The sequence below is a fragment of the Tinamus guttatus genome, unplaced genomic scaffold, assembly GCF_059628265.1.
Source record: "Tinamus guttatus ecotype Peru unplaced genomic scaffold, ASM5962826v1 Tinamus_guttatus_pri_ptg000470l, whole genome shotgun sequence".
Classification (NCBI taxonomy): Eukaryota; Metazoa; Chordata; class Aves; order Tinamiformes; family Tinamidae; genus Tinamus; species Tinamus guttatus.
In genome coordinates, this window is record NW_028289004.1 from 3,250,449 (window position 1) to 3,393,670 (window position 143,222).

Consider the following 143,222-nt stretch of genomic DNA (forward strand, 5'->3'; position numbering starts at 1 on the left):
GACTGTACACAGCAAGTTTCAGTATGTTTATAAAGGAACAAGAAAATGTCACAACTGCCTTTAAAAGGAGAAGGAGGAAGCACATCCTGGTGCAGTCTGATGGTCAAAATACCGAAGAATCACCAAGTAATTACGTTCTTAGATGCCAGTGTGGCATATGTCAAATAATACCGAACTGAACGCAGCTATTGAAATCTGTATTCCCAACTCAGGGGTAATCATTTTCCTTGAGATATGAATATGTGTAAGTGCAGGCCTGCTCTGAACCAGAGACAGCAATCTGTGCTTGTATTGAAAGTGCTGTGCCATATAGCAGTTGGAACACGTTCCCTTCCCCAGGTTTCTTTTCCACTATTGACATAAACTCTACTTTGGTCCTCTCAAAGATGTTTGGACTATGTTGAAAAATTTCAAGTGAAAAAAAATAATATTGGGTAAGATTTTTTCTTCCCTTGCTAAACCAGCACAAAACATTCATAAAAACATCCATGGAGCATGTTGTGAGATACTGTTTTCCTGCCTGAGGCAACCACTTGCCTGTATTTAAGAGCTGACCTATTTACAATGCCCACACAGACTGATATTTGCATTGCCAAGGTCTGTTCGTATTTCTCTAAATATTTGTGGGATATGCCCAGTTGGATTACCTACTAAGAAATAGCAATGATTTAAATAAATAAATAAATCAATTTTACCGGATATTTCCTGCCTAATCTTTTTAGAAAGTTAGTACCTCACAAGCACATACTTCACTCTGTCGTTCCCCCTTTCCCCTCACAGGCACTGATGGTTGATTTACAAACATTACAGAGTTACCACAGTTTTAAACGCTGTGGAGCTACTTGAATCACAGCAACTTGCAAAACACCCTCCCCCCAAAAGAGAGCTTCATGTAAATAGCCACAAATGATGAAAGGGTTTTATTGTGCAAAGATTTCAAAATGTTGGAAATCCTTTTGTATTTCCCTTCTGCTCCACTCTTTCCCCTCCCTTGGCTGGGAATAAGGAGACAGCCGAGTCTTTCTGCAGCCCGTTCCCACCAGCACAACGTGCTCATTCTCACCGCGCATTTTGCGCATTCGAGCAAAAACAAGAGCAAACACGAACAGCTCCATTCCCATCCGTCTGCTAGAGGGGAACTCACAGATGCTTCATTATATACCTCCCACCGGCACTGGCGAGGCAGAAGATTTGTATAAAAAGAGGGGGAGACTCGGACAAAACACAAGGTTCATTGTAACTGTTTGCGTTTGTAATTCTATTAGCTGACGCTAACCAAAGCATGAGGCTGCTTTACGCTTTTCCTCACTTTTCAGGACAGACATTGTAAACAGCAGCTCAAGGACCAGAGCCTGCTATGTTTCATAAACTATGCGGATGTCATATTTTAGTTAAAGAATAGAGGAGGAGGAGACAATCAGAATTGTTCTGTGCAACTGGAATTTTATTATATATATAAATAACAACGAGAGACTGAGGAATTTTGAGACTTCCTACTTGCTGACCTTGCCGTAGGACCCACTGAGTCCCACAGCAGATTAAGGATGAGGTCTCACGTTGACACAAAATGCACAGGGTCCTTTCAGAGATTGCCCACCAGCAGCAGATACAGGCTCAGTCATCCTGAGGCAGAAGGCAGATTAGTCACATTCAGAGTCAAAGTGGGTTCTGACGTTTTCCTCTTTTTCTTGTGAAACTGTTGCTCTTATCTAAACGTTATAGACATCTATACCTAAAGAAAGTGGACAGAGGATAAAGCGGAGAGGAAGGGTGGGAGAGAGAAAAAAAGAATTAAAATATGACAGACATTTTGCAAGCACTGTCAGAGGGCAATTTACTTTTTTCCTACGGTTGGCAAGTTGATCAGAATCTGTATGATACGCATTTTCAAAGCCAAGTGATTCACAGTATAGAGATTTCATGCTTCGTATCAGAGATTGCAGCCACAGTAATAGCGCAATGGCCATCTTGTTTGCTCTGGAGATCTTCATGCCTGAAGTTGAGCTGTACGCAAACATGAAAAGAAAGAACTCTTCCCAGCAACAAAATACCAATGACAGTTGTGTGTAATAAATTAACTTTCGTAAACAGAATTCTTTCTATTCCTGTTAACTGTATTTTCTTCCTGATCTTGCTTACTCTACAGTGAAGCTAGGGCAATAGGACTTAAACAAGCAGAAATAGTAAAATAGAGAACCTGGACAGAATGAAAATGAGATATGCAGCCTTCATGGAAAAATAGACTCACGCAGCTCCCACGCAATTCATGAGCACAACAGCTGGATAAAATTAAAACTTAGTTCTTCCACATTGGAATGTGATTTGAGCTGTAGTTTGCATATAACCATTGACAACAAAATGCAATAATGTAGGTGCAATGCTGCTGTTTCTTTTTTTTCCTCTTAAAAAAACAAACACAAATATATTGCTGCCTGTCTCCATCCCAAGGCGATTTTTTTGAGGGCTGACTATTTAACCACTTAATTCAAAGATCCATTTCCTGTAGCAAATCTTTATGAGGAAAATATCACTGTATTTCTTTTAGCCAGATTCAGCTAGGAGCATTGCCAACATATTAAATACAGTGTGACTCGTGGGACTGATCTCATATGGTGTAAACAAACACATCTTTTCAAAGACCACAGCAGTGCTCTCCAACCTTTGGGATCATTGAAATCCAACAAAACATCTGGACTTAAGCATGGGGTTGAATAACTAGCTTTGAATGCAAGCAGAAGCAACAAACTGCCACCCCCACAGACCAGCTGAAAACTGATACTGAATTGAACTTTTCACCACCCGGCTCCTCCAGGTCAAAAGCTTAGTGGTTTCACTTATGTAGCTCCTCTAGAAAGAGCATGAGGCAAAGCAAGCAAATTTCAAAAGCACTTGGGTTCACAACCAGGTTAACTCTTTTAAAAGACAGCCAGTAAAACGGCACCCGAGGCAGCAGCTGTTAAAGGGATGTTCCTCAGAACTTGCTGTTCACGTGACCGACGCTCTGAGGTTTTGGACAACTTTAGTATAAACCTTCCTGACGAGCTTTTCTTCCTCTTCATTAAGAGGAAACCTGCTTTAAAGCGGGTGCTGAAGTCTCAAAGAATGAATAAAGGGCTGACAAAAGTTATACCCACTGAGTAAAATATGTTGAAAGAAAAAAGAAGGGGGAGAGTGATTTAGAGATGGCTGTTTCTGATGAACCTTGACACTTTGTACAGTGTCCCACAAATAAACAAGAGATCAATATTTACTTACTGGCTCCATCTTAATTTACCACAAGCACAATATTTTAGTGACCTACCGTATCTTTACTCTGAGCAAGACTACTCTTCCCTTCTTTGTGCGTGTGGGGGTGTGTGTTTTTGCATTATGAGGTTGTTTTAAAAAATATTAAGAGATCACTCTCATACTTAAAACCTTTTTATTTATACATCTGAAGGACAACAAATGTCCTCAGTAAGTCAGCCACCTTTGCCCTTGTGAGAACTAACTAGGGAGATTAAAAATACATTAACAGAAACACAACACTAGAGTGTAGTTCCGCTTCTGAAGTTGACCGTGTAAGAGTGAAATGCTTACTCAACAGTTATGTGCATTGCATCATATCTGCATAATATCTGTTCCTGCTGATGATGCATGGAGGGGGGAAAAAAAAACAAAACACTCGTGCAGTTTTCTAAATTCGGGCTGTATTTAAATAGCTGGTAGTTGGGACTGGGGAAGTAAACTGAACACTGCACACAAAAGTAGTGAGGAGTTCCTACAAAAGTAGGTCTTCTGAGAGAAAGAAATTCTTCATCATAATGCAAAAATGATGTAAAGAGGAGCAAGCAGGAAAAAAAAAGTTCAGAAAAAGATATCCCATATCAACAGATGACAGAGCACACATCACTGGATGTTTTACTAAACTATGTCCAGTTACAATAGTGAGCACTCATATGCCTCAAATACATAGCAAGCTTTGTCCCATTATCTTGAACTCCCTTTAAAAAGTTGGGAGAGCTTTCTGCTTTTCTAGAAACTGCAGCTGTCAGGGGCCTTCTCAGTGGCCGAGTCAGGAGCACAAGGGGAGCCTCAGCTCTGTTCAGCGCTGCGTCCGGCTCCTCCGGCTCCGCTTCCCGCTCATGGGCCGTGCTGCTCGTGAGAGGGGAGCACAGGCTGCACCGGCGCAGGCTTTAGGATGAGGCTGCACCTGGTGCCACCAAAGCCTGAGAGGAACAAGACCGCAGCAGCACAAAGAGGTTCCTCTCCCCTCCTCTCACCTGTCCAGGTGCGAGAGGTGACAAGGGACAAAGAGCTCTTTGGGGAAAGAGGCAGCAGTGGCAAGCTGAGAAAAGCAACCCTTTAACCAGGTGTGGCTAAAAAGGAGTTGGGAACCACTGCAGGAGACCTGGATACTTACCGGTAATCTAAAGATGAAGAACTTAGATTAGCAGTGTTTAGGAGAAAGCATTTTCTTGGCAAGTACTAAACAGAATAAAATTATCACCCCTCTTCCCCAATAAGTCATAAATCCAAGGAAGATATCTGCAAGTTTAACTTGCAAATATCCAGTTTTTCCAGGCTATTTTGATGCTGTAGCCACATATCACTATCAGTACTCTTTATCTTTTACCTGCTTGATGGAAAGTGATTTGGTGTTCTACTTCTGAGCTCACTCCTTATTTGAAACCGTGGGGACTTCTACAGGCTTGTCACCATCTGCATCACCCTGGAGGAGGAAAAAAATAGACACAAAACCTCAAATGAGGCAATCCATCATTAATGTTTTTGCTAGAACAGAAACGCTCTTGAAAAGGGAAAACAAAGTTCCTGCGAAACCAAATGCTTGATGAGACTAATTCAGTAAGATACACTTGAATATGATCATTTCCCGAAGTGTTTCTAAATTTCAGACTTCCTGCAGTTAGCTCCAAAATTAAAGAATTTAAAAGAACAAGTAGTTCAACAGAAATGCTTTAATTGACTCATTTTTGCCTGCACTAATGGCAGAAGATGAATTCCCACAGATTAGTTGCCATTTTGCATTCTTTGAATTCTGTGTTGATGTATACAATGGCCCTCTTTTACCACATACCCTTTGAAAGCGTGTTCTCACACTTCCTCTGAAATAAATGATAGAAATCAAAGAATGAAGAAAGGCTTGTTAGAGCATCTGGTCCATTTATTTGCCAAGGATACGACAACAAACAGTCATTTGATTACAGTCTTAAATAGATATCAATACAAAAAAAAAAAAAAAAAAGCAAACTTAGATGGGCACATACATGGTGAGGGGACTGCAACACAAGACATACAAAGACAGGTTGGCAGATCCCGATCTGTTCAGCCTGGAGAGGACAGGACAAAGGGGACATGCAGGTGCTCTATACAGCTATTTAATGAGTTTTTATGTCTTTGACAGCGCCAGGCTCCTCTCAGAGGAACAGCACAGCAAAAGGACATGAGGCAGAGAACACTACTGCAGCACAAGAAATTTGTTATAAACAAGATAAAAAAAAAAAAAAAAAACATATGCTCAAACCCTGAAATCATCCTCAGCCAAGATCCAGGGAGGCATTCATCAAAGAACACTTTACTTAAAGACTTTCTCACAAGGTTTAACATCCTGCAACTACATTACAAAACTTAAATGTACTTAAGGTGCAAACATCTCAACTATTTATTCATATTCCAAATATGTGTAGCAAGAGCTTTAAAAAGTAACTCTTTCCTCAAGGTAAAGCCATTCTGTTTTCCTCACAATTCCAGACAGTGAACCCTTAAGTGACATCATATCTACAAAGTATACTCATTTCAAAGTAACAATCTACTCTCCAGCACAGGAACTTGTAACTTATGACATTTTACAACTTGACTCATAAAGGCTGATCTCAGGGGTTACAGAGTTCTGAACAGCCGAACTAAAAATGAATTGTTCATAAAAGTTCTATGTTTTTCCACTTGTCTGCTTTTGTTGAAAAAAATGAATTACTAGAGCCTTTTTTTTTTTTGATCCTGAGAGAAAAGAAAACAAAAAACTATTAAAACATATGGGAAAATGGAGGTCTTGCTCTGTTTCTTTGTTTTTGTGAGAATAGGAGGTCTCACAGAGCTTATCTTCACTAATGGGCTGAATTCAAGTCTTTCCACTTCCTGGCTCACCACAACCACTTCCTAATATAAGCAATGGCCAGAAGAGTTTATGCGCCAAGCACTAACCCAGGAGAAGCAGCAGCATTTTGCATTCTTCCATATCTGACAGCTTCAATGGAAAAGATAAGAAACCTCCATAAGCACACTCCATAAGTCACTTGTAAAGTATTGAATAAACTGGTATTGGGATAAAAAAAAATCCCAATTACCAATAAATTGGTAATGGAATTAAAAAAAATCATTTTTTGAAATTAAAAAGAATATTGGAATCAATAGGACTGTAAACAATGGATTCTGTAAGTCTTTTGTAATGATTGCTGTGAAAGTACTCCTTTCATCCAGAAGGAAATCCCCATAAACAACCTGGCCTTATGTTAAAAAAAGAGTTGTTTTTTTCCCTCACATCGCAGCATTAGAGTCCAGTCTGAGGTCAAAGTCAATTTCAGTTTCGACTGTCACCTCTGAAAATGTCGTGCAGATGTCCAGGCCATTTTATACCTGCTCCGAACCTTAGAAATCCTTCCTTACTTAATCGTTACTTATCTAATCTTGAGGATTAGATGCATATCTTTTATGGTTATGGAAAATTCCTAAAAAGTAGAGTCTGGCCATTAGCGAGGAAAAAAAAAAATCATCTGCAGAAGGAAAACAAAGCATTTAGGCTCCCAGATTAATATTTTACTCTTCTCTTGGGTCTCTTCTATTTGCAACATATTGCTTAGAATAATGATAATATCACTGCTTTATCTTATTTGCTCTTTCCCAGATAATCAACAACAGTTACTCTTCATCTTCTTAGTTGGGCTTGTACTCGAAGCAGTTTTAAAATGTTAACTCAGTGTGTTTTAGACTGTACTAAAGAAAAACAGAAACTTTTCTTTCATAAAATGGTAGATTATTTCTTTTCCAACTTTATGACATATATATATTCACCATAGCTCAAACTGTGGATCCAATCCAAAAATGTTCATTTTTTTTTTTTACACAAGTTTCACTCTTTGTTGATCTTACTGCCAAGCAGCAACAGGAAAGGGCACGACAGTAAGCAGTATTTTCTGTCAGCAGTGGATATTTATCATTTAGTAATGGAGTCAGATGACCAACTTCTGCCTGTCCGTTGAGCAGCTACTGAAGACAAGTCTAACTGCACTTACAGCAAACAGAATCACCCTCGGCTGCGTATGCTCTGTTTTAAGAGATACTCAAAACTCCAGGGACTTGCAGCTGTCCTCCCAAAGCACAGTTCAGGCTCCCTGTGGTGACAAGCTGTGACGCTCCCTGTGAAGCTGAGCAGTCCAGACGCTGCAGTTTCCACCTTGGGGAAGCCGCCTTCGGACAGGCAAACTCCAGCCGCGCAGTTTCCTGCGCGGGAAACGAGCGCCAAAGCGACGCGGTCTTTGCACTTGGAGCAGCCTGGCACTGGCCCACGCTTCATGAACTGTCCCCAGCTTCGGTCGGCTAAAAACATCCTCATCCAGCATTCGTACATCACACACAGTTTCTATCAGCAGACCAGGCTGGGATGAAAAATAAGCAGCAAGGTGCAACAGCTTCCCTCGTACCTCTCAAGCCGTCTAAGCAGCTTGAGGAGATCGGGCAACAGGCAACGAGGAAATCAGCTCTAAAATCCTGCTGCAGACTGGAGCAAAAGGAGACAGAGCACTAACAGGAAGAAAGGCACCAGAGCTGAAGAGAAGGGTTCTCAAAGCTCCAGTGCTGCACACTGTAGGGGGTGCTGGGTGCAGAAAGCTCCGGCTTTTTACATGTTGGCCCCTTCACTAAAAACCATGAGGACCAATTCAGTATCAGCTGCTAAAGAGAAGATGGAGAAAAGAGCACAAGAGGGAAAGAGTATCTAAAATAGATGAAAATATAACAAACTCGGAGCGGCAGAAAGGCAGAACAAGGAGAAGAGGAGTGCAGAAAATTGCTTTTGTGGGTTTTCTGTACCTTTTAGCTGACTGGCTGACCTGGCCTTAGGCTACTTGGCGTCATAACACAGGCTCTTGTCACTTGAAGATGAAGCCACCATAGTGCTGGAGCCAAGTCTCGCGTCAACTCAGGGCGGTGGGACAACCCGACGGCCCAATGCAGCAGTACAAACGACCAAAGGATCTCAACAAGCAGCAGAAAGGGAAGGGCAAAAAGCTGCCCTCCATGAAAATAAACATCTGACAAGCAGGAACTCACGCTGAAAAACAGGGCCTGCTCTTTACAAAACTTGCAGATGGCCTGTATTAAATTGTTGCTCTGAAACACTGATTTTTAAGCAGTCTTCCATAAAGAAACTATAATCCTTTGAGGGGAGGAAAAAAAAAAGTCTACAGTCCTTGAAGTTATGGTAGTGCACAAAAATCCTCTGGCAACTTTGCTTAGTCCAGCCCTTTGTCCCAAGAGCAGATACTAAAGCTGACAAATGGCCAGTATTAAGCAGAGACCATCTGAAAAAAAAGATGCAATTCACCAGCTGGGATCCTCAACTAGTAACAAGTTTTTATAGGCAATGGAAGGCCAAGCTACAAGAAGGGAAAAAAAATATTGAGAAAGGAAGTATTATACAGAACCACAGAATGGTTGAGGCTGGAAGGGACCTCTACAGATCATCCAGTCTAACCCCCCTGCTCCAGCAGGGACACCTAGAGCATGTGGCACAGGGTGGCATCCAGGCGGTTTTGGAAGATCTCCAGAGAAGGAGACCCCAAAGCCTCTCTGGGCAGCCTGTTCCAGGGCTCTGTCACCCTCACAGGAAAGAAGTCCTTACTCATAAGGAGGTGGAACTTACTGTGTTTCAGCTTGTACCCGTTACCCCTTGACCTGTTGTTGGCCACCACGGAGAAGAACCTGGCCCCATCCTCCCTACATTCACCCCTCAGGTACTTGGAACATGTTAATCATATCTCCTCTCAGTCTTCTCCAAACTAAACAGGCCCAGCTCGCTTAGTCTTTCCTCATACAATAGATGCTCCAGTCCCTTAATCATCTTTGTGGCTCTACGCTGGACCCTCTCTAGAAGCTCAATGCCCCTCTTGTATTGGGGAACCAGAACTGCACCCAATACTCCAAGGGCGGCCTCACCAGAGCTGAGCAGAAGGCGAGGATCACCTCCCACAGCCTGCTGGCAACGCTCCTCCTCATGCAGGCCAGGATCCCATTGGCCTTCTTGCCCCCAATGGCACATTGCTGCCTCATGGTTAACCTGTTGTCAACCAGGACTACCAGATGCCTCTCTGCGGAGCTGCTTTCCAGCAGGTCAACCCCTAATCTGTAGTGGTACCTGGGGTTATTCCTGCCCAGGTGTAGGACCCTGCACTTGTCCTGGTTGAACCTCATGAGGTTCCTCTCTGCGCAACTCTCCATCCTGTCCAGGTCTCTCTGAAGCCCTCGGCCCCCGGGAAGCCCACAGCCCTTGGGAGTGTTGGCCACTCTTCCCAGTTAGGTGTCATCCCCAAACTTGCGGAGGTTGCACTCTCTCTTCTTCCAAGTCACTGATGAACAAGCCAAAGAGCACCGGGCCCAGTACTGACCCTTGTGGGACACCACTGGCCACAGGCCTCCAACAAGACTCGGCCCCATTTATCACCACCCTCTGGGCTCTGCCACCCAGCCAGTCCTCAATCCACTTCACTGTGCACTCGTCCAGTCCACACTGCTGGAGCTACAGGAACATACATGAAATAGGTATAAGGGGGCACTGCAGACGGACGACAAAGACTAGTTGAAGCCAATGCAGGGTGATAACCTTCAGAATTGGAAAACTCAGTAACAAAAGCTTGATGCCACCTAAGGCTACTCAAAAGGATTTCAAACTACATATTCTAAAAGCTGTCTGAAAACAGAAGATGATATGAGTCTCTGCAAATTTTGCAACTGAAATTAAGATAAACGAGGTTTGCTGGACACATTTTTCACTTCATTTCTAATGTCACTTCCCTGTCCTTTACCCCCAAGATTTACAACTTGATAATATAAATATCAACAGCAATACTGCTGAGTTTTGTGGAAATAATCCTGGGGAGCAAAGATCATTTGAACGCTCATTTTCTCTTAGGATTCTCATGTAGCTTTACTGGACAGGCAACTTTCATGTTGACAAGCAGCCCCTTCAGCAAACTAGCTTCAGGGTACCAAACACCATACTGTAAACAGTGTACTCAAACCTGCCAGCCTGGCTTTCTCCAGAGAGAGCCTCCGGCGTGTCAGCTGCTACAGCTGCTTATGGCAGAAAGTCCTGGAATTCACCTCTTTTGGCAAACTTTGATTTCAGCTGATATGACCTCAATTTGGCACAGCTTTTTGCTTCATAAAATCTTTGAAAACTAACGTAATATGTCTATTTAAGTGATATATTCCTGCACAAACATCACATTAAGCACAGCTGTGATACCTATGACTATCAAACACATTACAAGCAGTAAAACAAACTAATACAAGCCAAGAAGAGCCACCCATATAATGTTTGGATCTTTGCATGACTTCTTTGTGTAGCAACATAAGAATGCTAGAGTGAACGTCATGAAAACAAAAACACACAGTAACATTTTTTGCTTTGGTATAGCTTCTTGAAATGGGTTACATGTGCTAAAACTCCAGAATAATATATATATCTTCTTTCACCAGTTTTGGAATCTATCTGTATGTAGTAAGGCATGACAGTAAGGAATGAATATAGAGGAGAGAGAAAAAAAAAGAGAGATTCTTTCACTGGGTTGTCAAATTAAGGCAGAAATCCCAGATCTATCCTAGAAAAACTCTGCCAGTTTTGGTACATTATAGTTAGGAGTATTTTCTTTTCTTTGACATTTCTGTATCAGTAAAAGTTCTATTTTTATGCAGCTTACATTACTGCCAACATGTTTTGTTTCGTTGGCCTAGATTCATGAAACCAGGCTAAGCCAATCAGTAGTATGAACAGAAAACACTTTTTTATTTCCTAGTTATACACACTGAAAGTGTTTTGGGGCTTTTTTCTTTAGGGTAGACTTGACCCGTCATCTCAAGTTTAAGTTGCATCTGTGCTTTTAGGTATTCAAAAATGCAGAGGTCCTCATTATCAAGTGTGTTTGACCACATCCTGCTAGCACATCACTACACCATCTTTAAAAACCAAACTTTTCACCTCTATGCTTAATATAGTTCACCAAAGGTGGACAATAAGAAATTTGAGAGCAGACTCTTTTGTCCTTAGAAATACTTCTCAGACCACATTCTAGTGACTTTGAAAACACGTGACTTTTTTACTGCTGACCTGCCATTCAGCTTCTCTAAGAGTCATAGAGACAACAACCTCTCCAACAAAAAAAAAGCAATGAGGCTGCACCCTCAACTGCTTAGAGACCTTTGAGCACCTGAAAGAGAGGCGATTTCGTCTGAGGTGTGTCACACTTCAGGTATGGGGTTTCTGCATCTTGTCAAGAAGATCTTGTCATTCATCAAGTTAACTAGCAACAGTGACCACTACGAATACATGATCAATTAGCTAGATTTTAGGAGAACACTATTCAAGGATGCTTCACACTCCTATGCAACTAACATTTTCCTTTTGGCACCTAAGGGGTGTAATTTAAAGATTCTGCAAGGAGGAAGAGGAAGAAGTGTGTTTACATAGCAGGCTCTGCAATTTTTTTGTGTGGTCTGTTTTTTTGCTGAGGTAGCAAGTGCTTGAATAAACCTTACTAAGAGATGAAAGCTTCAAAGTTTTTTGCTTCCAATAACAACTGTGTGTTTCCTTTCAAAAGGCTAGAACACATAATAAAATAAAAAGCTCAGCTAGTTTTTATCGATATCGTCGGTCTGTATTTCTGAAATCTTTTAACGCTGCCTACTTTTTTGTGGTATTTTTGACAGTTTAGGTTTTAGAAAATGTACGATTACCTGCCTAAACTTTGTTTATCCAAAGTGTTACACATGTTTGTTTTACCGAAGCATCCCAGGCCCAACACCGAGCGAGGAGCCCCCGACGAGTCTCCAGCAACGTCCAACCGCCGCCCGCTCCCGTCAGACTTGGCAAGCGACGGGATGAGCGCGCCCTGCTCCGACACAGGAGCACCCAGACCTACCTATGGAACAAGATCCCACACCTGCGGTCTGTCCAGATGAAACTGCCTCTCTAAAACACATCCTTTCTCACTGGCCATATCCCTTATTTCTTCAGCCTCCATGCAGCAGGCACCTTTTTTCCAGTCAGACAGGGCTCCCGGTTCCCAACGATCCAGAGCAGCACTGCTAAAGCTGGACCATGCTGCCAGGTTGGCAGGAGTTGTTACAAGTTCTTAGCTTAGGTCGACCACGAGATCCACAGGGAATATTAAAAGGTCCTCCTGGGATCAAATTTATTTTCAAATCACCTGTTAGTTTTGACATGCTATTTTAAAGAACTAATCTGTAAAATAAGAGAAAGGCAGTAGCCTTCTGTTAAGGCAACAGAAGACACTTGTTTTAATCATCAAAACAAGCACAACTGCTTAGAAATCTGGAATGAAAGATGCAGTGAGTCTAGAAATAAACTTGAAACAGCAGAAGCTTTAAAGTTACACACCTGAACTTTTGTCTCTTTACATAACTGTTAAAAAATTTCCTAACAATGGTTCAACCCTACAGGCTCTCCCTCCCATGCATGCTGAATCAGTCGCAGGTTTCCTAGCTCTACCTAATTCTTTGGTCTCTCACACTCTGCTTTTCTGAGCCATCAACACGTCTTTCGCCACAGTCAAGCTGCTCATCTGCAGCTACAGGGAGAGCCTAATTCTGTGGAATAATGAAAGAATCTAGCTGATAAACAAAATACCATTAAGAGAAGTAACTCGAGCAGTTTGAAGCATGTTATGAATTACGGTCAAAATATTTTATAATGTAATTATTCATTAAAACAGTTACCATTTCTTCAAAAGCCAATGCTAATCTCCAACTAATATCATTAATGAGTGATATTGCACTAATTCTGAAACTGGTAGCATTTTAAAGAAGGCAAAAATGCATCTGGAGCAGCAAATAGGAGTCTCCTTTCCATTTTTTTTTTCTTCTAGGAAGTGAATATTTATAAGTATTTGCTTTAGTATAATGGTGTCACTATGAACACTAGCGGTGTCACTAATTGGACACTACTATTCAGTCTTAACACCTAGTATTTTAGTATTTTAGAGAAATAAAGAATCCTAGCTATACACAACTGAAGTCGTAGAACTCACTACTGTTATTTATTATACTCGATCAACTCAAACTAAAAGGCAAAGTCTCAATTTAGTGCAAAACAGTAACAGAGTCGTTTTTCTCCCCATTCCCCTCCCTCCCTTCTTTTTTCCCTTGTGGAGCGATACCACATCGGTCTTTGGCTTCCTGTGCATTTCTGTTATTCTTTGAGCTGTTGGTTTCACTCTTGCTTTAAGCCCTGAAGCCCTTCACTTCAAGTCCTCCTCAAGACAGGACTTTGTGGTATGGTCAAATCTCTCGCAAAGATGGAGGGCACTTTGTTGTTGTTGCTGAGTATTCTTTAACCTCCACACGTTTAATTTGTTTTCAGATGAAAAAATCTCAAGTATATTAATCCGTATATAAAATACTTGTCTTTATACTGCTTCAGCACAGAGAAATAAATAAATGAATATGCTTAGATACTACTACAAAAGCTACCTCAAAACCAAGGATAAACTTATTCACGTACACTGAATAACAAGACTTGCATAGAGTGCAACTACTACTCTCAACTATAAATCAGCTATAAATCAGCTCATTTGTCACTAGAGATATTGAGATTTAGATTAACTAAAGGCACATGTGCCCTCAAACGTAAGTATTATATAAAAGTGGGCACTAGGAGAGCTAGAGAAAATGCTTCAGTTCTCTGAAGATGAAACTGTACCCTCCAAAATGATCTGATGCTCTGTAGGGGGAGCAGGGAAAGAAAACTATTCTGTTCTGAAACTAAAAATAAGCATGCAGACATTTACTTAGTTGTATTAGCAACATTAATTCAGAGCCCCAGCCCTTGCCAAACTCTCTAATACAAAACCACCGGGTTAGCACCTTGCTCTATTATCAAATGAAGTCATCTCTAAAGCAAAAAAAACAAGGTGCTTGCGTAGCACAAAATGGTAATGCCAGGCAAAAATAGTGACTTGTAGAATGAAAATAAAAATGAGTGTTATTTGAACTAAGAAAGTGTCTATCTGAACACTCCTTTAGCCTCTCCTGCAACAGTCAAGCTCTTGAGAGAAATGCTGAACAAGTGGAAATGAAAAATCAGCAATTTCTGACTGTCTTCAGTAGTTCTTCACCAGGACACAGGTTCAAAGATGACTCAAACCATTTTTTTTCTTTTAATTGGTACGTTGCTAGATGAGAATGGATTAGATATATATATTTTTAATTGGGTTGTAAATATGAAGCCATACAGCTTGTCATCCATGACTAAATTCCTAAGAGCTGTATATTCCTATAAAGTGCTAATTCTTACGATTGGATAGTAATGTTTACATAATTACATCATCACTCTACAGCAAATGTTCCTGAACACTCACCCACCAAAAAAGAAAAAAAAAAGAAAGAAACAAAAGAAAAGAAAGGAAAAGAAAAAAGTAAGCAGAAGGTGAACAAATGAGAAACGAGATTTTTTTTTTACCATATTCAAAGATGAGATACATAGAATGAAAAATTGCCACCATTTTGGACTTTTAAGATGGAATCTATCAAATTTAATAAGTATTTTTTTAAATGTAGGGTTCACAGGGGGAAAAAAAAGCTTTTACCAGAGTAAAAAATTATTACTTAATATAGATATGCCTCACCTGCACATGTCATGGGTGCCGACACATTTTCTTGTGATTCAGAAATCAAGCCCCCCATACTTCTTACCTTATCACTTTTTTTCACAGATTTCTTCTTTTTAGGATTATCCTTCCAGAGAGATTCTACAGCAATATATCCCTGTAGACTCCAGTCATACAGATGCATACCAGCAACCTTAGAAACAAAAGGTATTAAAAGACATGAATTTAATAAGCATCTGAGAAAGATTGTCTTGCTCATTGTTCAAGTGGAAGAGATTTCCAGAGCTCAGATCTTTAGCAGGGATGTTTTAGGGAGACACACATGCTGTTCAAGCTCAGGGTGTACAGCATTAGTAAGCATCTGGAAAGAAACAAAAATGTCACACAGAGAAGTAGAAAAGTTACCTGCTTTAGCAACCTGCTAAAATATGCTCAAATAACACATTAAAGTATATTTGTATAAAAACGGGTGGATAGAGGATGCTGCATGAAAAGAATTCTGTATTTCATAATATTCATTCTGCAGATTTAACATATTTACCTTTTTTTTTTTTTCTTAATTTGACCTTACTGCCATTATAGAAATTTTATTTTGTTACTACTTTGCAATTTTACATTTTCAGCACTTGGACAAAACAGTGAGGGTACTTCTTGGCTTGTTTGCTGCTCAGAAGCGAGACCCAATCTGGGCAAGCACACGTGACACTCCCTCCTAAGTTCCTCCCATCTCCAACACCTTGCTGCTCAGAGATTCCCTGAGCCACAGGAGGTTTCTGCGCAATAACTCCCAATGTGCTTCTCTCATATGGAGCTGAGCCTCCCCATGAGCCCCTGTATTCCTTAGCATCCACAACATCCTGTGTCAAGGAGTTGCACAGCTGGGCATATATCCTGGGATGAGTGGGCACGTATCCTGGGATGAGTCACTTGCCTCGGTTGGCCAGAACACACGGGCCTTGGCTTGTTGTGTAGAGCTGCAATGGATGTGTTTGCAGGCAGAGAGCGGGTGACACCTTTGCACAAGGCAAGCAGACAGACCCCCAGCCTTGCACTGTTCCTTTAGTGCTGCATCACATGTTAGGAAGAGTGCAAATACAAAACCGGCTGTTCAGAGACCGCAGCAGGGACAGCTCTGCCACTGGGGACTCACGATCAAAGAGGTGGTTTGCCCCACACAGGTGGCAATTCCTGTGCGATGAGAAAGCCCGTGCTAGGCAAGCTGCATGTTTCAGAGTCAAGAGAAACATTCGCAAGAAATTTTGATAACTATCCAGTGGTTACATATCCCCTAGCGAGCACAACAGTGCAGCCACGTGTTAGAAACAGTCAGGCAGTCAGGTATTTTCTAGCTCTTTTCTTCTTTTTTTTTTTTCTGCATAGACTGGAGAAGTTTAAGACTATTGATGTATGGGCCCAATTGGCAGCAGTACCAGTTTCAGCCAGGCAAAGTGACAGGAAGGATAATAGATAGAAACAGTTCATTCAAATTGTTCAAAGTACTCATTTGAACAGTCATACAAAGACTTTGTTTGAAAAGTGGCAAGTTTTTCCATGCTGCCGTCCAGAATTCCTAAATCTGGGGACAGCTTTGGGCTATAGCACTTTCCAGTTTGTCTGCGTTACATGATCTAAACGACGCCCTGTGCCCGGCGCAGCACTGCGAGGTAGTTTGAATGCTAACATTTGACCAAACAAGTTCAAAAGTCACACGGACCAGCTGTCAACAGGCATCCTGGAGGAGCTGCGGGTGACCCCAGCCACAGAGCCCACCGAGCCCAGCAGGCAGCACCAACCACTCACGGCACCGGGCCGGCCGCCGTGCGACCTGCAGGCTGAGGCTGCCAGGAGCCACTTCCCCGTGCGCCAGCCGGGAGGACCCCGGAGCAGAGCCCCAGCCGGCACGTCCTCATCAATGCTGTGTGCTGAGAAGCCAAACTGAGGCTCCGCCGGCTTTTCTGCCTCCGCATGGGCATCCCTAGCAAAGCAGAGCACAATTTCACAAGCGCTTCATTCTGTGGCAGAGGGGGCCGCACAACCCCAGCTCCCTCTCCACATCTCCTGGCTCTCCGTTGCACTAGAGCAGCTGTGAGTGCACCGCGTGCGACGCTCAACTAGGCAAGGAAAGATGCAGAGGTCAAAAATGACCACATAATTTAGTTTGCTGGAATAAAGGAATATTTGCTGGAATAAGGAGATACACTTATGCAGTAGGATGTTTTTTTCCTCTTTCCAAGAAGCAAGTAGGGATAAAAGACATGATGTTTGAGGAAATTTGAGAAGTAAAAATAAAAATATGACTCACAAGTCTTCTAAAGAGATCATTTTAACTAACGTAAAAATGGAAAGTTTGTCCAGACATGAGAAGCCGCGGTTAATGTAAAACCTTTTCACATACATCATGGTTAAGTGGAAAGCAATACAGTTTCAAAACACTAGTTAAAGTTCCACTAAAACAAAATAAACAACATTTTATCAAATCAAGTTCCCTTAGACATATATGGCCTGATCATTTGCTAAAGTTTATACAAATGAAATTGATAGCAGCAGTGCAGCAGTAAATTCCTTACAAATTTGTGCTCTATCAGAATGACTATGGGAAGGGGTGCCCCACACACTTCTTTGTTCTCCAGTTAGAGAATCAGTTTCTGAAAACTACATATGAGCTACAGTGAGCTGTGCTACTGTAAGTGTAGTTAGCAAACCATGCATTTTAGTTAAAGGAAAAAAGGTCTCCTCCCAGGTAGATGCATTCTGTATTGTATCTCAGCTGCAAATACATTTTGCTGGGTTAAATTCCAAACTCTGCAATGTAAAGTCATTAATAAGGGTACTACGGAGAAGATACCTTAAAGGAATATAAAGCATGGCCGAATTCAAACTTTGCCAGCTGAGGGGAACTATACGATGGCAAAAGGAAAGATAGTGATGAAATGCTCAAATGTGGAAGAAAAACAATGAGAGCAAAACATAAGGAAAAACTTACGTCCCAAAATCTGTTCTATCAACATGGCTTGTAAGCTTCAAACTCCATTTCTTTTTAGGCTTACAGAAACTTTTTGAATTGCCTATGAAACATTTCAAAATAATAACTGGAGAAGAAAATGCTTCTAAATACAGATTAAAAACAGAAAAAAAGTAATCTCCCTATGCTTATTTTTTTTCCTTTTTAAGGGAAAAAAGGGGGCAACAGAGAGAACAGGGGAATCAATAACAAAAAAAAACACTGAGTACATCACTCTCCATAGAGGCTTTCCAACTCTTAGATCTAGCATCCTGACCAAGTCAACAGAACTAAACCTACCCCAATCAAGTTTCAGGCTCCGTGTTTCGCACCAAATCTTTTGTTATAGTCAGACTAAGAACTGTGAATTGATCAAAGTGAAAGCATGCACTTCAAAGTCCTGGTAAAACAAACGAGGTATTGTGAAGCTATTAGTACAAAATCCGTAGTTAATGCTGAACTGAGTTTCTTTTAAAAATGTATAATCAGTTTGAACACTATTCAATCACTTCCTCCTTCCTCTGTTCAGAAGATAATAAGAATTTCAATACAGAGAATACAGAAAAGTCTAAGCTCTTAAACACTGATGCTTTTTCCTGCCACTTGCAAAATTTTCACTCACTGAAGACAGTCAACATAATTATTTGTATTTAGAGTATCTAAATCTTGGAATCATTGAAAAGATCCCAGGCAAGTTCAAGGTATCACCTTACAGAGTATCTCTGATATACTGAAATATGTACGCTGTGGGTGGTCAAAGTGCTGGATTTGAAGAAGAATTTGGTGGACATCAGAGAATGTGGCAGCAAGGCTGAGTACACAGAGGGTATATGAGCTGAGATCCGTACGGCACTTGCCTGGTCTTGTAGTTCCTTCTTTCACAGGAATTTCACCTAAGCAACTCTAAGTTTCTATGTTCCTTATATATCTCTGAAACACAAATGCATGAATAGGAAAGGTGTCCAATGAGCGGCTGAACTCTAAGCTCAGAATGGGCTAAATCCAGAATGTATGTACTACTTTTTTAAAAAATTGTATCCAACAAAAGGCATAAAACTTCATTCAGAATATTTATCTCAAAATGGAGTTTCTATGATTTCTCCATAGAATCTTTTTCTCTCTCTTTTCTTTTAAAACCCTCCCCAACCTCGTTTTCATACACTCTCAAGATATTTCAAGCATCTTTAACATTGTAACTTACCACGTAAACTGTACTTGCTAATCATGTTTATGTTAATTTACAATTATTGGAGTTTAAAGACTAAGAAAGGAATTCATATTCCTCAAAATGAAGACTCTCCTATGGGTGTCAAAAGCAAAATGAAGTCACTGAAAGAAATGGAGCATCTGGCCAGCATTGTTTAGACTGCATGTCCTTTGATAAAATAATCAACAATTTTACTTTGTTAAGTTCCAGTCACGCAGACAAGACTTTTATAAAAATGGATTATCTATTAATTTCAAGGTATGAAAAGATAATTTATGAAGTAAAAAGCACTTATCCAAAGAAGAAACATCATCACTGACCTTTGCAATAGCAACAGCTTGCTGTGGATAATACAGGGAGGCACCAATCCCCATGAAACCTGCAGGATACACCACCTTCTTTATTTTTGAACCTGTTTCACAAGAGAAAATACATAGTTGGAATATACATTAGTTGAGACAACTGAATAGCCCTACCCAACTTTTATTTATAATATTTTATTTATCAACACTATTTTACTAAATTTAGTTCAGCATATTTTCTGTTTAGGCCTCCTCATTTCTTAAGAAACATGATAAACTGAGCAATGTTTTTTTTTTTTCCTTGGGAAAATATTTATATTAGCACCTTTCCATACTGAAAATTACCTTACAACTATTTTTGCTGTGGCAGCACACAAGTAAATTCAGCACTGAATAATGAAGTCACAGTTAAGAAATACTGAATGAAACTCTATCAACTGATGCTTTTTTTCTAAACTGAAAGGCCAAGCTCAGGCAAGAAGGGTTAGGTTAACCTTCTTTTGAGAAATCAAGCAGAAGCAAGAGAAGTTTCACACCAAGGAGAACACTTTATAAGTTATGACTCACAAATACTGATTCTTCCACAGCTGCTCTTATGAAGAAGTTTTTGTGAGTCAATGTAACAATTTGCAAAGAATTTTTAAGTACTTTTCAACTAGGATACTTACAATCATGCTGAGTGCCTATTGCTTAATCGCCAAACGAGTTTTGAATTCGTTAATCTATTTCAATCAAATCTCTATTCAATAATAGAAGTTAAAAAAATTAAAAGCCTTAAGGAAAAAAAATCAAGGGGGAAAAAAAAAGCAAACTCATCATAGCTGGTCACAGATATGTATGTATGCTGTCTGCCAGTGAGAACTTGCAGTACTAATTCAGTTATAGGGTATGTTTCAATTTATCCCATCGGAAAAGGAATGGAGAAGGAAGCAGGCACAGCAAAAAAAGCAAGCAGTAACAGAATAAAAGGGAAATAGGTCGTAAGACATGGAAGAGATATGCAGGTGGCAGGATTTAGTGGTTCCGCTGGAACTTGGAGCACGGTTTGTTCTATATGCAAAGATATATTTACTTCCAATACAGAGATTCTTAATTCTGAAGAGGAAAAGCACATTAGAAGTATGTAGCATTTCCCCAAATATATTCCCATGATGAGATGAGAAACTGCTAATGGTAAACTGGAGCGACTTTCATAAAGCGATGTTGCCAATCTCATGAAGAGTATACCAATTCCAGCCAGCTCTAAGGAAGCTCCGGAAAGGGGAGTTTCACTGCATCTTTACAGACACATAAATGACCTTTTTGTTTGTTTAATTTCTAGAAATGGAAGAATTCTCCTTAGTGATGGTTTATCAGAGCATAACTACAGTATCACTTTAGGAATTATTTTAAAAGATGAATGGAGTATTGCCTTCCAGGAGCCTGTTACCTGCTGGAGATATACATCTGACAGGAGGTTAGGAATATCCCCCAATCCATTCCAGTGCAAGGCAACCAGGTTAAAATAAATTACTTTCAACAGTATTTTAAAATCAACGTTCATGGCTTGAGTCTGAATACAATACTTCCTACGTAGTGAGCAGTAATATCTTCAAATGCTACAGTTAAACCTGGAAGAAATTATTTATCTGTGCTTTCCAGGAGGGCATTTCAGATTTCCTGTTTGCTCAACATATCTGGAGTCCAGTAAGGTACGTTTTTACCCAAAGCGAGTTTTCGTTAGTATTTAAATTCTACATTTTTTTTCTTGTGTTACTGTATTAAGAATGTCTCACTATAAACACAAAGTATATTTCTATAACTTATCATTCTTTAAAACACACATTTCTGTCAAAGCATCACAAAATACATCTGTATTTATACAGTATCCAAAGTTCCCAAGTCAAGTATTTTGGCTGGAGATTACATGTGCAGCAGGTCTGCACCTGGACACATAATACTTTCAAGTACCTTGTATACACAACAAATCGTACATGTATCATAGTTTAAGAATCTCTCTAACCATAATTTCTTTCTCCCATTATCAGCAGTGACATATGTGATCGAGAACTTCAGCAACTATAAAGATTTTTAGTCTAAAAAAGTCATTTCCTACTTTTGTTACAACTGAAAAAGATCCAAGATTAGATTCTAGTCACAAATACAGGTTCATAATCAATAGTGAATGGATATTATGCATATATGGATATTAGGTGGAGTTCCTTTATAATGGGATGAGCACTACAGAAACACACTTGGAACAGTTAAGTCAGATCTCATGTCTCTCAGTTAAAAATAGGATCCCCTCCAAAGAAGAAAAAAATCCCACAGAGAAGTGATTTACCCCAAATCATGACACAACCAGTTCAATGGCTTCCCACTTACCTCTAGCAAGAAACAATCCAACAATTCCAGCAAAACCAACCACACCAAGCCTTGGATAAAATCCAGGAGGGGGATTTTGGAGAAATTCACAGCTCTCTGAAAAGAAGTCAGAACACAGTGCATTAATGTAATGTGAAAGTGTTTTTGTGATAAGGAGCCATCAATACATGCTGGCAATTATTACAAGACACAAAGAGTTATCAAAACACATTTAACTATCATGCACATCTTAGAACTGCTGGCATAAAATTCAAAGCCTTTGAGATCTTCTCTAGTGACACATGAATGAAACTGAACATCGTATTGTATTTACCAATTTTCATAGAAGATTTGTCTTCACTTCTGTTTTGTTTTGCTCTTTTGCATCTCTCTCATATCTTTTTCAAGTTGGGGATAAAAGCCTTTACAAAATGGATTATTATGCTTATATGTTAAGAAGAATTAGTTTTGATGCAACCTTACAAAGAAATGACAGAACAAAACAAAGACACAGCAGAAAACAAAGATGCCCTCAGACGGAGGCTGATGGGGGAATAACCTTCCATAAACAGCAGGTCAAAAGACTGTTAAACTGAGGGAAAATATAATTAAAGCTCAGGATCTGAAATGAGTTCCAAAGAGGTAGCTGTTAGCATCCATACTCAGTCTTGAGGAGCTAAAATATGAAAGGATGCTTTCAGAACAAAAATAGGCAAAATTATTTTGAATAAACTCAAAATATTTAGGAGATCCAAGGAGGTAAACCAAAACAATAAAGTTAAACTTAGCAAAAATAAGACCCAACTCTATAAACAGAAAACAAACATTGCAGGAAGGTTCAGTTACAGGTCTGGGTCAAGCAAATACTATTGCATTATGTTTCTTCTTGGCTGGGAATAAATGGTGAGACTTCTTCACATCTGTCATTCTTAATGGCACTGGATGCATAGAGCTGCACCCATAGACTCAGGGCTAAGATCTGAATTATGTGTCATAGTGGTCCACAAAGGAGCTGTGCACAGAATATCAGCCTTACATGCATGAAATACGAAATGTGGAATGATGCTTAATGGGATTCCTTTTAACATAAGCGAATATGCCTTTTAGTTGCTTGTAAAGAAAACTGAAAAACTGATTTACCTTTACCACGCTCAACAGCTTTTTCTAACTTTGGCATAGCTTTAGCATAAAGATCCTAAAGAAAAAACAAAAAAAGAAACAGTAAATAGATATCAACTAAGGAAAAATACTAGCTACCAAACTGTCACTGAACAAATGAAGAGAAATATTTTTAGCTTCCTAGAAAAAAAAAAAGGTTAATTTGCCTATAATGCATTTTTGTTTGTGTCTGTTAAAAAAAAATATTTTTCTTTTCAAACTAGGAAATAAATCTGGGCATTGTTTTATTCTAATACACAAAACCAACAAAGAAACTAAGGAAAACAGAACCATTTTGCAGTTCCACTCAGCATACCAAGATTATTTCCCTTTATTTCCGCCTCCTCCCTTCACTTGCAGGTTTAGGCCCACTCAACACTATATTCTGCATAACATACAGCATTTTCTCAAGGTAGTCTTTGAACAGAGACCAAATCTAGTCTCCCCAAATTATTATCTCAGATTTCTCTGTATATGTACATACTGCAAAAAATCTTGAGTTAAGGTGGCAAAGGAAGAAAATACAGAACTAATAAACTCATTTCTAGCACTTCAGAGGGACATGACTCACTTCAAAAACTGATAAATCTCCCTTCCAAGAGACAGTATCTCACGCCACCCCAATGGCATTTTTGAGATGATTTAGGAAAAAAAAAAAGCGCATACAGTGTCCAAAACAATTAATCAAAGAGGCACTACAGCAACTCCAGGAGTTATCTTTAAGTTTTTGGACTGACAGTAAGTAGGGAATATAAGGAAGTGGTTGGGGGCAGAAAAATCACACTGCCTTTTATCAAAGTTGAAATAAATCTCAATAGGAGCAACAGTTCTAGTTATGCAAAGACAGTTTATTCTTTGGGCAGACTGCACAAAACTATCCATCAATTAGAAAACAAATTCCTAAACATATATGTCCTGATGTTAAAGAACAGAATCTTGATATCACTTGAGCTACATCTACGGGGAATTAAAAGCATTTTTTAGGCTACTATGCAGAGATAGGATCTTTAGAAGAACTTTCATTTCCTTATTAGCAGTAGGGACTTGCAAAAGTTTGTCACATACACAAAAAAAAGTTATCATGTGACAAAAAAAACGTAACACTAAATGAGTGACCATATTAAAAGCCAGTGCAAAGAGGAACACACTCTAAATATCCAGACACACTCTAAAAATCCAGAGACTAAGTCTGACATTCTGAACTGACACAAAACACTCATATCTACTTCTCTGTTTTGAATTTGCTTTCTATTAGAATTAAGCAATTAATTTTGAAAAAGAAGGTATATACATGTAGCCAATTCTAATTTCAATATCCTGTGTTATGGCTTTTAATTTGAAAGACAACGGAGACAGACACCTAAAATGTTATCTTAAAATTAGCCAGGGGAAAGAAAAAAAAACACATAGTCTCTGACTACAGTTAAACAAGCAAGATGACCCAAACCATGAAGTTTACATGCCCATGTCACAAAATGAGTCAGAGAATCACTGCAATGAAATGATCTGTTGTCTGACTAGAAGAGCTCATCTTACACAAATCACTACCATGTCGATAAGAATAAGGCAAATAAAGTAACAAGCCCAACAGGTAACTGGTGTCTTCTCAAATTTCACTCCCAATCACAGTGACAGTTACGAGAGGTAACCAACAGCACATCAGCATCTGAAGAGTTCGGACCACTAGTGATAGTGCAGAACAAACTCTTCCCATGCAAACCTCTTCCCTTCTGAGGAGCCCCTTAGAAACACGTAACCAGACTGCAAGCGGCCCTGGAAACTGCTTCAGGGAGACGCAGGTGCTATTAACAGTTACCACCACAATGCAGAATGAAAGGCAGGAAGCACAGCCCTGAGCACAACATCTTCACATTAGGAAGAGCAGTCTGCAGGCCAAAAACAAGATTCACAGCAGCCAGATGATGGGGTGGAGAATGACACAAAGGTGCCAAGAACAGACCAGAGGAAAGAAGCCATCCACCCTTCTGCTCTTTCAGGCCTAGGAATCTACACAGGAATTACAGAGAACATGTATTTCTGATTCACATTTAAGACTATGTCCACAACATTCCTTTAAAAAAAAAATACATACCAATCCATGTTCCTTTCAGAAAACAGGAGTAAGCACATTTTTAAAAGCTAAGACTACCTGATCAGGTATTTCATGTGATATTCTCCCCAGTACAGCAGAGTTAAAAGCCTCAAGAGTCACTGGGTCAGAGGAGAGCAACGGCACAGCTCTGTGACCTGGTAACAAGAGTTTCAACCTAGATCACAAAGACCTTGCCTTTCCTCTATGCTCCAGAGACTATTTCTGTATTTAATGACTGGTTACACTACTATAAATATGCTACCTAATAAAATACAATAAAGACTTCAGGGATGAGGCCTCTGCACAGTGATGCTCTCTCTGAAGATCAGAGAATCATGTTCCTTCCCTGAACCTTCTGGTTCAGCAAATACCAGTTTATTTTCTACACAGTTGTGCCCCATCACAGCTGCAGTGAGGACCACTGATTCTTGCTGCCTCAAAATACACCACTCTTATTTTATGGCAATCCCTTTGAATGTGCAAAATGCAAAAATACTTTGCTGCTACCTAAACATCCTTATAAATCTGAATCCTTTCAAGTAATTCAAGTAAAGTAATTCTTTCTTTTCAATTCAGGAATGTTTTAATTCTCTATCTAGAAACAAAATCCTGGCTCAACCCATATCACCAAATGACCACCACATTTAACACAAAACTATTGTACCTGACACCAGGCTGTGTATGGCTCCATAAGATGCCGCAAATGTGAAACCCCTTCTTCCAGTTGGGTTTGTGGCTGTTCCACATATTTAGTCTCACGAGCTGGAGAGGAGTAGAGTGACAGCTGTGAATATTAGCAAACAAGAGGTTAAAAACAAGTATGTAATGATGCATATAGGTCTTCAGGGCAATAGGTCTCTAAACAGAGAACACGACGCTTACTACCTAAATAAAGCATAATAAAAATACAAGTACAGCTGTGAGACAACTATCAAGAGCAAAGTTTAATTACACATTATGATCAAGATGACTTCTAATTGCTAAGCAATTCATCCAAAGTAGCTGCTATATGTTCTAAATCACGGGTTATAAATTAATGTTAAACTAGTTTCATAAGAACTCAAGACATAATTGCAAGAAATGTTTTTAGTCTTAATCAGCACTTCTGGTTCCCACCTAACACATTAAATGTACTAGAACTTTGAAATCACAATCAATTGTTTCTTATACTTGCACAAGCCATTATCAGAGAGTCTTAGTAGTTACCTAACCAAGGTAACATCCAGTACAAATGTGGCCATTTTTTACTGAACTACATCCCAGCCCTTTTGCTTGTTTAATTGTACTGCCTCCCAGGGCTGCAGTCATTAACCAACTGTCACGAAGCAACTGAGAGCATTAACAACCCCAAAAGGATGATATCAGCAAACAGGAACTGTAACAGCCACCTAAGAAACAATGGACATCTTCACACAATAAATACTAAAACATCTTATTTGGGGCATGACACACAATGTATTTATTGCAATTACCTGAGCACATTTAAGATTGTAGTACTCCATTAATTAAAATAACAATAATAATAATAAGTACGTATTATTGAAGTGGAATAGAAAAAAATAGATAAACAAAGACCATTGATTAAAATTGATTTTATCCTAAACTAGTGTTCAGTATAAATTTTATACTGTATTTTGCAGTATAGTGTAAACTAATGTTGATACTGAGGCAACATATTGTTATTTCAAAGTGCACTCTTTTCAAGGTAAACTGGTAACAATTATCTATGATAGTAAAAAAAGTTGTTAATCTTAATCAAAGATACACTGATGTGAACATAAAAATAATTTGACAACTTCCACAGTTGGATTCCCACAATATTTTATAAAAAAACAATTTTAAGTCTAATTTCTCTAGGAAATCTGGCTACCTTTGGCACTCATAATCACAACCAGTTGCCCTCTTAAGAACTTTTTATCTTGTTAGACAAGCTCCCAGTCAAGTCCGACACCTGGCGAGAAGCCTCAGAGAGAATCCAACTTCCCTGCGCGGGATGAGGCTGTAGAGCCGCCCTGGGCACGCGAGGGGAGGTGGCCGGCGCTCCGCGGCTGCACGCGGCGCTGCGCAAGCTGCCCGCAAGCCCATCTCTCACCACGGGTGCAAGCCAGGCTGCTGCCTCACCACCGACTCACGCGGGGCACGCAAAGACCCAAGCTAAACTTCCTCCTCCGGGGTGCAGCTAGTACTGTTCCTACACTACGCAAGTGAGTTGCTCATGCAGGTATATCTGAAAGACTTAAGTCTGCAGAAAAATACGCTTTATATTTGCATGAAAGAATGGGTTAAAAATCAGGGTTAAAATTGGGCTAAAATAATTTTAAAATAGTCATGAATTCCCACAGCTATAGGGCTGTATTTAGTTACGAACTACAAAATACGTCTCTCTGATGTTTGCATCTGTTAAAAGTCTGCGCAACAATACTAGTAAGGAATTACAGTGAAGTTTGAGAGGGGACAGGGTATTTTAGAGTTGCAGTAGCAAGATAGCCAAGATAGCTGAAATATCTTAATGAAAGAGTGACAGGTTTAAAATATCATTACTTTTCATACATGTTGCTACTTGGGTCCTAATGCTGCAGAACAAGGAAAATTGACGTAATTCTGTGTGGAGGCAATGTAGCCTGTAGGTTATAATAGTTTAAGTCTTACCAGCCAAGGAATTTTAGTTTTGAACCACAGAATAAATTACTGCACTTTTAATGCACTTAAAAATGCACTTTTAGAAATAGCCTCTGCTTTTGCTGTTTCACTTGAGACCAAAAATGAAATTTTAACAGAACTAGACAACAGTATTTGTCATAAAAACACACGACATTATCTGCATAAGAAGCAAAGAAGATATTTCTGTGGATCTGAAACATGATTTCAAGCAAACCTATGAAGGTGAAAAGAATTTCTGAAAGAACAGAAAGCTTTAATGTATGAAAAAGATGTTGCATGTGAGCAGGCCTAACACTGTCAAGCAGAGGTCATCAAATGCAATTACCACATTGATTTTTCTGTTATTGTAAATACAGAACCCAGTTTAAACACAAGTATACAAAGGTAAGATGTACCCAAACACATTTGCTCTTCAAAATATATTTGGTCTTTCAGAACTCTGCAAATATTTCTTCATTGGAAGAACAACACTGGGCTCTAACCATACTTACATCATCAATTTTCAGCAACTCCTTTTTGGAAGTTTCATTCTCTGAAGAGGAAGCATAAACCTGGAGGGAGAGCAAGCCCAGGCTGACAGGGGTGGCCCCCAGCCGGATTACCTAGAAACATGATGAGAGGACAAGTAAGTTACAAGTCCAAACAAGAGAGAACCATGTTTCAATACATCCCAGACAGACAATATTTATGCTCCAGTAGTAGGTGATAAAATAAGCTGATTTGAAGCCTGGAGAAAAGAAAGACAGCAGCACTCAACCTAACAATCTTGAGTGCTCAAATGATAGCACACATTTTTTTTTCAGAAGAAAACAAACCAGAAAGCTCAAGACTTTCGTAAAAGTCCGCAATGTATTTATTTTATGCAGCTAATAAAAAAAAAAACAGCATCTTATTTCTAGTTGTTGTCTATTCGAGACATAGAGGAGGGAAAAAAAAAGACCTACAGTTGAAAGTATCAGCACATAATCAGTGGTTTCTAAAACTTTTAGGACTGACTCCTACTTTCATGCAAGCCATGAATTATAGCACTGCTTGCACCATGATAGACACTTGAAAGCCTCTGTTTTTGAACACTCTTTTTGAATGCCTCAGATTCAATCACACAACACAATCACTATACAGAAAGTGAATATATTTTTCCCATATTCAAAATCCGTTTAAAAAAAAAGAAATGTAAAAGAATGCTTTAATGCTCCCCACTAAAAAAAAATTAAATGCATGACTAATCAAGAACACACAAAAAGATTTCCAACAAATACTTATCCTTATTAACAGCAAACGCTTAATACAAGAAGTCAGTTTAAACAAAAGACCTTTCAATATTTCATCTTCACGTTACTAAACTGACAACCATATCTTGGTTGTGCAGAGCTTCTACAGCCTTTTTTTTTTTTTTTTCCACCAGTTACATCATGAGGAAATTTAATGGCTTGCAGCTGCCAAGCTGGAGGTGTCCGTGGATCCATCCCACGGAGGAAGTCCTGCTGCTCCCCTTGCCATACCTTGGTGGACGGAGGGTTTCACTGCGAGGCACCTCACCTCGCTAATCTGGCAAAGATTAATCCTGCAGAAGAAGTGGAGAGCTTTTTGTGCCATTGGCAAATGGAACCTATTCACGAAACAGTCTGACGAGCACCAGAGGAATGTGCTGTGGTCAGGGAAGAGGGGACGAAGAAGAAGCCACTAAGACCTCTTCCTTTCCAAGGATAAGAACAGAGGATACTAAGGAGAGTAGAATGACCTAACACCTTACAAAACGGGTTAAATCAATGCATCTTTCATTCTGTTGTAACAACCACTGACCTGGCAACAAGATTAGTCTGAAAGTTTATCTCTGCCCATTGCAGAACTACATATCTGTATTTGCAACTCAAATTTCATCCACTTCTTTGCAGACTGAATATTAAACAACAAATGAAGCCAAGAGATTTTTCAAACTCAAAACAAGAATATATAGTTATCAGACTTCTTGATGTGCAAGGAAATAGCACATAAGATCTAGGCCAACACAGATTTTTTCAGAAAGATGCAAGGGATCTGATGGACCAAAACAGATGGAAAAACTTGCTTAAGAAGGAAGTTTTTCCTTACTTGTATTTATGGAGTCATTATTACAGCAATATAACGAAAACACCACAACGTTTCACAAAGACATGAACAATCTTTAATAATGTTGGTTAAACAAAGATTTTTCACACACTTTCATTAGCCAAGACAAACATGTGAATGCCACCAACCATTATTAATTGTAGGATCTACTTCCTCATTCTCTCTTTTATTTCACTGCAAAACTGTTCTTTCACTGAAAAGGCAAAAATCTGAAATGCATTTTCATTCTGATAATATGCTTTCAGTAAAATATTACTTGCTGAGATTTTTCTGTCAAAAATAAAACGTATCTAGAAAAGGCACCGATATACTCATCGGCTCCATTTACTTTCCTCAAAGCTGCATTTATTTAAACTACACCCATTATTTGAAGTACCACATTGAGTTTCAAGTGAGCCTAAATTTCAAATAACTAATAAATTAATAGTAGCTGTGCTACAAAGACTATGACAGCAGTGCCATATACTGAACTCAAAAGATGTTAGCAAGGGGAAAGCTTTTGAAATAAGCCTTTATCAGCTTCAGATGGTCACTCGAAGACAATATCTGAACACGGCAAACATTTCTCATTTATATATATATATATATATATGCACACAATTTTGAAAAATTCTATTTAATGTTTTTACAAGAGTCCTTCATTTAAAAAGAAACCTCCAAAAACCAACAGCAGCAACATCTTTTGTAAAACACTACATTAATTAAATGTAATTCATAACTGATCTTCTCCATTTAGGAAAAATAAACCTGAGTCTACTGCACTGAATAGTAGGTGTGGTTTTTTTGCCTTTGTTTACGCATTTTTCTAGTAACATAAACGGCATTAAATGTCACCACCAAAACTAGTAAAATCCAAGTGCCTTAAGCATGAGTGTTTTACGTAAATATACAGATATGTCTCAAGCATGCTAACAGTGGAGCATAAGAATGGTGTCACCTTGGTTTCCCAAACAGTTGTCAGTGATCACAAGACTAATCAAATGGAAAACCACTCATACTATCATAAAACTGAAGCGCATATATTTTCCAAAGGTTTTGTATTTACATTTTTATGAACAAAATGGAATTAACAACAAGCGCAAGAGGAATTTCTCCTAAGCGCACTGTTCAAATGAAACCTCTACTGCAGTTTACAGGACAGAATAACCGGTACTAAAGTGCTATATACACACAATACAACATTTATTCTGTAGAACAAAAAAGTAACTGTTCTGTTTTTCATTTCCAAAATTTACTTTGGGGATTCATTTCTTCATTCTGCATTAATAGTATTAGTAAACCACATGTTTTAGTAAAACATTTTGCCTCAGTTGCAGATCTATTCAGTTGATAATAAAAAGGACTGTAGACATTCACATTAGACAATGTTTTGTATTTTCATTAACTTAAAAAAAAGGGTTTCTTACTTTTCCTAACTGAAGAACTTAACTTTTACCTGTAAGTGTCAGATCACTCACAGGCAAATTATACCAAAACTGGTAGGAAAAATCTATCATGTTTCATTGCTCATTCTTTTTGCTTCAAAAGTTTTAAAATCCTAATTAAAAAAAATATATATATGGGAAAAATAAATTGCCTGTTAGTTCTCAATATGAGCACGGAACAACAACAAAAAAAAACAGTGAAAGATTAAGTAACACTTGGACTATTTTTTCTCATGACTGTTTTCTTAGCTCACTTGCTACTGTGGCTCTTAGTCTGTCAAAACTCAGGCAGAAGAATAAAAGGAAGGAAGTCTTAAATTATACTTTTGTGAAATGTGATATTGACCCTAACATAAGAAGAAGCTACATTTTCTCTTCCCTTTTTCCTCATGTCTTCCAACAGTAACCAAACGCACACACACACACACACTCTCAGGCACTCCTTTTCCTGAACCACAAACACCAAGAATAAGAAGCCACCTAGCTGCAGAAATCAGGCAGGTCTTGGAACGCTTGAGTTTGCCTAGGCATGCATTTCTGTAAAAGTAGTAATATCTGGACAGCAAGCAAAACCCTACAATAGATCTCAAATATATACCCAAGCTTAATGCAAACTGAAAAGGAATCTAAAAAAAGGCAGCAACATGTGAGCAAAAATTCGATTTACTGGACTGTAATGTAGTTTGAGGTGACAAAATCTGAAATCAGAAAAAGAACAAACTTTTGTTTCTGTGCTTTTCAATATTCCTGAAAATACTTTTTTTTTCTTAAAATGTATGATCTTTACATAGAAAAATAAAATTATGTCTAATAAGATATGGGAACATTGGATGGGAAGTCTGTCACCAGGACACGTATGATTCCTTTAGTGTAGAATTCAGCAGCACTTGTGACCTCTCAACAATTCTGAGAGCAAATCCTTACATAACTTGCTATTAGCCTGAGCAGTTTGGGCCCCTGCTGCCATCCGAGACAAGGACCTCGGGGTCAACTAAGATGCTGTGGGATTTGAGTCCAGATCACAGAAGTTTACAGACTTCGAGATTTACAGACTTTGTTGACAGTCTCCATAAATACTACAAAAAGTTATAGGACAGGGAATTTCTCAGCTATACGAATCCAAACTTATTAAGAAATCACAATTCCACGCTACTGTGTCTAATGCAGACCCAACCTTCATACACAGAAGCGGGTGGCGCGAGCCGCAAGCGGCGACCGGACGCCCCCAGACCCCTGCGCGGCCCCGTGGGCCCGGCCTCGCGCAGCCGCTCTGGGGGCGCCCCCTGCCGGCCGCCGCGCCCCACAGGGCCTTCGCCCATGGCGGCCCTTAACGGCCGCTTAACGGCCGCGCGGGGGAGGGGGGAGGGCTCCTCACCTTGAACATCGCGGTAGCGGCGCGGGCTGGCGGTGGCGCCGGCCGCGTCGCTGCGCTGGTGACGTCGCCGAGCTCGCGCCGCTACGGAGACCCGCGAGGGCCCAGCCCCCTGTGCGCGCGTCTCGGCGCCCCGGCAACGCAACGCGGCGGGGCGGGGCCCGGCCATGGCGGCAACGGCCATGGCGGCGGCGGCGGCGGCAGCGGCCACCATCCAGCGCGGCTGGCGGCGCTACGTGCGGATGCGGCTCTTCAGGCTGCTCACGCGGGCCGTGCGCGCCGCGGTACGGCCCCGGCGGCCGTTAGCGCGCCCCCCGGCGGCCGTTAGCGCGCCCCCCGGCGGCCGTTAGCGCGCCCCCCGGCGGCCGTTAGCGCGCCCCCCGGCGGCCGTTAGCGCGCCCCCCGGCGGCCGTTAGCGCGCCCCCCGGCGGCCGTTAGCGCGCCCCCCGGCGGCCGTTAGCGCGCCCCCCGGCGGCGGCCGTTAACGCCCCCAGCGGCCGTCAGCGCCCCCCAACGGCCATTGGCCATTAGCGCCTTCGCCACTCCGTGTGGGCAGGAGGGCGGGCGGGGAGAAGTGTCCTGTAGCGGCTTGTTAAAACTCACGCGTGGTTTAAGGAGCTCTGCGCTTGTGTGCGTTGCAGGAGCACTGCATCACGCACGAGATCATGCGGAGGGTGAGCCCCAGGGAGGCTGAGCTGCTAAAGGATCCCAGCATGGAGTGTAAAGTCCGCTTCAGGTAAAGCGTGCGTTGGTTGTGCCCAGTAACTGAATCTGGCATCAGTGTACAGTCGTAAGAATAAATCGTTTTGTCTGAACCGCAACCTTTAAATCATAACATTACCTGAACGCACTCATACTTTAAATTTTAAAAAAGTGTTCTAGGGTTCAGATTTTTTTGAAAACATACCATTCCATTCTGAAGACTTAAATTCCAGCATTTCAATTTAACAGGGAATGAACTGATCCTACGCTTTGTATTGCAGGATTTCTCTAGTAGTTCTGTGACTTCCTTTAAATTAAGGGGTTTTCTCACTGTTCTGAAAATCAGTGAGAATTTCTTTTGAATTTTAGTGGATTTTCTGTAGTAGATACAGAGATCTATTGTTGTAGATAAATGACATTTGTTATTTGGAAAGTTTTGAGTTCTTAGGAACTCCCAGGGTCAGTGAGATATGAAAATGGTTTTAGTAACCATTTTTAAGCTATTTTTAATTCAAGTCACATTTAACCATTTTTAATTCAAGTCACAAAACATTACTGCTCTTTTACTACATTCTTTCACCCTGCTCATCTTTATGTGTATTTTGTTGTTGTTTAAGTACTGATTCCTCATTAAACTGGGAGTGATTTAAAAAATATTTTCAGCTACTGATACTACTTAAACTATCTTTCTGCAAGAACAGTTTCTGGCTCATGGGCCTTTCGTAAAGAAAGCAGAATTTGATATGTTAACTTGCAGCCCTTATAAAAGATACTAGGATATTGAGAAATGTTTTAATGCCATTAGAATTTACATGAAAGTGGAGTATAGAAGAAAAATAAAAGATGGATTTCCTTATCTTTCCATTTACAGAATATTAAATTAGAAAATAAAACTAACCCTTTTGGCATATTTTAGCACTTGGTTTTTGCAAGGGGAAAAAAAAAAAAAAAAAAAAAAAAGATCCCAAGGAATTCATTTGAAGCAAGGTAGACTGAAGCAGGGTCTTTGCAGTTTGTGTCAGAAATAATGTTCTAAATTCCCTTCAGATAAAATAAAACAAGACCATAGTCTTTTCTGGTATAAGCCATGGGAAATCTGTTCTCATATTGCAGTTAATTAACTGTGTTCTTTGTTTCCTCAGATTTGCTGGGCAGGAATTTCCACCTTTCGTTGTGTTTAAGATTTTTCGCCACACCCAAGGCAAAAGCAGCAAATATATTAGTGGGAAAAGAATAATAAGTCCATCAAATGAGGTGACTTACTATGTGTTCAAGTGTGGTCATTTTTTGATCAGTGAGTGGTATCTTGCTGTTTTTTTTTTCTTCCCTCTCCCCTGTCATTCTGTAATATGTTTATCTCCTTACTCAATCTTTTAATTAAGTACAATAACAATACTTTTCAAATGAAAACAAGTGACTTGCTTCTACTGAATGCTGTTAATTTTCAGTTAACAAAGAAAAAAATGTCTTCAAGCTTCTACACAAAGCTTTACACAAAGGTACATGGAAGCATTTGGCAGAATTCTTTGTATAGATGGTTGTGCATGGGATAGAAGTGCGTTCCGTGGGCTGTGTCCTGTAGCTGCCCTCACAGTTCTGTGGCGAGGCAGTTCCTCCAGAACGAGCCTTGAAGGGGCTCTCCTGACTCCCTAGTGTCGCACCCAATAGGGCTGCCCGGGGCGTGAGGAGCCTTGGTTGCCTGCCTAGGGATGGAACACAGGCTCCACCAGAGGGAGGTAGGAGCACTTGAATCCGCTTTCTGCTTTGAAATGCACTTCTCTAGGCCCTTCTCCTATGGCTCCAAGGAAAGCCATGGCTCCTAAGTAGCAACATAATCAAGAAACATGGCCACGCCCAGGTCCAAATATTATAGGAATTTAAAATAGTTAATACTGCTTTTAAAATATGCATCCTCTTAAGCTTGGAAATTTTTGTCCACAAGTTTGTTTATATAAATTAAAGCATCCTGGAATTATTAATTTGAATTATCAGGTACTTCATCTGTTAGGGTATTGTGGAGAGACAGAACAGGTACACACCCTCTTATATCCTCTTAAATGTTATTTATAATAATTAAGTTTTGTTGTGCCGTCTTTAAGAATTTTCTTGCTTTTAAACTCTTCTTACAGACTTTATATATAGACTTTTACAGACCTGATGGAACCAGGTACATCATGAAAAAACATTTTCCAGACCAATGGGAACGCTTCACCATCCCACTGGAGAACTGGATGATGCACAATGCTTTTCTAGTTTCTCAATTCTCTATAAATTAGCAAAAGGTCCTTTTTATTTGTTGGGTATTGTCAGAAGCAATTTGAGGTGAAGAAAAATGGCTTTTGGCTTGTGCCTGTCTTTTTTGGGGGGGAGGGAAGGATTTATTATATTTTTTTCTGCTGTATTTTACAGGCAGCAGCTGATGCTTGCAAGTTAATGGGATCTCGGAAATATTATGAACAAATAGTGCAAGATGAGCTTCAGTATGAAAAGCAGAGGATAACAGATGAAACAGATGTTGCTACAATGAAAGACTACATGCACGTAGGAAGTGTTTCAGATATTTTATTATAGGTTTTGGTAACGAAGATTCCCTTGTTAGCAAAGAAGTTAGGATTTTATCTAAAATGTACCTAAGTGACTTCTAGGAAAGAATGATATTGGGTCTCTTTTCTGTCACCATAGAAATATACTTTGTCATTTATATTTGTGGAAAATAAGCAGTAAGAATGTGGCAGAAGTTTGTGGAAAATGGTTTCATAGTATTTTACAGCAACTTTGTGAGAGCATAGAAAGTGACTGAGCCATTTGCAAGGCAGTCACATTTTTTGATGTGTTTGATTCATGCTCAAGATGTTAAGAGGCAGAAAGTTTTGAAAAGATTAAAATGATGTGAAAGTGAAAAAAGCTGAACTAATGGGACCTCTTCTGGTTAGTGCTTAATCAAAGCTCTATCCCAGGCTGTGGCTGGGACTGTGTTTCCCAACTGAATAAAGAAGAAAGATTTTTAACCATTTCCTCTCTTTAAGTTTATTACAAGAATAGCAAAGTGCTTTGTTACTGCTCATACAGTAGTGTAAATATTAAATATGCATGTTTTTGTAATCTTTCTAAATTCAATGCTTACACAGCAATTATGTGTACACTTACAAAATACAGATATAAATATCTACCGAACAGATAATTCTCTAAAAATCAATTTTAAAAAAATCAGACTATTTTGTGAGCTCTACCACCTTGAATGCATTTTTTTTCCCTTTTATGTGCAAGTTCATCTGCAAGGTGATTCATATGTCTTATTAAAAAGAATGGGAAAATCTTTATAGAAAAGACCAATACAAATATATTAGTTTTCAAGCAAGTGTATTGTTCTTTGACAGTATATGAGTAGTCTGGATGAAACCCCTGCATACTTTGGTGGCAGGAACAATTGCTGGAGAAGGCTGTCTCTGCAGAATTTCCCCAGGACAATGATCGTGTATGACATAATGGATTATGCTCAGTCCAGAAGACTGTCAGACAGACTTAAAAAGGAGCTGAAGTTTCTGCTGCTGAGGCCACAGAATAAAGAACTTTGGCATGATCAGCTCATGGCTATTGCTAATATTAGGTAAGAACCCCTACCATGTTTCATTTTATTTTGCATGCCAGTTTTTTTTCACTTCAGTTGGTAAAGCACTTAATACTTGTGAAACTGGTATTTTCTTTAGAACTAAACTGCAACACAGAAGAAGTTTAAAATGTTACTACATATGAACTCAGCCTAGGCAAAAATGCAATTTAAGCAACTTTATTCCTAATTCTTTTACTTAGCTCTTACATGCTAATCTTTTGCAACATTGGATTAGATTGCCTTTTTTTTTTTTTTCCTTTTTTTTTCCCCCAAGAATAAAGGCAGTCCTTTACTCGACAGCTATTTGCTACAGCTTGGGGGGGGGGGAATCCTGCATATTTCTGTTTAAATTAGAGTTTGTAACATCTACCCCTTTAAATCTACCCAATGTAGTTACCTACTGACACCGGAAAACTTTATAATTCTGAAAGGCTAGCTTATCCCAATGTTCTCTTTGATGCTGTGTCTTCTTTTTTTTTTTTTTTCCAAAACCCATTTTCCATGCACCTTTTCTTCATTCAAAAGCAATATATAATACCATGACATGCCACTATTGTCTATCAGCCTGTTTAAAACTCATTTAAAAAATCTTTATAAACTGCTTTTCTGCCTCTTGCTGTTTTCGAGAATTTTTTAAGTTAAAATTTTCTTACTTAAAGTCAAAGTTTCATGCCATCAAGAAAAAGGCAGATGTCTTTTTCTTTCAAGTTATTTTGAAAATATACAGTTAATAGAAAAGATCTGGCTAGGAGGGCTCCAATACACTGAGCTTTCTGTTTCAAGCAGCTTTCACCTATCGTTGGGAATCCGGCTTCTTAAATAGTTTCCACAAAGCACAGTAGGGTGAGGTATGTCAGATATACAGTTTTTCTAGGTAGGTTTCTAAATCTATTTCGTATATTACCATCTCTTTTAGCATATATTTGTTAAAACATCTCATTGAACTGTCTTTTGAAAGGGTATGTAATGACGGATTTTATCCAGTGCCTTTATGAAGGAAGCGTAGTTAGTATTTTCATCAATGTTCTGTTTCATTATTTTAATCATTCTCTAAAAGGGAAAAAAAATGGGTTAAGCGGATTTTTGCATTTAATAATGCTGCTTTGTTTGGAGCAAGGCTTACCTCATGCTTTTGCTTTTCAACTTACTGTGTATATTTTTAAAGTATTTTGCATTTAGTCCTCACCAGAGGTGCTGTTTTGGCAGCTCTGAGCTCTGAAGTCATACGCTCTATAAGCAAATCATGTTAAGAACAGGCAGATGCCATCACGCGTTTCTTTGTGCTTCCCAATTGACTTACCTTTAATTACATCAAAGGGATTCGGTCTTGAATTTCTGTGTGCTGTCATCAGCTTTGTCACATTCTGACACCATCCAAAATATCCTCAGTACTTTCTAAATACGGATTCCGTAGTCTAAGATAGGTGACAGGTAGAAGAGAGAAACCTATTGTGGAAAAAGCAGTTTAATGCAGCTGAATGCAGTTTCTGTTTTGATATTACCATAGATAGGCAAGCTGACTTTCCTTCCATAGTTGAAATCTCTCAATATCTTTAGTTCCAGCATTTCTGAATTGCAGCCTTCTAGGCTCTTCCTTCTGCATAAAACAGTGGCTCTTCTATTTATAAGTTGCTGATATTACCAACAGAAGTAACAGTGAGTGCAAACATATTGCAGTGCATCGAACAGGTTCCATGCTACTAAAAACAGGTCAACGTATAAGCTAACAATCATCTTTTGATGCTCTAAGTAGCAATCAGAACGATTCCAAGTAATTTTAACAGTTTAAACACATCTCTCATTGCTGAGAGCGGGAGGAGTTCCAGCATCGTCCGTCTGACTTGCCATTCATCCACACAGAGAAAACTTCTGGAGAATATAATGTTTATGACTACATGCTGTGCCGTGTCTTTCAAGATTCAAGCGAGCTATTCCTTGAGAAATAGGGAAGGATTTGCATACCTGAATGGCCAAGCCTGTACTTACAGTATTAGTGAAGCCGGGGTTTGAGTCCTGACTTGTTTGCCTGCTAAACCTCTACTCTGGTACTTGAAACCAGCTCAGAAGAGAAGCAAACCGCTCTGCAGAGTGTCTTTGGGCAGTTTAGGTAAGAAGAGAGATAAACTGAGCAGCACATTAGCAACAGTCTAGATTTTGTCCCTGCCTAGTGTCATTACCACCATCATTTGATATAACAGGAAAATATGATGAAGAAAAACATTATTCTCCCCCTTTCTAGAAGATAAAATTTGGTTTCATGGCTGCCTTTGTTCTATCCAGAACAAGATCCTTTCTGATAGAAGCTCCCAAGTTGTTTTTTTGCTCCTCTTTTCTAGGTCTTCATTTCCATCCGATTCACCAGTCACCTCCTCATTCTGCTGTAACCGACTCACTACGCTGTCCATGCGGTCAACACGGTGCTCTTCTCAAGCTCGGCAAAAGATAGCAAAAATGAAGAGGGCCTATTTGTGTGACAAGGAGAGAGAGGTACGATGAAGAATTAGAAGCATGCGGTGGCTTTCAGGACAGAATCCAGTATTTTGGGGAAGAGTATTCTTTAGCTAGGAAGTACCCCTCTATCTCCTTACACTTTGGTAGCAAGCCAAGTGGCATTTGTTCAGGCTATTTTTGCACCTCTCCATTAATTTTGGAGCATCAAAAACAAAACTTTTTCTCACGTTCATCAAACCCCACCAGTCCCTTCAGAATACTGCATTATGGGTGTATTACCACCAAAGAGCTACCTATTTAGCACCTGACAGTACATATGTTTAGTTCTGAAATGCATTTAACTATAGAATGGGCTTGCAGAGGCTCTTTCACAAACAGTTAGGAAAATTGCTATCTAGAGTGTTCCCTTAGCTGTTTCTCTAGGCTGTTCATTGGCATCCTTCTACCTTCAGCAGCTACCACCAACCCCTTATTGTAATGTGCCATCATTCATGTTTCCTCCTCCCTGCAGAGAAGAAATGAGGCCAAATTCATGTCAGGAACTAAGGGAGCACACATTAATAATGCACAGACTGACACTCTCTGTACTTAAGACTGTTTCTCCCCAGTGCAGCAAGTTTTTGGCTATTCAGCTGCACTAGTTTTGTACAAGCCAGTTTGGGCACAGTTTAAAAGAATCATGGTTTAGTTTGCTGTGGCATTTGACACAATTCAGGTGTAATTTTATTTGGTTTGTCTCTTTACCAAGTTATATCACATGATTTTTAATAGTTCAAAAAGCACAGCAATAAGGACCTATGCATGCTATATACAGGCACGGAAACCAGCTACTAAAAATGGGAGTGACTTCACTGGGCATCAAGAAACGGCACTGTCACAATTTGAAAAGCCTGAGGATCAGTCTCTTCTTGCAGATGAAGAATGGGAACATGAAGCAGCTACATTGTATGCTTGGTCCCAGGCGTTATCTCTTGAGGATGTTGGGTGATTTTCATGTGTAGGTAATGTAAAAAATATTCAAAAGTTACAGCAATGGAAAGTGACTAAACTTTTTAGTCATTTGAATGTCTTTGGTCCTGCTTTGAACAGACTGCAAATATAAAAGCATGGCTTCCTACACCTACTTTACACGTTTAACAAGGTACATATATTCACTGTAATTGTTCTTCACTGTGGAAAACTAAAACAACTCTGCACTGCAAAGCTAGGACAAAACTAACACCAAGCATGTGTGATAACTATTTCCGGTTCAGAACTTCTTGGAAGTTGGGCTAGCTCAGCAGCTGGGCATTGGGAAGCTTGTACTATTTCTTGGGTTGCAATGTTCAGTTTGTTTAACTTACGTAGAGCTATGCCTTACTGCCCTTGCTTTTGGGTGCCAGTACCAAAGCAAAATTCATCTCTCTCCGAAGTCAGCTAACATGTCCCACTAGGGTTGTTGGTAATTTGATCGGCTCCAAACAAAGATGATGTGTTTGGGTTGGTTTGTTTGTTTTAAAACCTATAGTTCATTCAGGTAATAATCACCACCTGATTTTTCTAACAGTGTATTTCTTTTCAGGGTTCTGGATAACGTGTCAGAAGAAACAGAAAGGAAAAATATATCACTTGCTAGTAAGAAATAGTTCCAGATTGCAGTAAATAAATAGAATCAGGAAAAACATTTTGCACTCTAAAATGGTTCTTGAAACTTGCCAAACTTTTAACATTCTGCCAACAAAATGTTGAGTGGCTTAAGAAAATAGCAAAAAAATCCTGCTTTCCAGGAGTGAAAAACAAGGCTATCACTACACCAGAGCAGCAGGAAGTCTTATGCTGTGCGTTATGCTAGCACCATGGAGCTGACACAGCTCCATGCATTTTGTACAGCTTCTAAAATCAGAAAAGGGAAGCAGAGAAGAGGAATATACTGACCATCTTTATTTTTTCCCCTGAGATTAAAGAAATTAAAGAAAAATGCAGCACATAGGGGAAATATTTGGTTTTAGTTGGCATCACTCAGTTTCCTTGGATAAAGAAGAGAGAGTAAAATCTAAGAGCAGTATTCAAACATTTACTTTCCTCAGCAGTATCCAAATACTGAAAACATTTAGTAACTCATAACAACAGAATGTGGTATCTGGCTACCCAAGGGACTTTTTACAGTCCAATCCTAGGACCTAAGGTAATAAACCACAGGAAATAGAAGATTCTTGCACAAAGGAATTAGGTGGTTGGTTTAACTATGATTTGTGAGATGAACTATATTGGGGGGGTGGAAAGTAAATGAAACAGTATTTTGAATATGTGTCAGGACATACTGGAAATGAGTGTGGGAAAGGAGGCTGCCAGTAAGACAGTTATAAATTACTCAATTTTACCACACAGATGTTAAAAGTATATTAAATATAAAATTGAATAGGGCAGTAGCTAACAGAACTATGTATTTCTCTAGAAAAAAAAATATTCAGCAACATTTATCCATAAAATGTATGAGAATTGTTATAAAGGGAGACTTCATCATGAGACATATTTGACAGACATATACAACACTTCCTTAGTTTCTAAAAGCGCTAGGGAGGATCAAGCGAGAAGGCTTGGGCACGCAGCCGGAGATGTGTAACGGCAGCATCCGTTCCAGTGGGCACGGAAACGCGGCTGGGTACTCACGTGGAGATCACGCCGCCGTGTGTCTTTACTAGTAAGCGTGGCCCACAGCATCTCTCAGTGCAACTAACATGTGAAGTGTCAGAGTGGGAAGTGTTACAGTAAGAAGCAGAGACTGTCTTTACAGACAAGCCCCATCTTTTCCCTTGAGAGGGCCAAAACAATTATACTGGACAAATGACCACTAGTCTTGGTTACAAAACATTGAAAAAAAATCTGTAAAATTTAATAGGCCAGAATAGGGGCAAGGAGAACAGCTGTCAACAAATACCTTACAAGCTCAGGATGCACGAAGTTAATAAAGAATGTGAAATACTGAAAGCAAGAGTTTTCCATTTGCATCACAGGCACACAAGCTGAGTGATCACAAATAGGTGAACTGCTGCCAAAAACAAGGGCAAATATTCCAAAAAGGAGAAGTATATTGCACAAGTAACCATGAACCACTTAACCTGAGAGCTCACCCCTGTGAAGCTGCAGAACCCTTATCTGGGACTCCCCACCAACTAGGAAGGTGCTAAGGAGTCAGCAATGTCAGCCTGCATAACGTCACCAGCAGAAGGGTGTTCTTGAGAGTACGGCCTGTCTCACAATAAATAATAGGTGAATAAAAATAATTGCCAATTGTCAAAGGGAAGAGACTGCTCTCGCCACCTCTTCCACCATAGCCAAGTCTAATATGTTTGGTCTCCCTTTGAACTGAAAATGGGGACACATCACCCTCTGAGAGGCTCTTTCTCTAGCCATGCATTCCAGCGGGACCAACACAAATACACCTACGGTATCATTAAATATGATACTGCGTAAAATATATATGCATTTACTAAGTATATATGTATATAAATTAAATATATTACATATAAATTAAATATAAAATAATATTTCATTAAATTAGATGCAAATATTGCGGAATGAAGTCAAGTTACCGAAGAGGGAGGAAAGTAGTGATTTTGTACAAATATCATTTAAAATCATTTTCAATATTAAAATAAAAATCAGGAGCTATTTTAAAACACAAGATTAAAAAAAAAAAAAGATGAAACAATCAATCACAGTCATTTTCAAACATTCCCAATAGCAGGTCTTTATACTAGAGATTTTCATTTGACAGTGAGACACTATTGAAAAACAGAGAGTGGCAGATAAAAGGAAAAATGTAAGAAGAAGGTTTTCATCAGACTGCTTAAGAAAATAAGCAAATATCACAACCTCCTGTTCTGTGTTGTCTTCCTCTTCTTACCATAACCTGAGATAGTAAATGCACCTGATTCTTGTTGCAGAGAGGCTGAAGCAGAGTGGCCTAGATGTCTGACACTTGGAAGTCCAAGTGTGTAATAAGCATTTGTTGTCTCAGAGCCCACTGTTCAATGATGTTTGATGGCTACGAGCAGACTCTTGCAAACTCTGACTAGCAAAGGCGGCCATCGATTCACAGATTTATCATTTAAATGTATGTCTTGATGTTGATTTAGCTGTGAAGTCAACGCAGAACATTGTTTCACGCTCGAAATACAGAGTAAGACATGTGAATGTACCAGAGCCATGGAAACAAGGAAGGTTACAAGATACAGCTCAAGATAAAAGCTTGATGCTACACAAGGACTTCCAGCATTTCCTGCTGGGATAACTTTTAACATACTGCACTAGGCGATAATGAGGCATGCACCATTAACTGAGCATTGCAAATTAAGCTTAATGTCCCCGATCATTTCCTTAACCAGCTGCACTTTTAAGTCCTGCAGAATGTTATTCAGGGACACTGCACTTAAGTATTACACAGGTTACACAAGAATGTTTAAAGATTAAAAATATTTATTTACACTTTTCTATATACACACTTTATACATTTTTTTCAGTTTAAAAACAGAACAGAGCACATATGCAAGTCTGAACATACTATATCCATAGCAAGGGAAAATTACCTTCTGCCAAAAAACAACACAAAAAAAAGCTTTTAAAAACAGTTAAAAGTCTATTCTTAAATTATTAGAAGAATTTTATAGCAGCCCTGGGGTAGTCATTAGAGTGTTAATTCAAAATGTACACGAGGTCATATATATATATATATAATTCTAGGTTTAAATAGGAAAAGTCTTTCCAATTGCTAGACACAAGCACAACAGAGTTTGGAAACAGCTTTTCCTGTTCACTTATCAAGTACATTCTTTTGAACAGTCTGATATCGTACACTGGAAAGCAGTGGGAGACCATAGTGGAATTGCATTCTTCGGCATACAACATTACATTTTTAAAAAGCTACAAAAATAACAATATATAGGGGGAAGTATTTAAAGGACTCGCTCTTCCCTCCATCTGTTCCCATAACTAGCAGGGAAGTTACATGGGTTTCACGGAGGCAATAAAAGCCCCCTAAGGGCAGCTCGCTTCTAGCAACCCCCGTGTTACGGAGGCCTGCGAATTACACAGCAGTGTTTCCTACTAGAGCAGAGCCACAAATAAAAAGCCATCGCTTGCAACGAGAAAGCAGTGTTCCCTTAGGTACCAGTTTAATGTTAATCCAAAAGATGTTTGAAACTGACTCTTGAACATTATTTTAAAATACTATGGGAACACAAGATGAAACTGGGGAAGTGCTAAACTTGCCAAGTGGGAAGCCAGGGAAGCTGTGCTCAGAAGCCACCTGCTAGTAGGACTGCATTGTTATGAGGCTACCCCCGAAAATGGAAACTCCAAGTTTCTCACCAACCCTCAAAAAGAGAATGTAGGTGCCAAAGTAGTCCTTAGCATTTATTTTAAGCAGCTTCATACTGTTTTACAAACATTAAAACCCCAGCGTAGCAGCCTCAGGACGCTGCTCAGCTCCGTTTCCAAGGAATGACACGTGCCGCCCTCCCCCAGCACGCACCGCCACACGTACTGGCACACACTGACTCAAGTAATTGCAGTGTTTTGTTAAACGAAGGAAGGTGGAACAGATGTTTTCTTTGATGCCCCAGCCCTGCGAGTGCTTAAGCACAGGTTTAATAACATTTGTGTTATTTTCATTTTCTAAGTACCTTATCTAGTCTTCCCTTTCCTTCATAGCCCTTTATTGGACTGTTCACATATGTGAGCTACATGTTTGAAGTGTTAGGAGAATCAGTTCATCACTTCCACCTTCATAAGGAAAAATATTTCATTAAAAGGCAAAACTTCTCCACAAATGTGATTATTCCCACCTGTATAAAGACTTCATCATTTATAAAACAGACACCAGTTTGAAGTTTTTTGTTTTTAAAAAGGGCCATTAGCATCTCCCTAAAATGCTTAACAACATTTTGCAAAAGAAATGACTTAACGGGCTAAATAATGTGTTTCTTTAATTTTTCTTCAATTTCTACATGCTGAATGTCATGCTTTGCTTCCTGAGTGTCAGGGTGACGCTTCATCCCTGATGCAAGTATTTATTATATTATCATCAGCAGGGGAAAAAAAAAAAGGCAGTATTTGTATTTTTAAAGCAGGAGGCCCTTAGGGAAAGAAACAGCTGCAAATCTCAGAGAAATGACCAGAGAAATGTTTGAGGCCCTGAGCCCTAGAGTGGGCCAGAACGGGGGCCGGCTGCCACAGCGCAGGAGGGAGGGCGGCCAGAGCCCTCCCAGACAGCGCAGGGGCCGGGTCCCTGAGGGCCGCCCCGGGCTCCGCTCGCCCCAGGGCCTTCTGCAATAGCGGATCCTCCGCAACACCAAGGACCACCCTCCTCCAGCCAACGCGGCGGGGACCAGATTTTTGGAAGTTCTTTATTTTTGGTCACCTAATACCTCCCACTAGGGAACTACTGTCGAGACTGTAAGGGGAGGAGGAGGGATATATTTTGTTTAGGTGCATAAAGAAAAAAGTGTATCTGGCCCATGAAAACATGCAGCAGCAGGCTGGATGGAACCGGCAGTGTTCAAGCTCTTTTCAGAAACTCTGTAGTCTTTTGTCCACTCTATGAAAAAAGAATGTCCATTCCATATGAACACAGGCTTCCCGCCTGGAACTAGCTGCAAGAACAAATTTTACCAAAAAATGTTAACCAAAAAAAAAAAAAAAAAAAAAAGTAGAGCTGAAGTTGTAACTCAATATATCCACTCTTTAAAGGAAAGGCAAGTACACCTCCTGCTTAAAAGCAGGTGACGTTAAATATGTGAGATGAGGATTTCTGATACTAAGAAGCAATAGAAGAAAAAAAAGAAATTTATTAATCACAGATTATGACCTATTCCCTGATGAATGAGACACATTTGGATGTTATTAACACTCACTCTATTTTAACCTAATCAGCATGTTTAAAATTTGGTAGTAATAGGGGGTTCTTATTTGCCAACCTTGTTTTGTTTTTATTTAAACTTTTTTTTTTGACCTAGGTAAGTGCAATTTAATGAAAAAGCAAATATTCCTCTGAGTTACAACGTAACAAAAATAAGAATCTCGAAGGCTCCAGGACAATGGAGAAGAGAACGCCAGCTCATTTTATATTTGACGTTGGAAATAATGAGAGCAGGGTAGAAACGTAACTTAACAAAACACCCTCACCTACCCCGCCACGCTCTAAAGCCAAGTGAACTCCCATCAGCCCTAACGCCCGGAAGGCTGCAGCCAGCATTTCAATGGAGACACCACCTCAGCAACGCTAGAGCCCATATTTCCAGTTCAAATTTCACAGAACAACTACTATCACGAGCCAGAAGATCTTAGAGAACTGGGTGCCCGAAGTTAAACAAATGAGCTTAAAAGTGGAGCACTTTAAAGTGAGCTGGGTTCTCGAAATTCCATTTGACGCCAATGTGACTGCGGTGACAGATGCTCACCGCTCACCACTTCACAAGGTGCATTTTAAATGCAGAGCCAGAAACACAAGGCAGACACCCCTGTCCTCACCATTATTTTTAATGAAGTCTTGGTCATCTCTACACCTGCATCGTGGCAGCCCAGACTTCCAGACCTGCATCCTTTGCCCAGACTGGCCCTGCATGGAGATGGTGAAGAGCTCCCTCCTGCTTATACCAGGTGCCAAGGAAAGCCTGCTTAGGCAGGATTACTCTTCACTGCCCATTAGCTTATTAAGAAATAGATTAGCCACAAAAGGATAAAAACAGTAAAAAAATCTTTTTTCCTTGCACCCCAGTTCTCCAGCAGATCTGTACAGTAAAAACCTCTTCACCTGCACATGACAGGACCATGGGAAGCAAGGTTATCTCTGCGCCTCTGCAGACTTAACACACAGCCAGGTCTCCTCGTGAAATTGAGGTCTTAGAGTAAGCCAAGACAACTGCAGGTTAAGTTAATCAAAAAGTACATTAAATTTCTTACTCAGTGAACTGAATGCTGATAAGCAAACACTTAACTTAGACTGCAAGGTTTAGTCTGCATCAGAGGATGAATATCAATATTTGGTCACTACTGGTACAGACAGCTCCTCACTACAGCTATAACAGGTATTGATACACGCTCTCTGTTCAAACTTTCAGAAAGAAAATACCAACCAATCTTTACTAATGAAAACAATTCTGCTCATCTGCCATATCCTCAGGTCTCAGCCTGAAACATAATTACTACAAGGACACCATTAGATACAAGCATAAGGAGTTTATCATGTTGTTTTAACTTCTATGGAATATTTCAAATTGAGTTTAGGCAGGTAGATATTTTAATACAGGAAATTCAGGATAAGTTTGGTCCCTGTCTAAGTGCATTCTTTGAGCTCCCTGAGTACTATAACATTCCTTTCCTACAGTGACTTCTGCCAGATGCTGAATAGAGTGGATTTACACGGCTGCATATAACAGCTATTGACTAAAGCAAAATACAGTACCACAAGATTTTACAAAATATGCAGGTGCCTATTTCAGCATTTTGCCCCTACGCATCTAAATCAAGTGTGAACCTTCAACTTCTCACATCTCTCCTTTAAATTCCACAAGTGGCTAACTTCACATCATTAAAGAAAAATAAGAGTGCGAATAACTCACTTTTAGCACTCTTTGTATCTTGGCAGATATTCTCACCATTCACTGTCAAGAAAATATGCAGGCTGACACAAGGCAGTTACTAAAAGCCCTTTGGGACGGCCCATCTCAGTTCAGGGACTGGGATCAGTGGACGAAGTTGTGCAGGTTTCTTTTGTTAAAAGAAACATAAATGGTACTAAACATCCAACCATCTAACACCACATTTACAAAACACAGTAGTTTTACAGCAGTTGGTAATTAAAAAAAAAAAAAGATATATATATACACACACACACACACACCACTTCAATACAAGTACAAGCAAAGTCTCTGCTGAGAATAAATTATAATATACCCAATCTTAAAAATAACTGTAGGTCAAAGCAGTGTTCAGCATTTACTCATTGACATTTTCAATTTTCATAAAAAAAAGGGCAACACATTCAAAAAGTAAAAGAAACTGAGGAAATATATATTTACTTTAAAAAAATTATATATAAAATAACAAATTATCAACAGTTCATTACGTAGCATCAATATAGCATTCAAAGTTACTGAATCAATCAGTATATGCTAAAGATAAGATACTTTGATACCAAACGAGGCCTCCAGTCACTTTAGAATTTTTAATTATTTAGCTCATTAAAGAATAATACTATACCTAAAATTCAACAGATATGGCTGAATCTGTGCACTAGTTAAAATATAATATCCTAACTGCACATAAAAAGATGCATTTATATATAGACTTTACAGTGTATGCATGTGTGTGCATATATTTTGCCACCAACAAACACAATGCAGACAACAGAAGGCAGCACAGAAATAGTGTTTTGAATATAAAAATGTTTCATTTTCAATTTAGTAGAAAATGTATAATTTGCATTTTGGCAGACTTACTGGTACTACTATATAAAACCAGGAAAAAGAATCATGCAAAGGGGTTAGGATTATCCTTAAAGGTTTCTTAAGCGAAAACAAAAATGGCCAGCAGAATTGAGAATAGCTGGCAATTAATGGGAAAAGTTTCCAAAGACAGCATAAAATACCGTTTAGTTTTGTTTTTTTAAGTCTGGTTGCACCCTGGTACAGCTCATGAGTTCTACTTTCTTTTTTTCCCTTTCCTTTTTTTTTTTTTAATTTAGGATCAAAGAAAAGTCCTCCTTTTCCTTCCACAGATACTCTGTTAAGCTCAAATGATTTCAGAAGCAGAGTGGTGTGGAGGAGGTGGAGGAGGAAGGAAAAAGAAAAAGCGGGGGGGACGGGACGGGACTTAAAATGCTACCAAAAAATAAGCACACTGAAAAAAATAGGTATTTTTCTTTCCCCTGCTTACAACTGTTTGTTAAAAAACAAGCAAACAAACCAAGACACTTTCACCATACCAGCCCCGCTACTGGCTTTCCTAGCGGACTCGGTACCTTCCCTGGGCATCCCGTTTCCCAGAGCGTTCTGCGCACTGCCCGTGCCTCCGAGGGCACCGTGTCCCCGTGGCCCGGCCGGTGCTCCCCGCTCTAGCTGCAGCGCCTCACGTGCTCCAGGACGTACTCAGGGAAGTGCAAGCTGCACACCTGCAGACCGTCCAGCTTGCAGGGCATCCTGGGGTACTCATCCTCCTTCCACTTGTTCTCCTCTGGATCGAAGGTGAGGATGGAATCGCTGTAGTGCCCGTTGTAGCACAGGCCTCCGAGCACCATGATCTGCTTGTCCAGGACAGCCACGCCGTGGCCGCTCCTCCCAATGGGCATGGAGGCCAGGATGGTCCACTGGTCCGCGTCCGGGTCGTACACCTCCGTGGAAGGACACCCCTGGGACTCAAAGGAGGCCCTCAGGATCACACAAACGCCCCCAAAGACATACAGCTTCCCGTTGTACGAAATCATTTTGTGAAAGCATCTCGCGTAATTCATCTTGCATTTGTTCTCCCAGCAGTTGGTGACCACTTGAGTCCTCCTTGTGCGTTGCTCCACCGTCCCTTCTTTACTGGGGTCAAAGACACACACTTGCTTAGAAGTTGATGAGGATGTAATTCCACCAGTGATGTACAGCTTGTTGCCGAGCACAGTCCCTTCATGTCCATACTTATTGACTGGATAAGGATCCACAAATTCCCATTTATCTTCAGTAATATCATACCGCTCAGTCGAGTAAAATGTTTCATCCCTGGTTCTGCCAGCCACCGCGTAAACGTACCTCCCGATCACTCCGACAGCAAACTCGGAGCGCGGGACAGACATGTCTGCCATCCGCAGCCACGTGTTCTGCCTCGGGTCGTAGCGAAACACCTTGGAGGAGGCGTGAAACTCCCCGTCCGGCCCCAGTTCTTCCCCGCCTAGCAGGAACACAAAGTTGTTCACAATGGCCAGGCAGTCTGGTCGCAAAGGTACTTGAGGACCCTCCAGTTCCCACCAGACCCTCGGTTTGTGCAAGAGAAGAATTTTACTGTTCACCATGCTGTGCCCTATCATTCCTCTGAACACTGCGGTCTGGGGCTTGGCAGAGCGGATTTTGTTTGATTTCATTTCCATCAAAGGCTGCTGGTGAACACTATGGAAGTAATTCATGGCTTGGTCAACCTCGTGTCGCAGCTGCCGGGAGTACCGGTAAAACTCTGATGTTTTTACCTATGAATACATTTAAAAGATATTAAAACAGTGACAAAGAGAAACAATGCAGAACAACCTAAATGAGTACGTGTCGTTAAAGGATTATTATACTTAGTTTCAGGTGGATAAGCTTTGAGAACAGTTGCATTTGTGCATGGATGGTCAAACTGAACTATAATGATCTACAAGCCAGAGGGCAACCCAGTGACTGACAGCAGGAGCTAATGTTTCAGCTAGACACTCACATGCTGGATTTAGGTGGGATTAAGGCACGACTGAAATTCCCAAGGTCAAAAATCATTATTTCTTCTCCCTTCAAAGACTTATATCACTCTTATATTAAAAATGCACTACTGCCCAGGTTTGGAAAAACATCTACGTGCTTATTCTGGGTTCACCAAGGTCTACTCCGGTCTGCTGAATTCTCACAGCGAAGACCAGCAGGATTTCCCAAACTGGAGGCTGTGCTCACAGTGTTCCACTGGCGAGGGGATGACAAGGAGGGTGCCCAAGGCCCTTCCTTCCGAGCAGGAGACTGCGCAAAATGCTGAGCACGACGGCTGTTACCCTGGCATCCCCACGGCCTGTTGCACACCCTTGGCCAGGAGGGAGATGCTGCCCTGGCTGCACATTTTAGCGGCATCTTGGCAAAGGCGGGTTTGAACCTCCGCTTCCAGCTACCACCTTTGAACTGCCCTGCAACAGGGGAGTGCCTTTTCACTCCCCATCTCACAACCTGAAAAGAGTTAACTCTGCTCAGTTTTTTAAAGTAATGACTAAGATTCTACCTTTTGGGAACCTTTCTTACTCTCGGAGCTATTTCGAGTTCATGAAACAGGTCCCGAGATAATTCAAAAACAGACAGTGAACGTTTTCATTTAGGCAATGCCAGGCAGCAGCCCCCGCGTCAGCGTGAGTCACTCTACCCATGCAAGAAGTGTAGGTGTCTACTGTAGCATTCTGAATTATGCTTCCAAACAAAACATCCAGCTACTGCTAACCCCTCAAACCCTTCATCGGGTTTCATAAGTAGCCTCAGCATTTTTCCCGCAAGCTGGGCTGCTTTCAAATGGTCCAAACGCTTTTAGTTCCCACCAGCTTTAATCAGGGGCGTAACACTCTGAAGCAGAAACGTGAGGCCACTCCTACATCTCAAGGACAGACCAGACCGTGAGACGACACCTGCAGCTTTGCTGCGACTTCTGCCTCCCGTGGGCTCCTGTGCCCTTTCCCAAAGGAGAGGGGCCTGGAGCACCCCTGACACACACGGGGATAGTTCAAGGTTTTCACACACATAGACTAATACAAGCCATTATATCAAATATACCTTCTGCGCTATTCACGCATTAATTACAATCCAGACTTTAATCACTTGCTGTCTTCATGCTCAGAAATTCAACTTACATTTGCTTTGTGAATTCTTCTCAGGATAATATTCAACTTTTTTATACTCTGCTGATCGGGGCAAAAGTTTACCTCAGTAAAATGCTTATAAGGTATGTATGCTAAGCCCAGCTCTTGCAGAGAATAAAAGATTTATGTTGCCGTAAGAGCCCCACAGATCTGTTTATATGGCAGGAGAAGCACCACAGCAGGTATTTTCTTGTGTTAGAATAATCCATATGCCTCACCTGTCTGAAAAGACTGAACGTTAATGCCAAAAAACATGCAGAGGAGAGAGAAAAAAAACCACAAAACACTGCTTATAAAAATTGAGTGGGGAAAAAAAAAGGAAAGTCATAAGGATTACTACAAAAAAAAAGAAAGAAAAAATGAAAAAATACACATCAAGTTAAAATGATATGAAGCACTTGGAGTGAGTAACCTTGTCCTCAAAATCACCGTTCAAATCCTACAGCAGCAGCAGTATTTCCTGCCTCTGTGCACCCAGTGCAGCACTCTCCCCTGGCAGGGAGCACCGCAGCGCGCCTCTCGCCACTCTGCTCCTGCACTTCTGCAGCCCAACTGCACCCAGGAGGCAGGCAGAGAGAAACACAGTCTGCTTCATGGACAAGCTCTCCAGAGCAGGGACCACTCTCAGCAGTTCAGCACTGCTTATCCTGATGGAGACAAGGACACCAAAGCAGAGCCTCCGTCTCCTGCCCTAAGCCCAGCCGCCTGAAAGGGCAGGGGCTGCTCCCGCCCTCAGCTGAGGCTGCACAAGGCAAAGGGAGGAGGGTTTCACCTTCACCTCTGTCTTTAGGTGATCTCCCACCACTACCTGAAAATCCTATTTGCTAAGGAAAAGCCTTGGCACACCTACCCTTTGGAATAATTTTACCGGAGTTTTAAGTATTTGTCTTTAATCAAAAAGGGAAGGAGGTTTTAAATCTAGGTATTTAAACACAGCCAACTAAGTTATACATATACTTCAGCTTTAATACATTAAAGAACATGGCCCACAGCAAACCTTTTGTGGCAACAGATGTCTGTCTGATACCCAAAATATGCCAAAGTCTCTCAGCTTATAAAGGAAGACTTCTGCCACTACCAGTTATTAGCAACGAGTAGTAGTAGACTAATAAACATCTCAGCGGTTACTAGCAGACCGGTTTTTACTATAAAATTAAAACAAAGGAGTTCTAAAAGGCACATTCTCCTAATAACCAAGGTGCTAAATCAGAGAGAACACTCACAAGTTTGGGCAAAACACTTCATAGGTAGAAACATGTAATAACTATGGTGAATCCTGAAGTAGAACAAATATCCACTCAGCTCCAAGCTGACAGAAAATATTAGTGCTTCATAACATTTTCAAAGCTGAAACTTTTTAACCCCCAGCCTTATTCAAAAAAAAAAAAAAAAAAAAAGGATATTAAAGGATGACTAGTGATCAAGCCACCAATAGTGGCGCATACTTCCCCACAGCATGCTTGCACACTTCAGCTTTCTAGCTAAAATCTTCTTCCAGAGGGCCTGCGGTGCCACTGCATTAATGCAAGAACTCCCCAAAGAGCCACGAGGGAGACAGCGCCCCAAGGGGAAGCGCAAACCTCCCTGAGCAGTCCACCAAGGCCACTGGGCACAACGAGCCTTTTAGTTACACACGCAGCAACCAGCAAAACCAAAGGAAGCAGCAGGTCATTCCATTAAAATGAAATTTAGAAACCCTCTAAGCACATCCCCCGAGTAGTCAATACCAGTAAGATGGGTATTGACCTGGTGATCCAACCAAAGCCAACAGCATCCCTTGAGCCACAGTAAACTGGGGATGGGCTGCACCTCCGCATCTTCATTTTGTTTAGGTTAAAAAAAAAAACCTCAGTAAAAATCTCTGACTTCCCAAATTCAAGCGACTTATCACTGCCTATTTTCCTGCTGCATTGCATGGAGTCTTTTCCAGTCACAGCAACTGGACAAGTTTAAGATCTTTTCATCTACAGTCTAAGAAAAAAGAAAGTCAAAATGTAAGCCTTTACATTTCTAATTTGAAAAAATAATCCCCTGCATGCATCTCATGCTTTCTTCATGAAAACATTTCCTCTTCATTTTTTTCCTCATGTTTTCTTTTTCTTCAAAACAGTTATGCAAATCCAGTTTCAAAACTACTTTGAAGTGCCTGACTATTATTTGCAAACCTGCAGCTAAATCTTAACATGTTATAGTTCAGGGTAGATATGTGAACCTGACTCCTACTGTGGAACTGGAAAATAAAGCACGAAAAACTCTGTATGCCCTAAAAGTGACTCTATTGTCTCTAGCCACATAAGTGGCCACTTAAGTATTTTAAAGGTTATAAAATTGTGCTCTCAGTTTTCTAAAGCAGCTAATTCTGAATGAGTGATTCAATTAAAACTCAAAGAACACAGAAGCTATGCATGTCATGTCTCTTAAATGAGTTTAGACAAGTTCTGTCAGAGTTGTAGAGAGTCAATTGCTCCTTCTCCTTGGGCAGGGGGGAAACTCTAGGTCTTGCTGTAGATTAACAGTAATCAAAAGTCTAAATCCATCAGTCCTGTAACAGGAGTCCATATTATTATCACATGTACGTATTTCTAGGCATATCCTAAGCACAGTTATAAGCCTGACAGCAAACATTATAATTTTAAACATACTTATTCCAAGCCAGTCAAATACCTGAAGTTACATGTATGCCTCCAAAATAACCACAACCTAAACCACCTTGTAACCAAGCATACACGGCAAGGGACAAGCTACTGTACCTAACAGTGAATATAGGGGGAAAAAAGGAAACCTTTTCTTAATTTAGATTATTATTTACTTACATTCCCCGGTCACTAAGAAATAAATCAGTCAGTACCTGTATAGGGCTTTGAACATTTTGCAAGCCTTACAAATCACTTGCTGTTTTATAGCTTAAGTACAGAAAGAGAAGATAAAGGAAAGCACAGACTCTGCAGCAAGGACAATACCCTCAAACTGAGTGCTTTGACGTAGTTTCTAAGAAGGAATAGCAAGAGAAATTATCAAAAATCAAGCTGTATTCTAACTGCAGAGAGCTCTCAAATCAGCGTGGAGTCAACAATCTGTATGCTAGAATTGAGATATTCAGCACACAGATTTACTAGAAGTATTTGTAAGTCAGCAACGACTGTCAGGCAGAAGACTGTCAAGAGCAGTATCTATATATAAGGTAAGGAAGAACCCACTAATCTCACCCACTAGACACTTCTTAGAGCTTCAGAATAAAAAGTTTTAGAAAAATATTTTATATGTATGAATTATTAGGCATTTAAGTTTTTTTTTTTAAAAAAAAGAGAAAACCAAAAAGATATAAGCATGACAAAATTACAATGCCATCTTCTCAAAAGTGAACTTCTGGACACAGGAAGAGATAAGATGCAAAAAGCTGGACTGACTAATGTGATGTTTGTCCATCTCCAAAGTTTTTGATTTAAACTGGGAATTTATCAGTCAGCAGGGAATAGTCATAACAAACCCTGCAGACTGGACATTAGGAAAAGTTTCCCAATTTTAAGGAGAGAGCAGTTCTAAAACAACATTTTTATTGTAGTGAAAAAAAAAAAAAAAAAAAAAAAGGAAGGGATCTTGATCACTATGTGAAAACAAATCACATGACATGATCACCTGAAACAGCAGGGACCTGAACTCAATGATTTAGTTAAATTTCCCTTTAATTTCCCTTACGATTTACAGAGCTATGAATATGTCCCAAATACTGGAGGGTGTAACACGTATAGTGGAAGTTGTGTTTCTCCATGTGCCCTTCTCCTTTATTTTTCACCATTCCCCAAAACCTTGCCTCATCTATCCTACCATTTTCCCCCAAACATCTATTTTGGCAGCTGAGTAACAGCAGTATCTGTTCATATTTCAGAGACAGCTCTTCCAAGACAGAGCAAGCAAACAGGTTACATTTGCTCTTGTGCACCCCAAAGCCCGTCAGGCTTGAGGTATCAACCCAGAGTCACTCTATTCCTTTTCACATGCAAAAACAGCTAAGGCTATAAATCTGTTTAAGAAAGAAACTGATGAAGGAAGAAAAAGAAAGGCTTAAAAGGCCAAAAGAATCCTTACTGCCACTTGCAAAATTAAATTATGTAAGTTATTTATATACTACGACAGGCATCTCAGAAATGCGTATTAGCAAGATTACATAAGAGTGCAGATGACAAGTGAGTGTACAGCTAATACCGAGTTCCCTGAACCATAAAAGTCAGCCTCAGTGTATTTTTGGTACAGACAGGAGTTTACCCTTTGCAGGCTGAAAAAAAAGGGTGGGTTCCTGGGTGCTTCAGGATCTCCAAGAAAACCATTATTGATATTTTTCCCCCCTTCTACACACAGGCAGTTGTTGTTCTTCAAGCTCCTGTGGGTTAACAGATGCATCCTGCTATTAAAAAGTAAGAGGCCAATATTCTTACGTTAGCTTCAAACTTTTCATTTGTCATGTTGAATTACTCGGTGCTTTCTAGCTGTGCCCTAAAATGAACGCATTTCTAGCTGCAGTGACAAGCGGCACTTACAGAACAGTGCTTTCCCGTGCTGAGCCTCCCTACCTCTGCAGCACTCCAGAAACTACGCTGGCTTCTCCCTCTGGCCACATATAGTTAATGGATAAGCTGTCCATGCAGGTACATAATTTTGAATGCTGAAAATGACCTCTCTCCTAGAGTTGTACCTATGTGGTTGTTTGATAGGTACCAGGATCAAAAGTGAAAAGCAAAATACTCCCAAAGTTATACCTAAACATAATCCTGAAGATGAACATCACTTTTTCACTCCCATTTATGGAGATTTCAGTGAAGGCGACCTGGAACACATACCCCAAAAACTCAGGGGAGTCGAGGCAGCCTCTTTCACATGGATCTTACCCTATTTGACTGCCTTTAAGAAAGAACACTTTGTGAATCCTCTTGGTTTATCTACTGAAGGCCTTAAATTACATAATAAAGGCTTTATTAAAAAGACAACATTACACAGTATGTTGCAGAGTTGCTCTCTTACTAGTTGGAAATGAATTAACTGAATATAAATATTACATCACTGTTTTAAAACATACTTAGGTCCTTATTTGTCTACAAGCTAATATAGGAAAATATATTTTAAGTATTATCATTTCCTGTATTCAATTCACACAAAAAAGTGTAAAAAAGCATTAATCTCTAAATTAATGAATAGCTTTTATGATTTAAAATACAAATAAACATAAACTAGAAGCTACTATGATTTAAAATACAAATAAACATAAACTAGGAGCTACTAAGACCACTAAAAGCAATACAATCTTATGTGTATATTCACTACATACCGAAGAAAAAAAAAGTATGGAAAATTAATTTAAGAAGCCCAACAAAAACATAAGATACTTAAATCCTACTAAATCGATGACAGATCAAAAATACACAAGTCAATGTTACATCTGATTACACAAAATCAGCATTTTTGTTAAAACAAACAGGACAAATAAGAGAATTACCAATTTGAATGCCTCTATATAACCAGACTGCAGGAGAGCTACTTATGCATTTTGCAGTTCTCAATAGTTGACGAATACTCTGGGCTTCCCAGGAGCTAGGGAACATCATGTTTTTTTTTCTATGTTTCAACAGAACAGCAGAAAGAGCAAATTCTCCTTTAACCTCCTAACACATACCTCAGTTGAATATTGAATCACATGCTGAAAAGATTTCCTGGATACTTAGGTAAGTTATTTACACTTTGCACTGCTAATTTGGATTGCATTACGTGCAAAGTGTAAGATCAAGTTACCAACGTAACTGCAAGATCAGGGCTCACTTCCAACTACTGCATAACAGCACAAGGGCTGAAAAAACAACAGCAGCAGCAAAATCCAACCTGCTCTTCTAACAGCAGGTGCTAGTTGTCATTTGTAAATAAAAGAAGTCCTGTACTTAGTACATGTGAAATCTACAGTTACTCTGTTTGTTTTGATTATATCGCTAGCACTTATCCCGCACACACATCCTGCAGAATGTATGCAGGCCAAAAATCTCAGGGGAGAAAAAAAAAAAAAATCAAGAAGCAACTGGGGGGAAAGAGTTAAAATGACTGAAATAAAACTTTATACAGGTGACCTTATTTTAAAAGGTCCTTTCTATAAGAAGTCATTTAAAAGCACGTACGCAAACCTACCTGCTCTCCAGTCACTCTACGTACTATTTTCTAACATTTAGATGACATGACCTTGGGATGTTCATCTTCTACAGATAGGCTAGAAAAATAAATGCTGTCTTTTTGTCGCTCCTAACAGGCTTGGGAATCTTACCTATTTAACGGCATGCTGCCCTAGCTAAATGATGAATCCTGTCTACTGCTTTTCAAATGCACCAACCTTCTCAAAAACACTGGATGGTGTCATCAAACAAAACCTGATGTTCTGAATGATGGTGTCCGTATGCCTCCAGCGTCTTCTATCATGGCGCAGCCAAGCCTGAACGGCTTCATAGAGCTCTATCTCTGGAAACCTGCTCAGGTGATCGTTATCCAAGTAAGTCATGAGCTTTTCAAAGCTCAGATAGGAAAGAAAGTCAGGTCTGGACATGAGCGGCACAAAATTCTCTAGAAGAAAGGAGTCCAATTTTTCCCTGACTCCTTCGATGTTTACACCAAAATCATCCAAAAGTCTCATAATTTCTGCACAGTTTTCTAAGCAGATCTTAGCTAAGAGAAAAGAGCAGCAAAATTTTACCACCTCTATCAGCTGGACATACATGGCAGCCTGAAGGATTTCATGAACAGTGTTCATACTCAGTTCAATAGTTCCATAGTACATGAATTGGAGGACATGACTGAAGCCTGTAGCTGTCAGACCTTTCAAATGGATTTTGTCCTGATCTCGTTCTCGCATGTCAGCTGTGAACATAATCCTGAAGTAATCACTCTGGGTGGCAAGCAGGGCTTTATGGGCCTGAAACTGGTGGTCTTCAATGACAAGTGTGACATCAAGAAGCAATCCCTCCTCATACAGTGCTCTGAATCCAGCAGAGACACTGGTGTCATGGATGGAGGAGCTAAACCCTTCCACGTCCCCTGCCATGAATCACCTGGGGGAAAAATAAAATAAAAATAAAAATAAATTGTTATTTCTAAGAGCAAATACAATACAAGTCCTTCCTGACCAGATAAATCCAAATCAAAATTACTTTCACTAACACAAGAATTTTCACCTTTTGTTTTCTGCCTTAAAAAAAATCAACTTAAGAAAAAACTTAAAATACAAAGTGCAAATATTTCTCCACCCCAAAATCTTCTGCTTTTAAAGAAAAGGGTAATGAACAAGAGTAAGTACAAGATCATGACAAACTGATTTAGCACTTCAAGCTAGCTGCTGGTTAGATAATGACTATTCAGCTAAAAGTTGGTCATAATTCTCCCCCACACCTTTCCCAACTGCTTCTAACTTCTTCTAAAGAGTTATCTCAGGAGATAACAAGAAAACACCCATCTTGGAACTTTAAAGGCATCAGAAGGAAAACAGAAGCTCCTTAACTTCAGAAACAAGCACCAGTAGGTCTTTACCCAAACTAAGTTTTACTCAAGTTTTACAACACATCGATTTATTTGCAAGTTATTTCTAAGAAAGTATTCTCCACTTCCAAAATGTTAATTTCTTGTGCTACAGTTTTCTGTAAAACAACATAGTCTATTTTTTTCTGCCCATTGTGGAAATTATTGGGTATTGAGATTTATAAAACACAAAATACTAAAGTTCATAGAAAGCACTGAAAAGATTAGATCACAATACTCCCTACTGTATCCTGGACTTAGTCAAGCTTAACTGCATATTAAGTATTAGAACATTTTTTTCAGATGGATAATGCTTTCAAAGTGCAAACTGCAGCTTAATTGTAAATAAATAAATGAAAAATGTTGCAGAACCCTACACTGATAAAGTGAAGGAAGTATTCTGTAAAGACAACCACTGAGAAACTGCTCAAGGGCAGGACATCGCATGTTTGAACACAGGCAAGAAAGGACAGCAAGCTGGGCACCTCTGGGCAGTAATTAGCTATAAGAATTGGCTCTACCATTTTTGTTTAAGCTAAGTTACACCTCAACGCTCACCTGAGCAGTTATTTGTGTATTTGAACACTTTACACTCTGATTTTCCTATAACTGATAGCAATTTAAGAGAGTTATGTAGTGTAACTGGGAACTTGTATAAGAGAGATCAAATAATATTAACATTAGCACATTTAAGACACTTAACTTCCAAAGCTATGGAACCGTAAGAGAGCAAGTGACACCGAAACGGTTCCAGGTTGGCGCTCCAGGTTTCATAGCTTCAGTGGCTGCTGCCATTTGCACGGGAGACTCCCTAAGGAGATAATCATCCGCAGCCTTAACACAGCCTGCGCACCATGGAGAACGGAGGCAGAGCTGCCCTTTCGCCCATGCAGGCCGAGGCGGCGAGTGGGTGCTGGCAGCCGCCCCCCCGCTGCTCCCGTGCTTTCCAAGCCCGCTGTCAGGCTTGGCGTGCGAGAGAGCTCACATCGGGCACACGCTCTCCAGAAAATCAGGGCTTTATAACAAAAATCTAATTCCCAAAAGCGGGAGGAGCAGCAACAGAACAAACCCAACACCCCAGTCGCTTTATTGCCAGGCAAAGGAAGAGCCACTTCTCTAACTCTTCCCGCCTCAAAGCGGAGCAAGAAACTAGCTGAAGCGGAAGCAACAACGTCTGGTTTTTTTCAAAATTTTGCTAATAGATTTTTTTTGGTATCAAGAAAAAGGTAAGTGCTAACACTAGCTTTTCTTGCATTCAAGCACTTTTAACACCTCCCTCCCACCCCCAGCTCTCTGATGTCTAATAATAGTTGAGCTCCTACTTCAGCATTTCCTCTTTAGGAGATTTAGCAGTCACTTGCCTGGCAGTCACAGGCCACCCATTTCCATAAGATACACAGTAACCTGACATAATCCAAGACAGTTTTGCTTGAAATCAGCCAAGGGGGATCAAAGATCCCTGGGGACTCTCTGTCGGCCCAGCGGAGAAGTTCCCCTCGGCTGCACTTCCAAGATAACCGGCAAGAAGGCAACATGAGGAGAGCTAGTACATGCAAGCACAGGAACAGGAAAATGCAGCAACAGATGAATAGAGATGAAAAGAATGTCAGAAATGAGGCAGCAGCACCTATTATTATCTGGGAGTAATGGCCCCATCGTACGGCTCACACAGGTGACAGTATCTTAAGGAAGAAGCTTCTTGAACGCAGCTTCTGTATAAAGGAACAGCACCAAGAAGCTCCAAAGGCACCCTGGGGGCTTGGACTAAGCGACACGAGGTGTGGGGCATCACACATTTCCGTGCGAGAAGAGTGCTGAAGCACGGGAACGGGCTGCCTGGGTAAGGGCTGGAGCCACTATCCCTGGCGGAGTTCAAGGAACATGTAGGTGAGGCACTCAGGGACACGGTTTAGCAGCCACGGTGGGAATGGGCTTACGGTTGGACTCGAAGATCCTGAACTTCTTTTTCAACCATAACGATTCCATGAGTAACTTAAGAAAAAGATAAGTACTCTGCAAATAAGAGAGAAATTAACTTTTATATAGTATACCTCTAGAAGGCCTTAAACAGGCAAGTGAAGATGGGCAGAGACAAACTGTAGTAAATAGTACAGTGAACTGTACCATAGTAAATACCCTGAAGGAAACATTTAGAGCATATTTAAGGAAAAGATAAAAACCCATCTATATATATACATATATACCCAAAATCAAAAAACATTATAAAGGTGCTTTACTTAAGAGTTTGCATTTTTCTGTTTTTTTGTTTTTTTTTTTTTTCAATCACTCATTTAACTTTGATTAAATAGTAATATAACAAGACAAATTCAGAAATAAGAAACATTTAAAGTTTTTAATCTATCAAGACAAATAAGTAATGTGGCAGGCAGGGATTCCAATTTTCGCATCTTGCTAAAAATGGCTTTTATGCAAAAATACATTGAAACCAGAAGTCCCACAAAACTCTACACTGTCAACATAAAGTGGCCAACTCCAAAATTACAATTGCAGCATGCTAAAAAAGTGGGGGGTTGGGCACTTAATCCCTCTGTTCACCTCTCTCCTTATATATTTTTTTAACTATATTATTATGCAAATAGTCAGTCTCCAATGACAACATATTTTGCCTCACAAACATCAGGGAGCATTTAATTAAATTCTTAAGCAGAGCTAAAAAAATTGATGAGACTACTCCACGCCACTAGGTAATGAAACTTCAGAAACCTGAGATTGAAGACAGAGAAGCGATTTGTCCTCTCCCTTTAAATAAAAACCATAAATATCCCTTGTTGGCCTAAAGCCATATACTATATATTTTTATCTGAATCACAAAAACATATGGCCAGTGTATAAACATAAAGAGGTTAAAATAATACAGTGACTTGGAACTAGACCACTAAAGGCATACAATAATAAACTACTGAAAATATTTCCATCTATAGCTAATGTCTCCAGTCAAAAGGTAGTTTAAATATTAAAAAGAAATACAAAATTAAATCTCTCCAACTAAGTCTTTTTTTTTTCTAAAGTACAGCTATCTCATTTCTCCCGCACATGCACTTGCAATCTTAGATATCATTCTGTGTACCACTCTAATGCTACAGCCAATTTCCCAAAAGGCAATAACTTTTTCTTTATATATATATACTTCCAATAAAAGTGCAAAATTCAGAGAGAGATTTTTTCCATCCATGCAAATCATGACAGTGTATTTGATTCTAAGGAAGACATGTAGCATAAACTGTTCTATCAGAAAACTGGAAGAAAAAAATAAAATCAGTGTTTAAACAATAAAGCGGGGAGGAAAAAAAATCTAAGTTAATGCTTCCCACTGTCCTGCTCATCCTATAGCTGACCAGTGTAACACAGCACTGGAAGTAAAATTCTCTGCTGAAAAGACCTAAAAAAGAGATACACTGATCCTTATTAGCCTGACATTTCTTCCCTTTTAGCACATAATGCATTACACAGTCTACTCTCTGTGACTGGAAAAACATTTTCTTGGAACACTGGTTTCTCATCTTTATTCTGCAGATGTAATAAAGGTCTGAAAACCCTGTTCCAGACTGCTTTTTCCTGCTGAACAAGAACTTTTTTCCTCAGGGCATCTAAAACTCATAGTCACAAAAGAAAGCAACAAAGTCTAAACGCACAGGCTGCTGAGAATAAAGTTATGAAATATATGCATTTGGCTCACATCTTGTTTGCTTTAAAAATCTGCCCCAAAATCAGCACTCCTGAAAGCGTGCCCTGAATGGAAGAATGTCTGCATTTTCTATGTAGGCTTCTATGCACTTTCTAGGGATAGAAACACACTCCTCTAGGAAGAAATGTTCACAAGACCAACTCCAGCACTTCAGCCGAAAGGCGGATTTTGGTTTTCCTTTACTGCTCTTTCTTAATAACTCATTTGAGAAGCTGAGAAAGAACTAGAAAGTTCCCATGTTTACAAATGACAAAGTATTTGTTCATTCTACTTTCCTCAAAGCAAATCTGAGTGTCCGTGTAAATGTAACTGACCAAATTCTAACCTACTAAAACACTGTACCCAGAAGTTACATTTTGTCAGACATACAGAACCATATTTTCATAACACAGAGTAGAAGTATAAAAAATTAAATACAGTAATCTCTTACATCTATCCCCTCTGTCCATTAAACGCACACACTTAAATGCAAATTTTACAGCCACTATAAATGTGATTTAGTTAGGCATAACGAAAAGTGCTTTCTGCAGAATACTGTGTCCCCAGTTTTGTTAAAACAAGCACTCGCTTGCACAAATAGGTTGCTTTCCCAGAGAAAGATTTTATACATATGTATGGAAGATTGAAACACTCAGGTTTTGGACATACAAGCAAAACACAAATGCACACATTAATCACTGAAAATAACGCCTCTGAATACAGGAAGGTGCAATGATTGAAGTATAAATAACCTATCTCTACATTACACCTTTATGTATGTGGTTTGACACTAAAACCATTAAACCTTGTTCAAACCACCATTTTTTCCATCACAATTCCTCACTAAGAGCAGCAGAGGGAATTAAAAGTGAGAATGATCAGTGACCAGTGGATATCAAAACGCCCCATTATTTCCAACTGTAGCAGATGTAAAGATCACATCAAGATTCTGCATACTATTTATTATTATTAATATGCTAGGCTTCAGGGAAAGGAAAAATAAAAATAAATAAATCAAGAACTGAAACACCCCAGTATTATCTAGTATGGTGGGAGAAGTCCTTGGTGTGAACCCTAGGTAAGAATTCCAAAGATAATCAATTACTCCAGAAGCAAGGATTTAAGAGCTTAACACCCACTGGCAGTCAAAGGAATTAGGCTGCTAAATGTCAAAAACTTTCAATGTTAAGACCTGGGTACTTCTGAAAACTGCACCTGCCTCACCTACAAGTTTTTCTTAGTTGCAGGGATCTGATAGCTCCTCTTGCAAATTCTGTCCACATTGCTACCTCCAAGCTACCTGAATCGGTTTACAACAGCAGCAGCATTTTTATAAAAGTCAACTTTTGCAAGGTCATTACGGCTACACTGGAAGCGCTGTCAGAAACGGTTACAAACAAACCTGCTAAAGCTGAAAATGGATTTTTGTCTTGGCTTAGTGCGGTTATACCTCACACTTCAAGCACGCCGAAACTCTGCTAAATGGTCTTTAGCAGCCTCCGCAGGGAATGCCACTAATGCCCTCTTTTTCTTTGGAAAAGCCTTTAGCTCAAAGCAGATTGCCGCTACTTGCCATTTGCATATATTTATAATGGACATTGTTTTCAACCTGTATTGCTTTGCGTCGATAAAAATGGATATAACCCAATTTAGTTTTTCTGCATGAAAGTATCTAAACATGTTATAATAGCAAAAAAAAAAAAAATTTAAATACCGTTCAACAGTTAGTTTTAACATATGTTGAATTTAGATGAGTACACATGGATTATGTCAAAAAACTCCCACTTTACAACACTAGCCATCAGAGAACAAAATATGCTCCCCAGATGGGCCATTAAATCAAGCTTTAAGATGATTATCAAAAGGGTTTTAAAGAAAGCATGTGCTCAACATTTTTAAGACTGCCAGGCAAACCCACGAGCTGAAGTTGATCAATACCTAATTACATCTAAACTTGGCTTTGTGATTTAACATTACTGGAAGATATTCACTAGTTTCCCCTAGTTAAGGTCTATCATGTGGATGATGTAACTGCATTTCACAGACACCTGACATAGTTTTAGTTGGCTAAAACTCTGCCATGGGTACGCCTGCACAAACAAACAGAAGTGCTCCGGTATCTAGAGCAAGCTGAGCGCAACGCTCTTCCAACGTTCTTCTGTCACTAGGCTAAGCAGTGACAGTTCATAAGGATAAAAAAAAAACCTTCATCTAGAAAAATTTGTATCATTAACACCTAAGTAGTAAATTATGGCAGTGATGAATTTGAGAACCAGTGCTCTCAAAGAGAACGTGTCCACCCTATCTTGGATGCTGGCAATCTTTGGTATACATACCGGTGGCTTCTGTAACGAGTCATGTTATTAAATTTAAGCACATTTTATCACTAAATATTGATCTTCAAAATATAGTTATTGAGAAAACCACATTTTCTACTGATAAACAGCAAGCATTTCACCACCAACAGTTAAAATGAAATCCTGGTTGTTCATATTGAAGCATTTGGCCTGTTAGCACTGAAAAACTTCAGCATTTTAGTAAAAAGTCAATGTATTATAGGCGGTAATCAAACTCTTTTAGCAAAATAATTTCAACATGATTGAGCTTCTCCTTACAACTCATTGACCTTTTTTGCTGTTACCTGTTAATTCATGTCAGCTTGATGAATACTTTATGGTAGCATTTTGGAAAAAAAAAAAAAGATATTAATAAGATTATGCTTTTTTGTCCAAGACACACTGCTTTCCATGCCACTGCCGAACACCAACCTCCTTTTTCAGTGGGCTGAAACTGAATATATCTCAACTAAATATATCGCAAGCATACTTGTTCCCCTCCAAAATAAATAAGTAAATAAATAATACACCCCCCACCCTGCAGATTGACAGCTTGGCAGCTAAAAACAGACAGGAGGTGAAAAAAAGGGCCCGCAGCCCCCGCGGGCGAGCAAGCGGCGGGAACGGGACGGGGCTCGGGGCTGGAAGAGGGACCACCAGCAACTTCCCTGCTCCTGACCTGCCTGGTTTTTTTTCCGTATTTCCCCTCCCCGGCGCGGCGGCCGTTACGGCGCCCCGCCGCCCCCAGCGGCACGTACCTCGGGGCAGCGCCGGAGAGGCGGCTCCTCCCGCTGGGCCCGCGGGGCCTCCGTGTAACATAAAGGCGGCTGCAGCGGCGGCCGAGAGGGAGGGAGGCGCCGGGGGGCTGCGGAGAGGGGCGACAGCGGAGGCAGGGCCGGCAGGAGGAGGAAGAAGGGGGACCCCGCGCTCCCTCCTCCTCCCCCCGCTCCGCTGCGGCCCGACCGCTCACTCCCCGTCGCCTTCCGCGCGGCCCCGCGCGCCGGTGGGCGCCATCTTCCCCCGCCGCGGGCGGGCGCCCGCGCCGCCCGTCACTTCCGCCGCCGCCTCCCGCGCCTCTCCCGGCGCGGGAAGCGGGGCCGTAACCGCCGCCTCCCCGCGCTCGGGGCGGCCCCCGACCCTGTCCCCGGGGAAAATAATGGGCATAACTTCAATGTCCCCACGGAAAACGCTGCACTGGTAACGCTGAGCCGCGGCCGTGGCGGGTGGTGTCAGTAACAGCTCCTTAGCTGGCACTAACACACATCGAGATTTGGATGGAAACCTCTCTTTTAAGTATCTTAAAGTCTTGGTTGCTAGGTAGTTCCCACTCGCATAAATGAAACTATCACCCTAAAATTACAGACCTAAGTGCACTTCAGCTGTATTATTACACTATCTGCCACTTAATTTGTGTATTTTAACCTTATTTACTTTATAGCTATATGAATAATATACTTGACAGTTCCTCAAAAATGTGAGGTTTTATCCTGCTCTATTGGACATATGTCTTCAGTTTTTTTTTTCTTTATAGTTAAGAGTACACAAAAATACTGGGAGTCAAAGACTATCTCAGAACATGTGAAATGTATAATTTCATTTTTCAAGTAGGAGAAACGGTTTGTGTATTTTTTGTGTCTAACAGCTCTTGGCAATAATTAAATCATTTATAAATGCTCTTCGTAAATGTGAAAAAAGTTTCTATAATTTTATATTGTAGACTGTTACTGTATAATTTACATAGCTATTTAGTACACAGTCTACTAACTCAGCTCATTTTCATAAAACAGTGATCTTACATGCTTAGAAGCCCAGGCAACTATAACCAAGTATTGCATCATGCTCCCATCATACTTTGTGCACCTCAGAAAGATCAAAAGCATCTGCTGTTTTTCCTAGAAGTGAGATAATTTATCAAATAATTGTAACATATCTTGTAGCCTGAAGAAAAAGTATATACGAAATTTATTTTTTATATTTCACATACCAATTATATTTATATTATTTCATGTGGCTTAGATTTTAGATTAATTTGGGGGCAGTCTGTACGGAACTATGGTGTTGCAGAGTAAATCGCAGTTGGCCACTGGTTACACTATTACATGCACTGTACGGTTTCTTGCCATATTCTCATACTAATTTGTTCAAAACAGGAATGCTGGCACTGTTACTTGCTCTAGGTTTTTCGAGCAGAGCTCCTGCACCAGTCTAGTGTCTGGAAGAAGTAGGCATAGTAGCATTTGTGAAAGTTGGAGGTTGCAAGCATTGCTAAGCAAGGCATACCCATCTTGTACAGATTCCCATCATCACATTTCAATCCTGTCATTGTGTATTCCAAAATTGTCAGGACTTTTTGTTGGTTTTTTTTTTTCACCCAAGCATTTAGCCATGGAACATCTGAGAACCTTCACACGTTTCAGTATACAAAGACAGTGTTGACAAATGTGGATGTATTTGACATAACAGTTACTTACACTGGAAGAAATCCTATTAGTAGCAACAGTCTGTCTTCTAATAGTCTCTATGCCTGTAAGAAGAGGTTTCCATGAAGCAGAAAGTTTGATTTCCCTGGGAATTTGGCCTTTGTCTCATAGTCTCTGTTAAATTTCTAAGCTGGCTGTCATCAGTATAACAGGAATTTTATTTCTTTTTTAAAGCATTTATGTTGTCCCCAAATCTGAAAAACACATTCACTTGGTGTTTTTGCGAGGGGGAGGGTAGCTGTTTGATATGAAAGATTCAAGTGGTTCATTCTTGGGGCAGGGTCTTATGTCCCTACACCACTAAGCACTCAGCCTACAAGAGACAGCAACAAGAGAAAGGTTGAAATTCAACAGCTTGTTAGGCAGATGGACAGCAAAACTACTCACACGTGCAGCGACATTTTCCTGTAAAACATAAGTAAATAAATAAATAGAACCCCACAAGCTGTCCTGACATCCAACGAGGTGTGCTCTTTTCTAGTTTGCGCAACCACATCTGCTCCTAATGTTTAACCCTATCTTCCTTACCGCTTCATGCCTGCTTACTCCTGTGCTAAACAAACCGACATTTTCTTGCTGTTAGAGATGCCTCAAAAAAAAAAGGAGAAACTAAAAAAAAAAAAAAAAAAACGAAGAAACTCTTTTCAGCAGGGCTACCCTTCCTCTTAACCACAGCATCGAAGCGATGACATTTCTAAGCTCTTCCCGCCGCGATAATATAAAATAAGGAAGGGCCTTAGCGACGGGGAACCTCCCCCCTCCACGCCCCCTCCCTTTCCCAAGGGGGAAACCGAGGCCCGGCGGTTTCCCGTTACCGGCCGCCCCTCTCACCTCTCGCCATCCCCCCTCCCTCTCCGGCGCCGCCGCCCCGCGGCCGTTACCGCCGCCCGCGCATGCGCGCCCGGCCGCCCAGCATGGCGGTGCCGGCGCGGTTGCATCACCCAGCGCGCGGGAGCCGCGGGGTCCTTGGCGGGGCTGCCCCGGCGCGCGCCTGAGCCGCTCCCCGCGCGGCTCCGCGCCGCTCCGCGCGGCTCCCCCGCCGAGCCGGGCGCGCCGGTGGCGGGAGGCCGGCGGCGCGGGGCGCAGGACGCGGGGCGGGCGGCGCGGGGGCGGCGCCGCGCCCCGCCCAGCCGGGGGTCAGGCGGCCGCCGCGGCCTCCCCGCTTCCTCTTCGGGCCAAGATGGCGGGGGACGAGGCGGGAGTGACTCTGGGGCAGCCGCACCTCTCCCGGCAGGACCTGGCCACCTTGGTGAGCGGCGCGCGGCGGCGGGGGCGGCCGGGGGGCGGCACGCGGGGCATGGAGGGAGCCCACCCCCTCTCCCGGCCGCGACCGTTCGGAGCCGTTGGGAGCCCCCGCGAGCCCCGGCCTGGTGGCTGCTCTCTCCCTGTTTCTTAGCAAATCGGGAGTTAGTTTTATCTTCACAGTATTAACGCTCGGTAGGCCCGGGTTCCTGCGAGCCCCGTTCTCTTCGTATTATATGAAAACCCATGGATATTCAGTAGGCTCATAGAATCATTCTGATTGGGAAAGATCTTCAGGATCATAAAATCCAACTGTAAACCCATTCGCACCATGGCTGCTAAACCATGTCCCTAAGCGCCTCATCTACACGTTTTTTGAATGCTGCAGGCCATGGGACAACGACTCCACCACTTCCCTGGGCAGCTTGTTCCAGTGCTTGTACTGAAGCGTGTTATTCATTTCAAAATGTGCCTTTACTTGTTTCCTTTTCTGGTTGGCCTTAGTATTTGCCGACTGGGAAAATAACAAATGTGCTTAATTGGGAGGTCAGTAGGAATTACACGAAAGCTTTGTCCTGTATTGATTTTGTCTGGCCTTTGAATGCTTGGCTTTGGCTGGAACGTAATGCTGAACTTAACTTTATACCAGAGTTAAGGGGGAAAAAGACGCCCACGTGCATGGTTGTGTGCACAGGGAGCACTTGTGCTGATGACGGGTTTTGCATCATGCCTACGTACGTGTCACGCTACTGTATAGTGCCATCTGCAGCTCACGTCCCCCTTTGGACTTCAATGAATCCAGCCATACTAAGTTGGGTGTTGATGAAGTATCTGGCCTAGTGCCTCTGTGGCACGGACAAGGCTTGTTTTCTGCGGAACTCAAACGCTTGGTTCATGTAATTTGTGGGTATATAATGTATAAACTAAAATATAATGAATAAAATGTCAGGAAAACAGGAGATGAGCTTACTCATTATACCCCTAAACTTAACTGCATAAAATTGTATTTCATCACCATGTGCAGAACCTGCATGTATGGCAGTATAGACCATATATGATTTTATGCTGATTAATGTGTGATTAACATGTAATGTAGTATTACATGTATCTGCAAAGAATTTATATGGTGTCTGACACAGAGAACTCTTCTGCCATTGAGAACCTCTGCTTGAATCAGCCCACACACAGGGACTTAGAGCAGGAAATTAACTGTGAGCAGCCTCAGGAGTAGTACAGAAGAACATTTCATTGGATTTCAATGTTGGTTTAGTATGAGTAGCCTGGAAAAAAAAAGTTGCTTTAGAGCTGTTGGTTTTATTTTCATTAATGAGAATATCCATAAGTCTTCTGATTTGACAGGTATTAGCAGTAAGTTATAATTAGATGTTGACTGGAACATTACTTTTGTGATAAACGTTAGTTTACCTCTATCTTTTAATGCCTTGTAACTATTTCAGTTGTAGGGTTTTGTTCGCTTGTATCCTTTTCCACATCTTTAGAGCAATAGAGTGCATATCTAGAGTTATTTTACTTAGCTTGGTTGAATTTGGCTTCATAGAATTAATAATTTTTAAAAAGGTGCACCAAGTAATTCTAAAGCGTTTAGATACAGATATATATATATATGCACACATACACATATATATATATAAAACATTAATGTATATATACTAGTGAATAAGTTGTAAAGTCTTCTTCCAACAGGATGTTTCCAAGTTGACGCCTCTCTCACCAGAAGTCATCAGCAGACAAGCCACAATTAATATAGGTAAAAAATAAATTTCTAAAAAGGAGGAGGACATTAACGTGACTCTGGGGCTCATGTGTTAGCATATAGTACCTATTCAACAGGATTTTTAAAAAGTTTTTATTGAAGCAGACATAAAACAGATATAAACAGTTCATAGACTTAATGTTTGTATTTTAAATGTTATCAGGAAACAGAAGGAGACTTGTTAAAACTGTGATTTTTATTGCAGGAGTATTTTATTGAAGGAAGGATGGGGAGTGGTTGCTAAAGCAAAATTTATTATATTTTAAAATTAGGCAGTAAAAGAGTTTCATGAAAATGCAAACATCTGTCCATTGTGAGCACATCTTAAGATTTGGTTTGTTTAAGCAAAAATGGTTAAATCCATATGTGCTCCATATAAGCTCTGGACTTACTGATTCTAGAGGTTTGTGGCAGTAATATACAGATTGTAATGAAACATTACACAAATTAAACAACTGCTTATTGTTAAACACTTGCTTTTAAAACATAGGTACAATTGGCCATGTAGCCCATGGAAAGTCAACAGTAGTCAAAGCTATATCTGGAGTTCACACTGTCCGATTTAAAAATGAACTGGAGAGGAACATCACCATCAAGCTGGGTTATGCCAATGCCAAGGTGAGTCATTACAATGAATCTGGTGAATGTGCTTAGTTAGATTTACTGATGTATTTGAGGTTGGATATAAGCTTGTAACTATAAACTTCTTCTGTTTTTAAAAAAATACTTACAGATTTACAAGCTGGATGATCCAAGCTGTTCCCGACCAGAGTGCTACCGATCTTGTGGAAGTAGCACCCCAGATGAGTTCCCTACAGATATTCCTGGCACCAAAGGGAATTTTAAACTAGTCAGGTAACGGCTGTAAAACAAAGGATATAAACTGTGTTTGTTTGTGCAAAGAGAGGAAGCAACTGAAAATAGATAGAATTGAATGGCAAGCTGAATAAATGGTTCTGCAGGCCATATTCTTGTACAGGCTGTAGGCTGGGTATTGCTGACCTGAGGTATCAGTTAAACTTTTTTTTTTTTTTTTTATTAGTGATGGTGCACAACCCTGGGAAGAGCATAGCAGTCTTTTCTGTCCTTGGTTATTTTTAATGCTGTTCAGTACATTTTTTTTTTCTGCACTTAATGGAAATACATTTTAAAGCTACTAAAGTAAGAATTAATGTGGACCCCACAAAGCCATTTCTGAAATTCCTTTTTGGAATATAGTCCTTTTTAAACTTTCTCCCTAAATGCAGGAAGGTATTTAGAGTTCCTAAAATGGATGTGTGAGAGCTAGGTGCTTAACATAAGATTGGGCCTGTAACTAGCAGTCAGGCATCTTTCATTTACTTCTCTTCCAATGGGAACAGTCACAAAGGCAGTTGTGCAAGATTTCTAGTTGGTGCTTATGTGTGAAGTGCTGTTACTGCTCTAATCACGTATTTCCTTCCTTTCCTCAGTTTCCCAGTAGGACATTTGTTCTAACAACAGGTTTTGGTGGACTTTGATAGTTATGCAGCCATGATTAAATCGTTGCTTAAAAGCTTGGAATTCTTTTGCTTACTCTTTATTTGCTTATTGTAGATTTTTACTTGTCAGCTAGCAACAAGTCAGTCCTTGCTTTTTAGCGGCATGCTACCAAGAATTAAGGATTCTTGGCAGACATAGTTTGTAGCTGAAGTGCATCAATTATTATGAGCTGCACAGTGGAATTGTAAGTTTGGAACTAACAGCTGTAGTGTTGTCAGGGTAGATAAATTTCAGAAGTGAAGTGCAGTTGTAACTATGTAATTAAAGACAAATATTTTCTAAAATTAGATAATGGGAGACATCTTTTAAAACATATAAGTGAAAGTATAATAGGCTATATTCTCTGTGTGTGTATTTAACCTGATGCATTTAAGTGCAGTCAAATGTTTGGTAACTGAAATATTAAAGCAATACCTAGTTTGAAGATACAATTTTGAATCTTTAAACTCAGAAAAATTATTCTGTAGCTGACTCAGTAGTTTCTATACTTCTATGAAAATATTTCCAATTATCACTTCTCAGTAGCTCTGAAATGCTCGTTTCTTTCTGTTTTTGCTGTGTGTTTCTTTTGGTTGGTTATTTGTTTGCATGTTTTTAATCTTTGTGTCTGCTTAGCATCCATGTAAACCAGTCACAGAAATTGTTAATAAATGACTTTTGAATTTCTTTCTGTCTTCTTTTCACCTACAGGCATGTCTCTTTTGTGGATTGTCCTGGCCATGATATTTTGATGGCTACTATGTTGAACGGTGCAGCAGTAATGGACGCAGCTCTGCTGTTGATAGGTAATGATTGGTACCCAGAAACAGAGTTTTTTTTTTTCTTTTTTTTTTCTTTTAAATTTATATATCATTAAACTATTTTATAGAGATTTTAAAATTCAGGGAGCAGTGTTAGAGTGATTAGTTAAAAAATGTGTTATTGAGATGTGTTTAAAAAAGCTTCAGTGGTGCTATAAAAAGTACCGTGACTTTGTTTTTTCTGTATTAAAAAAAAAAAAATCATTAGTCTGGTAGTTGTCCCAGTTGATGCATAGATTGGTAGGTTAAAATGAAATCTTTTAGTGTATAGTACAGTAAAATGTTTATTATTTCACTGAAATACATTTGGCTACAGGTAAATCTTGCATTTCTCTGAAGCTCTCATTTTGCTTTAATTATGAATACTGATTTGGAAAATTCTTTCTCTGATTTTCAAACAGTGGAGGAGATAAAGTTGACTTTCATACATGTGTAGAACAGTATAGTGTGCCAACAAAGAAGATGAGCATCTTTAGTCAGAGTAGTTTGAATAGCCACAGGTAGTTAATAAGCTGCTGTTCCTTCTGTCTCTTAGAGCTAGAACAGCTAGAATGGATGATAGATCAGGGAGGCTCAAACATAATAATGATGTAGCCAAATGACATAAAAATGAATAAACCAAAGAAGGTTTCTTTTGTACCTGGAATCCTAACTGTGCCGGAAATTGCCCTCTCTGCATGTTTATTGCATTTATTGTCTGTCATACAGTTACAGGGTCTTGACACTTTTATGCCTTTGGTGATAAGAAAACAGTAAAGAATTTTAAGGTGTTTTGAAAGGTCTGTTATGTTGCAGTCATTTCTCAGCTGTCTAGCGACCTAAAGAATGGAATGATTCAAATAGACACGAGTTAGGTGTCACTGCCTTGGAAATTTTAAGTATTTGTTTCTGTTAGAAGCAAGCAGAATGGGGACTCAAGTGCCAGCTCTGGTACCCCATCATCTCTCATGTGTTGTGTATATGCTGAAGCTAAAAAGTCTTAGTAGATTGCTAAGCTGGGTGTTTTGTATATAAGTTAACAAGAAGTGACTGTAGTATTTTTATAAAGACACAGTGGAAAGGGTGGGGGATTTGTGTGTCTTGATAGTTTCTGTATTGCAGTCACTTTTCTTCTTTCAGCTGGTAATGAGTCATGCCCTCAGCCCCAGACCTCAGAACATCTAGCTGCTATAGAAATCATGAAGCTGAAGCACATTTTGATTCTACAAAATAAGATTGATTTGGTAAAAGAGAGTCAGGCTAAAGAGCAATATGAACAGATCCTTGCATTTGTACAAGGTAAGTTTTCAACAGCAGAAATTCAGTCAGTGATGGAAGTTCCTCAGGGTTGTAATGTTTTGTAATGTAATGGGTTTTTTTCTACATGGCTGTAGAAAAGTTTCTCTTACGTGGATTATACAGGTTAAAAAACAGATGGTTTGAAGCATGCTTCTTCTCTGTTTCAGAATGCATAAATACAGTAATGTAATTGATGTAAAGCCAATGGCAATAGCTAATTGACTATAATAAGACCAAGTTATCACAAAGTAGTATTTTCAAAGTTTTGAGTCATTGCCTTGCATAAGCAGCTCCTCATAACAGCTGTTTTGGGGTCACTTGGTGCGTAAATTTGTCCGTCTTTTGTGAGAGCTAGAGTTATAGAATCTAAATATCATTAGTTTTATTTACCAAGTCTTGATAATTCAGTGTGTTCTTTTATAAAACTAAGATTTCTCTAAAATATTTATTTTTACTGCAAAACTTAAAGATCATGATTAAAGTGAGATAGGAATTCTGTTTCCTCAAATGAAATCTAATCATGAAGTAAATGCATCAAATATTTAGGTACATGATTTCTGTTGGAAAATAAATGTTATGGCTTGAAGTAAGCAGTGAGGACCATTTATCGTTTTAAAACAATAAAATGTATTTCCATTTACACCCTCACAAAGTGAAAAATTTGTATAGTGTGGTCAGCATGGGGCTAACCATTCAGCCTGGGAGCTTCCCTTTCATGATATGTTCTACTACTATGATTCTATCCAGAGCGTGTGTGTTTACAACTCCTTTTTTGCAGAGATTCGTAATGTATCCAATGTCTTCTTGAGATTTGGGAATTAAATGGCTCAAGTTATCCTCTGAACTTGATCCTAACTCCTGATCACCATGTAAGAAGTGAATTCTCTATTATAACAGCAGCTTATCTTAGAGAGCAGCTGTATAACTTCTGTACGCAGTCACCCAGAGTGCAACATGACATGAGGAGGGTTGTTTCAAACTGCTTTGAGAAGTAGGTCTGGTTGCCCTTTGAGCCAAAACGGTGGAGTGTTCTGTTACCTGTTGCTTTTGGAAATGACTGTAAACAGTGCCTTACACGTTGTTAGTGCTTTTAACAGTGCTGGAACACTTGGTTATGTTTCTGCAAATCCTATGGTAAGGCTTAATGCTGAACTTTGCTTTAGGTACAGTTGCAGAAGGAGCGCCAATTATTCCAATCTCTGCACAGTTGAAATACAACATTGAGGTAGTTTGTGAGTATATAGTGAAGAAAATTCCAGTCCCTTTGCGAGACTTCACATCCGAACCAAGGCTTATTGGTGAGTATAAGCTCATGTCTTACTGCCTTGGCTCGTGTCTTCCTACGCACGTGTGTGAGCCTCTAGTGGTATCTTGCTGAATGCTGTAAAAAGAGGCAAGGTCAGGAGGAACGTTCAGTGCAAGTTTAACACTTGCCTATTTCCTTCTTACTGGTGTTTAGACTTAAATTAACAGATAGATTTAAATTACTTTCGGGATGCTTATTTTCGTGTATATTCTATATATGCAGTATGAAACAGAAGTAAAGTTCAATAAAGGTGACAAATTTGTGTCTTATCAAATTCATAGCAAATAAAGGAGCATTTTAACAAAGTACTAACAAACAGTTGTATATGCAAATTAAATTATTTCAGTAGATCATGTAGATAGACTAATCTGTTTAACTTTACTGTGATAAGGAGTCATGCCCTGACACGATCCTCAGATGCTCAGTTTTGGTCCAGCATATGTTAAAAATCAGTCCCACCGTTAAAAAAAATTAGGCAAAACATGGAAGACCTAAAGCTCGTATTTTCATAATGCGCACCAATTTGGCATGTCAAAATAAAGTAACAAAGAAACTGAAATTAAGATTGAAGATTTTTTATAACATAGTTATTGTGGCTTTCTTTTTTAGTTACTGAAGCTTTACTCTATTTCTGCTATTTAGAAAACTTATTTTGTTTGTATGCGCAGTTTAAGTAGATTTGACTGAAAAGAATCAGCTAGTCTTTAAAAATTCTGAATATTTACCATATTTCAGTATTCTATCTGAATTTTGTATTTATAGTACTTATTGCTTTGTCTTCATAAGAACAGGTAAGATTCTAAGTTTCTAAAGAAAGATGCTAATTGTTTAAAAGCCTTATCTTAAATATAAATTTGATTACGATTTATTTTTTCCCAGTAATTAGATCTTTTGATGTCAACAAGCCTGGTTGTGAAGTTGATGACCTGAAAGGCGGTGTTGCTGGTGGCAGTATTTTAAAGGGTGTTCTAAAGGTAACGTTTTCTTATTTCTCTCAGAAGTTACTGCAGTAAGAGAACTGAGTAAAGCTTTTGTGTGCCTGGTAAAAGAGGAATCTATAAAATTGAAATTTATTGCTCTTATTTTTAAACTAGAAGTTAGGTGCCCTTTTGTTTGTGACTTACTACTTTCCTCTTAAAATACAGGAACAAGAAATACTTGTCTTTATTTCTGTATATTTTTTTGTTTTAGTAGTCTCAACTTTTGCTACTAACAAGACCCTTTTTCATTATTCAGAAATTGTGGGAGATTTTTTCTTAATACTTGCCTTGATAAAATGTTTTTGGAAAAAAAAACAATTTTAAAGGTACTTCTGTTACACTGGAAAGCAAACTACATCTTTACATGCCTACACAACGCATGTTTTCCTCGTCTTGCAGTTTATTGGTGTCTTGCAGTGACCAAGTTGGCTCTATTTTTCTCAGTGTTGTAACATTTCTGAATGAAATGTCAGTGTCACTAAAAACATAAATTTAAGCTAGAATTTAGATATAGGAATGATCACTGATAAAGATCCTTTATTAAGGCTACTTGGGAGAAAAGTAGTTGTGTTTCATTGGCTGTAAGTTAAAGCGCTTTTGAGTTTTCAGTAAACAGTGCAACAAACATCCTGGAAGTTGTGCATTGTCCCAGAAACAAGGACTCATAGAAGTAGTAGGTCTTGGGAAAACTAGGTCTCATCTGTGCTGAGTAGTTAGTTAGCTGTATGTTCCTGTGAAACGACCACTTAACTGCCTTTTCACCTTTGCAATTAGGTGGGTCAGGAAATCGAGGTCCGGCCTGGTATTGTGTCGAAGGACAGCGAAGGAAAACTCATGTGCAAGCCAATCTTTTCCAAAATTGTATCCCTCTTTGCAGAACACAATGATCTCCAATATGCTGCTCCAGGAGGCCTTATAGGTAAGCACAGTCTCTTATGAGAAGTTGTTTTGGAAGTGCTTTCCGGGCAAAAAGGAAAAGGTCTCAATTTGCTGTGTTGAGGTCTCCTTCAAACACCCTAAAATGTAAACATGGCTGCTGCCTTTCAATTGTTCTTTGCAACTTGTTGTGTTTTAGGTGTCGGAACCAAGATTGATCCAACTTTGTGTCGGGCTGACCGAATGGTAGGCCAGGTTCTTGGTGCGGTTGGAGCACTGCCTGAAATATTTACAGAGCTAGAAATTTCTTACTTCTTGCTAAGGCGATTATTAGGTGTGCGCACTGAAGGAGACAAGAAAGCTGCAAAGGTCTGTACCCCTTTTCAGAAAGATGGCAATTTACATACACTTTTTAAAATTTGCTTATTAACTGTGATAATTTTTGTTAGCACGTACATTTTTTTTTTCTGATTTATATGGTATTTTTGCGTCTCTAACATAGGCTCCTGTCTCTCAGGTGACTAACATTTATTTATCTAATACTGTAGAAGAATGCTTTTCAGCAGAGCAGGAATTCATATCAGGATGGTTTAAAATACTGTTCAGTATTTATACGTCATGAAATTTGGTATTCTAAACATATTGATAGTTGTTTTTCTTTGCTGTCAGCCTATTTGTTTGCGCAATAACTAGTTTTGCAAGCAGAATGTTTGACTCCCTCCTTGCTTGCTCCTTGTAGATTGTCTCTTAAGAACTCTTTAAAACTAAATACTTCAGAAATACTGTGGTTCAAAAGTAACTGTGACCTTCATGCACAGCAGTCTCTCGTTCCATGGTCTATTTTACCCAAAAATCAAACTAAACATTGTAGTCTTAATTGATAACATTAAAAATTAAAAGCTGCCTTGTTTATTGGTAACTTTTCCACCTTATTTTTCTCCTGTGATTTCTCCCGTGTTCTATTTTGAGAAATTGTCTTGATTTACGTAGGCTTTGGGGAAATGGGAACGTGAGCATTATGCAGGAGAAGGGTGTAACATTCCTGTCTAGCCAACTATATTGGCTCAGCTGTATCCGAGCCAGTGTTTGCACTACTAATATATCATGTGCAGTTTGGGATGTTTTATAGAAAATGGTGCAGTAAACTTTCCTGGGTTTTCTTTGCCATAAAAGCCTCCAATACTAAATGAACAGCATATTTGTCCTTTCGGAAGAATGAAAATGTAACTTTTCTTCATTGGCACTGTTTTGCATGGTTGGCACGTGGGCATCATTACAGGTTTTTCATCCTTCAGCTATGTTTGGTTTTGTTTTGTTTTTGTTCTTTTTCTCCCCATCCCCTCTGGTCATTTTCTTCTTCAGAGGCATTTTGTTGCTAAACAATGTGAACTTAATATGAGCAGTTTTAAAGCTTAGGTTTCCGATTTTTGCTTCTCTTGTTTCAGGTGCAAAAGTTATCCAAGAATGAAGTTTTAATGGTAAACATAGGATCTTTATCCACTGGAGGGAGAGTCAGTGCAGTAAAGGCTGATTTGGGCAAGATTGTGCTAACTAACCCTGTATGCACAGAAGTGGGAGAAAAAATTGCCCTGAGTCGACGAGTTGAGAAACACTGGCGGTAAGTTGCCATTAGGTTGGTAGCAGACCCAATTATTCTGTTGCCCAGAGGAAGAAAAGTGTGAACTGGATTTTGCTCTGGAATATCTAAATGGGTGTCTGTTCTGTTCTTTGAAACTTGACAGATAGGTACTTGGTTGCTGTGCATGTCCCTGCTGGAAATGTAAAGCTTTTTTTTCCCTCTTTTGCAACAATGTCATTCATAATACGGGCCCTCTTTTAATTTTGGAAACAGGCATAATCCTAATTTTGAAAAGTAGTTTAGTTTTTGTTGAGACTTAAGGTCTATAAAAGCAGAGGAGGGCCTTGCTATTACTGAAAATAAATGCTAGAGTATAAGTTGCACATTCATTGTGTTGTGTTTCAATTAATAATTTCAGTGTCATCTTGTTTGTATTTCCACATTTTCATTTGTCTCCTAAAATAATGCAGCACTTTTATATACGTGGAAAGCAAGCAAGCTATGAATGTGCTTATAGTTTGCTATTATACCTTAAGTTATAAAATTTGGAGGTTTTTAATCACTGTTCCAAAGTCCTGTCTTGGCTGACACATATGCATGTTCTTTCCTTGTTCTTTATTACGTGTTTTCTGTAGCTGCTCTTAGATCTTGCTGGCTGCTTCCGGGAGGGAGTGGGGATTCTGAATGTTGAGAGAACTTGAAGGCAGAAGTGTGACCGAAGGTGCCTGAGTTACTTGGGGTATTTGTAAGTGCTATGAAAAGTAATATACACTGCTTTTTTATTTTGCAGTTTAATTGGCTGGGGTCAAATCAGAAGAGGAGTGACAATCAAGCCAACTGTTGACGATGACTGAAGAACGAAAACGAGTGCTTCATTTTTAAAGATGAAGTGCCTATTTCTATTTTGGGGGGGGTATATTTTCACAGTGGAATTGGAAGCTGTGCGAACATTATCTTTAAGTTGTATGGCTGACATTTTATTGAATTTTACCCTCTTACTAAAATACTAGTCACTATCACCATTAAAAGTGTAAAAGAATTGGCGTAGAAGTGGGTTCAGTTATCCTCATTTTAGTACAATTAATTGTACATGTCTCATGGCATGTCTAATTTATGTTGTGTTTGAGGCATATCTGTTTAATATCAGTCAATTCAGCCCCAGTGTAACACACAAACCATAAATCCAGTATTCAAATAAAATACTGCTTATTTTTCATTAATTCCTACAATTTTTTGAGTAACAAAAGACTGCACTGATTGTTCAAGCAGCACAAAAATTAAAAGCAAGCAAAACCCAGACTCCTTGAGGACTAGTCCTCTTTCTGCACAACATCCCATTTTGTTTCAATGTGAATGGTTCTGGCTGCGGCTCTATTACCCTTTGTAACTAGGATGGCAATGTTGACTGACTTCTTAAAGTTGTCACAGTGTTAACAAGGGCTCTGGATAAAACACAAAGAAGAAATACAAGTAAACTGGATCTGAACTGGCAATGCTGTTTTTGATCTTATTTTAGAATGAATTTATAAAAAGAATATGTTTCATTTGGAAAGTAGCTGTCATTGTGGCACTGTGTGGGTGACCTGACATCTTTATGCAGGTTTAACCTCCTTATTTCAAACTTGAGTTATGCTAGTGAGGAAATATTAGCTATGATCTTGAATTTAAAATATTTGGTAGGGGCTATTAAAGGGGGGAAGGACTTTGAAAAATCAAAAAATCAGAATCAGAATGAGATGAGGGGTGCAAACAATGTAAAACCACCTTGGCTTAGTTAGCCTGGATCACATTCCATGCTTTGAAAGCTTCTTTCTGTAACTCAGGTTCTAGGAACCTGAGAACTGATGGAAACGGGAGGAAGATCAGGGCCGGTGAAGAGCCAGGGTTTTGGCTCTGGCCCCTTCTTGCACGGGGCTCCTTTCCCAAGGGCTGGCCAGGGCTTTGAGCAGCGCAGCCCGCTCACAGGGCATCCTTTGCCTTGCGAAGCATCCGTCCTTCCGAGGACGCCACTAACACTGTGTTTACTATGTAGCTCAAATTAAGCAGGGGACTTAAGAAACAGGGCCCTGTTGTGTTTAGCCGTGTCGCAGATTGCAGCCTCAAAGCATGTACCTACAAAGGTGTAGTTACTAATAGGGACAGAAGATGCTGAAATATACTAACGATAATAACTATGGTCATGCAGCTGCTCTGACCCAGGAGAAGTCTGGGTTGCTGCTCAAGTTTGGTCCTCTCCTGTTGCTGGATGATTGTTCCACCAGCACCTGTGTCAGCTCTAGTGCTTGAGCAGATGTGCAGTGAATCAGATGAGGAAATGAGTCTGGAAGAAAGCTAATTTTGTTTTGATAGGCCAAGAGCTGAGCTCTTCCCTAAGCCCGTTTGCTGCGGGGCCACATGAAGCCGAGCTGTGGCGCGGAGAAGCGATGGAGACGAGAGAGTGGCGGGAAGGAAAGCACAATCTCATTTGTTGGCAGCCTGGATTTAAAACGCAGTTTCATGGCCAAATTATTTGTCCTAAGGTTGGAGGTGACAGGGAACGTGGGATACTATGTATTTTGGTTTCCTTAGCTGGGAAAATAACCTCTTTGTCTTCTTTGTTATCTAACATAACCTTTCACCATATATATATGGCTTTGCACTATCTCCTTCAAACCACGAATACATCTTAGCCAAAGTACATATATCAATGCTACAGATCTACAATTAAAGCCAGTATATTTTAACTGTGTAAGTCCAAGTAGCAAAAAAAAAAGTGAATAGTTGCTTTCATTTATCCCCACTGATATTTATTGTTAGCAATTACTCCAATGAGCTGAGTGGAGAATGGAGGCATCCTTGGGAACATCCATGGAGGATGTTGTTGTGAATGTATTTTCATTTCCTATAGTAAGTGCTTAGCTGTATAGCAGTGGGGATTATACGAAGGGAGCGTTTCTCAAGCATGCAGTGGTGGCGTTGCTGCAACAGCTTAAGCCACTTTCAAAGGTTTTGCGAAAATAGGAACAGAAAATCATTATTTTCATCTTTAAGTAAGGCATCAATACATGAATATTTATATTATTATATATGTAAGTAACACTAGCTGACTAGAAAAAGAGACACAGATCAGTGAACGGGTGTGTGGAAACTAGAGCAATTCTGTGATGCAGAAAAGAGATAAAAGCAAACTAGGACCTTATATTTGTGCACAACACTCACAGAGATTTATTTCTTCAAGAAGTAGCTATAAAACATTGAGAAACATTATGTCAGGTCTTTAAAGAATGTGCAGGCTTAAAGAAAAAAAAATGGCAGGGATTTAGGATGGTGTTTTATTTTGCTGCCTTATGTACCTGGAAAAGAAGAGGCTTTAAGAAAAGATGATTTGTAGTCATACCAGGGAAGGCAATAAGAAGTTGCTTCTTTAGCTGTATTGGCCGAGGGACTGGTTTCTAAAGATGAAAGTTTCGTAGTTCTTCCTTCAGAGAGGATACTGTCGCTATCTTATGGGAAATTCTTTTAAACTACACAAAATAAAACACAATAGGGAAAAAAATACAGGTGATGAACAGTTCTGATGGTTTAACCCACCGTTACATTAGTTTCTTCCTGACTCTTTTCCTGATTGAGGCCACCAAATGTTTTTGGATAGTTTTCCATTAGCTGAACTTAAACAGAGGCGCTGCTGATGCAGAGAGCGCTGTGCGGAGATGCTGTGTGTCAGGCTGCATTCCTTCAGATCATTGAACAAGGCAGCGTGACGCAGCAGGGCCTTCCTGAATGCAAATAAGCAGATACCGTGTGCAGTGGCACAAAGTGAGGGGCCTGGAAGGCAGTAATTTTTCCCTAAACATCAGTATGTGCACAGGACATGATATTGCCATCCAAATCTTACCCCTTATGGTCTAAAGGGGCCAAGCATGAATTTTGCAATTAACATCTTTGCTAATTTTCTTCTACTATACACAAAATCTAATAGTTTTTTTTTCTTTTAAAAAAATGTATTTATTGCACTAGATCTCTTAAGTTCCTTCTACTCCATTGCTGGAAACAGAGTTTCTAAGTTTCTAATCTTTATTGCTTTTTTTTTCTTTTCTTTCTTTCTTTCCGTGATGATTGACCTGACGATATCCCGGGTACCGGGCGCGCCGGCCGCCCGCTGCTCTCGCGCCAGCCCCTGCCCAGGCTGCCTGCGCTCCCGCCGGCCGGGTCGCTCCTCGCGGCGAGGCCAGGGCTCAACATCCACGGGGTTCCAGGCAGCTGCCCGCCCTTTACAGCAGGAACTCAAACGCCGCACAAACCCGCCGGTTTGCAGCCCCTGCGGCCTGCCTGCCATGAGAGGGCGCGTGTGTATGTGTGATTGGATATGCAGTTGCCTTAATATTGTCCTACAGTAGCCAGGCTCGACCTATACACCTGGGCTTGCATCAGTCCTGCCATTCCCAAAGCGATGCTGGCGCAGCTGGCTTTAATGGCCGGCGTTCACGTCCCCTAATGCTGGAATTACCAGCGTGCTCTGCTCCGTGTTGTTCCTCTTGTCGCTGCCCCGCAGGCCGTACATGCACGTGCGCGTCTTGATTTATATTAATCTCCAAGTCTGACCTACCTGGTGGTTTCCTGGCCTTCCAGACACAATAAACATTTGTAGAGTTTATTAGTTTTTGTTCTGGTTTCATGTGTTTTTTTCTTGTGCACGGTGACTGATACTTCAGTCAGTAATTGTATGAGCAAGTGCTGCAAGTATGTAAGCAAAGTCCCCGGCTTCCTTAAAGGACTTTTAAGAAATCTCCTAACCCGGGGCAGCATGCCATGAAGAATTTGGGTGCCGAGCAGCAAGAATCTTTTAGGGGAGTTACCTTAAACATTCAGATGAAATTTATTCTGCAATCTGTCTTAGGAAACACAGAGAACTGGAGCACTACGCTCAAGCACAGATGAACGCTGTCAGAATAGTTGTGTTGAAATAATGCTAACACACCTGACATTAACTTGTCTGGAGAGAGGCTTCACAGCGAAATTGGAGGGCATACATCCATAGCCCCCTGCCTTTTCAGTTCAAGCAGTTGCCCTAAAGCTCGTTTTCTTTTTCTCAATATTCAGCAAACAGCTCTCCCTTATTGCCTCTTTTGTTGACATTTGTAAAGAAGTCTAACAGATTCTTGCTTTTTTTTAGAAAGACCTTCTCAGCCCTTCTCCCTGCCAAACACTAGACAATTCCATGTTTAATTATTGTTTCAGTTTTGCTTATGGTGAGTTTAAAAGCATTTTCTTCATGTACATCTGCCTTACAGTTCTGTGATTTATTTTTCTTCCTGTTTTTACTTAGTCATCTGTGATTTAATATTAAATACACAGTTACAGTCCTCAAATATTTCATTTGCAACAGAGTCCTAAGTAATGCACACATAAAATTGCAGCCTCAGCTTTTGACGGGGTTCATTTGAGCAGCAATTTCTACTTTTCTTGCCAGGTTGGGATGCGTGAAAGTAGAATATTTTTTCCTTAACACGTTTTTTTTTGGCTACAGCAAAGATGCTTTCAATAATATGAAGTTTAGCAAAAAGTTCCATGGTTTAATTGTTCCTTATTTATTCCTTTGGCAGTGATTGTATACAACTTCACCCACTATAAATCTAAAACGGAGTCATAATTTTCACCAGGAAAGGTCTGAGAGCGGAGTTGCTCCTTCCCTAACCATTGCAAGCGTTCCCAAATTCTCGATATGGTTTTGGCTCCTCGCCTCTGGTCTGGCTGCCTGATAACACGTGTGTGAGACGTGCTGAGCCAGCAGCCCTGCCAGCCCCCGCTGGGTGCACGCCGGGGACACCAACAGTCCTGCTAATACCAGGGGGACTACTATGTGCTCAGAGGGAACCTTGCGCCTTAAGTGCTTTGGAAACTGCCGTCTTAAATTACTTCCATTTTCCTGAAGGCTTAATTCTTTATTTGCACTGCTTTCTACTTCATGCTATTATGTTTCTGCCAATTTACATGCTCGTGTTGGGAATTTAATTTTGCAGGTGTTTTCTAAAGGATTCTTTTAACTTGCTGTGAAGGTGCCTGTTCTGCCACTTCGTGTCATAGGGAAGTAGGCGCTCGGTCCCCTAGTGAGACTTGGCAGCTCCTGGACTATTGAAAAGCTCCCACATGCACTAAGCAAATGTCAAAGTCCTATCGACTTGACTAATTTATAGACTCCCTAAGCCCAGGTTAGGGGGGACAGGGAGAAACAAGGGGCTCCTTCAGAGCCCTCTACTTCTAGGAGTTTAAGACCCACTTGTGCTTTGCTCCTTGTTTTTGCTTCCTTCTTAATAGGAGTCCCATTGGTTCAATCATGTCTGCCAGTTTCATGCCATGACACGTATTTTAATGTAACAAACGGAGAATAAATAGGCGGTATTTGTGCTAGAGCCCTCAGAAGCTAGAGCTGGAACTCACTTCTCGTTTCTACAGGGTATCTTTTATGGGAGGGTTTCAAAGCGCCGCCGTGACTCACACGGATCATTGTGAGCGGAGCTGCGGAACAGCCTGCCTGGAAAGACAACAAATAACCGAGCTTTGAACTACGGCCGTATAGCCCTAAAAAAATCAGTTTTGTCTATAATGCTGTTCTAGCCAAAATTCTGTTGCTATTAAAGCCTCCCCAAAAACAGGATTTGTGCCTTAATGGAACAGCTTGTTTTGTAATGCCCTGCATCTTGCTAAACTATTTATTGGAGAAGCAGGGAGGGGCTGCCGCAGTCCTATTTCAAAATACAGCGCTCATGTAGTCACCGAGCAGGTAGCCCTCAGGGCCCTTTGCAACTTTCTCAGCCAGCAAGAGAAAACAGAAATACCTTTCAGGTGTGTGAATCCTCACTGGTCTCTGCTCCCAACAGCTCCCCGTGCGGCCTTCCAATATACACTATTACTTTCACCTTCACTGCGGGCACTCACTGACAACGCTGGAAACAATATGTTTAAATAATGGAAAAATAAGGCAAAATGAATGTGAGCTTACGGAGTGACTAGGTAAATCTTGGCCTCTTTCTTTTTCTTCCTTCCTCCCCACCCAACCCCATTTTTACTTACTTTTTTTCCCAAGAGATTGAAAGATATTTGAAATTGTATACCAAAAATGGAAGTGCTCACCTCCCCAGTTCAAAATTTCTTAAAGCTTGCACAGCAGTCTGTACATAGTGCTGGAACTAACACTGCAAACCTACCTTTACCAATTCAATGCTAAAAAGGTCTATTTGCTATGTGTAAACCAAGCTATCTCAAAGTTCTTAATGCAGCCAAACAACTGTCAGTTTTCTAGAGCACATCAGTAATCCCCACTGAATACAAGGGCCACCCTGTTGCTTAAATGTAAGATCTTTTTTTTCAAAGCTTTTTTTCTTTATAATCTTTCAACTTTAAAAAAAAAACTTTTTTTTTTTAACAAAGAAAAAAAAATCTGTAGTTTTGATCTCAGGCAGCTGAAAAAACCTGTGTCTGGAATCCTCCCAAGAAATTGTTTGAGGCCAACACCCCTTATGGAAAATTTCAGACTTGTGAATGCTGGCAAAGTTTGATGAGCAACTAAAAACCTGCATAATGCAAAATGCCAGATAACTTCAAAATAAGCCACACTGCCTACTTAAAATACTTTTAAAAAGAGCTTATCTGAGAGGCACATCTGTAGAGATCTCATATCAGCTTCATGGCATTTTCACCCATTTAAAACTATTACATCAGTTTAAACGTATTGACTTTATATATCAACACTGCAAGGAAGTCTATAAATATTTTGGTCCTCTTTTGATCTTGCTCCACAAGCATCTTGTACAGCACAGCCCAGACAGGCTGAACATCAGCTCTTTGACTTCCTCTTTTCATTCTGAACCCAGGTTCTTTACATCAGACATGGGCCTTTAAGATGCACAGTGATGTTTCCATAAAATGTGTTAGTCATGAGAGTGGTTAATTTGAACACTTTTTTATTACCCTTTTATACTAGGAACCATCAGAAGCTCTGTACAACCTTGAAGCCGTTTTTTAAATCCCAAACTACCCTGTACATATATGATATTCTCAGGTCACATTTCCTTATTTTTCTATTTCCCACTCCTTAACTGTCTTCTGTCAGTATCCTAAGATTATCACCATGAACTTTAACTGAAAAAGCTGTCATGGTTCTGTCATGGATTTTCCTCTTCTTGCCTCCATTACCAGAATTACACAGCTCCCAGCAATGCTTAACCCAGCGCTAGGAAAAATGAGGTTTCCTAAAGCCATGAAGACCTCCTTTGAGAGAATCTTGGTCAGTTCCATCTAGACAGGCACATTGGCAGCCCAACTCAAATGCCTCTATGCAAACGCATACAGCATGGGGAATGAACAAGGGGAACTGGAGATGCATGCACAGTTGCAGGGCCATGATCTCATTGCCATTACTGAGACATGGTGGGACAGCTCTCACAACTGGAACGTGGCCATGATGGCTTTAGGCTTTTCAGGAAGGACAGGCCAGAAGGCAAGGTGGCAGAGTTGCTCTTTACGTGAGAGAGCAACTGCAATGTACAGAGCTCAGCATAGGGGAGGACAAAACACAGCTCAACAGCCTGCGGGTGAGGATTAAAGGGCAGGCCAACAGGGTCGACACAGTCGTGGGTGTTTACTACAGGCCTCCTGACCAGGGAGAGGAAGTGGATGAGGCCTTCTACAGGCAACTGCGAGATGCCTCATGATCCCAGGCCCTGGTCCTCATGAGGGACTTCAACCACTCTGATGTCTGCTGAGATAATCACACAGCCAGGAGCAGACAGTCCAGAAAGTTCCTGAAGAACATTGCAGATAACTTCTTGATGCAGGTGGTTGATGAGCCAACAAGGGGAAAGGTGCTGCTAGATCTGATACTAACAAACAGATGGTCTAGTGGGAAATGCGAGGGCTGGGGGCAGTCTTGGCTGCAGTGACCACGAGGTAATGGAATTCACATTCCTGCAAGGGGGAAGCTGGGCAAGAAGTAAGATTGCAACCCTGGACTTCAAGAGAGTTAACTTTGACCTCTGCAGGGAGCTCCTTGGAGGAATCTCCTGGGCCAGGGTCCTACAAGGAAAGGGGGTCCAGGAGAGTTGGCTAATATTCAAACACCACTTTCTCCAAGCTCACGATCGGTTCATTCCTACAAGAAAGAAGCCGAGCAGGGGGTGCAGGAGACCTGCGTGGATGAGCAAGGAGCTGTTGGGTAAACTTAATGAGAAAAAGAGTATGTACATAATGTGGAATAAGGGCCAGACCACATGGGAAGAATATAGGAACACTGTCAAAGAATGCAGGGATGCAACAAGGAAGGCCAAGGCCCGTTTGGAATTAGTTAGCAACAGATGCCAGGGACAATGGGCAGGGCTTCTAAAAATACATCAGCAGCAAGAGGAAGACTAGGGAAAATGTTAGTCCTGCACAGAAGGCAGAGTTACTAAATGCCTTCCTTGCTTCTGTCTTTTCGGCTACGGCCAGTCCCCATCAGTTACAGAGCCTGGACACAACAGAGGTAACCAAGAGAGAGGAAGACTTTCCACTGGTCAGGAAGGATTGGGTTAGGGATTATTTAGGCAAACTGGACACCCATAAATCTATGGGCCCGGATGGGATGCACCCAAGAGTGCTGAGGGAACTGACAGGGGTCATTGCTCGGCCGCTCTCCATCATCTTTGAGAGGTCATGGAGGGCGGGGGAGGTGCCTGAGGACTGGAAGAAACCAACATCACTCCAGTCTTCAAAAAGGGCAAGAGGGAGGAGCCAGGAAACTACAGGCCGGTCAGCCTCACCTCCATCCCTGGAAAGGTGATTGAGCAGCTCATCCTAGAGACCATTTCTAGGTATGTCAAGGAAAAGAAGGTGATCAGAAGTAGCCAGCATGGATTCACCAAGGGGAACTCATGTTTGACCAATCTGATAGCCTTCTATGATGGGGTGACCAGCTGGATGGATGATGGGAGAGCCATGGATGTTGTCTACCTTGATTCCAGCAAGGCTTTAGACACAGTCTCCCATATCCTCATAGGAAAGCTTAGGAAGTGTGGACTGGACGAGTGGACAGTGGATTGAGGACTGGCTGGATGGCAGAGCCCAGAGGGTGGTGATAAATGGGGCCGCGTCTAGGTGGAGGCCTGTGGCCAGTGGTGTGCCACAAGGGTCAGTACTGGGCCCGGTGCTGTTCAACTTGTTCATCAGTGACTTGGACAAGGGCACAACTCTCAGCAAGTTTGCAGATGACACCAAACTGGGAGGAGTGGCTAACACTCCTGAGGGCTGGGCTGCCATTAAGAAGGACCTAGAGAGGATGGAGAGCTGGGCAGAGAGGAACCTCATGAGGTTCAACAAGGACAAGTGCAGGGTCCTGCACCTGGGGAGGAATAACCCCAGGCACCAGTACAGATTAGGGGTTGACCTGCTGGAAAGCAGCTCTGCAGAGAGGGATTTGGGAGTCCTGGTTGACAACAGGTTAACCATGAGGTAGCAATGTGCCCTCGTGGCCAAGGCCAGTGGGATCCTGGCCTGCATCAGCAGAAGAGTTGCCAGCAGGTTGAGGGAAGGGATCCTGCCCCTCTGCTCAGCTCTGGTGAGACCGCCCCTGGAATACTGGGTGCACTTCTGGGCGCCTCAGTACAAGGACATTTCTAGAGAAGGTCCAGCTCTTCCACACACACACCTGGATGCCACCCTGTGCCATGTGCTCTGGGTGTCCCTGCTGGAGCAGGTGGGGTTGGACTAGATGATCTCTAGAGGTCCCTTCCAACTTTAACCATTCTGTGATTTGGTAGGCGTTTTTAGTGGCATTTTCCGTAAATATATATATATATATATATATATATATATATATATATCTGTGTAACTAACGTACAGTTGTTCACGTCTTTCTTTTTTTCATTACTTCATTCACTGCAGCTAGTTTTCTGATCATGAGGAAGTATCTCTCTTATTTCGTTCTTACAGCCCCATCTATCTTTGTGTGAACTCAAGGCTCCTCTACATTTCTGCCTGTATGCACGAGCAGTTCAGTGAACATCCTAAAGCTGATCGTCTACATTTCTTCTCAATTTGAGGATCCACATGCAGGGACATTCTCAACCACACTACCGAGAAAACATGAGGGCAAATGTGCCATGAGGTGTACTTGTATCTGTATCCTGAGGTGTGCTTGGCACCTTCATACCTCTGCTGCACAGCTCCATACGAGTTGGTGGCTTCTTTGTACTGTGAATGCTGGCATGGCAGGTAATCAGTGTCTCACTCTCCATGTCCTGGTCACCTGTTTTGACAAACATCAGGCCAGATACTACCTGCAGCCCAGGCATTGAGGCCACCTGGGCACTTTTTCAGACAGGCAAAGGTTTGTGCCTCCCAAACCTGCGCTTCCCACCAGTGCCAAAGCAATCCTCTTTGCAAGGCGCAGGCTGGAGCCGGTGAATCCCACTTTGTGGTGATTGCCAGTCTGTGGCTGGACAGAACAGAGGCTCCCAGAGAGGGCGACGGGGAAGACACCCAGCCAGAGCATGTCCTGGCGCTGGCGGGAGCAAACGAGGATTGCTAGCTGTAGGTGGCTGAGGAGATGCCAGCAGATGCAGAGTTTTGCGCTGATTTTCCTCTGTCTTTAATTACGCAGAGAGGTAACTACCAGAAACCCTAGAAAAACAGAAAAGCTGCTACCTGTGAGCTGCCTCTGACCAACTGAGCGCCAAAAAAGTCAACAGCTTGAACTGCGTCTCAGGGGAGGCATGCAGGGTTGCACAGCACTTGTGCATGTGATCACACACCCACAGGGGGACCTGGATGACTTGGTTGGCTTCTGACACCGTACCCATGGAGAAGATTGATCTTACTGACCTCCCACTGAGCAGGGGTGCCAACCCTGGCTCCTCATCCTGTGACTTCCCCATCCCTTGGGGCAGCCCACATCCTTTTTGTCTCACTAATGTGATTTTGGACATAGCATCATGCAACACTTCATACTGCGGATGAAACATTCTCTTGGTTCCAGGTGACTTGTCTTTGCTTTTCTGTAGGCTTTTCTGTAGGCAGATTTAAGGGACTTCACTTCATGCATATTGCAGATTTTCACCAGGCCATGTGCCTTGGTCATGCAGGCCTGTGGTGACCATTGCTCTTTGGGATTATTCCAGCAACTCTTTCCTGGTGGGATCTTTCCATCAAGTAGGCACAGAACCTCCTCTTGAGACTTGTTTTGGGCACAGTGGCTGGGATTAAGTTTTTTCTGGCACATTTCCTCCTGTAGGCCACAGCTCAATTCCCACTGGAACTTTTCAGGTTGTACATGGAAAACCTTGAGACCCTTTAGCGCAGGACCTTTTCGGAGAAGGACCAAACAGGCACCAGGAAATTATGAAGGGCTGATGGTGGCAACCTTCTCCTTGTTACTGCCACAGAAAGACCCTTTCCTGAAGCAGTCAGCAAAGTAAAACAGGATTTAGGGACTCACCAAAAGGATTGGCGGTGTTAAGGCTTACCAGTGCCAGAGCGGGAGATACTGGAAGGAGAAAGGAAACAAATAGAACTGGCTGAGTGCAAGCACCACTAGATGGACGCCAGAGACATCTACTAACAAATTATGTGTTTTCACAGGCAGGTGTTGTAGACGACTACATTCGCTAACTCAAAAATGATTGCCAGGCTAATTCTCTATATATTTTGCTCAGTGCTATGCATACTGTAGAAAGCTGCAAGAAGCTTTTATTGACTGCTGAACGGCAGCCAGCCTTGGACATGGCTTGGCAGAGCAAAAGGAGTGATGTGAAACTATTCTTAAATAGAAGAAATCAGAACACAAAAAAAATGCTACTCCAAGAAATTATGTTCTTCCTTCTTCTTACCTTGCACTTCTGAAATGGCAGGGGAATTGTCACAGATTACTTGATGTGAAATTTTCTGTGGTAAAGACATTAAATTTCACTCATCTCTTTATAAACCAAAGAGCTTTAACTCAAGAGAAAAATCCCAGAAAGTCACTCAATCTTGAGCTGAAGACATCACAGGGAGGAGAACTGATTCTGTTATCTGTGGCTTGCTAGTGCTTAGCCATCTTTTACCATTTACAAAGCCTAATTTTTAAAATTTAATCTATTTGATTAAGCTTCCAGCCACCAATTTATCCTTCACTGGACTAAAATGACTTTCAGATACCAGGAAATCACTATGTAATACACGTATCTTAAAAAAAAAATTACATTTTTAAACTATAGATGTTTTAGCTTCCAAATCTTTGCATGCCCCAGTTTTCAGCCTGTTACAAATAGGGACAGTAAAGCAAATACCTAGGCTAACTCACCTCATATCTAGTAGCTGTTCCACCACTAGCACCCTAAATAGCACTAGTCTTAAGTGTGTACCACAACCTTTTCCCGAGGAATCTTTTTATTGCATGATTACGTAAAGGCTTTAAGCTCTTACAGGTTAAGGTCTCTGCTTTTCATGATGCAGTAATCTTTTTTTTCTCTCATTAATCACAGATACATAATCTTGCACTTAGATGGATTGGGACATAACTTGGTTGGAGGGTAATCTGGTCTGTGTGACTTTCAGCCTTTCTCCTCATTGTTATTACTGTCCTACTCGAACAATCTTTGTGACAGATACAAACATAATCATCAGCAATACCATAATTACATCTACATTATGGATGAGAGCGTTGGGATAGATACTGTAACTAAGACTGCTCCTCTAAGAAGAGTCTCTTTGGTTATTTTTGTAATGATTTTATTCCTTTGCATCTGTCAGTACATCAGTTTTTAAGCCACTAAATCTTTTACAATGAAAATATGGGAGATTAACTTGTGTACTATCAAGTCTACTTCCTCTACAAACTTAATTTTCTGCTCAAGCTTCTCCTCTGCTCAATAAAACAAGGTGCGTTTACCTAGTTCTCTGACCCTTAAACCACACTTACTGGTTTAATTTAGTTTGTGTCAGATAAATTCCTTATTATTATTTTGTTCAGGACTGATATCAAGACAATGAACTTACTGGTCCCTAGCCCATCCTAATTTGGAAATTGGCCTTGACTAATGTCTTGCTGGATTTGCTCTGGCCTTTTGAGATCCACATTTATAAACACAAAGGGACTGGTCACCTCCTATGCTGACACAGGAGGCTGGGAGGATGTTTTGAGGGAGGCACCACTCTGCATTTGCCCTGTATTTGTATAAAAAGATGATTTTTCCCAACTTTTCTCTTCACTAGGTCGGCAGTTACTATAATTTTGAAGTAAACCTGTTTAGTGCTGTTAAGAGCAATTTTGTTGATCCTCCTTAACTATTCCTTTTCAGTCAGATAATTGCAGGTAAGTACTGGAGCACATGTGCCAATATTAATATTAATGTACCTTTATTAATAACTAAAATTAAAAAAAAAACTATGGAAAGCTTTAAGTTCTTGGATAAGAAGAAAGCATTTCCTTTTTATTCCCTTTATTTATTCCCATTTCCTAAATATTTCCTATTTATTTCCTTTATTATTAAGTTTCAAATAGAAACTAGAAGATCAAAAAAGGTATTTGTAGAAAATCTATAAAAACGTATTACCAAAAGACTACTCCGGAAGAAATGAGAACAAAACCACCACTTCCTTGCCTACATGGTCTTCAATTTCCCTCCCTGCCTGCGACCGCACAGAAGAAAACAAACAAACACGCAAAGATCCACCAAACTTTAAAATATCACTTCAACAGGCTCAGAATGTTCCTACTGTAAAATGAAGTCACTTCTTTGATTTAACTCTAAATGGTCATTCAGCAGTAGCTGTGATGAGTTTCTCCAGCTGGAAAAAAATGCTAGTGTAAAAAAAAATATATCATAAACTGGCTAATAAATAACTTGATTTTGTTGTAAATCAATAAGCAAACCAGTTTTTGTGTAAACAACTACAAACCAGTCAACAAAATGCTGATGACTCTTAGAGCTTGGCGTTTCATTTCTATAACCTAGAGCTGTTAGCAACGGAGGAGTTATGGCTTGAGCAATGTGCTACTCACTACAGTTGCGCTTGCTAAGCATCTGACAGGTAAGAGAAAGGGATCTGAATAAGAGACAAGATAAACAGGAAGGAACCAACATGACCAAAAATGACTCTTCACTAATTTGTTCCCATGTAAACTATCAGTGAGATAGAGAATGTTATCAGCCACATTGACTCACAGCCAAACCAACCTTTTCATCATGACCGAAAGGACATGCTGAGCTGATACTACGCAGACTTACTCTTTTAAGTAAACTGATATAATTCGGTCATATTTTAATAACTAAGTCGCCAAGTGAGAAAATAACCAGGGAATTCCTTCAGAACTAATTCAGTGACTGACAAGTACCAATAGAATTGAAGGGGACACTTGAAAAAGCCACAAGCTTTCATTTGCTTTTGTGGGGGGAGAGCGAAACAGATAGATCACTCTATCGACTGCTGAATGACAGACACTAAAATACACTCCAGTAAAAGGTACCCTAAAGAAGCACTGGCTGACAGGTAAGATTAGAGTCAGAAGGTCAAAGCTCTGTTCATGGAATCTGGGGAACCACCAATACCAGCTGGATACCGGCTCTGCATACTGCAGTTGAGACAACCTCATCTCACCAAGGTCAGAAATCCCACTGCTTACAATGTTTTTACCAATTCCTACCTAATTTCAAAAAGTGCAGGTTACAAGAATATTTGTGCAAGTCAATGCCTGTACTTTTAAAGCATGTTCTGCTCTTGGACTCCTCCATCAACTGTGAGCAGAAACAGCTCTATCGACTGTAAACACAGCTTCCTTTCTGGAGCCCAGCAGACAGGAGCTACCATCTTCCCCATCATACCAGAATATTTGTGGCTTATTCGTGGCCATAAGAAGCCCTAGTTGCTAGGGATAACATTTGGGTGTTAACAGGATTAAGTCTCTCTCTTTAAACACTCAAAAGCTGCTGGTATCTGGTCCTAGAGAAGAAACAAAGGGATAAAAGTGAAATAGTTACATGCAGACAGCGATTTCCTTATTAACAATCTCCTTGCACTTTAAGTTTGTTGGAAAAAAAAATGGCTTAAAAATCATTGATTGTTAAGGATAGTAATCTTTCTCTCTGCAGACACCTAGTCCAACTCCCATTCTGAAAGCAGCATCACCATCAGGTTTTATTCAGAGTTGAAAGATCCTCCCCCGCCGATTGTTTTCTTCACCAGGCAGGACACTCCCAGCTTCTCCTCATGTGACAGATGCTCTAATCCATTACTTCAGTGGCCTGGCTTCTAAGAAAGTATTTTATAATAAATTCTGCTAGAGAAATGTTACGACCTACCAAGGATGTTACCAGTAACTAACTAAAACCAGAATAAATAGTTTGAACTTAGAAAAAAAGTGTTTTTTTTTTAATGTGATCTACCTTGTTGTTGACTATGAATCTATGATCATCTTTCTCTGGTCCAATTACTTTGGCCTCTTCTGTCCTAACTAGAATATTTACTTAAAAATATTTTGCATTAGCATCACATGGACGGTGAAGAGGAGCTTTTGTTTTTAAGGTAAATAAGCTTTTAGGAAGCCCTCCTGCAAAACAAGATAGTGGCTGATTCTACAAAAGTAGAATTATGGCCTTCACAGAATTAATTAAAAGGAATTAATCTTACAAAGTGTTACTCTGGTCTCCATATCATGATTAAAATCTGCACAGCTCTGAGCATATGCTTACCATATGCTGCATTGAAATTAAGTATTTCACAAGCATTTCCCAAGCTACTTCTTAAACTTGGGTGTTAAGATGAGAAGGACTCATGCATAAAATTAAAGCCAAGTCAAAGGTGAACCCAAAGGCTCGTTCCCAACACACACACTGCCTATATGCTCTTCATGGCAACCGAGGTAAATAACGCTCACCTTCCCTCCAGCTTATGTAACGGGGAAGCACCACACACAGAGCAGTCTCCTCAGACGCTGACCCCACGGCTGCGTGGGAACCCCAACCAGCTTGAACGTACCTACTCCTCTCCATGAAGTTCCGCAGATACGTTTGGGGGGAAGGGTGAGCGGTTTGTGGGGTTTTTTTTGATGCCTCAAAAACTTTAAGACAGTCTTTCGTGGGCCGAGCATTAACTATTTTTCTGAAATAAAATAAAAAACAAAACCAAGCACGAGGAGTGAAGCAGGGCACAGATTCCCGCTGCGGCGGCTCCCCTTGGCGCTGGCAGGCCCTCTCCGGGCGCCATTGCCCCCAGCCTGGCGCAGGCTGCCATGGCGCCGCTTACGTAAGGGCCAGGCGCCCCGGGGGCACCGCCGCGCGCCTCGCGCCGCCGCAGCAGCTCCCCAGACCCCTGCCTGCGTCCCCAGCTTTGCCCAGCCCCACTGCTTTATTATTATTATTATTGATGATAACTAATTGCTATGCTTTAACTGCGGACTGTGACCCAAGGCCGCACCCTCCCCCCCGACACGCATACTTAATATCCACAGCGCCCAGTCCCCCTCCCCAAACACACAGGCACAAACAAAAAAATAATCTAAAAAAAAAAAAAAAGGAGAGGAAGAAATAGGAAGCCGCGGGGCCGCGCGGCCTCCCGAGCGGGCCGGGCCGGGCCGGGCGGCGGCGCAGGCCGCGCGGCGGGATGGCGGCCGGGGCGGGGTAGGCGGCCCGCGCGGCGGCGGCGGCGGCGGCTCGGAGCGGCGGGCGGGGAGGGCGCGCTCCGCTCCGGGGGCGCCCATCGAGCCCGCAGCGGCGGAGGCGGCGGCAGGAGGAGCCGCAGGGCGCCGAGCGCCGCCACCGCTTCCCGCCCCCCCCCCCACGCCGCTCGCCCGCCAGGCACCGGCCGCCGCCTCGGCCGGCCCAGCAGCCGCCCCCGGCCCTGCGGCGGGCCCGGCCGCGGCGGTCGCTCGCCTCGCTCGGCGGCGGCGAGTGGCGGCGGCGCTGCCTTCCGCCTTTTCCTGGGTCTCTCTCGGGCAGTGACGTGACGTGCTGACGGCGGGCCCGGCCCGGGGAGCTTGGCCGCTTCCACTCAGCTCCGAGCTCGGCCCCTCCCTCCCCTCCCGCCCGCCCGCCCCGCCGCAGCCGCCGCCGCCGCCGCCGCGCTCGGCCCAGTCGCGCAGAGAGAGGCCGCGCCGAGCCGCGCCGGGCGTCGCCGCCCGCCACCCGCACGGTAAGCAGCCCGGGGCCCGGCTCCGCCGCCCGGCCCGGCCCGGGCCTTCCCCCTGCCCGCAGCAGGCCGCGGCGCAGGCCGCGAGGAGGCCGCAGCTAGGCCGCGCCGAGGCTGCGGCCGACGAGCGGGCCGCAGCGGCGGGGCGGGCGCCCTGCGCGGCCCCAGCGCGGCCCTGGGCGGCGGGGGCGGCGGCGGGAGGGCGGCGCGGGGCTCGGCGGCCCGGGGGGAGGCGGGCGAGGTCGGTGCCAGGCCCCGGGCCCAGCCGAGGGGGGTTCGAAGAGTGTCTGGAGGAGGAGACAAAATGGCGGCGCGTGCGGGGGGGGGGAGGTGGAGGGCGCTGGGCGCCATCTTGAATTAATCGCTCGGCGGCGCCAGCGCCTCGGCGCAGGCCGGGCCGGGCCGGAGGGGGGAGCCCCTGGCCCCGCTTGGCTCCGCAGAGCCCGCAGCCTCCCCACCCCCGCTTCTCCTCCGCCTCTCCCTCCTCCGCCGCCTCCTCCTCCTCCTTCCCCCGCTAGCGAGTCGCGGGGGAGCGCGGCGCTTTCCGGCCCGCGGCGGCTTCCTGCGCTGCAGCGCCGGGGCTGCTGGCTGTGCCCCGCCATCGCGCGGGTGCTCCCCGGGGCGCTAGAAACGTTAAAATACGAGCTCGATGCCCAGCATCTCCGTGAGGTGCTCAGGAAAACACCGTTTTATTTTATACAGTATCTGCAAACGCCCGCGCCACTGGCCTGGCCTACAACAAAAGGCGGGGGGGGGGAGGAGGGGAGACTTTTTTTTTTTTTTTTTAACTAAATTACAGTGAAAACAGCAGTACCAGTTCTCCTGCCAAAGCAGGGGGAGATGCACGGTGAAATAAACGGCTGAATGATTACCCTGCCATATTTGTAACATTGTTTTTATTCCTCCATCTATTCACCTAGTAACAGTGGGGGCTGCCCCCAAGCCGAGCCTTAGCTGTGCCCTGCAGGAGCGTGAATGTCGGCTCTCCTCGCGTGTGCGTGGCAGAGCGCGGGCGCCCGGCCTTCCCCGTAAGTGGGTCGCTCAGGGAGAGCCCCGCGGTGTCTCGTCACCGCAGCGAGGCCCTGGGTGGCCCGGGGCTCCGGCCCGCCTGGGACACGCAGCGCGTGCTGCGGTTTTTAACGTGGCAGCGGCAAGGCGCAAGGGGAGCTCGGTTGCAGTTGCACATTTGGGCTTCTGAGCGCGGGTCGGAGCGGGGTCTCACGTGCGGGGATTTTGCTGTTGGTGCCTTGCTTTTTTTTTGCTGGGGTGGGGCAGAGTTTGGCCATGCAGCTATTTGTTTTATGCCTCTGTGAATGAACAGATGTACTGTGCTTTCCTTAGCTGTAGACAAAGGAATTTCCTATGGATTTCTTTTTCATTAAGATGGCTTTTCTGAGGTTTTTCCTTTTTATCTTTTCCTACTTCCCCCTCATTTTTTGAAAGAGAGAGAGGGAGCAGAGAAACTGACCAACTGTCACATTAAAGCTTTTTCTTCTGAGTAACTGAATTTTTCAAGTTGCCCTTTCTTTAAAACATGTCAACTCATCATTTTTTTCTTATTTCACCTTGATTACCGTGGAAGGCCAGTTATGCCAACTGTTTTTTAATGTTATAATCTATTGAAATATCTGCGTGGATTTTATTTGACTGTTTGACAAGATGAAATTTATGAAAAATCCATCATTTTTAGTTCATAAAGTTACTTTATTGTATTGCTAATAGCTTAATACCATTTAATCTGTGAATATGTGTTTTTTCTGTGTGCCCTTCCACTTGGAAACATTGCCTTGACTTTCACAAAAGCAAAAACAATCAAAAAATCTCAAGGCATATCCTTGAATAAGCGGTTAAAATAATCATCTTGTAAGAACTAACTGAATTAGGTATATTTCAGAGTCATTCTCAAATTCATTATTAATTCTAAATCTGTATGAAGCTGACATAGACCCAGAGCCAAACAAAGGATAGAGGTACTTAATTATCTTTTAGGAGGTAGAAAACCTGGCATTAAGGGTCTAGGCTTGTTGTTGTTGTACCCAGCAGCTGTTAGGACAGCAGTTCCCAAATTCCCTGGTTTTGAACCGTGAGGCAGGTAGATCTGGATGTGGAGAAGGGCTAAGTGTAGGGATGCGCCTGGGCACCTGCTTTTCTTCAGGAGTTCAGATTCTCAAGCCAGAACTGAAAAATGCTTCTGTGTACTTTGGTGCCAGCACCTTCTCCTGAGGTAAGTGTCTACCAGGACTGTTTGAAAGCACCGGCAGGAGTTTCTGGCCTTCTGGAAACCTTGCAGGAAAGTGCCCCGTTCTCCTACGATATCACAGAGTTCAAGGTCTTGCCAAATAACTTGAAGACCTAGGCTCGGTGTGGTGCTTGCAGTGAGAAGCTTTGATATTTCTCATGTCAGAGCACAGTGTCTTCATCATGAAGCTGCAGGTTGGTACAGAGCTGCAGGGAAGACGTCCTTTGCGTTAATGAACCTGGGCCACTGTGCTCATTGGCTGGTCAGAACAGACAGGAAGAAATATGATTTATTTTCATTTGTTTGTTTGCCCATCTGCTGGTTAGACTATTCAAATGATGAAATTCTTATTTTTTTTTTCCCTCCCATCCACGGACAAAAGCCCTGATGGCATTTTGGATTGCAGATTTGGATTTGGGCACCTTTATCATTTGAGACAGCTCAGCTAAATCCTAATTTAAATGCCTACCTCCTCTTTTGACACTTTCTGCAGCAAATTTCTCCTTGTGTGGGTTTCCGTGCCTAACTGGAGAGCTGTTAAGGTCTTTATTGTCCTGCACAGCTATAGGGATTTGCATACATGAATCTGTTGGCAGGATCAGGGCACAAAAGTGCATAATTGGAAATCTTATTGAAGAACATATTCATTTGGTGAAGAGATGTTTTTATTTATTTTTTTTTCTTTTCTGAACAAGAAGAAGCACAAATAGCAAAGCATAAGTCCATGGTGTTTTTAAATCTTGAAAATCTACTTGCCCGAGAAACTTCCTCAGTCTGTGTATGACATGAGTCTTCGTTTTGCAAAATACGTAGTCTCTGTAGTTGAAAAGAGCGCTCTGATCCAGAGGAGGCAGCGTTGCTGCACCACGCGTGCGCTTAAAGATCTGTGTCCACGCTCCTGGTGCTGGCCTCCTAATGAAGGTGCATGACCACGAATGCTGCTGAGTTCTGCGCTGCAGTGAAAGTGTAGCTGTGGAAGTTGGGTCTCAGAGGTGAAGGAGACATGGAAATGGAGAGTGGAGGAGAGCCTGCTTGACAGCAGGAGTTTGAGGGAAGGATAGGGTATTAAAAATATATGCATCAATCACAAGAAGTGGGAATTAGTGGTGGAGCGGAGGCAAGTGGGTGATGAAAGCAGGAAATAAGAGAAAATGAGCGCCACTTCCTCCAGAATGCTTGTGGGGAACTGGTACTTCAAACTGGTTGGGCTCCAGTTGGTCAGAGGCTAATAATATGTGTGGCTGTAACCCTCACAGCCTTGACTTTCCCCAGAAACCTGGAGAGTGAGTGCTGGCTTCCTGTGGGGGTGTTGCCTGAGGAGAGAGGAGGTAGTTTCTAACAATTTTTAATCCCTTCTGCCTCCTCCCAAGTGGAAAAAAAAAAAGAAAAAGAAAAAAAAAGCTGGATTGCTGATACAATCTTTGCCACAGATTGACTTCTAAATTTATGAGTAGGAGGGTTTTGCTGTGTGAATGATGGGAATGCACTGTAGCTACAAGATGGAGGAAAGAATAAATGAGTGAGTAATTAAAGTAATGTACATAAAGGTATAAAAAATAAAGGTATAAAAGGAAAAGAACAGAAAAGAAGAAACTAAACACTGAAAGCAGAACAGATGATGCCATGAGCAGGAAAGAAATTTGTACTTGACTATGTATGTACTTAATAGGTAAAAATTGGGCCTGATCAATTCTTACTTAAATAACTGTGTGGAGCCTTATTAGGCTTACTGTGTTCTTGCTGCCCTGGCATGGCAGAAGTTGGTTGGCATCAGTCTTGCATCTGAGACTAAGAAACAGTTTTATCCTGCTCTTTATCTTGAAAAAGTATCTGCATCAATGGATGCTCCTGTTAGAAGTGGATGCTTTGACAGAGGAGCTTGGCATTTGGATTAACTATGAAACCATCTGTGTCCTGTTGGACAGTACAATGACTTGTTAGCACAGCTGTCTTTAAAATCTAGGGTTTTCCCAACTGAACATCAGAGAAGAAGTAGGGAATTCCTTGGAAAATATTCTACACAGCAGCTGTTTTTTCTTTAGTTTAATTTCTGGTTATATTTCGTCCTCAACTTTTAAAAATAAATCTTTCTGATTTATAATTAGGTGGTTAACTGTCAAGAGTTGAGAAATTTGAGCTAGAAAGAAAGTGAAGTCTAGAAGATGCTTGTTGCAGATTCTGGTTATAGATTTATGTTTTGAAGTAGTTGATAATTTCCATGAAAAAGAAAGAAGTATATATTCCTGTAAAGACTTAATGTAAATATTGGTTGCCAACATTTTTGAAAAGGTACTATTTATAGACACCTTGAACAGGGTCTTAAGCTTCCTCTGCGCCTGTCGTGACAGTATCATGGAAGTGGGTAGATTTCTGCTCATCGCTGTGAAAAATGTTTGGAGGATCGCTGAAGTCTTTACCTCCTAGTTGCTTGTACAGTTTTGCTTATGAGCAGCAACATGCAATATTTTATTCCCTCTTGCTGGTTCAGCATCAGGAAACCAGCTGGACTAAGTTCAAGGGACTAGTACAGGTTTATATTAGATTGTGTTGTAGCCCAATAGCCTGATCCTTTTTATATTGAATATGTGTGAGCAGAAAAGTTTAGGTGGGAGTTGCACAGCTTATATCAAGCATTCCAGCTTTTTGGTTTTATTTCATGCTTTTGTTAAGAAGAGTCTTCTGTTGCTGTTATACATTGAAAAGACGTTGACATTCTCTTAAATAATCTAGTGGAGTTTGACATTTGGTGCTTCCTGAGACCTGCTGATATTTTTGCTATAAAAGCCAATCAATGGTTTGTCTTGGGGCAGGTTGCTTTTAAATTCCTGCATCTGAGATTCAAAATCTATGACACAATGTTCTGGAACCAGCTAATGTTGATTTAAATCTCTGAAGCGGCATGAGAGAAATAGTAATTTCCTCCTGACTGTCCAACTTCATGAATCTAAGGGACATCTAAAGTGAAATGCATTGCTATCTGTTAGTCATCTACTTTTGGCTTAAACTTCTCAAGCCTCTCTGATTTGAGGATGCTGTAGCCCCAACAACGAAAAGGACTTGAGTGTGAACATACTCACGCTTTTTCTTAAGAATATCTGTATTTTTAAGAATATAAGCAAATCTCATTGCCTTATTTTGTCATATCCCTTTCTTGATCTTGCACTCCTTTGGTTGAGGCTATGCATGTTTGGTGCTACAGAGTAGTGTTTCTGGAATCCTAAGCAGAAGCACTCTGAAATCTGGGCCATCTTACAGCCAGGAGATGTTTTTTGTTGACTGTTATATGCCTAGAATTTTATCTTTTCCTATGAAGTCTCTTGTACAGGCAGAGATAATCTTAGTATGATAGTTACTAGTCAAATAACCTTTCTTTTTTACCTTCTACAGACACTGTGACTGATGAGAGTTAAAGGCCATGGATGAAGATGGACTTGAATTGCAGCCACATGAGCCAAATGCGTTTTTTGATCCAACAGGTCTGTCAGGAGATAATATCTGGATAAGAGTGTTCACATCAAATATTGTTGACTGCTTGTAGTTTATTTTGTCTTAAAGTTGTCAGTGATTTTGTATAGAGTGGTCCCTTTCAATTTGTTATTTTTGTTAGAGCAGTATGAATGAGCTGATTCTGTGTTGATCGTTTGGATGTTGGAAAAATGGAAAGCACTTGTGTTTAGTACTTTATATCCCTTGTGTATTTGCCTGTCTTAGTTGTCTATGTGCTATTAGGATGGTTTTGCTAAATGGCTACATAGTGTAAAGGTTGGAGTCAAACAGAAGTATCTTCAGTATTAAACACTTGAGTCAGTTTTATAATTTAAATGCCATTTTAATTATATTTTTCAGGAGCTGATGCAGCCCATATGGATGGAGATCAGATTGTTGTGGAAGTACAGGAAACAGTATTTGTTTCAGATGTAGTGGACTCAGATATAACTGTGCATAATTTTGTTCCTGATGATCCAGATTCTGTAGTAATCCAAGATGTTATTGAGGATGTTGTTATTGAGGATGTTCAGTGCCCAGATATCATGGAGGAGCCAGATGTGTCTGAAACTGTCATTATTCCCGAACAAGTGCTGGACACAGATGTAGCTGAAGAGGTTTCTTTGGCTCATTGCACTGTCCCAGATGACGTTTTAGCTTCTGACATAACAGCAGAGGCAATGTCGATACCAGAGCATGTACTGACAAATGAGTCAATGCATGTACCTGAGGTTGGACATGTAGAACATGTAGTTCACGATAATGTCGAAGAAGCAGATATTGTCACCGACACCCTGGGAACAGATGTCGTTTCGGAAGAAGTCTTGGTGGCAGACTGTGCATCAGAAGCAGTCATTGATGCCAATGGGATCCCTGTGGAACATCAAGACGAGAAGGGCAACTGTGAAGATTACCTTATGATTTCCCGTAAGTGTCTGGGCAAAGCCATAAAAATTCTCAGATTGTTGACCTGGGTGGTGGTTTAAATATCTGACGGAGGGCTTGTAACAATAGCAAAAATAGATGTTCTCTATTATCTAGTGAAACAAAAGTCTCCCAAATGTGTTCAAGATTTTTCTTTTCTCTTTTTTTTTTTTCTTTTGAATGTGTGGCAGCTAATAGTTCTCATGAAACTAATGAAGAGAAATACTAGCAAATGTGTGTCTGATTATAAATTACTTTTGTGGCATTTTATAGAATATGAACAAAAGAGTAAGAATTACAGTAAGCTAAATGCTATTTACTTAGAATGAACTAAGAGAAAATAAATACGGCATCATTTGAACATTCATGTATATGCAGATTAGTAAGATTACTGCCAAGCTATTAAGAAAACAGCAGAATTATTTTGTGGAAAAGAATCAAAAACAAGGGAGTCAAAATCTTTTTTCTTGGAAGTCCAAATGCTATTTTGTTATCCTTGTGTTGTTTTTTGCTATACTTCCCCCACCGTCCCTTCCCATTTATAGTCAAATACCAGCAGTAATGCTTTTCTTTGCTATTAGGATGTGTATTCTTCTTGATGAAGCAAAGGATATAAAGGTATGCTGCTCATAGAAAGAATAGGTATTGCTGCTCATAGCTGAGAAGCAACCTTAAATATCTTCATCTCCTAATTCCCGTAGAAACAGGGGCACAATCCACCTGAATGATATTTGAGAGACTTCTGGAAGGGAGTGAGGGAAAAAACATCGCAAATGATCAGGCCTTTTTATACTAGGGATATTAATTTGTGCAAACTAGAACTTACTCAGCTTATTATTTATTATAATGCTACTCGATACAACACCTAGAGTGCCCTTACTGGATATTTGTTTTTCAGAGAAATAGGACATTTCTTTTAGCCTGGTTATCGTATTTGATTGCCATTTCAGATCACTTCAGATTTCTCCAGCATTAAATGATGCCACTGATGAGGCATATTTGATGCTCTGTCATTTAATTCCACTGTTTTTTTTTTTTTTCCTTTGGGCACTTTTTAATGTATTATAACTTGTTTTAATTTTATATTCTGTGCTTATGGATTTTAATGTTGCTTCTCCTTACCTAGGATCACTGCATTTCTTAATTTATCATCTCTTGAGTTCCTTGAATAACCTTGTGCAGCCATGTTTTGAGTTTATATGAGGTACAGTTAATTCTCTATTATCTGGGAAAACAATGAAATGGGATAATGGAAAATGCCAATAACACGGAATATTGTAAACTTAAGCTGCAAGAATAAAGAATATGCAGAGGTGAAATAGAGAGGAGAGATCAGGGATGATGCTGAGTGTGGAGAACAGGCCACACTGAAATTACGCTTCTCCAAACCAGTATCTCTATGCAGTACAATACAGTGCAAATGTGATTTTCTACTTTGGGACCCCAGGTGGTTGGTAGGGCAGCAGTTCGAATGTTTCTGCACTTGCAGCCTAGTTAAGCGACAATGTGCATCATCTCCCCGTGGAGAACTGAGACCTGACTGTGTAGGGTCCCTGTGGATGACCCTTCTCTAATCTTCATCCTCGACAGTAGCACTTTAAGGTGCTGCTCCTGCCCATGTGCTCACTCTTCTGCTGCAGGTTGAATTCATCCTAAAGGAGGGACAGCAGAGAGAGGCTCCTTGGGTTGCTGCCCTTTGAACACCGTACAAACTGGGGTCTGCATGATGGGTGGCATAGATGTGTTAGGTGTCCCCTTGTACCACTGCCAGCGTGGCCTCTTGGAGAGTGGGTGAGGGCAGGAGAGTATTGACAGGTGCCATGTTGCGTGTCACTGAGATGCATAATAGTGAGGAAGGCTTTGACATGCCTGTTGTCTGGAGGTGCTACCTGTCACAGAACATAGGAATTTAATGATTCAGTTGTATATTCTGCATTTTCAGCCACGTATTTCTGCAGACGTGTGCATTCCGTACTTTATTTGATATTAAATGCCTCTCGATAGCCTTGCCCAGTGCTTTCTGTAGCTTCAGAACCTTAAATAAGCCAGCACTTAAAACAATCATTTGGCTACAAAAAAAGCCTTTTTTATTCGTACTTAGAATGTAAAGTATGTGCTACAGTTCAATTTAAAGGGAAGTTCCCTATTACCACCTACTGTGTGTGAAGCCTGCCCAACAAGTCCTTCTGGTTTCAAAGTCAGAGGCTAGTACTTTCCCAGCAAGTCAGGACTGTCTTTCCAAACAGTCTCTCCGTTGTAGGGAAAACATTATTTGAATTCATTTCTATTTCTTTGCGTTGGCAGTGTGTGTGTTTCTTGATCTTCTCTGTTGATTTTCTGTTCTTCACTTACACTTAGGTGGATTTTAAAAGACAGTAATATCAACCAAAGTTTTGGTTATTTTTTTCTGCTGAACCTGTAAGTTCATGCTCGATTCTGGCAGACTTTGAATTGCTAGGGCAAGTTTTGGAATAGAATTTTGCCTGCTGTTATAATAGGCAAATGTTGCTGCTTCCCGGATCTGTGAATTTGACTGTTCTTCAGAGTGCTTTTGCCCATCTCCTTTTATCTTGTCACTTGAAAAGCAGGGATTGACAGCCTTTTCCTTTTGTGGTCCTAGGTTTCTCAGTCTATATCCTTCAGTGGAAGTCATAGGAAAAATCCATTGCTATGTTTCCTGTCTTTTGGCTCTCTTTAAGTGTTTGTGTTTTAATTCCTGACATATTGCGTCAATTTAGTTTTTTTTTTTTAATAGGATACTTTTTTTGTAAATACTTTTTTGGAAATTGCTAAGTATATGTATGTATATATGTGCTTACTTATACTTCTGCTTTCTTTTATGGTTGCAGAGTACAAGAGTTTAAAGAGTACAGTCCCTGTGTGTTTCATTCTGTGACTTTCTTCCAAGAAACTCACTATTTTAATACTTTTTTCCCATTTACATTTAATTTAGTCTCTATCTTCCTATGTCTTTGTGCTTTCATTTCCAGTATAATGCTTCTTGACACAACTTACATCATCACTTATCTTTTGATGTACTCTCTCACCTCTTTTTTTTTTGGATACTTTACCTGTTTTTTTGGTCTATGGTAGATTTGGGACAGTTAGTGCCAGAACTGAGTCAGGTATTTTGTTCATTCAACAGAGGATACAAACTGCTACTAATCAGTGCTTAAAAGGATTCCAGCAGGTTTGGTAAATTAGATTTTCTTTCATGTAAGCCATAACAAACTCATTCATGAAGATTCTGCACCGAGCCTAGTTAGAAAAGGATAAATTACATTCTGGCACACATCAGTCCAATTTCATTAGTAGTAAATCTTAAGGCATGGAAAATCATTTTCCCCTAAGTGAAACAGTAGTGGTGAGATTAGTTAATTTTTAGAGGAAAAATGCAACAACATGTCATGGACTAATCAAGCAAAATAGTACCGTGCACCTGGTCGTATGGTAGAAGTTAAGATTTTTGCTTGTCTGATTTTATTTGGTTTGGTAAAGGAAGACGTCTTTTGTCATGAAGACAAAAGGTTGCTCTCTGGTGTACACACATTTACTTGCAGTAGAAATGGTAAGGCACAAAGGAGATGTGTGGAAGGGAAGCCTCACAAAGTTTACGTTTCACATGTAACCTGCAGATTTAGGAAGTTATGTGATGCTTACGGATGTAGGGGCTGTGTTATGTCCATATTTTTGCTTTGAGTTAGAAATGTCTTTGTTGTCTTTGAATTTGTTGTTGGTTCTCTTTGAATTAACACTTTTCATTTCAGGAGTCAGAACCTGGCATGCTCAAAGAGATAAAATAATGGTTGCATCATTCCTTAGGTGTAGATAAAACATACCTTTCCTCGTGCTTGGATATTGTGTTTAAGTTGAAAGCAGTGGAGCTAATCAACAAAACCATAATGTGCAGGGGGAAAGACAGTTGTTCACGCATGATGTCAATGGTATTAAGATTAAATAGAACAGATTTCTCCCACCAATTGGGAGGGAAACTTGCTTTGCCATTAACAAAATAACTTGTCAGTAAAATTAACTTTTTCTTTGGTGGACTAGTTCTCTGCTATCGGGTGAGCTTTAGGTAGAACTTATATATCAGTCATACTTAAAATCTGCTTGGGGAATAGAGCACGCATGTAATCTATTTTAGAGCAAGCATGATAGTAAGCAGTGACCTTTTGCATTAATACTGGTTCAACAAGGCTATTTCTTTCTGTATGCAGACAAAGTATGCCATAATACATGTTTTTTAATGAGGGAGGGAATCATTTGGGAACATAAAGGATGAAAAAACAGCTGTGTTTTTGTCTGCTTGCTCCGTACACAGATTTTGAAGTGTTAAACTGGTATCAAAACGTTTTTTTTTTCTTTAATATCTCTTGAAGATATGCCCTAGTGTGATACTTACCTATGAGCTGAGGTGCCTTAGTGCTAAAGTAAAATATGTCTTTTCTGTTCCTTTAATTTTCCTCATGCACTCCCACATAAAGAAGAAACTGTAGGAGAAAAAAGCTTATGAGAACCAAACAAAAAATAAAGGCAATTTTCTAGTTAGCTCTCTAGGTGTAAAAGGCTGCAAGGATCTATATAGGCTGAGACACTAGGTGCTGGATATAAAAAAAAAAAAAAAAAAAAAAAACTTCAGCACCATTTAAACAGATGCACTATGTAGGGTCTTGGACTGCTACTCTCTGGTACAGGGTAACTGGCTTGAGCTGGATTTTAAATATTGTTTTTATTTTTATCAATGCAGGGGGGCTGCTTGGGCTTGTTTCTGTCCCAAGAATGCAGCTGGATGTATTTTCATAGGAGGGAAAGATACAGGAGATAGTTATATTGCTTGGACATTAAAGATTATGACATTATGTAAGTTGGTTACTTAAGATATAACATTTTCTGGAAAACATGCCATTGTAGTAGAATAAATATTAAACAAATGATCTGCTGTTAATAGCTTGTTTCTCTTTGCTTGACCTTTTATTCTTTCTTTTCTTATTCTTGTTGTCTTTTTGTTGTTTTCTCCACATTGTAGATGATGACTAGATAGGTTCCCACAAGGTGAAAGACATAGCACAATCCCTATTTAAAGCCTTTCTCATCTGTTTGTGCTTGTAATAAAAATAATAAGAATTACCTTTATATGGAAGTTGTTAATAAAATATTGGAAATATGTACTTTTGTTTAGCTGTTTCTTACAGCTTGCAATATATAAAGGGTAGGTTCATCAATCAGTGAAATCTATGAGGGGTACTACCAAACTGGCTCCAGACTGCTATCTTGGAATGTATTTTACACTAAATGGTGTAATTCCTAATCATTTTTCTCCTTTTTTAACTTAGAGAATTAGTCTGAAGCTTTTACTGGATCCTTTTATTCAAGTAAAGCTAGTAGACAAAACATGGTAATATCATACACTTATTTTCAGTTAATATCTGATTTATATACATGCACAGTGTATGGCAGCATTGGAAAAATGCCATTCTCTCTCTCTTTTTTTTTCTCTAGTATCTGACTTGTGGGTTTAATAACTGCCCAGTGTCTGTACTGTAGAGAAAGCAATCACTTCTATAAACTTATCCAATACTTAAAAAAACAGGTTTTGGTGTTGTTTAAAATTTCAAAGCAGAAGAATGTTAAAAAGAAAACAGTAGCAATAATCCATGGGTGAGATAGGTGTGTGGGGTCCCTTTATGGGCTGTGAATTGCAATGACAAATTCAGATGTCATCACAGTTTCAATTCCAGCATTGAGCAGTCATGTACTCAAGTATCATTCTCTCTAATTGTAAGATAGTGACAAAACGAAAAAGCAGGAACATAGCGGAAGTGTTAAACAGGAATCAGGTTTCATAAATGCTACTAGAACATCAGTGAGTCTGTGCGGATAAATGCTTATTTAGTCATAGGACCAAATATCATGGAAATGGGGCCTTGCTTGAGGGAGAGAGATTCTCTTTGGCGTCGTTTGTTTCTCCTTCTGATTTTTATCTTCTCGTATTCCTTTTTCTTTCCACCCGCTTTTCTTTCTGCTGTTACCTCTTTGCTGCTGTCCTGCTGATGGCCTTACTTTGTGAAGCCCTTCAAGGACTTCAGTGTTCCAAGCCCTGCCATCTGGCAGTGAATTGTTTGTTTCTTTTTTTCATCTGGGGAAAGTTGGAGTGTTTGTGCACGGCTGTTTCGTTACACGTTAGTGGAACTGTTCGAAAATACTCAGCCTAAATAGCTATTGCATTTTTAAAATACCGTTCATTGGAAAGGGAAGTTAGGGATAAACAAACTATAACTTGGATAATAAGCTTTTAAAGTCATCTTGTTTAAAAAATGACTTTGAACCTTGGAGAACTTCTGTGTGTTTTTTTTTAAAGAATAAATGGAGCATATTTTAAAAATCTGAAATTTTTCTGTTTTACAATATTATCAAGAGATACTTCCATAGCAAGATAATTTATCTGTTTTTGTTAGAAGAAACAAGCCTGTCTCTCATATGGTGCCACATAGATTTGGGTTTTATTTCAATTACTTCAGCTCTAATTTTTCTTCCTAGAGTCTGTTCCAGCAGCAGTTGAACTTGATGGCAGAGTTTCCCTTTGGCTTCAGTGATAAAAAATCAGTCTACGCTGACTTGAAAGCCGTCCAACTATCCATGTGTGACACAGGAAACAGCCAAGTTAAAGGAGAAACTGCGTGAATCTAGCATAGGAACCAAAGCAAATTTAGTTTTTTTTTGTCAGAGTTCTGGTAACATTTGACATTTTGTGCATCTGCCAAGAAATTTGTGGAAGTCAGTCCAGTAACTGAATGGGCATACTGTGAAGCTCCACGGTTAACGTGACCCAAATAACATCCTAAGGTTTTCACTTGTGAAATGCTGCAGGGTTTTAGAAACAACATGTTATATTGTGCCTTGACACAAAATCATTTTTAAACACCATACTTCTCAAAAACTTCTGTACGGTGGCCACTGACTTGGAAAAATGGCATTTAATGCTTTTCTGCTGCTGTTTTTCTGCAGAGAGTAATAGATCAACTTATTTCACTACTTCATAAGCTAATATGGGACTTCATATTTCCTTTGACTCATGCTTGCTGATTGGGAAATTGTACTAGCGTTGAGTTCTTTGTGTTGATACATGAGACAGAAGATGTGGAAGTTTATCTGATGCAATGCTTTCTATAGTCATCATGGCAAGAAAATAGTAATAATACTTGAAGCATTTTTAATTTTTATGGTTTTTAGTAGATCTTAAATAGTAAGTTGGCACAGCTACTAAGTAGCAAAACTCATGAAATTACCCCTATAACTAATCCTAGTGCCAGCAAAGTGAGCATATGACATATTTGAATATGTTGTATCTAGTAGGTATGGTCATTTAAAAAAAATCTGCAATATTTATTGTACAGTTCTTATACCTCTTTTAGTTTAAATTTTATGTCTGATTATTCGGAGTCAAAACTATACTTTGAGGGAGACATACCAATGTCCAAAAGGGACTTAATGAGCCATTAAGGCAAAAATTTCAAATATGTCATCATGTTAAGAGTTCTTAAATAAATTCAAGACTATGAGAAACTTCTAGGTTTTTGAAATTGGGAGATTCCCTGAATGTCTCGAGCTCCTGGATTTGATTCTGCCAGTGCATACATAGTAATTTGCCTTGAAAACCTATGTCTGGTCAAGTAGGGCTGTGTGTGCGCATGCACGCGTAGCGTGCTACGTAGAAAGGTGATTCGCTTTTTAGAGCCGTCATGTTTGTATGGGATGCCAAGGCAAGTTGCAGCAATTCAGACTGAAGTTTGGTGTCAATGAACTTCTGGAAAGAAGAGAACAAAATTTCAGCTGATAACAAGGAGAGTACTTAGAGCCATAGCATAAAATCCAGTGCAAGTCCCTTTCCGTAAGGGCATTCTGAACAATGAGTAGGTTCATCCACACACTAGTGTCAGGGAAGGGCTTTGGGGCTCCATTTCTTCCATCCCTTGGCTGCTGCTGGGTGAGAAAGATGGATATTTTCTCTTCCTGTAATCTTCGTTTCTAGCCAGCTGGAAGAGTACTTGCAAGGAACCAGGTCTTACTCTGTTTGGTGGAAATAGAACCTCTTGCGTTAGAGACAGGCTTGAGCAACAGGTAAAAAAGCATCTGGAAAATCAGTTATAAAATTGTTAGATGGGGAGGAGAAAGCAGTTTAAGTTGAGAATAGGGGAAATAATACTGTAGAGAAGTACTAATGTGCTATTTTCTTCGCACCATCTTGCTGCAGATCGCTGTTTCCCCACTAGTCTCGTGTGATGCTCGTACTTATAGTTGTGTGACTGCTGCACCCTTGCAGCTCCCTCTGAACTATGGCTTGAATTTATTTCTGTGTTTATTGTTGTTGTTTTCAAGGATATGCAAAAATATTTATGGGTAGGTTCTTTATTACAATGTAATTTCAAACTGCTTTCAAATTTCCATAATAAATTGTCTTTTTTATCTGTTTGTTTATATATGATTGGATAATTGTAATGACTTGTTTTTGTAGTGGATGATGCTGGTAAAATAGAACATGAAGGTTCTGCTGAAATTACCATGGAAGCAGAGCCTGAAAGTGGCTCTTGTAAAGTGGATGGCATTTGTCCAGAAGTCATCAAGGTCTATATATTCAAAGCAGATCCTGGAGAAGATGATTTAGGTAAAATATGCTCATTTTAGAATACTCCAACTTGACATTTGAAATATTGCATAATTAGAGGCTGTGGATTCTCTCAAAAGTCACCTGTAAAGAGCTCTGGATCCAAATGTTAAAAAAAATATAAGCTTTCTGTTTTCTGCAGTTTAGAAGAGAATTTAGTTGAAGTAACTTAGAAATAATTTCCTAATTCTTCCTAATTAGGAGGCACAGTAGACATCGTGGAGAGCGAGCCAGAGAATGATCACGCAGTTGGATTACTTGATCAAAATAGCAGTATTCGTATTCCAAGGGAGAAAATGGTTTATATGACAGTAAATGATTCTCAGCATGAAGATGAAGATTTAAGTAAGTAGGTGGCTTTCATTTGGGGATGGGGATCTTCACTTTCAACAGTGCAGTATTCTCATGGTTTTTGTTTTTTGTTTTTCTTTTTAATTTCTTTTTCTCTTAGATGTTGCAGAAATCGCCGATGAGGTTTATATGGAAGTAATTGTAGGAGAGGAGGATGCAGCAGCGGCCCATGAGCAGCAAATTGATGACACTGAAATTAAAACCTTTATGCCCATAGCTTGGGCAGCAGCTTATGGTAGGTAATACTCAGACAGGTGACACTGGCTGTAGCAAATGCCCAAGATCGCTTTCTTTTTTGAGGGTGGTGAAAAATTTGTGCTTTTGTGTGTGTGCACGTATGTGTGTTTTTGAGGTTTCACATAGAGAATGTTTTTTTTGGCATAATGAGCCTTAAAATTAAAAAGGGAAGAAGAGAGAAGCTATAAAACAGGCTTCTTTTGTTCTATTTTAACACTCTATATCCTTCATGTTTTCATGATATTAGCAGGGTAAATACACAGGCATTTAGGTGAAAAATTGTGCCTCAAGTACATGTCCTTCACAGTTTTAGAACACAATAAGAGCTGGCTTGAATATAAGACTGAATATTTACAACTTTTGAAAAGGAGCAAATTGGAAAGTTTTAAAATCAGATAAATGGTGAAACACTGACCCCCACTTGATTTAAATGTGTTCCAGAAGGAATATATAAATATGTGTTTTCACACATGGAAATAATTAACAAAAAAGAAACTGAAGCGAATCATCCTAAAATTGCATATAATATTGAATACCTGGATGTCAGCTGGTGCACAAACTCTATTCTACAACTTACATGAGCCGATAGAGCAAAATCTAGTTCTTAAAAATGTTTCTGCATTGTCCCTTCCTCCTGAACATCGTTTGGCTGAATGAAACAGAAGAGACAGTCATAAATAGGTGTGTGCACAGCACGGATTGCTTCAGATGCCAGGGTCATGCAACAGGGGGCTGGAATCATGGAAGTAAGTCAAGGCTGCTGGCTTAGGTGGGCTCTCCAGGCCCTGCACGTGGCTGTTCATGGCTATGGTTCTGCTCACCTTTAGTCATGAATATTGATTCTGTGCACTCTATAAAGGGAACAGCTATTGGGCATCTTGCATTTTCTTCCCTTTCTGTCTCCAAGTTTTGCTGGCATGCTCTTCTGATTCAAGTAAATACTTCTGCACAAAATTTGTTCTTAAAATTTGCTTATGCACTCAAATCACCCAAAGTTAACAAATTAGCCAGTAAATACCGCCCTAAATATATAGTATTTACTCTTCCATATTAACTTTTAATTCTTCTGTTGGTTTTATTTCACATGATACCATTTGAATATGAGGCAAAGATGATATTGTTGTCCTCTTTGTATTATACCCTCTTTGTATTAGACATTTGTTTCCAATGGCAGTAACTTATAAATGTTAAAATACCAAACGATATGTTGTGTGGTTTGTATGCAAATGTTCAGAACTGGCTCACTGATCACAGCTCCCATTCTGAAACTTGGTGTGTGAGGAACTTCAGTCTGGTAAATTCAGTCTGGAAGTGAATGGGAGCTCACGCATTGATGTGATATCAGGACTGAGTAGAATATCAGGCATAATGAGTGTGGCGACTTGCTTGTGTTTGCCAATGAGAGACATTTGGGGCATAGTTAGTAACCAAAGGAACAGGAAAAAATCCTGCACGTGAAGGAGAACGTTTTGGGAAATAAGTCTCTTTATTCCTGTAAATCATGTAGGGCTTTAATTAAAAAAAAAAAAGTCAGGTTCATAATGCCAAACAATTCCTAAATTACATACAGAGCAGTTCTGCAGCTCATCCTGTATGTTATTACGGATTGATTAAATGTCAAGCTAATATTTTATCTTGCCTTTTTTTTTAATTGCATTATAGAGTTTGAGATTCAAATAATGTGTAGAGTGATGACAGTAGGTAACTTTTCAACTTGTCTCGTTAGGTAACAATAATGACGGGATCGAAAGTCGGAACGGCACCGCTAGTGCTCTTTTGCACATAGACGAGTCAGCTGGACTTGGGAGACTGGCTAAGCAAAAACCAAAGAAAAAACGGAGACCTGAGTCTAGGCAGTATCAAACAGGTGAGGACTTCGTAGCAGTCTGCTGGGGTTCACGTAGGTATTTACCCACTGGCAGGTGTGCCCTGTTGTTAGGGTGTGCGTTGTCTTGGGAAAAAACAATGATTATTTTGTTCCTTTATTCCTCACAAACAGAGAGGAATTACTTTGCCTCATAGACAAGTGCATATTTTATTTTAAATCTTTTAAAGACACAGATGTTGGGGATTGTGCTGATTTCTTTGGTGGGGAGGTGTGGAGTTTGGCATCAGAGCTTCCAGTAGAGGGGAAACCATCTCTGCCATAAAGAGAACAGTATTGTAGCAAAAGGTTATAAACTTCCTGTCCTAAACTAATTCCAGTGGACTTTTAAAAAGAGGATATTAGACAGCTAGACAATGTTGAATAATAGTAGTTTCAAAGATTATTTTTGACTTTATGGAGAATATAGAAAACAAACTTGATATATTGCATTATATTTACTCAGTAAGTGATGGAAAATCTGAACTTTGTGTGTGTTAGGTAGTGCCAATTCTGTGGCCTCTTTTGTTTTGTTTGTGCAATAAATTATCTTCAGGTTAATTCCAGTGTTCGTTCTTGACTCTGTGAGAACAGATAGGTTCTTCTGGAATACTGCATTATGGTCTGAATGATTTATTTGTTCTGATAAAGTTGAAAAAGCACATGACTTTTGTTGTAGTGGTCTTGACTTAAATTACAGTGGAAGTTCCTATCCCAAATTGTGACTTGACTGTAGGAATTCTGTTTTTTTCTACCTGTCAGTTAGTAAACCAGGCAAATTTTGTCCTTGAAGCTTACTTTTATTATTTCCAGCTACTTAGTAAGTCCTCTTTCTAAAATGCTTTTGTAAAAGAGGGCGTTGGAGCATGTCTAGCCAAATTCAGGATAAACAAATTGAGGCTGATGGATCGGTGCAAAAGAACAACTTCCAAAGCTCTGACGTGCCCTCACGTGAAACACGTTTTCCTTGACTCCCACTTGGGTCTCTGCTCTGATTGCAGTGCTGACAGATGGCATGAGGAGGAGGTGTTAGTTTGGGGGCATGTAGTCAGTGATAGGTGTTTGAACTGCCAGATTAAACCTCATCCACAAAGCACGGCAAGCAGGTGAAGTGTGTGTGATATACTTACCATAACATGCTCAGTGTAACAAGCTGGGTGCTGTTCTTTGCACCAGCATCAGTTTTTGCGTGTATTTAATGGGTGAATTCAGCGTGCATTAAAATAGAAATATTGGAGGGGAAGAACATCTGCATGATACTTTGCATCTAAACCAATAGTTTCCTTTTATCTCTTGACAGTAATAATTAATGAAAAGAGTAACTCTGTCCATTTCTTCCACCTAAAGTAATGAGCTTGATTATTCCATGGTAAAGTGTGTGTCTGTGTGTGCCTTTATATGACGAGTAGAATCGATTCATTTTCTTAACGCTGAATTAAAATTCTGTTACGATAGCTTGCTGTTTCGGTTGGTATATTCACAGATTGTCATGTCATTTCCTTCCCTGATTAAAATTATACTTTCTAATTAAAAGACAATATTTAGAGACTCTTTTAACAAATCCCTTTAGTATAATTCATGTGACGTTGATTTTTTTTTCCTGTTAAAATGTTTCTCGCTCCACAGTGCTGCCAAATGGGGTAGTTTTGAAACTGCAGGTGTCAGCATTGGAGAAGTGACTGACAACTCTGTTTAATAAAAACCAGAAAGTTGCATTTAGTAATACATGCAGGCTTGAACTATTGTTCAGCGTATTGTTAAGGTTAAAATAGGAAATGCAGTGAAGTGTAATGTTGATTGAGTTTTCTGTGTTTTTTCCAGCAATAATTATTGGTCCCGATGGTCATCCGTTGACAGTCTACCCCTGCATGATTTGTGGAAAGAAATTTAAATCCAGAGGTTTCTTGAAAAGGCACATGAAAAACCACCCAGAGCACCTTCTTACTAAGAAGAAATACAGATGCACGGACTGTGATTACACTACGAATAAAAAAATAAGTTTACATAACCACTTGGAGAGTCATAAGCTGACCACCAAGACAGAAAAGCTGATCGAGTGCGATGAGTTTGGGAAGAGCTTCTCTCACGCAGGAGCTTTGTTTGCTCACAAGATGGTGCACAGGGACAAAGGAGTTAACAAAATGCACAAGTGCAAATTTTGCGATTACGAGACGGCAGAACAAGGGTTACTGAGCCGTCACCTTTTGGGCGTCCACAGCAAGAACTTTCCTCACATTTGTGTGGAGTGCGGCAAGGGCTTTCGCCATCCGTCGGAGCTCAAGAAGCACATGCGGATCCACACTGGTGAGAAGCCCTACCAGTGCCAATATTGCGAGTACCGCTCGGCCGACTCCTCTAACTTGAAAACCCACGTAAAGACTAAGCACAGTAAGGAAATGCCATTCAAGTGCGATATTTGTTTCCAGACTTTTTCAGATACCAAAGAGCTACAGCAGCATACGCTCATGCACCAAGAAAGTAAAACGCATCAGTGTTTGCATTGTGACCACAAGAGCTCCAACTCGAGCGACCTGAAGCGACACATCATTTCCGTGCACACAAAAGACTATCCTCACAAGTGTGAGATGTGCGACAAAGGCTTCCACCGGCCTTCGGAACTGAAAAAGCACGTGGCGGCTCACAAGGGTAAGAAATTGCACCAGTGCAGACATTGTGACTTTAAGATCGCAGACCCCTTTATTCTGAGCCGCCACATACTCTCAGTTCACACAAAGGATCTGCCGTTCAGGTGCAAGAGGTGTAGGAAGGGCTTTAGGCAGCAAAACGAGCTGAAAAAGCACATGAAAACTCACAGCGGCAGAAAGGTGTATCAGTGTGAGTACTGTGAGTATAGCACTACGGACGCCTCGGGCTTCAAACGGCACGTTATTTCCATTCACACAAAGGACTACCCTCACCGCTGTGAGTACTGCAAGAAAGGCTTCCGAAGGCCTTCCGAGAAGAACCAGCACATAATGCGGCATCATAAAGATGTTGGGCTGCCTTAAAGTCTCTTTCCACGGACTTACGGCTGGAATTACAAAGGAATTTTGCCTTTCGGGCAGTTAGCTTATTTTAAAGCCAATCACCTGCGATCACACACACACACATACACACACACAAAAGAGAAAAAAAAAACAACAAAAAAACATACTGTGCATTTGATTTGTTGCTGTATAAAAATAGGATTATTGCTTCTAGTTGACTTTTATACCTTTTGTTCAATAGCGTGTTCGGAATTCTATTCAGTTTGTTTAATAAATGAAGAAAAGATGGCAACAATAAAGTTGCATTTAATAAAGTAAACCCTGTCTCATACTGAATTTTTCAACCATAATAGTTTATTTAAATATATTTATCTTACTGACCTCGTTGATACTCACAGTATCCATGTTAATGCAGTTTTGTCATGAATTTAAAAAATAGGAATTTAAAAAACTTCTCTTGATGAAATTGTCCGAGGTGTGTATAAGATGGGGAGTTGTGATGTTGAAGATAAAGTCACTAGGGCCCACTTGATTGTCTTGTTTTAACTATACAGACTTTGTGGCAGGTTAACTATTTTACATTTGAGGAGTTACACATCTAGCATCGAACGGAAGCTATTCTGCATTTTAATTCAGGTTTTAAAGCTAAAAAAAAAGAAATAAATTGTTTGGGCATTTGTTATCCTTTCTTTCCTTTGGAAGATTTAAAAGTATGCTCAGATATTATGTTTATTATTCTGTGCTTCTTTGTCTTTGAAAGGTTGTGCGTTACAAATTAGTCGCTTTTTTCAATTTACTGCTGACTTAATGTTGAAAACATGAAATATTGTTGTTCCATTTACAGAGTTGGTAGCTTACAGCTGTTTGTACATGCAGGTAAATGTACTTCAAATTTAATGGTTTTATGTACATTAATATTTCTTCGAAAGAGCAGTATGTGGGTCAAATCACATTTTTATTGTGAACTGATATAAAATAAAATTTAAGACCAAGAGGTGCCTCAATTTTGGAAATGAGATATTTACAGTGAGATCTTAGGTGGGAATGGAGTGGAGCAGAAGGGTTCACAAGGAGCCGAGATGTTTTTGTGGAGATATCCTTCGTACAAAAAGTAACTTGTGACAGTAACAGAACTGTTCCTAAACTGAATGTTTTTCCCGAGCCATCGGCAGCTGTGTTAAGCTGCCGTTTGCTAATTCCTGCAGTATCCAGAATTAACCCAGTTCTCTTCACTGCTGATGAGCAGCTGGGGGAACGCTGCGGCTGTTGCGGGCGGTGTTACCCCCTGAAGGCTGTTGGAAGGAGCGCACTGTCGCTGGCCGCTTGCGCGGGGACGTGCGGCGCTCCCCACGGCAAACGCCCATCGACAACCCCGCACGACTTAGGCGCCTGGCGGAGCTTAGGGCCCCGTCCCGCTGCCCGTCCTCAAATTCCCACCCACGCCGCTGGCTGCTCGCGGAATTCGGATGACTGTAACTCCCCAGGTTGGCCAGATCGTACCCGCTAACGTCCTCGCTGGTGGAGGCCCCTCGCGTGGGGCGGCCGGGCCCGCGAGCCAGCAGGCGGGAGCCGGAGCCGGCGTTGGCTCCCGTTCCCAGGCGCAGGGACGTCCTCCGCACACCGGACAGGGGTGAAGCTTCCTCTCGGCGTCCGTCTTCCAAACGTTCTGCGTTTTGTTGTCATCGAGACCTGTTGCTCGGTCCTTTCGTGTCACTGTAAGCTTAAAATACTTGTGGTTTTTGTTTAACTTGAGTTGCGTTCGGTCTTACCGATGCCTTTGTGCCCCTCGTGGTGCCCGTTCGACGCCACTGCCAGACAGCTCCGTGTGGCCGCCCTGCGCGAAGCCGGCGGGTCGTCCGCGCGGCCGCCCGCCCGCTGCCGCCTGTGCGCCCGACCAGCGGCGCTCGGAACGCCGCAGGCTCCTCCTGTGCAAATCCTGCAGAATCCGCCTTTGCTCGACTCCCTGTCCCTCGTCCCTCCAAGCTGTTGGTAACTGGAAACCTAGAAATGCACAAAAGTTGCATAGATTCCCATAGCGTTGCTGAGGTTGTTAGCCATTTCAAACTTTGATTTTTTTTTTAAAAAAGCTGAAAGGCGACACAGTTTCACCCATCTTCTTCCTCTTGCATAGCCCGGAATCACATACATCCTTTTTTTTTTTTTTAAGCACAATGTTGAACCTTGTTTTTTTTTAATAATCGAGGGTTTGGTCAAGTGGCTTTTGTAAAATGTAATTGTCTGTATAAAGAGAAAATGAAATTATAGTTATTGTACTGACATTAGTTGCAGTTAGTTTTAATTCTTAATTAATTTGATTAGCAAATGCTATTAAATGGATGTTTCAGTTTAATTTTTTTTTAAAGGTACAGATTTTTACAAGGACATAATATAAATTATTGTTCTGTAGAAAATACCCTGTTAAATATTGTATACGTCCTGCCCTCTGTACACTTTGTAAAAAAGACAAAAGAAAAAAACAAAGTACATAGAATCATATAGGGATGTGTGACATTATTGTAATTGTGTACTTGATAATAACGTGGAAAAAAATAAAAATCAAAATATTTTCCTGTTAATGAACGTTCAGTGTATTTGATGCCAGCACCAAGATTACTTGCTGTTCCAAGGGGATACATTTGTCTTCAACGCGCGCTAGCTCCTTTTCCTACTCCCACTCCTCAGCTCATTTTGTACAGCGCTAGGGCATCGGTGACAAAGTCCTTTGCTTGCTGGAAAACCCATTGACTAATAAGTCAACAAAAGCGATGGGTTTTACTCCGGAGTAGGCGACAGCCCTTGGAAATGCACTTAAACGTCTGCTTTTATATTCCAGGATGACTGTCTGCTACACACTGTGACATGTTAATCCATCTCTTTCAGCGAGGTGGTTTCCGACCGAGTACCTGGCCAGGGAGCCGGGCCCTGAGGCGGGCATGGTGTCACTGAAGGTGACGGATCACACGGAGCCCGCTCCCGGCCGGAGCCGCTCCCAGGAGCCCCGTTCCAGAGCGACGCCCGTGGCCGCTCGCTCACGGGTCTCCGTGCGGGTCCCCCTGGAGCGTCCCCAACGTTGACCCGTCCGCCCCAGCAGCCTCCTGCAGAGCTGCTCTGGGGCGTTGCTGAGGCCTGCGGCGCCGGGAGGGGACGCGCGGGTGCCCTGGCTGCCGTGCCAGGCGTCCTCAGGGCGCTGCGGCCGGCGGGTCGGCGCCAGCGTGAGGAAAAGCTCCCTCGCGCCGCACCTGGGCTCCCTCCCAGGGGTGCAGCGGGACAACTGCCCCCAGTGAGATGTCGCCGCAAGCTGCTGCATTGCTTCATTTGCCTCTCCTCCCCATCCACCTGTGGTCCTCAGCCGGTTGTCCCGACATCGAACCAGAGCTACTCTGGACACTGCAGAATAACTGGATCGATTCCCGGCTGTGGTTGGGAGAAGACAGGAGCAGGATCGACCATTTTCGCTCATGTCGACCAGCGCATCCTCCCTCCCGCCGGAGCCACTCCGCTGCGACAGCCTCGCTGCTCCCCGGCCGCTGCCCAAGTACTTCCAACTGCAGCTCTGCTTGGGCTATGTCTCCCTCATTGCTCCGCAGCAGCAGGTGCTGAGGGGGACGGCACCGAAGCGTGTGGGTGCCCGCTTGGAAGTTCCTCGAGCGCCTTATTTGCGAGCCAAAAAGTTGTCCCACTAATTAGGAAAATCAGAAGCTGGCTAACAGCTCGCTGTGGTTCGCTGGTTTATTGAAGGTAACGATTAAAATTAAATAATACATAATTAATAGGAAGCACAGCCAAGTGGCAATTAGAATGTTAACAGTTAGGTAGAAAACTGCTCCAGGACTGGTTGGAAGCTGATAAGCAGGTCAATAAAGTGGCCAGGAGCAAAGACTTAGCACTTGTTCTTAATTACATAAAAAGCAGACAGGCTATAATGTTATTACTGGGTGGAGAAATTTGTAGGAAGTTTGTTTTTTTTTTTTTCTAAAGTGATGATGCAGAAAAGGTGAAAGTTTTTTTTTTTTTTTTCCTAAAAGGAACAGAATCATTTTGTATCCAATGAAGCTGGGGATGTTTTTTCCACGGCGGAGGCAATCAAGAATGCAATTAATTTCTGTAAGCGATAAGCATTTTAAAAACTCTGAGCACGGATACCTTGTACGCCACAGGGCTGAGGCCAGGTAGCATAATACATGTTGGAATCGCAGAGAAACTCCATGAACTTGGAAAAGTGTTGCCGTTGCATCAAAGGCAACCCAGTGACCTAAGAATCAAGAAATAATGTATTAAAAGATGAGGAAGCTAACACGTAATCCTATACCAAAGTTAATAACACAGAGGCACCACACGTACCTTGCTGAGGGACGGCAGCAGCGCGGCCCAGAGCGACCCTCCTCCTCGCGCCTTCGGAGCGGCTCCCGGCCTCAGGGCCACCCTCCACATTCAGCGGCCTCCCGGGAAGCGGGATTTTCCCCCCCATCACAGGATTAAGTGAATTCTCGCATCCCAATCCTCATCAGAGCTGACCAAGTTCAGCTCATTACCGCTAAGAGGTTTGCGAGCCTTAAATCTATGATCCTTTTAGCAGGACCCGCAGCGGCAAATGTCAAGTGACCCTGCGGGGGGGAGGCTGCTGCCTCGGGAGAGAAACTTTGTCCGGAGCGAGTCCCGCAGCCGGCTGGCAGGCGAGTCCATCCATCACAAGGCGCCAGTGGAGCCGGCGGCTCTCCCTGGGCCCGCAGCGGGACTCGGCGCTGTCAGGGATGGCTGTAGGCCGCAGCGGCGCAGGGTGCTGCCCTCTTCTGCAGCGCTGCGGTACGTGGGGAGAGCGGTGTCCATGAGGCACCAGGAGAGCAGCTCACGTTGTAGCTCCGGGGACACGTGCCCGGCCCTTGCTGCTCTAACAGCGACCGCGGCAGGAAACTCGTGGCAAAATGGAAAGTGTCAGTAGCAGAAGTGCCCACGCGTACGGGCGTGAGCAGCCTCGACCAGGGCTTCCCAGTGCCCTCGTGTCCCTGCACCGCGATCCGGGGCTGCTCGGGGCCGTCCCCGTGCGGCCTGGCCGCAAGGAGCCCCTGCCGCCCCACAAACGCGCGCCCCACAGGCTGGGCTGCTCCAGCCTCGGAGGCACGGAGGAATGACTCCCTCACCGCCTAATGGACTAGATGATCCCTGGAGGTCCCGTCCAACCTTAAGGATTCTATGATAATGTCCTCTCCCCCTTCTGCTTTCGTGAACAGGTCTGGAGCCGACTGCAGCGTCGGGTTAGTAATGGCTTTGAGCACCGTTTTAGGCTGCTGTCGTGGCAATTTAAACTGTCACTTTCTATTAAAAGGTCTAACTCCAAGCAGTTTTAGCTGAAAGCATCGGTGCTGACAGTGCAATTAAATAAAGAAACTCTTTTCTTGGGATGTCAGCACAAACACACGTTAAATAAGGGTTCAGGAGGAGCTTGCTAATTTAAACTACAGTATAGCTTTCTACTAAAGAATAATACCTAATTCAGGGATTTTTTTTCATGCTGTGACAGTTTCATTATCATTGCAAGAGACTTAAAGCAGGGATGTGCCAAAGGAGTCCAGCAGTCTTTGAAAGCCTCTTAACTATAAACACGAATAAGAAAAAACACTGAATAAGAAAAAGCCACTGTTTCTCAGCCCATACTCCTGAGAAGATATTCATCCTGTTCCTAAAGGACTCTACTTTACAGTCTTGCTTGCTTCAAGCCGGCTTGTGAAAGCAGTTTCATTTATTGGGCCCGACTCTGGCTCTAGCTTTGTCGGCCGCTTTCTGGATCGGTGCCGTGCGTGGCACGCTTCACACCTCACATTGCTTTTGACCAAGGCTCTGTAGTCCCATATGAAGCGTGTTATTCTGGAGGAAAGGGGATCATCGTCCCTCTGCGACAGGCCCGTTCCTTTGCTCCGGGCACAGACGGGCTCTCCTTCGGCGAACACCCTGGCCTCCTCACGGCTGCGCTTCGGCTCCACCGCGCAGGCCGCGCTGCGTATCCTTTGGCCTGGAACAGATCCCTGCCGCTGCATGAGGGAAGAGCTTAACTGCTATTTTACATGCAAAAGGTGTTTGACATCCTAAAGGAGCTACCAAATGTTAGTATTATAAATTACAACACAAAAGTATGGCATTTGCTCAGCTTTGTAATGTCTCATATTCCTGTACTGCAGGCATCCTGAAACGTGGCCTTTTCACTTACTTTTAAGCAGTTTCTAGACATCAGGCTGCAATCTTTGGTTTCTGTGACTTAGATGAGAAGTTGAAGAATATCTGAATGGCTTTAATGGTTTGTATTTTATTTTAATGGACACAAAGCTCCTTCAGTGTATCAATGTCTCTTACATACATTCAGTATGGCTTCTCTGAATTGTATTAGATGTGCTAGAAATAAACGAGTCGTAACATTTAAGCTCTTGCTGTTCCATTCGCAGCTGCTACAGTTATTTCTCTGAAGGACCCAGAGACTGTCATCTTGAGATAAGTATCCATACAAGGGTTATGGATACGACTTTTATGTCTAGACAATTACATTTCTATCTCCAAAGTACTCCATAATTTACCACTTTACTGCAAAGAAAAAATGCAGCAATAAAGATCAATTTAGGTTGACCTTTACAAAAACAATATGCAAAGGACAACGCTCGAAAGTAATTTTCTGTACAGAATTATTAATATTTTTCTGCCTTTTTTCTTTTTTCTTTTTTAAGAAAGGGAATACAAGTAGATAAATTCACCGGCATTCTGAGGATAAACTAAGGGAAGGTACAGAAGAGCTGCGGAGCAACAGAGTCTGGTATACATCTGCTTAGGATATTTTGCTTAAAATTTTTGTCATCGCAGAAGGGGTAAACCTATTTAATCAAAACTTTTTTGCTTCCAGTTTTAGCAGATCTCTCTCTGTGCAAAGCGTGCATTCTTCCTCTCCCCAACACATGTCTTCTAGATAATCTTTCTCTCCCCAAGCTACTTTTAAAGACTTTTATTTCTTGAATTTGAGTACTTGAGAAAACTCTTTTTCCCCCTTCAAATACTGAAAGATTTTTATGAGACAGGAAAAAGAAAGAAAGAAAAGAAAGCATTTCCTGTGTTATAAAAGAAAGAGATGCCTGCCCTGTTGCCATGGCCTGCCCTGTTGCCTTCACTTTTGGCCTTGGAGATGTTCTGGGGAGACAGTGCAGGCTGCCGGGCTCATTCCCCCAGCCACTCTTGCACGAGCAGCTGCCAAGGCCATTGCAGAAGTTTCTGAGCCCCAGGAGCCAGGTGTTTTGTAGGCTGGAAGAAGAGACTTTGTGTCTGTGTCCACGTGTGCACATGTGTGTTTGCGTGTGTGCCGAGTTCCCTGGCTCTGTCTTACCCCGCCTCAGTCCCTCTGGTGGTGGATGATGATCCTCGCGGTGCTGATGGATAACCAAGATGGATGATCACGATTACAGATGGTGGTGCCCATGACGGAGGCCCTTTCTGGTAGCCTTGCTTGCAGGGGGTTGGTGTCGTGCCTGGGGATGGAGGCGTCTTTGTGCTGCCTCTGCTGCAGACCAGCAGGTCCCCACTGGGGCAGAAATGTCCCCACTGCGCTGCCTTGGCCTGCTGGCACGTCTCCTTCAGGTGAGGTGCGGTGGCAGGTCCCTTCTGCTGTGCCGATGTGGCCCTCTAAGTCCTACAGCCTGGGCATGTGCTTAAGCGTATAAGTAAGCACATCCATACCCAGCCAGGTACCTCTGGCTGAACTTCCCTGTGGCCATGGTGTAATTCCCACTGGGGCAGGCATCGATTCAGGTGTAATCAGCCAATAGTTCCCTTCGGTTTTATCCTCTCTGCTCAAAACCAGTGTGGCATTTTGTTTTGAGGCTTTATCTGGGTTACGCAGCTGATGATAGGTAGTATTTGCTCATGCTTTCTTACTGCAGCAGAGCAGTTCTCCCAGCGAAGCAGCTAGTCTGGATTGTACAACCAATGGTTTTGTGATGATTTTGTCAGATCCGCTCTCACTGCATGGGGTGGTTGCATCCTGTAACACCTGAGGAGCCTGTCAAAGCTAAACCCAGGTAATGGCTGAAGGTGTGTGGTGTGAAGGGGCCTCTCCTGCTCGCCTCCTTCCGCATTTACTGCAGGCCAGGAGGCGGGTCAGCTCGTGCACGCTGCTGGGCTCGGCTGCAAGGAGCAGCTCCACTTCACTTTAAGGTACAACTTATAATAGGAACATATCTCAGCCCAAAGGAAACAACGTGGGCAACGCTAACATGCCTCAGACCTGCCCGTTGGTCCTTTCTTCCCAACTCCTTTCCACGAGATACCTATGGAGTCTCTCTTCTCTTTGTAGGTTCCCCTTCCGCTCTGAAATGCTGGCAGGGAATGGGGTGAGGGCTAAGGGTTGCTTTTACTTGAGACTTTTGCCACTTCCATGGGTGGTATCAAATATGTGAAAGACAGTGTAGGTCATTTGCCATTTATTTTTTAAGCATATGGGAAGATGCTGCTAGTGCAGCTTATTTCTTACTGATCAGTATGTATCTTACGTAATGTACATGTACATGTGTATGAGGGCATTATAAAAACATTTGGTATACAAATCATACAAAGTTATGTTCATAAATCAGAGAAGGATTGCAGAAATATCCATGTTCTGTAAATAAGTATCTCTAAATCAGAATATCCCATGGTTGCAGCTGAGCACATAAAATGATTAGTGGGTGCACATTATAACACACACAGGAGGAGAAGTTGATAAAACTGAGATTGCTCAGCCTGGAGATGGGACAGCTCGAGGGGGCTGATCAATGTGTACAAATAAATACCTCAGGTGGGGGGAGTAAAGAAGACAGAGCCAGACCCTTCTCAGTGGTGCCCAGGGGCAGGACAAGATACACTGGGCACAAACTGAAACATCGCGAAATCCCTTTTCAGTGTGAGCAGCTGTTCGCTGGAGCAGGTCACCCAGAGAGTTTGTGGAGGCTCCATCTTTGGAGATGCTCAGAACTCCACTGGGCACTGCCTTGAGGAACCTGCTGGGGCTGACCCTGCTCCGAGCACAGGTTTGGGCTGGGCGATCTCCAGAGGTGCCTTCCAACCCCAAACACCTTGCGGCTGCGTGCAGTACAGTGCAACACCGCGCTGTCTCTCCAGGACAACATCACTCGCTGTTTTATGGGTGTCCTACACATGGGTGACAAGAGCGGATGGCCAAGAACCAGTGATGTAACATGACTGTGATAGATTTTGAGAGGCCTGTGGACTGTGGTGTCTCTCAGGGGTCAGTACTGGGCCCGGTGCTGTTCAACTTGTTCATCACTGACTTGGACGAGGGCACAGAGGTCACCCTCAGCAAGTTTGCAGATGACACCAAACTGGGAGGAGTGGCCAACACTCCCGAGGGCTGTGCTGCCACTCAGAGAGACCTAGACAGGATGGAGAGTTGGGCAGAGAGGAACCTCCTGAGGTTCAACAAGGACAAGTGCAGGGTCCTGCATGTGGGGAGGAATAACCCCAGGCACCAGTACAGATTAGGGGTTGACCTGCTGGAAAGCAGCTCCGCAGAGAGGGATTTGGTAGTCCTGGTTGACAACAGGTTAACCGTGAGGCAGCAGTGTGCCATCATGGCCAAGAAGGCCAATGGAATACTGGCCTGCATGAGGAGGAGCGTTGCCAGCAGGTCGAGGGAGGGGATCCTGCCCCTTTGCTCAGCTCTGGTGAGGCCGCCCTTGGAGTACTGGGCTCCCCAGTACAAGAAGGACATTGAGCTTCTAGAGAGGGTCCAGCGTAGAGCTACAAAGATGATTAAGGGACTGGAGCATCTATCGTATGAGAAAAGACTAAGCGAGCTGGGCCTGTTTAGTCTGGAGAAGAGAAGACTGAGAGGAGATTTGATCAACATGTCCAAGTACCTGAGGGGTGATTGTAGGGAGGATGGGGCCAGGCTCTTCTAGTGGCTGGTGACAGGACGAGGGGTAATGAGTGCACGTTGAAACACAGGAAGTTCCGTCTCCCTGTGAGGAAGAACTTTGCTGTGAGGGTGACAGAGCCCTGGAACAGGCTGCCCAGAGAGGTTGTGGAGTCTCCTTCTCTGGAGATCTTCCAAACCTGCCTGGATGCCGCCCTGTGCCACGTGCTCTATGTGTCCCTGCTGGAGCAGGGGGTTGGACTAGGTGATGTCTAGAGGTCCGTTCCAGCCTCAACCATTCCGTGATTCTGTGTGCCATCCATGGGCACACAGAGTCAGCGAGTTGCTCTAGCACTGGCGTGTTTTTAAGCTCCTGGAGTGGGTATTGACTTTGCTGCATGATGGCTTAACAGAGACCCTCTCAGCTGCTCCACACATTTTTAGACATGTGAACAGCTTCCCTGTGGGAATGGCTTCCACCAGGGCTCCTGTAGGCAGTGGGGACCATGGGCAGAAAGCAGAGAATGGTGGAGAAATACTCCCTTTTCACTTCTCCTCTTGTCGGTATCGCCGGAGGAACAGTCATGTTGTTGCCTTTGGGAGTGCTGCTAAGCATATAGCAGGTCTGCCTGATTTTAAACATCAGGTGCATCCATACATGACTTTTGGAAAGGGAACAGGTTTGTCAAGTGTTGCAAAAATATCTCAGGAATGATTAAAAATCAGGAATTTGGTATGACTACATTTTTTTTTTGCCAGTATTCTTTCTTATTGGATGAAGGGATTGCAAGCCTGGTTCACAGAAATGTGAGATTTAGATAAATGCATAGCTTTTATTATATTATATTAAAAAGAAAAAAAGTCTTTAGTATATAGTTCACATTTCAGTACTTTTTTTCCCCGATAAACAAGTGTAAAGGACTGGACTTCTATTAAAAAAAAAAAAAAAAGAAAAAGAAAATCTTGCAGAAAATTAGACTTCAACAAAAACACCAGGCATTACGAAGTTCCCATGCTATCTTGAGAGAGAAAAACGTGGCTTTTTGCAAGCATTTCACTGAATGAATTTTATTGATATGAAGGTTTTCAGTCATAACAAATTCAAAGCAAATACTGTCAAATGGCTGCATGATTTACTTTTGGGACATGTAAGTGTGTTTGCACTGCAGAAATCTGACCCTAGGCACTACCTGTCAGTCAGACAAGCTAATAATTTCCACGGCAAGACTTGAGCACTACCCCCAAAAAGGCAGCTCAGCGTTCAAGAGGAGCTTGTTCAGCTTCTTGCTTCCACCTACAATGTCACAACAAATTGCTGGAGAGTAAATACCAAGGGAACTGTAAACTGAATATGTAAAACTGGGGGGCTGAGGGAATAGAAACAAAGGCACCTGGTAATTTATTCTCTGTGAATTATTATGCAGGAGTGACGTTTCTGAAAGGAGATGGAGAGCGTGTTATCCAGCTGTCAGCGAGGGCTGAACGACACGGCGGGAGCTGTGGTAGTTGCTATAGGAAGCGGCTAGATAACTTGTCAAAGGAAGGGAAGAGGCGATCGGTGGCGAGAGGAGATAATACAAGAGGCAAGTGGAGGTAAATCAGCAAGAAGATGTTGCAGTAAGTGAGAGCCCACAGATGCTGCCATGGGAACTGGCAGACAGGAGGAGAAAACTTACTTGGGTCTCCGATGCGCCACACGCCCTGCAAGTCAAAACATTAACAGAAACGAGTTACCTCCTGGAACAAAAGGCTATTCTAATAACATACAAGAAGATTAGGGGAAGAGGCTATTAGGAATGCAAGCAATATGTGAAAATATCTAGTGATTTCATCATACTCAAGAGAAAGATGTACAGAAAAGGTCTCTCTAGGGACTGGCTCATAGCATGTTAAAATTGTGTCTGCCTTTTTGAGTCTAGCTGCCATTGGAAACCTGTCTAAAGTCACCATATTTGAGCCATTTCCCAATTTTCTTGGGAAAACAAATGTATCCATTCAATTGCTGCTGACATGTTAATCTCTCAGACCTGAAGGTCTTTCACATCTGAAGGCTTGCCTGTTTTTTTCTAGCTTCCTTGGCTGGGCAAATAAATTCTCTCTCCTGACAAACTAGCACACAGAACATCCGCTTTTCTTTCTCTTTCCCTATTATGATTTTTTTTTTAATTTTAATAATCTTTTTACAATGATCTGTTTTTTCCCTCAGGACCTTTGGTGGCAACGTGTCTGTTCCATGCCCTGAGAGGAGATGCTTAAATATTAAGAGCAGTAGACTACAGCCGTTTTGAGAGTGGTTCAAGAAATAAAATAGAAGTGGCCGGCAGCAAAATTTCTAGTTGCTCTAAAGCATCTCTTTTCTTCCTGAAACGGATGAAAGTCACCTCATTATGGTGTGTGCATTTACCTATACGGGTGTGGATATATATATGTATATACATATATATATATGTATATGTATATATATACACACACACACGCAGGATTTTCTGGGGGCTAGTGTCCTGGAACAAGCATTAAAGCTCTTTTTGCTGGTAGCTCAAGTGTCTGGGATACATCGCTGTGACTTTCCTCAGAGATGCAGAAATGCCATGGAAATCAACTGCTAACTTCAGAGCATCTTGAAAGCAGGAGAAGTTTGGAGAGACACAGATGACCTTCTGCTAAATACACATATCCTGCCCGGAGGCTGGTTGCCTCCACATCTCCTTGTCCTGAGATCCCACTAGGGCAGATGCAGACGCTGTGAGAATGATGCAGGTGATACCAAAACCCTGGCACTTGGAGCAGGAGTTCCTATCATAGCCAGAGAGATGAGATGTGACTGGTCTGTTAGCAGATACCACTCCTGTTTCCTTATGGAAAGACAGCCTCCAAGTTTCATCTAATTGAACAAGCGCTGATGATTCGTTCAAGAAAACCCTTCTGGACTAGACCATCTTGCAAGGCCTGCTTAGCTCTGGTCCTGCAAATAGAGCTGTAACTCACGACCACTCCGGAGCCTGTGTTGCAGGTCAGGGTGCCAGCGGGACGGGCCTACGTCCCATGTGTGCATTTACCCAGCACGAAAGAGGATGACAAACTAACATTGTGAACTAGCTTGAACAAACGTGCCTGAGAAGTTGAAGAAAGCTGCATTCAGACAAAATGCACCTACACAGATGCTCAAGTAGAGGGCAATACTCACCCCACCTATACCACTCACCCCACCTATTCCACTCACCCCACCTACTCCACTTCAAATTGCTTTTCATTTCTGGCAGATCTTCTCTAATTTGCTTAATGCATAATCTTCTGTATCGACAGATAATGAAAGTTAATTTTGTCAGGAGTATGTCAGTGTTGCTTAGGCAGAGTTGCATTAGGGAGTGGTGTTTCTATAGTATATTTATTTAAAGCAGTAGAAATAAAATCATGGCTATTAAATTCCACTTACAGATTTGAGAGGGCAGAAGCACATAGAAAATGAAACTTTTAAATATAAATATATGCTCCCAGTAGCGATGCCTTTTATTTCCCTTTTAAATCTGGTAGGAAGCTCTTCTATCAGTAATTCATTGCTGATTTTCTGTATTACTTCAGACTCCAGTTTGCCCTTTGGACAATTGCAGATTTCTGGCTGTCTCCCCTGACAGCTGGTAAGATATGTAATCGTGTGTAGTTCACTAAGTGTGTAAGCTGATCTGAATCCATCCTTTGGCTAATATAAACATCATATAAGGTAATTACGCCATCTCTCTCTCTCTCTCTGTAAATAGTCTTGAACCCTATACTCTGGAATAAATTGCAACAGCTCTGCCTGGCAAATCAAAACATATCTCAGTTCAGTGACAACTTTTTAAAGACCTCCTGGAAGGTTATAAGCTTACGGATCTGACCAGCAATGAAAGAATTCACCTACTTTTATGGTGATCAAGAAACGTATCAGTGTTTCTCATCTATTTTGAAAATCATTGCAGACATTTACAAAAGATACTCTGCTCTGCTTTTAGGCCAGTGCAGTTATTGGCACTGGACAGATGGAAAAACTGAGTTTCAGGCTGGTTGGGTGACTCGTGTAATAGGATGGCAGAAATCCTTGCCAAAACCAGGAAGACGCCACAGCCCCTGCGAGCTGGCTCCGCGGTATTCACAAGCCCAGGACTTCTCTCCCAGGACTTGCAGATATAATGGAAACAAAGCACGTAAGCTTATTTCCTACCTGCAAGGATATCCACTAATTGTCTAACCCTTCGCTCGTAACCGGTGTCATAAAAGAGCAGCACCGTGCAGGTTGTTCCTTATCGAGGCAAGGCTAACAAGATGTGACTCTAGCTGTGGCACGATGGAAAGCAGAAAAACCCACCTGTCCCCAGTAAGGACCTCACAGCTCTCGGCTACGGCGCCCTGTCCAGGTGGCCGCCACCAGCTCAGGGAGGGTTGGCGCAACCCGAGCGGGGCCTTTATGGAGTTTGTAAAGTCCCGGCAGCCACAGACCCGCTCCGAAGAAGCGCCCCTGGCTCGGGAGTTTGCCCGTGCTTGTCCGGCGCATACGGGCTGACATGCAGGCACTGCTGGCACAGAGAATGGGAGCTGGGCCCAACAGCCCCCAGTCTCCGCTCGCTAACCGTTTCATAGGTTTTATTTGTTTTTCTGCGACCTGCGTATCATTCCAGAGCATCTCGCGCCATTCGGCCATTTCCTATCCAGTTCTGGCATGTGACCGAAATGTAACTTCCAGCTTTGACCTGGCACTGCCAGCAACCCTGGCAGCTGTTACGGAGGTGTGCTGATGTTTCCACAGCTCTGGTGGTGCCTCCCTGCCCACCTGCCCTGCAGGCAGCCTCGCGCTCTGCCCTGAGGCCCTCGCTCGGCCCTCGCTGCCGCCTTGGCCTGCGCATGGGCTGCCCGGCCTGCCGCACCTCGGAGACCCACCGGGGCTGAGGCGCCCGGGGGCTCCTCTTCCACCTTCACAGCACAGGGCAAGCCCAGACATGGCCTGGGGGGTTTCCGCGTTTTTACGACCATGATTTTCCTGTGCATGTAGGGGCAGCTGAAAAATCGAGGTAGCCTTCAAATAACATCGAGATGAAAACAACCATTTTTTTTTTTCTGATTGTCACTATTTAAATTTAATTTCTATTAAATTCTCACAGGAAAAAAAACTTTAGGAGCTCACGCCCAGTATTACTTTGAAAGACAAAAATTAAAGTTCATGTTAAGCTCCCCAGTCTTTACTTGTAACGTACTTGCAAACAGGAGTTGCAGCCTTTCACAGGTTGTGTTTGTATGAGGGCAATATCTCCGGTGCCACATGCAGCACTGATTTTGCACCCACACCATTCAGGCTTTTGCCTGCACCCAGCCCTATAGCTCCGGTGACTAATCCCCAGGCTGGCAAGGTCTTGCAGGCACACGGGCACATCTTTCCTTCTCCCCTTCTTTCCTAGCATGTGACCTGTTTTTTCAGAAAGCAGCAAAATCCTCTGATTTGGAGCTTGGGGGCCGTGTCCTGTTCCGGTCTTGCAGTGTTGCAGTTGGTGCGGAGTTTGGGCTGCTGCTTTTCCCTTCCCCATGCTAGCCATAGGGACGGAGCAGGAGCATTCCCATCATGTCGCAACCCGCGGGAAGAAGCACGTGACCCGTCTTGCCGGGCATCCGGCTGCTGCGGCTGACAGGAATGGCACCGCTCCTCCTGCCAGAACAACGTTGGGACCTCCGAAGAGACTCCTCTCCTCTCCTCTCCTCTCCTCTCCTCTCCTCTCCTCTCCTCTCCTCTCCTCTCCTCTCCTCTCCTCTCCTCTCCTCTCCTCTCCTCTCCTCTCCTCTCCTCTCCTCTCCTCTCCTCTCCTCTCCTCTCCTCTCCTCTCCTCTCCTCTCCTCTCCTCTCCTCTCCTCTCCTTCTTTCCTCTCCTCTCCTCTCCTTCTTTCCTCTCCTCTCTTCTCCTCTCCAGAGCTGTGTGGGCTCCACATGACTTACTCCATAAAGAGGTCCTCAGTTTTTGCCAAGTTTTAATTTTAGTTTTGCTTGCTGTCCTGAATTAAGATGAAAAGCAGAAACATTTATAAACAAAAAATAAACAGATTAGTCTAAATGTGCAATTTCCTCATATTGAAACAGTCCGTTTTGATTTCCATCTTTTTTTTTCATTTTAATCAGTTTCAAATATTTCAGATTTTTTTTTAAGCAGCAGATGCAGCAATTTTAAGCAGAATTGTTCATGTAGGAAATATCCAATTGAAATATTTCCACACAAAGTGAAGTTAAAAAGTACTTACTGGTTAAGCAATCTGTTAAAAGCTGCCCTCTTATCCGAGGCTTCAGCTGAGATGAACTGGCTTTTTGACATTAAAAATTCTCCAAATTCCTGCCAGCCCTCGTCTAGAAGTTGAAGATTACAAATCAAGAGTGAGAAGGAAAAATCTGTAGAAATTTACTCCTAGGGAAGAACATCTTAATCCTAATATATTCCTTTTGAAGCTGAAGATCTATGAGGTTTGTCTTTGCCCATCAGTGCCTTTGGATACCTGTGGGACGCTCACCAAGTGGCACTTACGTGGTCCTTAAGACATATTTGTCTTACTGCTCATCACCACTCCTTCGGGGAAAAACTTCTCCCCTTGCTGACAAGCCCCGCAATCAAATACAGGTACTTTAGCACAGCAATGGCAGAGAAAATGCACTACCTGCCTCTAATCCCCCCTCGGCTTGCTGATTGTTGGCTGCTCCTCTTAACGCCAATTTGGGGACCTAATTTTATAAGGTCCTTTCGGCTCTTTGTTCTGCTATGAAGTTCTGAGAATTTCCTTAGGGTTGTTCCTCTCCTGCACCCTGTCACTCACGAGTAACTCTGGAAAGGTAAGATGAGGCAGATATAGATAATTACTCACATCGAGATGAAAGCGTAGCAAAGTATTGAAAGAAAAAAAGAAAAAAAAAAGGTATTTAGTTTGATTCTGCTTCTTTGTATTTCTCCTCTATATTGACTGCCAGAAATGGATTTGCTATTTTGGAAGTGAGACAAAATCAAACTTGCATTCATCTTCAGATTTGATGAAAGCCTCTGTCTTTTCTCTTGTATTACTTCTGTATTGAAGTAGACCAAGAGTCTTTACCTAAATTTTCCTTTTAAAAGCACAGATGTAAAGCTTCTGGCAAATCCAATGTTCTTTTCTTTTTTTCTTTAATGTAGAAATTTGCACATCTGAACAGACAGGAAAATTATAATTCAGCTCTGTTATACCAATGTATTTCATTGCAATCATTGCACTTCTTTATTTTTACAGTTGTTATCAGGATCCAAATAAAAAGCAAATTCCATTATTTGTTTATCAGTGACATAACTGTTCCATGTTTTACACTAACGAGTCACCTGTTCTGAAAATAGTAAATTATTATTAGCAGTAAGTGAAAAGCTTGAGAGTGGGAAAAGGCCGAGTTCCTGAAGTTACCGAAGTTATCAAAGTGGCAGGGTTTAATTGCATTATTAAACCTGCTCATGCTTGTGAAGCTTGACAACTTTGGTCAACCTCCCTTGGCTGGTCGGGCGCTCAAACTTGTACAAAACGTGATACAGTCCTACAACACTGACAAACGTTGATTTGGTTTTCTGATATAAAGCGTCTGTGTCAGTTTGAACGCAACTGAACATAATTTTTCCTCCATTTTCCACGATTTTGACTGCTTCTCGCCCACAGCGGTGGCCATGAGGGCCTGCTAGACGTCGCCACAGCCCACATGCTGCTTGGTTTGTGAGGCAGCAGTGACACGAGGGCCAAGGAGGCCGTGTCTCCCTCTGGAAAGCAGCACCGCCTTCAGGGAGGCTCCCCGGGGACTGGAACGCCACCTCCCTCCGAGTGAGCCTGTGCTGGGAGCCAAGGGAATGCAGTTATTCCAGTGAGGCAGGTTAGAGAAAGTCAGCGAAAAAGGGGACGGACATAAAGATGGTTGCGTCAGTCGTTAAGTGAAGAGCGCGCTGGCAGCAAGGAAGGAGCACGTTCCTCGAGAAGAAGCAGAAATCCTGAACAGTGTTTGGAACGGGGCTGAGCCACAAAGTGCTCCAAAGTCCCCAGGAAACAGAGGCAGGGGATTTTTTTATCCTGAGCCACAAAGTGCTCCAAAGTCCCCAGGAAACAGAGGCAGGGGAATTTTCATTCTGAATAGATGTGTGTATCCATTGACCTCTCTAATCTGACAGGTGATTGATTCATTGTGTCAAATACCATGTGTTAAACTAAGGGCTCAAACTCAAAATTGGAATAGTGGAACTCAGAGGAAGATCTGCTTAAGCATATGGGGATTTGAAGGGTTTGGCCCTGCTCTAGGGCCTGGCATTTGGCTCAGAGGCCAGTGCTGAAAAGCCTGTGCTGAGCGGGTGTGTGCAGACATCCAAGAGCAGTAGCGGATGAGCCATCCTAAGTCCTTCAGTGTGATTTATTTGACGCTTCCTTTTGGCTGCACTGGTCAGCATGGATGGACTGTCAGTTAGACCAGCCCGCGCTGGTCCCAGAGGGCAAGAAGTCCTAGCCCAGAATGCGAGCAAGAGATGCTGCCATGTGCCACATTTAGGGTAACTTATTAACGAAGTGGCTCTGATGTGTGACCCAAAGATGACAAAATGGTGCAGCCAATAAGGAGAAATTGCAGTAGATTTGTGGTATTTTGTTTTAGACTCTGTGCAAGGAACCCCTGCAGAAGAGAGAGGATCATGGACCTCCACAACAGCAGTTGGGAATAAATCCTTAACCTCTAACTTTGGCCAATTAAATTTGTGCAAGCTCATGAGATGGGAAATTCTCTAATGCTGTGTTCAGTGTATATTGCAGGATTTGTTCCTGGTATTGCTGAATGACTAATATATCAGTCAAATCCAGAATCATTACTATGTGGTTTCTTACAGGAACAGCTACATCAAAGTAGGCTGGTTTTCTATAAAATACGATGAAATAGCCATCGCTTCTGTCACTCCCATCCTTACTGAGTGAGTATCTGTAGCAAAACCACTGGTAAACTTGTTTCAGTCACAAGTGGGACTCACAGGAAAGGAATTTTTATTTCTAGTTTTCAGGGATGCGTGAAGCTGGCAACCAAAATGGCAGCAGACAGGGATCCTGTGGCTGCTGCGCAGGAAGAACCCTCAAAGGTCTTGGGCGGTCCTTGCATCTAAGTCATATTTCAGAATACTTTGATTAAAAAAAAAACACATGTAAACTAAGAGAAAAATACAGTGTATTATAGTTATTAACGGCCATTTCCCCCATAGCTAGCAACTTCAGCTAGCACCTCATTCAAGCCAGCAACTCCTCTCCGCGATAAGTAAAGAGACTTCCAAATGGAAAATGAGCTGGAATTACGTTTCAAGAATTTGGCCAGTGTCTTTGCCATGGCTGATTCTAGAGCAGCCTGAAGACTCCGAGACCTTCCCGGTGGCCGTGGCGGCTCCGAGACCTTCCTCCTGACTGAGGACAGCTCCATGCGGCGCCGCTCGGTAGGGCTGCCCACCCGCTCCCTCAGGCAGCGCCGCCGGGGCGGCAGGTGCCGGCGGAGGCGGCTCCTCCCCGGGGCCGGCCCCGCTCCGCTCCCGCGGGCTCCCGTTAATGATTAACCGCCCCGCGGGGGACACTCGGGGTGCCCGCCCGGGCCCCGCGCCGCGAGCCATGGCGGGCGAGGCCAACGGCACCGCGGAGCCGCCGTGCGGCCCCCGCGAGCCGCCCTACGCGCGCCAGCTGCTGAGCAGTGAGTGCCGCCGCCAACGGCCCCACCGCGACGCGCAGTAACGGCCGCCGCGGGGCTGCGCCGGTGCCTGCCCCCCTTCCTGCCCCCCCTTCCTCTCCTCCCTTCCTTCCCCTTTTCCTTACCTCCTTCCTTCCCCTTTTCCTTACCCCTTCCTCTCCACCTTCTTTCCCTCTTTCTTCCCCCGTTCCTTCCCCGCTTCTTTCCCTCCTTCTTTCTCCACTTCTTTTCCCCGTTCCTGCCCTCCTCCCGTCTCCCTTCCCAGGTGGAGGCAGGGGAGCACGACTGCCTGTGCTGCCGTCCCGTCCCCACTGCAGGCCTGGCCGGGCAGCGGGCTGCGGGCGCAGGGGCTGCCATGGCCGTGCCCGCTGCCTGGGGCTTTGGAGGAGGCGGGATGGCATCGTCACCCACTGGAGCGGTGGGGAGCGCTGCGGAGTGGGGAAGGCGCCTGGCTCAGGGCAGCAGGGTGTCCCGACAGGCACCACATGCAAAACCTGTGCTCAGCCCCGATGGGGAGGCTAGAGGTTCCTCTAGTGGGATCTGCAACCAAGTTTGGAAGTGGGTTTGTTTTTCTGTTTTATTAAAGCAAATTAGATTAAACGGCTGGGAAGTGCCTCGCTTACCTGTGCAGGTGCTGCTTGGTGTGCGTTAGCTGTGTCCTGCCAAGGTGGGCCCGAGTGAGTGCAGGTGATGTCCACGTACACTTCCTAAGTTACGCAGGAGACCTGGCTGTAGCGCTTGTGTCTGCCTTGGGAAACACCTTAAGGAAGCACCTTTCTTGGCAGCAAGTCCATCTCAACCGTCAGCCGTGGGTAAATGTTCGTATCAATAACCACTGTTACGGGGAAAGGAGAAAAAAATAGATTTGTTGGCAGCAAGTTTTACCCCAGGATAAGTACATCAGGACGTTGCACCTTCATTGCTCGCATAGCCCACAGACTTCCACTGAGTCTCTGAGAAGTCTGCACACCCAAGGAAGACGTGCAAATGCAAACATGCATTTGAACACAGAATGGAAGCGAAGAACTACTACTTGAGTAAATCAAATTTTGCTTGTAGTCTGCCTGGTAAGGTACCAGAAGATCTTCTACTGTTTGTTCACACCAGGAGCATTTGTCCTAGACCTCCTCTTTGGTGAGGATTTCTACATAATGCCACGCGAACATGGACATTCGTTCTCTACACATGCTCTCTGTGCCTCCTAAAAGAATTTATTTATCAACCTAAGTTTAAGTACTTGAATCATCCTGTTGAGTCAGTGATTCACGTCCCTAGGTAAAGATATGTGCAAGTCTTGCCGGAATAGCCCTAAGTCATCCCTCCGAGATGCCGTCTTTACATTAGATGTGGTGGAATGAAACTCATCCTTTTGTTTCCCTTTTCCGCTCTGCAGGCCTTGACCTGGCAGGTGTATTTCTCTTTGCAATCTTGACTCTGATGACGCTGATTGCCAATCTGGTGTTTGTGGAGGAAGTGGTCTATATCTATAGAAAAATCCCCTCCTCCAAAAGATCAATCTTAATTTGGATAAATGCTGCAGCTCCGGTAAGTGTCATCAAAAGAGATAAAACTGAATGTTGAAAATGGAGCTTCCTTGGATTAAAAAAAAAAAAAAAGTATGTATTTCATGAACTCGTTTTACTTCTGCCCTTGCTCCCTTTCTGTACAGGTGATTGCTACTACCTCATGCATTGGGATGTGGATTCCTCGCTCCACGATGTTTACAGATTTCACAGCGGCAGTGTGAGTATTCTCCTTGTTTCTAGATAGTGCACTGAACCCTGAGTTTCTTCCCTTTAAACACCTGCTACTCTTGGTAAACATAGTCATTTTGTAAATTTAACGATTTGCTAAATTTTAGTTTAAGCCGAAATCTCTTGGCAGTGCTTTTGTGGGAAGTGTAAAATGCTGAGGCAGTTCCTAGTGCTGCAGCCCCCTCATGTGGGACTGTGAGCCGAAAGGGCCGTGACGCTGGTGTAATGGAGTCCTTTGACTGACAGCAGCCTTAGAGTGGTACCTGTTGTTCTTCCTCCCCGGGAGGTCATGCAGAATGAGATTCTGACCTGTGACTTCTTCACCGTGCTCTTATTAATGATGAGCTGTAGAGGTCTATTTTTAATGGTGGCAAGTGATCCTCCAATAAGTATATTAATGTAAAAATGTTCCGCTGTTGTCCTGATAAAAGCACTTTCTGTACGAGCACGACAGCTCCGACATGAACAGGGAATAATGGAGAAATGTGGCTGCTGGTTCCTGAAGGGGAAGGTGTAGCCCCCATAGGCAAAGCCTGGGCGAGGGATGCTGTGTGGCGGCATTCAGCCCAGGAGCACAGGGATGATTTTGGAAACCATTGCCAGACACCGCAATGGTCTCGTGGTCAGCCTTGCCCCATGGCCCACTGCACGTACACAGAAAGCAGGAAACACAGTGCCAGGGAGCACTGCTGACACACAGCTGTTCGTGCAGCCAGCTACAAATTGCCAGAGATGTCCAGGGGTCCAGCCCTATAGTACTTTGAGCTTGTCTTAATCCTCCTTCCTCCCTTGCCCCAGATGCCGGTTCCTGACCCCTTCCTTGCACCACCACTGATGTTTCTCTAGCTGCACATGAGCTTGTTCAGAGAGGCAGTGCAATTGGAGAGAGCCTCTTCTATTTTGTGGATTCCTGATTGCTGGATTTTAGGGGATCACCTCCCTGTATTAGTTTGGAGCAGGGAGGAAAGCGTGACTTCCCACTCCATGGTTCCTGGGAAGAGTTGAGTGTGCGCAACTGCTGGAGGGCAGGGGGTAGAGCTGTAGCAGTCACTGCCTGCATCTGCTTTGGCCACAGAGGAACTGCACCCTGACTGGGACAGCACATATAATGTTAGCTAAATGCACACATGGATATAGCCAGATATACAAACATATATTTATATATATTTAAGTGGGAATAGGACGTGCTCTGAAAAGTTTAGTCTGCCCAGGACTAGCTAACTGATAGGACAACATGGCCCTAAAATGACTTGGGCCAGAAATTCCAGAAATTCCCGTGCTTACATACTGACTGAGCCTGTCCTCACGCACCAGTGAGGTTTTGGGCAATTCCTCAGCTGCTTTGTGTCTCAGTTTATTCCTCTTGCAACGGAGCTATGGCAGTTCTGACCCTCCAAAGTGATGGGAAGCTGGTGATTTTTTACAGCTAGTGCTAGAATTTCTACTGATTGCAAAAAAAAGCACAAGCTTTAAAAACTCAACAGCTGAAAGTCCTGGCCTAGCAGGCATATGAGAGAGATGCACGAAAAGTTAAAGATGGCCTTTTCTTCTCCCTCAGATTCTTTGCCATAGTTATCCACAAGTTCCTGCTGATGATGATTAAAGAGTGCGGCGGTCAAAAACTCTTTCTCCGGCGGTTCGAGAAGGGTCGCTTCAAGATCAGTACAGGCCCCTGCTGCTGCTGCTGCCTCTGCCTCCCCCGTGTGCGCATCACTAGGTGAGTTGCCCTTTAAGATTTCCCGTCTGGAAAACTGCGCCTGGAATCCAGCCAAATTGGCAAGGCCACATTTACAGCAAAGGGCCTCCCTGCTTCCTGAAAAACACTCTCTGGGCTCTTGTGATTGAGATCTTCTCTGTCGCTCCCAAGCTTTTAAACAGCACCATCCTTTTAGGACTGCACAATGCAGCTAAATTATTTCGTTTCTATTAATGCGTAAATTTGCTTAAAAGTAGAGAACTTGAGATAACTTGTTTTTAACCCAGTGCAGTGTTCCCTCTTGTATCACATTGAACAGTGTGTTTATCACCCCAACTAAACCCATTCTTTTCCAAGAAACCATTTGTGTACTAACCAGCGCTGTGTGGGAGGGGGAATTTCCATTCTAGAAGCAATAAAAAATAAGTGAGATTTCAGTTTCTTTTCATGCCAGAAGGGAACAATTGACTCCTAATTGGATACTTTTTCTGCAAGTAGAATTTTCAAATTGAGGTTGTCTTAAAGAAAATTCCTCTTACTTTGATAAAACTGAAATGGCTTCATTCATTTTAACTTTGAAAATACTTCAGATTAAAATATTATTTTTAGAACAAAACCAGGTCTCATTCCTGGCAAGTTTTGATCTCCATGAAATAGCATTGTCTGGCGAGACAAAAACAAATATTTTCCTCTACTGAACTCATAAGGCGCTTGGAGAAGGGTGGTAAGGATGGAGAGCTGCACCTACAGTAGGAGTCAATATAATGTACTGCAAACCCTGCCTCTTGCCAGCACTGCCTGGTAGGGCCCCTGCTCCAGCTAGCGTCATGCTGTCACCTACAGGCTTCTCCACAAGATCTGCAGCCTGAAAGCCTCCGAGCTTTCCCAGGGCTCTTCTGCTGGCACAGAGTATGGGGGCATTGCTCACATAAGGAGCAAAGAGCTCGAGGATCCAATGGGCAAGGTACAGAGGAGTTTCTCCAAGGGACTGGACATCAATGGCAGAGCATGTTTGCCTTGTTATCCTTTAAAGCCCCTTGGGAATAATGAACCTTTGGAAAGCATATGCACTGAATGGCTGGCCTGCTGCAGGCCATGCCACGGGTGCCTGTGCTGTTCCTAGTCCCAAAGTTAAGAACCATCTTAATGGGTTAAACTCAAGCAATTCCCACGTCACGGCTATATGCTGTGACATATACTAAATAGCAGCCTGTTGTCTGCCAAGGCATCTGCAGCGGGAGTCTCAAGGGAGCAAGAAGCTGCAGTAAAGACAGTAACATAAAAGAGGATGGGAAATGCACAGTGGTAGAGTAAGACATGAGCCCGCTGTAGCAGCCAAAACTTGTCCTCTGAAGACTCAAGGTGAGTTGCCATCAGTCAGCTCTTGTGCCCATTGCCTGCACATGCATCAGCCCCTTTTTGGTGATGTTTAATACTGGATGGCCAGGCTATTGTATATGAGCTGTATTCTGGATAAATATTATACTGACTGATAGGAGAAAGGAAATCCTGAGCTGTCCTGCTGGCCATATGCAGGTTATTAAGGGGAAGATAGCTTCTTTCTCTTGTTACAGTGCAGAGAAGCAAAACCACACTGGCAGTATTCATGATGCACTGGAAAATTACCAATCCTTTCCCCAAAGCCTTTGTAATTCCTTTTCTTGATTTACTAGAAGACTAAGAACCGGCTGAATGGGAAGGCAGAGTCAGATAGAAGCACTGCACATGGCAGGGATTGAAGCTCTGCAGTAGTTTGCCGTTCACCCCTAAATGCTGAATTGCTCAGTTTCATTTGAGAAGTGAAATAAGGTAGTATGACAGAGCAAGTGGCATTATCATTCAGAGACCTGTTATGCTGCCACAGGCTCCCTCATTAGCTCCAGAGCAGAGCAAGACATCACATTTTGCCCTGTTTTGGTTAGTAGGCAATTGGTGCAGAATGCTATTTTTGTGGAGGTTCTACTATATGAGCATCTGGATAATTCTTGCAAAT

The 143,222-nt window shown here is 41.9% G+C and overlaps 6 protein-coding genes across 7 annotated transcripts in view; 4 read left to right on the forward strand and 2 right to left on the reverse strand.

Moving 5' to 3' along the window:
* Positions 1–1,682: 1,682 nt before the first annotated feature.
* Positions 1,683–32,657, reverse strand: APOO (apolipoprotein O). 2 transcript variants are annotated; one of them, XM_088532763.1, is made up of 9 exons: positions 32,570–32,657; positions 28,153–28,263; positions 25,665–25,784; positions 22,891–22,945; positions 21,772–21,867; positions 19,426–19,517; positions 14,983–15,090; positions 4,616–4,711; positions 1,683–1,732 (listed from the first exon to the last, which is right to left on the reverse strand). In XM_088532763.1, exons 1-8 carry the CDS (start codon positions 32,576–32,578, stop codon positions 4,655–4,657), a joined length of 648 nt encoding a protein of 215 aa, XP_088388889.1. In that variant the 5' UTR covers positions 32,579–32,657; the 3' UTR covers positions 1,683–1,732; positions 4,616–4,654. The 2 variants fall into 2 exon arrangements, with proteins under 2 accessions (XP_088388889.1, XP_088388890.1); XM_088532764.1 differs by lacking the exon at positions 32,570–32,657 and adding an exon at positions 29,899–29,918.
* Positions 32,658–32,733: 76 nt separating this feature from the next.
* Positions 32,734–40,491, forward strand: CUNHXorf58 (chromosome unknown CXorf58 homolog). The gene is made up of 7 exons (XM_088532769.1): positions 32,734–32,850; positions 33,208–33,302; positions 34,411–34,522; positions 35,678–35,809; positions 36,646–36,875; positions 39,215–39,365; positions 40,144–40,491. Exons 1-7 carry the CDS (start codon positions 32,734–32,736, stop codon positions 40,315–40,317), a joined length of 1,011 nt encoding a protein of 336 aa, XP_088388895.1. The 3' UTR covers positions 40,318–40,491.
* An 8,930-nt stretch (positions 40,492–49,421) lies between these two features.
* On the reverse strand, positions 49,422–66,331 carry KLHL15 (kelch like family member 15). The gene is made up of 3 exons (XM_088532758.1): positions 66,246–66,331; positions 58,292–59,003; positions 49,422–50,532 (listed from the first exon to the last, which is right to left on the reverse strand). Exons 2-3 carry the CDS (start codon positions 58,994–58,996, stop codon positions 49,423–49,425), a joined length of 1,815 nt encoding a protein of 604 aa, XP_088388884.1. The 5' UTR covers positions 58,997–59,003; positions 66,246–66,331; the 3' UTR covers position 49,422.
* Positions 66,332–69,105: 2,774 nt separating this feature from the next.
* Positions 69,106–80,816, forward strand: EIF2S3 (eukaryotic translation initiation factor 2 subunit gamma). Its single transcript, XM_088532759.1, has 12 exons — positions 69,106–69,216; positions 70,914–70,977; positions 71,474–71,601; positions 71,717–71,838; positions 73,195–73,289; positions 74,424–74,582; positions 75,746–75,880; positions 76,768–76,862; positions 77,643–77,787; positions 77,944–78,113; positions 79,190–79,362; positions 80,114–80,816. Exons 1-12 carry the CDS (start codon positions 69,148–69,150, stop codon positions 80,175–80,177), a joined length of 1,419 nt encoding a protein of 472 aa, XP_088388885.1. The 5' UTR covers positions 69,106–69,147; the 3' UTR covers positions 80,178–80,816.
* A 16,529-nt stretch (positions 80,817–97,345) lies between these two features.
* Positions 97,346–119,182, forward strand: ZFX (zinc finger protein X-linked). Its single transcript, XM_088532757.1, has 8 exons — positions 97,346–97,440; positions 103,064–103,152; positions 103,523–104,089; positions 112,602–112,751; positions 112,953–113,096; positions 113,203–113,337; positions 115,066–115,206; positions 117,025–119,182. Exons 2-8 carry the CDS (start codon positions 103,092–103,094, stop codon positions 118,209–118,211), a joined length of 2,385 nt encoding a protein of 794 aa, XP_088388883.1. The 5' UTR covers positions 97,346–97,440; positions 103,064–103,091; the 3' UTR covers positions 118,212–119,182.
* An 18,521-nt stretch (positions 119,183–137,703) lies between these two features.
* Positions 137,704–143,222, forward strand: part of LOC104573751 (organic solute transporter subunit alpha) — an 8,727-nt gene continuing 3,208 nt past the window's right edge. Inside the window, exons 1-4 of the mRNA XM_088532714.1 lie at positions 137,704–137,782; positions 139,173–139,324; positions 139,449–139,522; positions 141,092–141,250. Coding sequence (XP_088388840.1) covers positions 137,704–137,782; positions 139,173–139,324; positions 139,449–139,522; positions 141,092–141,250 — 464 coding nt within the window. The remainder of the gene's footprint in view (positions 137,783–139,172; positions 139,325–139,448; positions 139,523–141,091; positions 141,251–143,222) is intronic.

Excerpts from the sequence above, each read along its gene's own strand:
- CUNHXorf58 (XM_088532769.1), top strand. The coding sequence starts at position 32,734 with ATGGCGGCAACGGCCATGGCGGCGGCGGCGGCGGCAGCGGCCACCATC. Across the intron at positions 33,303-34,410 it reads GAGTGTAAAGTCCGCTTCAG|ATTTGCTGGGCAGGAATTTC; the intron begins GTAAAGCGTGCG and ends TTGTTTCCTCAG. Across the intron at positions 34,523-35,677 it reads TAATAAGTCCATCAAATGAG|GCAGCAGCTGATGCTTGCAA; the intron begins GTGACTTACTAT and ends TGTATTTTACAG.
- ZFX (XM_088532757.1), top strand. The coding sequence starts at position 103,092 with ATGGATGAAGATGGACTTGAATTGCAGCCACATGAGCCAAATGCGTTT. Across the intron at positions 104,090-112,601 it reads AGATTACCTTATGATTTCCC|TGGATGATGCTGGTAAAATA; the intron begins GTAAGTGTCTGG and ends TTGTTTTTGTAG. Across the intron at positions 115,207-117,024 it reads GTCTAGGCAGTATCAAACAG|CAATAATTATTGGTCCCGAT; the intron begins GTGAGGACTTCG and ends TGTTTTTTCCAG.
- EIF2S3 (XM_088532759.1), top strand. The coding sequence starts at position 69,148 with ATGGCGGGGGACGAGGCGGGAGTGACTCTGGGGCAGCCGCACCTCTCC. Across the intron at positions 73,290-74,423 it reads CGCAGCTCTGCTGTTGATAG|CTGGTAATGAGTCATGCCCT; the intron begins GTAATGATTGGT and ends TTCTTCTTTCAG. Across the intron at positions 74,583-75,745 it reads GATCCTTGCATTTGTACAAG|GTACAGTTGCAGAAGGAGCG; the intron begins GTAAGTTTTCAA and ends ACTTTGCTTTAG.
- APOO (XM_088532763.1), bottom strand. Across the intron at positions 15,091-19,425 it reads AAGCTGTTGCTATTGCAAAG|GTTGCTGGTATGCATCTGTA; the intron begins GTCAGTGATGAT and ends TTTGTTTCTAAG. Across the intron at positions 4,712-14,982 it reads CTGTGAAAAAAAGTGATAAG|GGTGATGCAGATGGTGACAA; the intron begins GTAAGAAGTATG and ends TTCCTCCTCCAG.
- KLHL15 (XM_088532758.1), bottom strand. The coding sequence starts at position 58,996 with ATGGCAGGGGACGTGGAAGGGTTTAGCTCCTCCATCCATGACACCAGT. Across the intron at positions 50,533-58,291 it reads CATCCAGTGTTTTTGAGAAG|GTAAAAACATCAGAGTTTTA; the intron begins GTTGGTGCATTT and ends ATGTATTCATAG.